This window comes from Aptenodytes patagonicus, chromosome 8 (assembly GCF_965638725.1).
Source record: "Aptenodytes patagonicus chromosome 8, bAptPat1.pri.cur, whole genome shotgun sequence".
Lineage (NCBI taxonomy): Eukaryota > Metazoa > Chordata > Aves > Sphenisciformes > Spheniscidae > Aptenodytes > Aptenodytes patagonicus.
Genome location: NC_134956.1, coordinates 14053205 through 14171815, shown reverse-complemented (window position 1 = coordinate 14171815; position 118611 = coordinate 14053205). Strand labels below are relative to the sequence as shown.

Here is a 118611-nt window from a genome sequence, read left to right as displayed (position 1 = left end):
CGGCCGGGATTCCTGGGCGGCAGCCGCCGCTGCGCCGCGCATGCGCGGGCCGGAGAGGGGGAAGCGGGCGCGGGGCCTGCCGCTCGGCACGTCCGCGCTGCGGGGGGAGGGGGCGGCCGCTGGGCCGGGGTCCCGTCAGGGGAACCCGGGAAGGCAGCCCGCCGCCCCGGTCCCCCGCGGGCGGGCTCCCTCGGCGGCCGCCGCCTCCCTCCCGGGCCTCGTGGAGCGCGGGTGCCGCGCCACGGAGCTGCTCTGCTCCGGCGGCCGCCTTTTCCCCCCGCCGCCCGGCGGGCCCTCCTGAGGCGAGGGGGGGGGCAGGACGCGCGGGGACTGCCGCCTTCCGCGCCCTCTCACAGGCCGGGGCCGGCGGGGAGAGGTGCCAGCGCACCGCTGGAGCCCAGAGCTGGCTGGTTCTCCGTCCCCGTGAGCCCCAAACAAAGGGTGTCGGGCGCTGACCGCGGGGCCGGCTGCCCGAGACGGAGGAGCGGCCTCTCCGCGGGAGGGGCGGCGGGAAGGAGGGGCGCGGGTGCGGGAGGCCGAGCCCCGCTCAGCTGGGCAGGAGGGACCCCGCGGCACTGGGTAGGAGCCTGTGCCCGGCCGAGGGGCTCTCCCTATGCTGGTGCCCGGCGCCTCTCCGTTGGGAGGATGCGGCGCGCACCCGCCGCTGCCCCGCGGGACGGGTCTGCGGAGCTATCGGCCGTCCTCCTGGCTAGGCGGGGGAAGGCAGGCCGCGCCGCAGGCCAGCCGCCCCTCCCGCTGCCGGGGAACGGGCGCCCCGCAAGGAAGGCCAGGCGCAGGCGGGCACGGAAAGGCCCTCCATGCCCTTGCCCCCCGCTTAAACAGCCTTACAGACTTCGAGACCGTAGGACGTTAATTACCGCTTCCAGTTAACGCTGCGTGCGGACTACACGAACTAAAGGGAAGGCGAACGGAGCCCGAGTGCGGGAGGAGTTGCGGAACAAAGCTGGAGGCTGCGCAGAGGGGGCGGCGGCCACCGCCCCGCTCCCGGGGTCGCTCGGAAGAGGCTGTGCCGCGTACCGGGGGCGGCGGGGCGGGCGGGCGAGCAGCCGAGCCGAGCCGCGGGAGGCTGAGGAGCAGCCGACGCCTGAGGGGCAGCTCGGCCCAGCCGCCATCTTGTGCGCAGCGCCCGCCGCCCCCCGCTATGGCGGCCAGCCCGGGCCCACCCTCGCCCGCCGCCACCCCCGCGGGAGGGAGGTCCCGGCCGCTGCGGCGGGACCGGAGCGCGTTCGCGGGGCGGCGCGGGGGGGGGGGGGAGAGGCGGCTCCGGCGCAGGTGTCGCGGCTGCCTGCCGGGAGCTGCCGGGCAGGGGCGGCGGTCCCCCCGCGGGGCTAGAGGCGAGGGGCCGGTCACGGGGCGCTCAGCCATGCGTGCTGCAGGCACTGGGCGGCTGTGGCGCGGCGCTCGGGTGCGTACTGCAGCGCCGGCAGGAGGAAGCTGGTGAAGGGAGTAACCTCGTGTTTTGTCCAGTTGTGTCTCTCCGCCAGGACGCTGTGGAGGCTGCGGGGGGAAAGCCTGGAGATCCGCAGGAGAGCGCCTAGCAAAGACAGCGTAAGCACAGTACCTCAATTACACTCGCGAGACTGAGAGGCTACCGCTCCTCGCCTCATACAGTTCATCCAAAGCAGCCGGAAGGATCCCTTCCTTCGCCTCTGAATCTTCCCGTCTGTAAGCTTCACCTGCACTGCCCCTTGCAGGTTTGGCTCTCGGGTGTTTCTCAGAAATCGTCTTTCCAAGCTAGTGTTTGGAGTCTCCCCATTGCTTAGATGAGAACATGCCAAGAGTGAATGAAGTGTTCCCAGAATAGCCGTGCCAAAGCCATTGCTGCTTGCTCCCTGTGCCTGTCCACACGCAACCCAGAATGCAATGGGCCATTTCAGTGCCAGAGCTCGCAAGACGCTAATTTGTTTTGTGCCTACTAGCTCCATGGGGCCCACAGGAGTGCCACTACTGACCCAGAAGCTATCCTTGTCCCTGGGAGTACCTGGTGTAAATGTGATTTGGGTCAGGCCAGTTTGGTTCACACGGAGAATGAATATAGAACAAGAACTAGTTTTGACTCATTTCTTTTGAGCACCATAGAAGGAATAAGTGTGAGCAAAGGATCTGAATGTGCAGGGAGGTGCTTGTTGAACTGCAGCATGGGACCAGCACTCAACATTGAATGAATTGTGGGTAGGCTGAAGCTGTGTGGCTGGTGAGCGTGAAAGCAGAGGAAGAGGAGGATAGGCTAAATTGCAGAAGGATGGAGTCATGTGATGCCTTGAAGTCAAAGACAAAGATTTCAAGCCTAGTGAGTCAAAGGGAAAGGAATTGGGGAGAATAAAACAGAAGAGATGTTACAGTTGGGTCAGAAGACTAAATATAGCAGCCACGTTGGAAGGATGGAAGGGTACGAGTGTCCCATTCCTGATCACCATTGTTCTCTGCCAGTGAACAGGTGAAATCCAGGCAGTTACACACTCTTCAGCCTTCCTGGCGTGTAGCTATTTCCTGTCCGTATTTCCATTCTCTCCAAATCCAAAGGAGAAAGAATGGAAATGTTTTCCCTGTTGGGTGTTTGCTATGACCGTTTTTCAGGATTTTGCATTCATCCCCGGAATGCTCCTGGATTGCAAAGGTGGGCAGGGAGTGTTACTGCTCTTTATGATACCTCCGCTTGTGTTTGGTCCCTGCTTGTAGCTTGCGTTGCGTAACATAACTTTTGGGATGAAAACTGTGAGCTGAGTAGGAGTGTGTCAGAGATCCACAGTGTTTTTTAGAGTAAACTTCCTTACTCCAATTCTTACCTGGCTTGCTGAAGAATTTTGTTGACTTGTTCCAGGAGAAGGCAATTTGAGGAGGAATTCTTCCCAGGAGTTCAATAATACGAGCAACATGATCTAGACAGAGGGACACATCTAGATTCAAAGACTGTGACACTTCCGTCAGTGAAATGAATAAAACTGATGGAGTCCTACCATCATCTCTGGAGAAATATTTCCCAGGTTGAGGATCAAACAGACGCTCCCCAGTTGCCATTTCAAATGCCTAGAAATGGAGTAGCATTGTTAATTCACTAACTGACCTGGAGTTTTTCTTCCCCGTTAACTCTGATAGTACCAATTTCCCTTCCTATCACACAAGACTGATCCTAAAATATGGAAATATTCACACTGCTTTGATCTGTACCATGGTGAAACAGCACCTTTAGCTCCATCAGGATGAAAACTAGTACGTGCCTGATTCAGTCAAGTCTGTGAGTTAAACATACATGGAGTGTGAATTGCCTTATAGCATAAACTAAGAAGGAGTGAATTTTATCAGCAGCATACTTTCAATCCAAAGTGAATGCGTGCAGACAACCCCTTACTGCTTCTCAGCAAGGAAGTCTTGCTCCCCATGCAGTGGGTATAGGTAGGTGCTGAGGACACGCTGCCCCAGCCTGTTAGTGTCAGTTATCTCCCGTGCGCACACAGCATTGTCCCCAGTCCTACCAGGCAGCCCATGCTCCAGATATCCACAGGAGTGCCGTAGTCTAATCCAAGAAGCACTTCCAGGGCACGGTATGGCTGGGTCTGTATCTCCTTGGAAAAAGGCTTGTACTGAAACAGAAACAAACTCCCTTTGGTTAGCGTCCTTAAATGAGTAACGGCAATGCTTGTGGTCACAAGCTTCCCGCACGGTGAGGACGACGCTGCGGGGCAGAACTGAATACATGTACTAAACTCTGCGCAGGGCACGGCAGGCACATTCTCAGCCCTACTGACACCAGGGTGAATTTATCTCCCAACATTTCACACTGAACACGGTTTTGAATTTCCAATTGTAGGGACTAACTGCAAGCTGAAGAAACGTCCAAAGTTGACAGTGTCTCCAGGAGTACAGGGCCCAGCTCTGAGCTGGGAGTGCTGAACATAACACCCCCTGAAACCGGTATCTCTTCAGCACACTGAAATAGCTGTTCAGCTGTAAAAGGACAGACACGCAGGGTGGGATGGAAAGAAGCACACAGTGTCCCGTATCGTCATGGGATTGAGACTCGGAGCAGACTCACTGTCCAGCACGCGCTGCCCAGATCTGCAATTTTCACTTCCATGCTCATTAAATCAGATTCTTCCAATCGATTGCCAAGATCACCTCCTAGATGGAAAAGGCAGAGAGAAACCAGGTCTTTCCAAAGCAACAGGTATGCATCACTTGCCACAAGAGAGGCATGTATGCCTTCCTTTAAATTTTTTCAGCCTAAAAGGTCCCAAAATGCTTTTTATCATCAATAAAATGCCACCTCTGTTTTTTTTGAGGAAACACAAAGGAAGAGCTGGTATCCAGTCACGATCTAAGAGGATGTCTGGGAGGACAGTAGCTTGGAGTGGAGCGGTGTGACCACGTGCTCCTGTCCTGCTGCAAGGTTCCTCTAGCACCGAGGTTAAATTATTGTGGGCCCAGAGGAGAGCACATCCTACCAGCACTGGTCAGACACAAAACATCTGTCATGCCTCCTTAGCCTTCAGCAATCCTGGCTGTCACAGACCTTGGAGACAGGCTGCTTGGCAAGCACCGTAAAGGTTACATTTTCATGTGATCCTGGAAAAGGGTAATTTTTGGTTTACTGCTTTACAGTGAGCTGTCAGTCTGTGCCTAATATTGCGCTTTTCTGCTCCAAGCAAAAGACTCAGTCACTAATTTAGCATTCCCCAATTGCCCCAGAGTTTGAGAGACAAAACGGCACCGTCATGGGAGAAATGCTCATGGGACAACATTGGGTGAGGATAATATAAAGGTCTCATTGCTGGGAGATGAGCTGATCTCTCGAGAAACTCTCCAGCCCTACGTCTTATTCGATATTCACACCATTCTCTGCAAATAAATTATGTCTCAAAAGGCCTTGAAGATTAGCAGTACATACAGGTCTCCCACAAAGCTCAGAAATACGGGAAATAAAGAGCAGAAGCGTCATACAGCTTTCTGATCAAACCATTTTGTATGTAAACCTTTCAGTGGCTGAAAACGCCAGACACAAGGGAACTATCCTGTACCTAAAGCCATAAGAATGAGCTCCGAGGTTGTGGTGGGGCTGTTAACAGATGCCCCTGATCTGTAGTTGTTCTCCACACAAAGCTACCTGCAAGACCACATTTCTGTAGGTGCCTTGAGTAGCTTGTAGCCACTCAGCCTGATGTTTGTATTAAGCAGAGATAGGAGAGGCCTCTCAGCAGCATAAGCTGGCTGGACTGTTTTGTACTGGCCCTTGCAGGAGATGGGACCCTTTTCTAAGATACCTGTACCTGCTGCCTCTCTGTTTCCCTCCTGGCAATAAACACATAAGTCCCTTTTCTTGTTAAAAAAACCCTGGAGTGCTCACCTGGTCCCTTGAACCTCAAATCTGTCCTCTGGTTGCAGTCGAGCGTATCGGGCAGAAGCCTTTGGAGGCTTTTGTCACGTCCGTACAGCAAGACGTTCTCCGGTTTGATGTCCGTGTGGATAATGCGGCAGCGCTTGTGCAGGAAGTGCAGCCCTGCCAGCACCTGGGCGAGCAGGCAGCAAGTCACGTCAGCAACGCGAGGGTCCCCACCGCCTCCCCTGCCCCAGCAGCTGTCGGTGCTGTCAGAGCAGTCAGGCACAGTAGATACGCAAGTTGTGGACGTTCTGGTATTGAAGAAAGGGGGCACTGGTGATAACTATCTGCAGTAAATTGTTTCTGTGTAGTGAGTGCCCTGTACTAAGCTGGAGGTGCAGCCGGCAGAGCGGTGACATTGATTGGGGTGGCCCTGTGGGAGCAGGCACAAGGGGTTTCATCGCGAGAGGCGGCAGGAGGAGTGGGTGCCGGAGCCCCACGTGTCCAGCACGCTGAGCGAGAGGGGGCCTGGGGAGCCCAGCGGGGAAGGGGCTGTTTGGGGGAGGTGGGGGTGACACGGAGCAGAAGGCAGCGTGAAGATACACAGGTGTCGGCATGGATGGGCAAGCCCAGAGAGATGGAAAGAGGATAGGGCTACAAGGAGGCATTACGATCTCAAAGCCGAACTTTCTCCCGAAAAAACACTCCTGTTCGTGTGGCCGTTACGTCCTCGGACCACCATGCCTTCCTGCCGATTATCATTCGAATGGAAGTTGGGGGCCGGTTATAGAGTGACATGGCACGGGAGGGCGTCCCATCGTACAAGGAAAGAAAAGGAGGTACAGCATAACCCAGACAGGAGGAGGGAGAGACGATGAGCGAGTGCATGTAGAGAGGACTTAAGGGTAGTGCAGGAGAGCCATGTAGGGAAAGAACGGCTTACGATGGAGCAGGGAGAGTCTGGCCTGTCACAGGGGAGAGATAAACAACACCTACCAGAGAGAAACAGTCGCTATCAGAAATCAGTAACAGCGAAAATGCTGCTGGGAGATTTTTTTTTTAAACACTCTGGTCAGTCATAAAGGGCTGGCAAATATTCTCTGTATTATCAAATTCTATTCTGGCATAAACACCAGCCCCGGGGAAATACCAACCTTAAATGGTAACTGTGAAACATGGGGAAAGATTTAAATAGCTAAACTAGAATGAATCAGAAGTAAATACTGCCCCAGAGCTGATCTGAACGGGAAAGAAGAGTCTGAGATTTTACAATTAAAGCGGATAAGGGAATGGATCAAGCAAAAGGCTTGGGTGTGAAATGGGGCACATAGATTAATGCCACTACTTTTTGTGTAACTTATTCAGGTGTTAGTGGAGCTTCTTTAGAGGAAGAAGAGGCTACTCCAGAAAACAGGATGAAGGAGGAGGTGGTTTTCTTTCTTAGTGTCCCTAGAAGGGCACAGGAGTCAGGGCAGCAAATCTTCATCTTGGCAAGTGTGCAGACTTCTGATAAATCTCAGCATGAGAGGCAAAATGTAATTTTAACTATTCTGAGGCCTCACTCAGGTTTCCCATTCCTTAGCTATTCCCAGCTGATGCATAAGAAACTCAGTTTTCACAATCTGTCTGATCAGCACACCACATCCTTACAGGAGATGAAGGAAGAGTTGGCTCTGAGTAGGAAAACCTCAACATGGGTGGAGGACCAGCCAACTGAACCAGCAATTTAGAAAGCCCTGGAAAGACATCAGTGCTGAGGGAGACCTCGAGCAGCCTTTGGTGGTACCATGCAGAAAGCTGCTGGATCTGCCAGTGCTACCCGCAGCTGGATGCTGAGGCAAATGCCAGTGGACTGGCATTGCTTCCAGAGGGGACTTCTCAGGGCAGCAGGAGGGCAGAGAGATACATGGTTTGCCCACAAGAAGCATAACTATGGCAGGCTGTTTGTGCCCCCGCTACTCCTGCGAGCAGCCGAACTGCTGGAGAATTCAATGATTACTGAGGTGATGGGAACACAAGTGCCACCCCTGAATCCCTGGTGCAGGTCTGCGGGCTGCTGACTCTTCATGGTGGTGGTCCTGACTCCTTCCCAAACCCGATGAGACTACAGGCTTGGGCAGTAATGCACAGTGCCCCTGTATGAATGGGAATGTGGTGACTTCCCACTCTGCATTTTATTTAATGTTTTCTCTCCTTATACCCAAAAGAAATAGTTACTGTTTTCCTTAAAAAAATGCATGCCTTGGGCACTCGCTCTGTGTTGTCCCTTTCTTTGCAGATGCAGTCATGGAGTTCATGGCAGATGACCCCAGGATGAAGAGTACGGCATGTCCCCCAGCCAACAGTCCCTTGGTGCCCTCACCCAGTTCTCACCTGCTGTAAAGATTTTTTCACAAAAGGCAAAGGCAGTCCCTGGGCTGCGTAGTTACCCATCAGACACCGCAGGGAAGGACCCAGCGCCTCAAATACCAAGCACACATGTGGGAAAGAGTCAGGGATTCACTAACAGAGAGAAGATGCTACCACCAGCCTTTTGCCCTTCACCAGAGCAGCCAAATATCTCCTTATCCAACCTCTCCCCTCCAGCCACTCCATGTGCCCCAGTCCAGCTACTGCCCTGCTCATCCTCCTCACGGGAGCACAGCGCTCGGTTTTACACCATCCTGCGACTCTCCGAGGCAAGCCCAGGCTTTGCTGACCCAGAGCTACAGCACTTTCAGCAGAAGGATATGGAAGCCGTTCTCTCCAATCATTCTGAAGTCGTCTAACAAACAGACGATGTTTTCTCCTGCCTGGTCCTTCTTCCTCATACTGCTCACCTGAGGGGGAGGATTCCAAGAAAGCTGCAATTAGAGACATATATATGCACAAGGACATCTTGCACCTGTTTTATCCCTTTCTACAGACTTTCTCTTCCAGGAGCTGGCACTTCATGACAAATCCCAGGAAAACAGCATCAGGAAAAACAGACACCAAGCACACAAGCAGAGTCTGTTACCAAGGAATGAGTTTCTGTATGTTGTCTAGCTCTTGACCAGGTGGGACCGTCACCCTCACAGTGTCCGAATAACTCAAACCGATCCTGCTAATAGTGTTTAGCACACTTCCCACTGCTTATTCTATCCCATGCAGGCCCAGAAAGCGCTCCTGCTTGTGCTGGAAGGGGATTCCCGCCAAGCTCTCTGCTCCAGAAGCAATGGCTGTCCATTTCCTTCACCCTTCTGCAGTCTCTGCTCCTTGTCCGCAGAGCAGGGATGGCCCTGTCCCTCCCCTGCTGAAAGTAGCAGGCTGGGACATGGCCTTTTAAAACCCACACCTTCCCTTCAGCAATTTCTCGCAAGGGGCTACAGAGAGGCAGAGACCTTGTGGTTGTCTTTGGCCGCTCAAAGGCTACCTGTCCTACCAGGGTAGAGAGCAGCTTCCATGTCTGGAGGAACGAAGCAAAGTAGGTCTCTTTGGGCTGAAAAAGGGTTGGCAAATACTGCAGAGATCTATCAGATACGGAGTGGTGGCAGAGGGGGTGAACACAGATCTTTTGTACAAGAACCAGGGGGCATCAAACCTAGCACTTGGGAGGTTCAAAAACAAAGCAGAGGAGATGGGTCTTCATGCAGCACATGGGTAATTGGTGGCAGTCCTTGTCACGGGGGGCTGTGGATGCAGAAGCCTGCAGGTCTCCTGAAGGTAAAGTCATTGAGAATTACTGCCCACACAGACCTCACCCTTGGCCCAAGAAATCTCCAGCTAGAAAGTGCTGTAGGCCAGGGGAGCATTCAGTGGGAGCAGCACCTGGTGCTTAGCTTGTTCATATACCCATCTGAATATCTGCTGCTGGCCCAGGGTGCTGGGCTGGGTGAATCCCTGGTCTGCCCAAGCACGGGTGCTACGGTACCCCCAGCTCTTGCACCAGCCCTGTACACCTGCGTGGCAAGGTGTGTCGGGAGTTTGCTCCCACAGAGCACTGATCCTGGTACAGCAATTCATAATTTTTTTTTCTCTTCACAGCCATAACTGTCGGGATTTTGGTTTGGTGTGTTGTGCAGCTGCCAGATCCGCCTGCACCAGCACCAGGAGGTTTGTGCTGGCACGACAGAGGTGAGCAGCTGTGGAAGCAGGGGAGACCAGGTCGCCTCTCCTGGCAGCTTTGCAGGCACCCACCACCTTGTGCTGGTGGAACAGACCTGGGAACCAGCTATATTCTGCTGAATGGAAGGTGTGTCTTTCAGAGAGAATTAGTAATAAATTAAGAGTAAGGCTCGGTCTATATGCAGGATTGTGCTGATGTGTAGAAAAGCAGCCCTCTGATTACATTAAATGAATGCCACTTGGTACTTCCTCTTGCATCACGAAGTCTGGCTCACGTCCCTTTGGATAGGGCCTACAGATGCACCTACAGGTGCAAACTAAACCTTTCTCAAACCTGTTGGAGAAAGGCCTCAGAGTAATTTGAAATGCAAAATTTAATGGCTTTTACTCCTCTAAAGCTGATGTAACTTTGTATTTAGGCAAACTTGATGAACTGTAACCACGAGCTTTCTAGAACTAGCAGGTCAAGCCACCTTCAAAGGCAACTAGCTGAGACCCAGATACAGGCACCGAATTACCACATCCATTAGCAAAGGCAGGAGGAAGCTTTCTGACTTCAGAGGTTTATTTTATTTTTGCTACATCCTGCTTTATTTTTTGCAGATATTTCCTTTTACTTCCGTATCAGTGTCGTGATAGAGCAATGCCCTCTGAGCACGGAACGACACAAATACAGTGGACACGGTCCCATCTCCTACTTAAGAACATTACCACTTTTTTCTGTTGGTTATTCTCCTTATCTTTCTGCAGGTTCCTCTAACTTACTGGATTTTGGTCTCAGCTGAAAGAAATGGGCTGACAGGGCAAGTGGGACACAGCCAGCATGTCCCAGTATGACAGTAGGAAGGAGAAGGTGCTCGTTTCAGAGGCCAGTGCTGAGCCAAGGCGATTTCCATGAATTATCTAACTTTTTTTTGTTTTCTGTTCCCCACCTAGCTCCTCAGACTGAGACCTGGAGGGAGAAGGGATGATGAGGCTGATACTCAGGCCTGAACTCAGTGGCCATCCCTGTGGAGCAAAGCACAGAGCCCCAGAATATACATACGCAGCGGAGGAGAGCGACCTCGTCCTGGGCAGCCTCAGCAAAGCCTTCCCTGCTTTTCAGGACCTTCACAGCTACGTGTTTCTTCCTCCTGGGAAATGAATCACAGCTTCCAGCCAACGCATGCCAGTGTGGCCCTAACCAGCAGCACCCTTCTCCCAGTCACCCAAGCCCTGGGCTCCGCGGGTGGGTGCTGCCCTCCTGCAACCAGCCTTGCCGTTGGTCTGCAGCACGCCAGGCCCGTGGGCATCCCTCCTGGTGAAGCTGCCGGCATCTGGCAGCACAGCTGCCCCCAGGGACCAGCAAGGGGCTGGAGAGAAAAAGGCAGAGCATGGACACTGCAGGGTCTAAACGAGAAGAGCGAATGCAGAGCAAGGGCTGATCCCACCTCATTTATGTTCTTTAGTTTCCGAGGACCAGCTCTGCTCATTGCACCCCACCAGTCTCGCCGCCAGGTTTGCCCTGTGCTTGGGGGATGCCGCTGTGTTCCCAGGCAGGCAGCTGCGCTCTGCCGCTTCTGCGAGAGGGGCAGGTCCTGCCCAGGAGATCAGCCACCCTTTCCCACCTCCCCGAAAGCTGGTCAGCCCCTCACCTCATGTCCTGGCACAGCCAGACGGTGGCAAAGGCGCCGTGGCCCAGCTTGCACAGAGCCTGGTATCGCGTGTTGAACACCTCTCCTTCCCGCACGGGGTGGTGGCCTCCTGTGGGCACCATCGCCAAGAGACATTACTGACATCTCTAAGTGCTTTCAGACTGACAGAGCAGCTGAGGACAGCCATCCTCCCGGAGGAACGGCTGGACAGGTCCCAGTGGCCTCCTCTAGCCTGGGAAGAGCCTGGCATGATCTTGGCTCTGGAGCCACGCGCCCGAGGACTGACCTGTGCGCTGGGCTGCCGGCACCTCCTCCTGCACCCGCTCCTCCATGGCCCAGCGGCGCAGCAGATCCTGGCACGAGGGACGGAGGCAGTGGGGAACCGGGTCGTGGGGCACAGGTGGTGCGATCTTCAGCGTATTACTCCTTTAAAGAGAGTTGGAGAGCTGCAGGGCAGCTGTACCTCTGCTGCATGCCATACACATTGACTCCTTCTTCTACCCCTGCTCTCCCCTTGCCCCCTTCCTTCCCATCTGCTTCATCAGCCCCTGGAGTTGGGCTGTTACAAACGCTTTTGGCACTTCACGGAGGCAGGGATTATTTTAAGAGTTCAGAAGAGTAAAGCTGGCAGGCTGGGGCTGGGCAGGGATCATGGTGGTGTGCGGCCAGGCCAGGGCCAGGGCCAGGGCCAGGGCCAGGTGGGAGTCTCAGGTTTCCCTGTGCCTCGTGTGGATTTTCAGGGGCTTAGTGGGGACTGTGGGATCCCCTCCCGTGGCCGCAGCCAGGGAAAGCACCCGCTCCCCATCCCCATCCCAGCTGAGGAGGCGACACGTCTGGGCAGGAGGAGCCTCACGCTCCAGATGGGTGTGAAGTAGAGCCTGTGTTTTAGGAACTGCAGCGCTGCACATCTGTCCACAGCCCAACCCCGGGCCAGAGCACGGGTTTACCACTGACCATCCCGTGACACCCCTGGAGGGGGAGGCTGTTCCCAGGGTTTGTTGCTATGACAGCCCAAGGTACAAACACCGAGACAGCGCAGACAGACTGATGCAACTGCTGTCCCCCCGCCCCACAGCACTGGTGTAGGATTGGCTTCAGCACCGGTCACCTGAAATAGCAGCCCAGAACCCGTGTTGCTAATGGAAATGTAGATGTAAGCTGCGGTAGCTGGGGTACTCCCAACCCAGCCTTTCATAATTTGGAAACGTCACTTGCTGTACGGCCAAAGCTTCAGGCGAACACGCATTGCCAGAGCTCGTGACAGGTCATAATAATCCCAGTAGACCATTAGCATGGGTAGAAATACTGACCTTTAAATCCTTCAAATCAGGTCGCTAAAGCTAAGAGCTTGTCTGCACCAGAGGGTTTTCAGAAATAGTTATAGCGGGCTGGTGGTGGTGGTGGCAGCGGGAGCCGTGTGACAGGGAGTTGTTCTGGGACAGTAACACCTGCCAGGTGCTGAGACAGAGGCGTGACTTCCTCAAAAGACAAAGGTTTCTTTCCACGTGCTGATGCTCCTCTCCCAGCACAGCAGCCAGAGATGCAGCCTGCCTTTGGGCAGCGAGCAAGCTCCCAGCACATTTCTAATTAAGGGTCAGACTGGGCTGGAGACTCTGATCCTGTCAGGGACAACCCAAATTGCCAGAGCTGACGTTGCTCCATTCACAGCAGTCTCAAAGGAGCTCAAAATCCCTCCCCCTCCTTATATTTTTACACCTCTAACCGTGGCATTTACGCTATTCAGAATCAGTCTCTTTTAGGCATAAACCTCCAGGATGCTGCAGGTCCATATGGCCACTCTTTTCAGCAAATGCTTACTAACGTCTTAGCTATGAAACAGAGGTAAAATCAAAATTTTCCTATTTGTGCACCAACTGAGCATATCGGTAACCTTGCAAGCTCCTGCACCACCAGAATCTACCCAAACCCTCTTCGCTCACTTCATTAGGACAGCAGGGGCTGATCCTAGAGCCAGCCAAGAGCCTTAAAGTTTTTATGATATCGCTCACCATTCACCTGCCAAAGGAAAATTCGAGCATGTGGGGATGGGAGTTCAACAGCATCTTCCCTAGGTGGATTGTTACGGCAGCAGGAGACCTCGGTGGGAAAGAGCTGTCACCGTGACCCAGTGGTTAGGACCCACAGACTGACTCAGAGTGTAAAACGCATCCTAGCGCTAGGGCTGATGGAGCTTTTGGGCAGCTCACCGGGCCCTGGTGTCCTTCTCGCCGCGGAGGCGCGGCAAGTCTGTCCTTCAGTGTGCGAGACTTTACCTCCATCCTCTCTCGTTACGTGGATACACTGGTAAAGGATGAGGAGCGTTGCTATGCAACTCGGTATAGGAGAGTGAAACCTACTTTTCTAAGCTTTGTGATAAAGGACGATCAATGCTTTAAAGTCCTTCATTGCTTGATGTCTTTATGTTAAAAACAACTGTTATTTTGCTTTTGTCATTCAAAGCTACGTTGTGCTGAACCTACTGGCTTGCTGCAGGCCTGGACCGGGTCAGAGAACTTCAGCCCAAAAACATACTGGTCCTGGCTGCTCTGCGAGAGCCACGTGCAGGGAGCGGTGCTTCGCCTCTGGCCTGGACAACTCTACCTGACCTGGACGGAACGGCCTAAGGAGCTGCCCACCACCAGTCATGCCTTACAATGCCTGGACCTCTGGAGTCGCAGCGCTCACCAGAGCAATACACGCCTTCCTCTTCTGACGAACACAGACCTGGCAAGCCCTTGCTGAGCACAGCATCCCTGCAAGTCGCAACATGCAGCATAAAAGCAGCCCCATCGGCATGCGGGGCTCCAAGCCCCAGGGGCCCTGCGCAGACTTACCGTGCAGCAGCTCGCAGGCAGGGCACGCCACTCCGTTTGTCATCTGGCTCATTCTGGAGCTCCCCAAAGTGAGATACCAGCTGGTCCTGCTCTCCTTTTAGTCTGCGCTGCCCGGGAGGGGTGTCCTTGAGCAGACCAAACTCTTCTGCATCGTTGGATGGATGTGGTGAGGAGCAGGGCAGGGTATCGGATCACAGCGCTGTTTCTGGGAACAACCTTGGCTTCGGGATAGCAGGAGACCTAGGACAGCTGCGGTGGATTCACTTTACTGCTGGCCTCTCCCTGCCTCCCCCCGGCTTCCCTGGCAGCAGGTCTGTCAGCCTACTACTGCTCCACAGTCTCCACAGCAACTATTTATAGAGGGAAATTCACAGCTCTACTGAGATGGAGACGGAGAAATCCTTCCCCTCTACTCCACCGTCCCCAGACCCAGAAACCGCGGGGCTGCCTGGCACTTCCCACTGCTCCCGGCAGCGTGTCGGCAGGACTTTTGGCCCAGCCTTGCTGCTGTGGCACCGTCTCCTGTCTCTGCCCGGCACAGTGGTCCCCGACCTGTGCCTGGCAGAGGGGACAGGCTCCCCAAGCCCACCTGTGTGCCACGCTGCCCGACCTGAGGCACCCCAGCCGGGTCCCCCAGCAGTACCCACATGCAGCCAAACACAATCGCAGCACAGTGCTGGTGACCACAGAGCCCACGCTTCCCCCGTTCCCTTTTTGTGGGGAGCAACCACGACAGCAGCATCCTCCCTGCAGCCCCGCTCGCCCTGCCCCACCGAGGTGGGACCCGAGCATCCCAGCACCCACACGACACCGAGGAGCAAATGGCCACACACAGTAAAAAAAAGTATCACACTTTTTTTCCCCACTGCCACATGCTGCAGCCTTGCACCAGAGCTGGGCATGGCGCGGCCTCCCCCTCGCTGGGGCCCTGGTGTTGTACAGCTCAGGTTTCCTCGCTGAGGCTGCACAGACCAAGCCCCAGCCCTGAAGCAAAGGGTTAACGCTGCCTAGCAGAAGCTCTGCTGCAGATCCAGGCTGCCAAAACGAGGTCGGGGCCTCCCTGAGCGCTTCTCCCCCTTGCCTGTGCCCCTCTCCTCTCACCTGCCTTCCCCACGCTAAAAATAACAAGGGAGGGGGCAGAGGCTGCACCAGGCTGGGCGCTGAGGGAGTGCCGGGGCAGCACCTAACCCCTAAAAGGCCAGCAAGATGGAAAGGAGGGCCTAAAGCCATGACATTACCTGGGTAAGAGGGGGGAGAAGCAGACTGCGTCCAAAACTCTGCTAGTAAAGGAAGGGGGGGGCAGGGGGAAAGGCAGGATACATGGGCCAGGAGCCAGCTGTACGTCTGGGAAGAACTGTGCAATTAGTTTAAGAGTGAAGTTGTTTTGCTAATTTAGGAACACTGGTTCCCGCCTCACGCTGGTGGACAACGGCAACTAACATAAACTGTACCTTGAGCAACCCCCTCCCCGCTTACCCGCCGTGGAAAACCACGGCCGGAGCTGTGAGGTGCCACACGCCCCCGCTCCCAGCCCTCGCAGCCCCGCTCCTGCGGCCGGGATGGTATTTGAGCTCTGGAAACTGCTGAAGTGCCACGACGTAGGAGCCGTCGGTGGAAGGCGGCACAAGGTTATCTCGAAGAAATGCAGCCGACAGCTCGCAGGCTATGGAGGGGGGCAGGGGGGAAAAGCCCCACGCTCCTGGCACGGCTCCCAGGTCCTGGGGCTCAGGAGTACACAGTTTCCACTTGGGAGGAAAAAAGAGGTGGACAGATTCTGGGCAACTGCATTATCGTGCAACACAAGCATGACACGCAGGTTGTATATTAAAATTTATTGAATTATTGTGTAAGAATTCTCTTTATTAAAATCATTTGGACTCTAAACTGATTATTTACAGACAAAACCTCTTATATCACCAATAGATTCCTACATCTCAGAACAATATCTACAAACAGTTATTACACTATGTAACAAAATTCAGATTTTTTTCAAGCTTTTTATATTAATTATTAATTCCAATTTGAGAAAGACAGTACCTCGGGTGCTCTGAGCAGAACTCAAGGTGTGGCAGGGCATAAATGCAGGTCAGGCCATATCGTAACAGACAGAGACACCAAGTCGCAAGGCTGGGAGAGGGCAGAGTCACCAGGACAGAGGACTGGGAGAAAGACCTTTAGAGCAAACACACTGGGTGTTCCGGAAACCAAAAGAATCATCCCGACAAGAAAGGCACCAAAAAAGCAGCATCTCGCTGCAATCGGGGCACACCCTGAAAAAGAAATGGCATTCCACCGAGGCAGCAGCATCCGAGAGCCCTCTTACTTTAATTAAAAAAAAAATTAGCCATCACTTCTACCAGAGGGGAAAAAACACAAACAAAAAGAGCTTCCAGGTACAGCCTAAATTTGCCACCAGACAGATGAAAGCAAGCGCTCTCACATCTACATCGCGTGGGTGCCAGCTACTCTTAGTTGTGCCAACAGGAGAGACATTCAAATACACTAACGGATATTTATCTTAATACTGATCAGTTCTCGGCGTTTCATCCAGACCACGGTGAAAGCAAGTTTCTTTCTCTGACCGCAGTACTAAACAAATCTTAATGCCTGCCATTCAAGAACATCATCTTTCTGAGAATACGATTAAAGCGGCGACATCCCCTTGCAGCACTTGCGTCTTGCAGAAGGGGAACGGTCGCTGTGGCAGGGCGCTCTCAGCCGGTGCCCACAGAACTTGCTACCTGTAAGAAAACGGGAACATCCAGAGAGGATTCTCCATCCTTGAGAAGGAACATCCGTCTCCGGAGCGTCTGACAAGCTGGTCATGTAATCAGGCAGAGACTGGAAGAAACTTGGAAGGATCAAGAGAAATAAATAAATAAGTCTTCCCTGCAATAGGGAATTTCATAATAAAACCTGTTTTGTGCAAATTTAAATGTAACAGAACGCTGTCGTAGTAACGGATTTTGCCATAGGAGAGGGGCATGGACGGAGAGAAGAGGGCCATGCCTAAACACCCAGGTTGATCCCAGCGAGGGGCCTTCAGTGCGTGTCCGCAGGGGAGGAGGATGCGGGTATCTAGAACACCAAGGACAGATGGATGGGAAGAGGCGGGCACTACCAGCTTTCCACCCTCACTGCACGTGCGCTGGGCAGTGCCTCCTGTCCAGCTATGCAAGGACAAGCTCAACATGTTAAATAAGTCTATCACCTATGTTTAGCTCTATTTTTAAGTCTTGATTATTGCTCTAATAAAAGCAGACTTTCACAGACACACTCAGAGAAAGCAGATCATTTCCAACATCCAGGAGCGCTAGTGAGAAGCAAAGAGGGTGTGGAGCCCACTTACCCCACGGCCTGAGTCAGCCACCTGGGCAGAGGCTGCGCTCTCAGCAGAGACACCTGGACTCCTGTCACTACGATTCCAGGAGAGCCACCAAGTCCTCCTCCCTTTGCCGATGTGAGGTGGATCCAGAATTAAGCCCCAAGCCACCCTGTTCCGGGAAAGCACAGAGATAATTCTGCAAAAATAGGGGCAGACATTAAGAGTCTGCAGAGCCATAAATCCAGCAGGAGCCTGTGGCTCCTGGCAGACACTCAGCAAGCTGGAGAGGCCACAGGCTACGCCTTGCTGCCTGGGGCAGAAAGTCCATCCGTCAACGCACAAGGGGACGACGCTACTCTGCCACTATGCCTGCACCTGCCTCAAACCAAGGAATCGCCTCCTGCAGTTCCGAAGGGAATGGGCTTTACTAATGTGCATTGTATCTGCTTTTTTCCCCATCTGCCAGTCCTTTCCTCCACCCAGCTTTTTTTGGGCTGGTTTAATCAGATTTGGTCGAGACAGAGGTGTCAGAGATGCTAAGTTCCCATAAGTTTTGTGGAAATGGGTCGTCAGGCAGGAGCAAGACCCAAACTGGTGCCCACCTGGGGGAAGAGAGGCAAACTCTGTGCCCCCTGCCCCCCCCCCCCCCCCCCTTTCTGCCTGGCAGGAGCCAGCCAGCTCGCCTGCTGCTCTGTACAGCAGGACAGAGTATGGCACAGGGATGTTGGCCATACTCTGGGCACACAGAGTACCTGGGAATACTGCTGAGAGAGGGTCACAGGAGAGAGCTGGCTTTGTCGGAAGGGAAGCCAGCATCAGCTTGTTGTTATATTGCTCAGAGAACAGTTTTGCAACTGCGCAGCACTCGCACAAAGCCACAGGGCTGATCTGACAGGCCTGGAATTGTGCAATGTAAAGAGAGGTAGGGACATGATCCTGCCCTGTTTTAGCTCTGGTCCCTCCTGGCCCGCACAATCACCACCTCAGGGATGTGACAAAGGAGTCAGACCTGTCTACCTGCCCCAGGCACGCAGGACATCAGCGTGGAATTAGCAGCGGGGGGTGAAAACGAGTAGGGCACCCTTATAAATAGGAATTCGCTCCCAGAAGGGCAGAGTGCTCTGTTCACAAGGCGCAGGAACTGAGAAGGGAGCAGCGAGGAGCTGCCCAGTGACAGCTGGCAGCTAACGGTGCCTGTGCCTGCTCCAGCCTCTCCTTCCTCGCACGAATCACTCCCGTTTGCAGGACACCTGACACTCCTTGGGAACGACGCAGTTGTGCTTCATGGCTTCCTCGAGTTCACAGCTCACGAAATAACCCTTCTATGTGCCACAACAGGAGAGTTTGGGAAGTGAAACTGTGAGTAAGGTGTAAGGCAAGCCTAACAGAAGAGCACACAGCTAAGCCTTGAACTGAGCTGTGGGGAAAAGCAAGCTGCTGTTACGACAATGGAGACATCTACGAGTTATCCCTGCAGACAAAGCAGTGGAGAAAACTTTGCTCCAGTGCTGACAGACGTTTGTCAGTAGAAGTGCACAGAGATACTTCTCCAGGAAAAGCTTTGTCTCAAAGCCACAAAATTAAACATTCTCCTTTAGCATTTAAATACATTAACTTTCTGAGGGTATTTACAAGTCCAGTTCAGAGCAGCAGAACAGCCAGACACTGGAGGAAGGGGAAGTGGCACAAGGCATTTGTTGTGCTTTTCCAAAGAGCAGGGCAACCTCTGACCACAAGGAACCAGGAAGACGGATCCCGAGCTGGGTCAGCGGAGACTGAGGCGAGCCAGGCAGCGACTCTCACATGCTGAATTTGTCCTGAGGGAAAGGGTGAGGGGGTGCTGTCCATTTACAGTAGGCCCCTGGGCAAGCGCGCATGCTGGTGAGCACGTTACATCCAAGCAGGTGTCGCGCACGAGCTGTCAGAGACCAGAACACTGGGGAGCAAGAGACCTTCGCCATCGGACGCTCTCCTTTCTATGTCCAACATCCGGAACCAGTGGGGACATTGCTGCAAGGAAGTTTCTCAGATGGGACACTGCAGGAGTGCTCGCTAGCCGGGGACAGAGGCTAGCACAGCTGTCAGCCTGGGGAAAGCTTCCTGCATCCCCGCTGAAGTGAGCAGCTGCAGTAGGGGAGTCTCCCAGCACTGGCAAGGGCATCCGTGCAAGGCCGAGGACTCCACAGACACGCTGCTCGGTGGTGTCACCTGGCTCTTCAACAACGTTGTTTGGAAACTTGGCACGTTCATGTGACATCTGTAGGAAGGAGCTGTGTGGTCCCCCTGACAGTCTGCCAGAGGAAAACCAAAGTTCGGGTTTTTTTGTTTTGTTTTGCTTTTAAAAAGAAAAAACTGTAAAAAAATATTCTCTGAGATGCAAGGACGCTTGTACTTTGTACTGCCTTGGCCATCCCCATTCATGTCACCCGCGGGTTCCTGGGAGAGTCTGGTTCCAATGGCAGCAGGACACCCTGTGTATAGCTAGGACGAGCACTGTCCCCGTTCAGCCAGGGGAGAGCAGTCTGTCTGCGCCTGTCACAAGTCTGTGACTTTATTCTCCACAGCTGCTGCGATCTGTTGTAGTCTATATCCGAGCTGCATCTTCTGTGCCGTTGGGTCTTCTTCCAAGGCAGTAATGATCTGCAACGAGACAGAGCTCACTGGCAGCCTTTCTCCAGCACGCAACACTGTCAACCAGCTCAACTCCATGCACAGCGGAGAGCCCCAAGCTGGAATCCAGCGTACTCAAGACTAGAGTGGGTACGTAGTAATTCTCAAATTAACCGCAAAATAAGTATTCTAGATTTGTCCTAATAACTTATAAACCTCATAGTGCAAAAAGAATGCTAAACTTCTCACCTGAAAATGTTATCTTTAGTAAGTGAATCTGAACTAACTGCATTTCATTTTTAAGTAGAATATTTGGATACTGGAGTCAAAAAAAAGAAGCGTACGTGAAATCCCAACAGCCTCCAAGTTAGAGATAAGTCCTTTTTTGTGATTTCCTCCCTCCCTCTTTGATAAGAATAAAGCAAACTTACAACGTGAAAGTTACACGTGCCAGTGAAACAATACACAGCGTTGTAATAGTCTGGCTGCTCTTAATTATTAATTTTTAGATTTTTTTTGATTGGACGGTAAAAGGAGAAGGGCACGTTCATACCTGCTGGAGACACACGCTCACCTGGTCATAGTACTTATTGATGTATTTGTACAATTCATGTAGAGCCACCAGGGAATTGAGGTCACCTGAGTAATTCTGAATAAGAGAGGAAGTTAGACAAAACCGTGAGACACCTAACAATTGTTCTTCTAAATTCTGCGTCCTCACAACTCATTAGGAAATGTGCCTGTTGCACAAAGCAACAGGAAAGGGAATTCACCAATGGTTCCTAGCAAAGGAAAAACCACACGTACTCCTTGTCCTGAATCCTTGACTACGCTTTTCTCTTCAGTGCTAGCTGGGCAGACCCTCGCCCTCCCAGTGGTGCCACAAAGCAGAGCAGCCACTGGGAACGGTCAGTATTTCTGAGCAGAACTGCACACTCAGCTGGAATATCCCATCTTTGCATTACTAACTTTCTATTAGACACACAGGTGAGGGGCCAGGGTGACTTCTGAAATAAATAATTTTATTTACCCGTGATAGCTCAGCCAGGGCAGAGTTCATCTCCTGGTCACTGGCAGAGATGGTCTGACGAATGTCTGCGTAATACCTATAGAGTGGTACACAGGCAATTAGAGTATAGTTCCTCCTAGCCTCCTTCCTACTGCTTAAACCACGACGCCTCACATTCATTGCTTACCTTTCTACCATCTGCTTGTAGCGAGGAATGTCCCGGGCATAGAGCAGCTTATTGATTGGAGAGTCCTTGAACATGCAAAACCAGAATTGATTACAAAAAGCTCCTTCATCATGCTGTGGACTAACCTTAGCAGGTAACACCATCACTGCTATTTTCTGTCCTTCGTTCAGGATCGGGAATTTCTGTCCTCTGCATGGAGAGGCACTTCAAACACCAGGCTCCCTTCTAGTAATGCAGTCTGAGGAACCATGAGATGTGTTGGTGAAGGGACTTCTGGGATCCCTAGTCCAGCCTTCCACTTGGAGCTGGGTGATCACCAGTATGAGATCACATTGGCTATGGCTTTGCACAGCTGATTCTGGAAATCCTCCAGAGATCCACCCCCATCCCATCTCTGGTGACCTGTGCAGGGCTGCTCCACCCTCAGCACAGGGCGGGTAGTGGTGGTAAAAAGTTTTTCAATGGCCAGCCTGAATCTTCCAAGATGCATCCTGTGACTTACACTGTCTGCCATAGCCAGCTAGAGTTTATTTCTGTCCCTCAAGTAGCTGTAAGCTGTAAATAAAAGCACCCCTCGACTTCTTTTGTACGCTAAACAAAACCAGCTCCTCCTCTTTTCCCAGGAGTCCCCGCTGAGTCGCTCTCCAGTGTTCCAGTGGCACACGGGGGCAAGGAGCGGGCACGGCATCCCAATGGCACTACACAGGCATTATTGCCTTCCTGGGGCAGCACTGCTCAACTGTGCCAACCATGCTCCCTTCTCCCTCTGTACTTACCCGCCCTAACTTATGGTCAGCTATTGTACAGGAGTCCATGAAGGTCTGTGCAATGACCAGGAGCACAGCATCTACGTTATCTGACGTCTGCACATCAAAAACAAACTGGGGATTCTTGATGATGTTGATCCAGAACCGCAGGGGCAGGCTGCAGAGAAGACGGAAGCACAACAGGGTATCAGCAAAGGTAGCAGCTATGGTGCTGAAAGATATTCTGCACATTACTGCATCTCCCAGCTTTGCCCTCCCAGCAAAACCAGCTTTTCACACCATGCACTGCTGCCTTGCACTCCCATTTTGCTCCTCCTCAGCAGGCAAAGGTGGCTGTCACTTTGCAAGTGATCAGCTCTAGACAGCTTAGCAGTGCCTCCTCCGGGGCCCACAGGAACACCATACCTGTTTGTCTTCCAGATATGGATGGTCTCAGGGTCTGCGATCCCATAGTGTATCGCCTGCTCATCCAACAGGTCAAAGAAGTACTTGACTGCCAGAGGGACAGGGCGGTTGGTACTGAGGATCACCTGGAACAAGTCATCCACAAACTTCTGCAGAGTGCCCTGTGGAGAACCGAGCAGGACAGAGTCAGCGCAGGCAGAGGAGACTGGAGAACCCAGGCCCCAGGCAGATGAGAGGTTACCCTCTGCTGCTCAGCAACCTCCCCTCACCGGTCCAAAGCTACCTCCCCTCCGCTTCAGGGAGCGGCAGCAAAGGAGAAAGGAGGCCCCGGTGGTTTCTGGAACAGAGGCCAGGAAGAAGCTCATGAACAAAGCAAAACGCGGAGGGGAATCAGATGTAGTCAGAGCCACTGCAGGTAAAGGGGAAAGCTTGCAACATGATGGAATGGCACTGAACCACAGAGACTGCCTGGTGGAGGGGACTGCTGGCTGCCAGCAGCTGTATTCAGTCGGACAGGAACAAGGAGAAGGGGTTTGCTCAGCAGCAGGAGGAAGGCTGTCCCTTGAGGAACGGTACTACTGCAAGCAGGGCATTGCTGGGGAACCTGGATGCCAAAAGCTGATCCTTTCTTGAGAACAGAGCAGAGGGACAAGTTCCTGAGTCAAATTTTTAACAATGACACTGGAATAAAGCAAAAAGGAGAATGTGAGCAGGCGCTATGCCTGATTTATGACTGCAGCTGAATCTGTACATGGCTGGTGTGTACTATTAGCATCATCTTGCTGCAGCAGGTAACAGGTCAGTCCTGTCTTCTTGGCCCTGGGTGGGGTGGAAGGTGAGCAGACATGGCAGCCCAGGGGACACTGCTGCCAAAGAAACTCTGCTGCGAAGCACAGGGTACCTGCTTTTTTCTGTGGGACACACAAAGACAAACATGGGGTGGACACAGGGATAAAACTGTTTCTCACTCTTCTAGAGGCTCTGCAGAACTCAACCCATTAGTAGGAGAAGTTCGGCACTGCAGGGCTGGGATCGAAGGGGAAACAACCAGCACGTGCATCAACCCAGGCAAAGGGGCTCTTCATCTTCATACACATCCCTGCAATCTGCCAGGGGATATGAAGGAAGACAGGATCCCACGCACAACACAATCTGTGCTTCTTCTCACCTTCATTGAGAGTAGACGTGTCAGATAGATCTCCGGGATTGCCTTGGCTCGCTCCCGATCTCTTAAGCTCCCACGCCGATGCTTGGGAAGCTCTGGCTCTTCTGTTGGTTTTACCAAGTGCCAAAGTTTGATCCCACCTTCATCTGCATCCTCCAGCATTGGTGTTTCTAAAACAAGCAATTGTTTACAGATGAGTGTCAGTTCTCTCACAGTAGAGCTTGGCCAGGTGAGCCCCAAGGAAGCAAGATTTCACAGTATGATAGAAACACAAATGGGAAGGAACCTCTGGAGGCCTCTATCCAGCCTTCTGCACAGAGTACAACTGTTGCTAGCACTACAGCAGGTTGCCTTTGTCCACCCAAAACCTTCAAGGTCTTGGAAACTTCCCCAGAGATCCCCCACCACCCCAGTGGTCTGTTCCAGGGCTGCACCACCCTTTCGCTGAAGAAATTTTTTTTCCACATCCAGTTTGAACCTGTTAAGCTGCAGCCTATGGCTATTGTCCCACGTGCCACAGGAGTATCCATGGAGCTGTTCACTCTGCCAGGCAGTAAGGTAACTGCCTGGCATCCCATCGCCACCCTCGGGCCACGCTCAGCACCTGAGGGTATTAAGACTCCTACAAGTTGCAGACTGTGCTCTGCCCTAGAGAGTCAGACCTAGAGAATTGTGCTCATCCTGCATTTTCATGCCCAGCCTGGCTTTCCTCTGCTCTTACACTCTTTTGCTTTTCTCTCATCTCACCTGCCCAAGCTTTCAACTTCCTGACAATCCTATGAGGGTCCAAATCATCTATCAGCCTTCTATAGCAGCATAAAGCTGGGGCTATGGCAAGAGACATGACCCACTAACTGGCAAGTGCTATGAAATCATTTTATGAGAACAGGACATCAAACTCACTCTCTCCTGGGATGTAATCCTGATTCTCCCTATGGATGTGCTTGGTCAGGCGTGGGACCAGTGCTACTGTTGCTCCGTCAGGCACCTGCACACAAGCAAAAATCAACATTCAAAACAGATGTCATGTTTCTCATCAGCACAACAGGCAAGTGCTTGTAGACCAAAACAGACTATACTATTACTAGAAATAGGGACAGAAACAGGGATTTGGGGGACCATCACTGTCTTTCCTGATGGTGGGAGAATCTTGTTTGTACCAATTAAAAAACTGATGTGCAAAGTACGATGAAGATGGTAATACTCAGGGATTGAGGTCATTCACATCTAGAACGTGTTGCAGCAAGGTATGACATATTGGTGCAAGATACGACACATTGGTGCAAGGTAGTAAAAAAACCAACCCTTTCCATTGCTAGAAGCTACTTCGCAGATCAGTGCACCATCACCTACTAACTGATTTGGACTGGATCATTAACAGGTCCAGCAGCATCGCCTTCATTGCAACAGCCACCAAGCATGAACTTGTGCGTCTCCTTCCAAGCTCTACACCTGCCCACGTCTCAGGTACAGGTTAAGGAGGGCACTTCGATGCTTGTTGAAGTCAGAGTGCAGGCCACAGTGCAGGCACTGACTTAATTTGATCATGCTGCTGCAAGAAAGCTCCAACCTTTTGACAGTGATCCACCAGGAGCCAGAGCCACAAATAGAGCATGACAGTGTGTAGAAGATGAGAGAGAAGGCAATGGTAGACTGAGTTCTGACCTTGTAATGCTGAAGAGTGTTCAGGCGTTTCCAAGTTCCTTGAACGACAGATGTCACATCCTCATCAGACAGTATCAGATGACCTGCCAGCCCTGATCTCCACTCTACAGCCATTAAAACACAGAAAAATGAAAAGATAAACTGTTAAGTTGAGGCATCTCTGAAGTCTGTTGTGCTTCAACCTGAACTAGTGGAACTCTATGCCAGAGAAAACTAATGCTCAAGCTACATCAGCATCACGGGAGGGCTGGGAGTTCATCAGCCCAACAGTCAGGGAGTAGGAGAAAGCTCCCATGGGCACACTGTTGTGATGCACGCATCCAAACTATCTGTGTACATAAACACACCCAGGATTAATTTTCTGCACGTAAATCCTTTGCATCTACTGGCACTGAGTTTTTTACCCAGTTATTGAATAACAAAATTTTCTTCTGCAGCTTTTGAGAGACCACTTCAGGTTTGACTGTCCTGAATAAAAGGGGCATGATTTGCCAATTCAGTCTATCCACCACCTTGAAGGAAGAGGATTAACAGAAAAGTCTGTAGAGCCTCAGAACTTAAGCCCAGAAAGTCTTTAATGTCAGATATTTTTCTCCATTTATAAAGGCATTGAGTTGCATATCGGCCTTCTCTCCAACAAGCTGAAGTTGTTAAGCTCTTGAACCCTTTCAGGTTTGCTTTCCATCCCCAGGATAATTCAAAGTTCTTTGCACTTCTCCCTGTTATTTCCACATTCTCCTGGAGAGTGAACAGCAAAATCCAGTTCCAGTAGTGGTCCTGCCTCAGAGCACAGCACCTGTGAGATCACTGCCTCGCTTTGACCTGCCATATCCCTCGTCACTCACCCACTGATCCTGGTCAACCTTTGCCCATGCTGTTTCACAGGCAGCATAATCTGAGCAAGTACCCCTAACAACACAGAGTCCTGCAGTCACAGGACAGTCTCCTAGAGCACAGGGACGGGCGGCCACCTGGCCGCCCAGGTCTCTCATCTGACACTTGCCGAGTTCCTAGGAATTCTGTCAGATTGTGACTCTTCAAGCAGGTGATTCAAACCACAAATATGCACCCATAGTCCTATTACCTGCTATTCCCCCAGTACCTCCTCATCTATAAATGTCACCACTGTTCAGCAACAGCCAAGGAATGAAGAAGATGGAAAACTGAGTGGCTTCCCTCACTATGTAAGTCCTACCTTTCATTAACGACTGTGGGCAAAATCCTCCCTGACATCCATTACTGAGATACTGCCATTGACTTCACTGGCAGGAAGAGCCAGTCTATGACTACAGCATCTCCGCACTGCACTCAAATTGTCCTCCCCTCCTACACATTATCCATGCTTTTTTTCCCTGTGTCCCCTTGCCCAAGCCATTGCCATGGGCCAAAGTCTGGCAAAGAACACCATGAAATGGAAGGGGCTGGACCCAACTGCTTCTTTCCCACCCCTACCTCTTGCTGTTAGCCTCTTTCCTGCATCATGCCCTGTTGGGTCCAGCCAGAGTGCAAGATCCTTGGTCAGTGACTCTGCACACTCAGCAGAGAACGACAAACGTCACGCATGCCAGGGTGCTGCGCACAGATAGCAAACGACCACTCTTCCACTTCCTCACTGAGTTTTGGCACCAAGGAGTTCTGCTCACCGAGGTCCAGGGTGTCTGGGTCTGGTCGGTGACAGTATGGCGTCCCTTTATAGATCTGATCTAGGATTTTCTCCTTCACCTGTGTTATGGTGTCACAGTCTAGCACTTTCGCAGAAATCCCTTGGGAGTCCTCCGCCCCTCCTGCAGCAACTCCTGCTTGTGTCAAAGCGTTTAAGGTCTGGGAAAGAAAAGAAAAGGTTGCAGCTACTCAGCTGATAAGATTACATCTGAAACATTTACACCTTCGATATAGTTTGCATTAAGGCGAGTTAACAGCTAGTCCTTTCACTGGAAGAGTTTCAGAAAAGAAAACATCACAGATGTGTTCTCAGTCTTGTGTCAAGAGCTGGAAGCAGGTTCAACAGCGTTGGGGAGGGGCTTTCATGTGCCATCAGCAATTTCACCCCCTTATTTCTAGACACAGAGCACAGCACATACACCAGATTACTGTGGCGACGGCCCCTATCAGCCTAGGGCAAAAGTGCCTGATTTAGCAGAGCTCTTGCTCATCTATGGAGTTGGGCTGCTGGGCTAAACCTGGCTCCCAGGAGACAGAGGCAGGATGCTGCACTTCTGCCTCAATAATAGGAGAGACATTCAGCCCTGTCCCATCAGAGAGCCCAGAGGGAAAAAAAGATTTGGTGCTTACCAGAGTCCGGTACTCCAGGTCCTCTCTCAAAAGGCGGTTGTCATTTAGGGTATATTTGGCTTTCCCTGTCACCCAGTCGACTGGCCCTTTGTCCACCTGGTGCTTGATTCCTCGAAACAGCATGTAAAGTGGCTCCCCAACAGAGTCCTGACACAGAAAGGAAGGAGTTTCACCTGAGAGAAATTCAGCTTCCTCTTCCCAGCAGAGCCCAATGGCTTGGCAATATGGACACCCAAGCAGAGGAGAAGCAGGACTGAGGATACAGCAGCTAAGCCACAGGAGGCACAGACAGAGCCTCTGCCGACAGCTCCTGCTCCATGAACAAGGAAGGTGCACGGGCCAACTACCAGGCGGCTGCACAAGACCAAGGCATTGCTCTGCCTCTGCGTCACTAACCTGAGAGACTCTCCTTGCCACCCCCTCCCCAGGAAAGGGATTCGATCAGAATCTGTCCTCCCCATGAACAAACCATCCTATGGCCAGCGTGTCTCAAGATAAAGGAGCTACACCGAGCCCTCCATGATCTGGCAAAACATCCTGGAAATGCTGAGTGGTATTAATGCTGATTTAAGCATTCCTCTCTCCAGTGAACAGCCCAGCTCTCTCATTCCCCACCCTGAAATACAGGATGACTCTGGCACTATTGCAGCTACGAGGGAGGCACAAAGCAAAGCTGTGGCTGTCTCCCCTCTTTTGGCACCTCTACACCACAAAGGGACAAAAAGCTTACCCTCACAAATGCGTACAGGCAGATGGACATCCAGTTGGTTAACAGCTTCTCTACCACTGTTTCTGTCCTGAAAGAGAGCATAAGGTTGGTCACAGGAATACGGTGCACAGCAGGGAGGGATTTGGAGATAAAGATCACTCCCCTTGAGAATGACGATACAGGATCAAGTGGCCGGGGGCGGGGGGGGGGAGAAGGACTTTAGAGACCAGTAAGGTTAATGCTTTTGATACCACTCATTTAAGGCACTTTTCAGCCTGAAGGAGGCACCAAATTACAGAAGTGGAGAGACAGACAAGCAGGGGACAGAGAAGAAAGCCTTGGGTAGGTCTCAAACAAGGGAAATTTGTGAACAAAACCCAAAAAGATCAGAAGGATGGACCACACAGGAGGCTAATGGGGATCCCAACACAGGAGACAGTTTAGCTTCCAAACATGGCATGACTGCGAGCCCGGGGACCTCTAAACAGCAAAGTGAGATTAGCAGACGTGGCAGAGCCCTAGTACCTGAACACAAGGAGAGAGTTAATGTACAGCAGCTTCAAAAGAGGAATTTGGGGTGGGCAACTCCAGCTTCCTACTTTTTTCACACCCTTCCTGCTATCTTCCCTGCCAGTTGCTGACTGGGGAGGGGGGTATCGTTGTTACTGCATGTAACATGTATGTATTCATTGTATTATCATTGCTTTCTCCCTTTTGATGCGTGTTGTCTGGACACACGCTGGTCTTACAGCTGCAGCCCATGCCATGATGTTATCCTACCCACATGAGTTTCAGAGCTTGCCAGCTGGGCAGAAAGGCTCTGTCCCCTCGGGTAGCTAGCAGTGGGACCATGGCTGGCTGGCTCACCTCCGCAGCATCAACTTGGGGTTCTTGGCCACATACTGCTCCACAAGGTCATTCAGGAGTGTTTTGAGGATGTCAGTGAAGTACTCCAGCTTCCCATGCAGCGACACAGTCAGCAATGATGCCACATAGGCCCGGTCTCTCGGAGAGAAAGTGCGCTGGATTTCCAGAGTGTGGATGAACTGGTGGGGAGAGAGATAAGCCAGTGTGTGAATCTGCTGAAAACAAGGCAGTCACAGCTACCGGCTCTTGGAAGAAGTGCTGCTGCAGGGAGCTATTCAGGAATGAACTTTCACAGACGCTGCCCGCTTCCTGCCACCAGCTGCCAGTGACGTGGGCCCTGACCCCACCGCAGGCTGCAGACAGAGAGAGGGACATTACCTTGGTGAGGAAGAGCTTGCTGTTGAGCAGGTTGGAGAGCTGGACCAAGCCCTGCTCCACAGTTTGCCGCCGGCACTCAGGGATGTCCAGGTCCCTTTGCAGTGGTGACTCACGGTGGCCGGGGAAGAAAATTCGCTCTGCATAGGACTTGTAGTCCAAGAAGGGGATTCCTGTGCCCACAAGGTCACTTGTGAGGTCCATCATCTCAGTCATGAGGTCTGAGGGAAAGGAAATGCCCATGAGGCTGACGGCACGATCACACAACCGATGGTGCAGAGCATGATGGGAGTGTGGGAACTAGGGCCAGCAGGATGGGACTGAGGAAGGATGTTTCCTGTCGGGAAGAGGCACATTGGGGTCCCATTGCTAGAACATTTAAAACCAGACTAGGCACTGGGAGAAACTGCTTTAGGAAGCTTCCAGCCTCGGGGAGGAACCAGAAGGTGAATTTGGTGATTATTCTCATTGACAGTTGAGGGCTGGCTTCCAGCCTTATAAAGAGGAAGCCACTGTTCAGCATGGACCTGTGGTTACAGGCATTACCTACATCAGAGACAGAGTATTAGAGATCTCCTGCTCCTCGCTGCTTCCCACATTAGTTGGAGATTACAATCTGAGTCACCTGCACAGTTTTAGAGCCCCAGGTCTCCCAACACAAGGGCTCACTGCTGTAAGCAGCTGAAGTACAAGGTTTGCGGGCCCAAAATATGGGGTGTAATTCAACTTGCCCTACACAGACTGGACTAGCTGTCCTTAAGGTCTTTCCAAGTGTGCTGTCTTGACCTTAGCTCTTCATCTGAGTCTGGAGGATGAACTGGAGAATGAGAGGGGTCAGTATAGATCACTGTGCTCTGAATTAAAGAGAAGAATTAAAGATGAAAGAATTTGGCTACCTGTTTCAATGCATTAGCACTGGTTAAAGTTATTGCCTGCTCTGAGCTACCCAAACAAGTATGCAGGAAGGGAAAGAGAGGTAGGGCTGAGAGTGGTTCTTCAAGCTTCCCTGAAGCTGCAAGAACCTAGGAGCTCTGTGACTGACCTGTGAATTCCTTTTTGCATCTGTCCCGAACACTTGTTTCCAGATTTTCCAGCTGGATTTGAACTTTCTTGTAATCCCGGAGAGCCTGTTTGCTCTTCCTCCTGCAGTAAGAAGCAGAATTGTTCCCAGTGGCCCTAGCCCAGGGATTGTCCTTGCCAACTGTTGTGTTGCTGCCAAAGACTCCAGGGCAGTTGGTGTTGAGGTGATTTCTGCTGAACATCTCCTTTACAGGATACCCAACAGTGTTCTGTAAACTAGATGTGTCTCTTGGAGCACCCATTAGGTGGGGGCTCTGAATGAACCACAGTGCAGGCCGTGACCAGCAGGTGCAACATGCCTCACACAACCAACACCACCAGGGGCTCAGAATGTGGCACAAAATAAAGAAAACTGGGACCTTGTTTAGGCCCAAGATGTACACGCTTGGCTACATCCACTGAATAACGTTGTAGAGGAACTTAAAGACCTCATACAACGCCAGAGTTTCTTACCTGTATATAAAGACAATGACCAGAACAATTAGTGCCACAAAGGATGCACCAACACCCAAACCAATCTGTGCCTCCAGCGGGAAGGTGAGCTGGCTTTCTGTGTCATACTGCACTCGGCCCAGGAGGAAGTTCAGGTTTCCCATCTGTACCTGTAAGAAAGCATGTGCCACGACGTAAGCTCAGTGCAGCAAGGGTGCCACAGGGCTTCTCCAGAATGGGTACAGGTGGCATACAGCTCTCTAGCAAAGCTGTCCCACAGCACAACTCCTGAATCCAGCTATACCATTTGCTTTCAGGCACGTAAGAGTAGAGTTGAGAACAAGAACAGCTCCTTGCCACCCCTGGTACCTCCGCTGTCCCCCACCAGGGCTTCTGCCTTTCCTCCACTTCCCATCCCACTCCCTGCCTCCACCACTACTTCTTGCTTGTGCTTCAACAAACAACAGGATTTCTTGCAGTACTGCCGATTCCCTACCGTGAACTCTGGGAGCAAGTCTGTGCCCTCCCGCTTCGTGCGGTGCCGCGGAGCTGGCTGCTCAGAGGGAGGCTCACAGTAGAGATGATTCCTTGTTAGTGTCTTCACCACACAGATTCCTTCCCCAATCATAGCCATAACTTCATCCTTGGAAATAGCCAGATCTAGATTTTCCCCCTGGAACAGATGTGGAACAGCACATCAAATCGGGGAAAAAACAACTCTGCATTTCCATGGCTCCAGAGAAGATGGAGACCAACACCATAGGATGAAAGCAGCCTTTTTTCTTCTCTGACTAGGCTTGCATCTGAATTGGCTGCAGAAGTTCATTTTGTAAGCTAAAAAATTCACTTGCATACGATTTAGATTACAGCTTTAGGACCCATACCATGCTGCATAAGTACAGTTATAAATAGCCTGTCGTCTTAAGGCCCTTCAGCCGCAGCACGACTAAGCTCAACTCTTCACCCTGTATGTATACGCACATACATACACACAATGTGTATATATTTAAAAAGGTAGTCTCATGTCAGTTAACCTACGCACTCAGGTGAGTCAATCAATGCCTTTCAAAGGTGTAACACATTTATGCTATTGTTCTTATCTGCTACACAAATCTGCTTTAATTTTTGGGGATTAAGATTTTTTTTTTTTTTTTAAAATAAAACCATGCTGACTGATGTTAATTACATTTTTGTTTTAATGCTTTCTAAGCTGAATCCTGCAGCAGCGTTTTCGTGCTTTTGCCCAGAGCTCTGTCAGGGTGTCCTGACAGGTCGGTAGATCAACCCCCTTGCTCTTTGAAAGCTTGCATCTTGTTAGTTCTCTTTCAGTCTTCTCAAATTGCCCTACTTCTCCAAGATGCATTCAATACCAATGCAGCAGTCTAGACATTTCTAGACTAGTACATCCTCACAGTTTTTACTCATATGCGAAAAAAGAGCAAGTGAAGAAAGTGCACCTCCAGCTGTGGCCATTAACTTTCTTAATGAGTACTGAACTAGGAAGTACCTTTCCATACAAAAGAAATACCTCAGAGATTTTTTTTCTTGCATGTACAGAAAAAACATTAGCCACTCTGCCTTCCATATCATCTTTAAAGAGTGATTTTCCTACCTCCACTTAGTAACAGGTCTTCCCTACTGCCACGGTTCTTTTACTCCTAAGTTACTTCTAGAGGAGTCTTAAGAAGTTATGAAAAAGCCAGCAGCTGAGAATAGGATGTGGGGTTTATTTAGTACTGATATCTCATATACAAATAGTTTATTAGGATTAAAAATAAAAAAAAGCACGGAAGTTTCCACAAGCCCTATGAAGCCCTTAACAATGATTTATGGGCTCAAGAGGCTTTTTTGACGCACTCTTTTCCCTCTTCTTATGTACCATTTCTCATAGGTCAAAGTAGACGTGCTGTAACAGGTTGTAAGCCTGTCAAATGCTTGGATGCTGCATGACACCAATTTAAAACACTCAGGTCAGAATGAACTTTGTCCAAGGAACATTATTTCCAGCTAGTTTTTGTGTTACCTCCACAGAGATGACACTTCCCGGCTTGTGACGATATGGTTTGGCAGGGTCTTCAGCATTCAATGGTTTTAGGATGGGGTTGACTTCGTAAGAGAAGGGCATGGGATGCAATGAGTTGAAATCAAAGCTCAGATTATCCAGAATAAATTCCAGTTTGATATGGACACTCCGCAACAGCAGGTTAATGGCTGGAGTTTTGCACAGGATCAGGTAGGAGGAGTTAACAAGACATGGTTCTTCAAACTAAATGAGAAGGGCAAAAAAAGGTGTCAGTAGTGAAACACTAATGCTTTTCCTGCAGCTTTGCAATGCTTCCCAACCCTGAGCAATCTGGGGCCAGTCTGCATTCCTCTCATCTGGAGCACTGCCAGAGGAACTCTGCTTAATTGTAGAGGGAAAAATCCAAGATCTGAGAAATTCCCCATGTTCCTCTAAAGAAAGTTTTCATAGCACTGGTTTTGTTGCAAGTATGTAGGTCGTCGAAATCAGCTCTGACATTTCTCCGGCAGCAAATTCTGGAGAGGCATCAGCTTTAGATCTCCCTGCTCTGACAAAATGGGACCAAAGACCTTCAATGGAAGGCTGATTTCCTAGCCTGAATGCTTCTGTGAAAGAAGTGTTCCTTCATCCGGTTGGATGTTTTACACATTTGGTGAAAGTATTAGAGTCATTTTTTTTTTTTCCTCCCCTACAGCCACAAATGCCTTCCTAAGAACATGGGTAAAACCAGCTATTATTGATGCATGTGCATCAGGAGCATATTCTCCCAGTTTATGTACAGGAAGCCCTCCATCATTTGCACTAATAATGCAAATCCTTCTTGTACTTTGGCTGCCAAACACCCTCTACCTCTGCAAATTCTGCTGCATGCTCTGTGACCTTGATGATCACATCAATACCTCTTGTAGTGACCCATCTCGGGACGCTGGCAGCAGGAGAGCAGAAAATGTTGGTGGAACTGGTAATTTCACTGAACTCTGCCTGTTTTTGTATCTCGGTGTGAAAGAGAGCCCAGGGGCTATAGAGATGGGCTGAACTATGCAAAAGGAAGAGTCTGGAGCATGGACATGCTGAGCCACACAAGCTCTCTGGCTCAGCTGTAGATTTCTTTATCTCCACGCTGCTGCCCTGCTGTTTGTGTCCCACATCACAAGTCCTGCACACCTCTAAGCAGAGGCAGACCCAACGCATGGAAATGTTTCTGAAAGTGCTTAACCTCTCAGTCTGGCAGAGAACACTTCCACTTGGCCAAGACTGTTGGTATGATCCCAGCAGGTAACAGCAAGTGGGGGGAAAAGCCCTAGGGACAAGAAGTCCACCTCTCCAGAGCAACACATCAACCCTTATGCACCCTCAGCTCTGCTGAGCACTTTGCCATGCTACCTGCTGGATGCTGCACAGAGCATCCTCAGGGCACTCGGTGTCTGGGATGATTCTGCGCCATCGTCCCAGTCCTCGGCGCCGGCGTTCAGATGGAGAAACTGTAACTCGGATCTTCGGTTTCTGTACAACATCCAAGTTGTATCCATGAACTCTGAGCACTCTCCCTCCACTGAAAGAGAAAAGCAGCAGATCTCACCCACCTATTATTCATTAGCTCTGTCTTGCCCGTGCTCCCACCCTTCTGCTTATGCTCATTCCCACAAGCCTGGCTTTACTCCAAAGTGCAACTCAACAAACAGGTGCCATTGGTGCTGTAGTACCTGCCTCAGCACACAGCCCTGGGGAAGGTGCACTCAGTCTTTCTACCTGAGGAAGCTTTTAGGTGGCTCTGCAAAAGTGATGTTGGGATCCAGAGTGTATCTGAAGAAGGATCCTTCCAGTCTCCGCTCTTGGTCCCCATATTTGATAGTGACTGGGAGTTCTGCGGACACATTGCTGGGACTCGTCTGGCATGCCAACTGATCCTCCGTCATCTCAGAGAGGCTTGGAGAGACAGAAGAGAGAACAAGGGATTAACACAGCCACTGCAGAGACAGATTTTACAGTACTATACCTTGCTCTTTGCAGACAGTCTGCAAACCCCTTCTGTTTTTTTCCTAAATTTAATGCTGAAAGGTCTTGTGCCTTATCTAAGCAAGCAATAACTGCTGGGCAGTTGTCAGTGAGCAGAACGTGGACAAAAAGCAGGTACAGCCACTGTCCAGACTGAAGAGACTGGAAGCATGCTACCAAGGCATGTGCACCTTCTCACCAGCAGTGCTGTCAGGTGTACGTGTCCCAGGATGCAAGAGAACAAGCAGCTCTTAGTGTTAGTCTGCAGGAGCCAACTGCAGTTCCCCATCAGCAAAACCAGAGCTGTCAGGATGGGGTATAGTCCTGTCAAGGGACATGTGGAACAGAGGCCATGTAGCACTGTTCACATCCAAGGGAACGTGGGCAGGAAAGTAAGATGGTCGAGGTTGCTGCCATGACCCTCAAGGGGAGGATCTCCTGGAACACAGATGAGAGTAGAGCTCCAACAGCCCATGCTAAGGGCTGAGCCAGGCAGCATCACGTCCTGCAGGGCTCTGGGAAGGACTCAGGGCAGTGCACAGCCAGCACATCGGCAGGCTCTGATCTTACATGTGGCAAGGGAGGTCTCCAAGCAGGACACTGATCTCACTGGGATGCCCAGTCAGCAGCTTTGAGCCCAGAAGGGTAAGGCAGGTTCCTCCCGCTTTGGGGCCCTGAGTTGGAATAATGGATTTCAGCTCTGGGTTCTAGAAGAGGGGGGGAAAAAAAAAGAAGAAGAAAAAAAAAAAAAAGGATGTGAGTGACAAGGACCTCAAAAGATAAGGCAAGGAAAGAAAACAGCAGAACATGTTCAGCGACCTCCAGGTGCTCTGAAAATAGAAGCTATAGATCCCAATCACAGGCAGGCCTCAGCTAGGCTCCAGCAGCTACCTTATGGAGCAGAGGCAACAGAGGAGGGATCAATCACACCAACAAGAACCACGAATCGGGGACCAGTCTTTCCACAGACTGCAAAAGGCAGATGGATGCTGTAAACAGCAGAGCTGTGACCCTCACACATAAACCCTAGGATTAACAGTTCAAAGGGATTGTTCAGATCAGTAACTGGATTAATAACTTGGGTTAGGAAAAACAAGGTAGCAAATAAATTGTCTAGTAGATGAGGAGATTACCAGCAGGGAGCCCTAAGAATTTGTGTTGAGATCTGTGCTGTTAAACATACTCATAGGTGACCTGGAAAGGGGAAATGAAATTTGATAAATTATTCAGAGTAACAAAAACTTACTACCACTGAGGAGCTGCAGCAAAATTTAGAGGAACCAGGCAGAGTGGCACAAGTAAGTCACTGCTGATAAATGAAGAGCGAGATACATGACGTGAGAAGGAGCAGGGAGACTACAGCAAAAAAGCAACCCAACCATATGTACACAGTTGTGAGTTTCAAAATAGCTCCTGCCCATTCAAGAGTGCTTTGGTACCCGTAACAACTCTACCAGCTGTAAGCACAGATCTCAGCAAAACCACACCAAGTGGTAGGAATTACTGGGAAGGGAATTGAGAAAAAAAGATTTTTATGCCACAGTAAAAATTCCTTTTGCACTCGCATCTTGAACATAGTATGCAGTTCTCATCACCCTGCCTTAAAATGGTGATAACAGAACGAAAACCAAGAGAAAAGAAACAAGCATAATCCAGTGTATAAAATAGTTCTATACAGCAAAAAATGGAATAGCCTAAGACTTTTCAGGCATTTTTTTCCCCTTCCCATGGGAGAGGGAGGCATGGAACTACGTACATAACTTGTAAGTTGCACAGCAAGGATGAAAAACAAGTAATTGTATCTAAAAACTACTTAAATATTATTTCATAGTTGCTGGGTTTAAGGTATCAGAAAGTTATCAGAAACGTGTTTAAAAATAATAGGAAACATTTCTCCATACAACGCACAGTAACTTTGAACTTACTGCCACTAGCTGCTGAAGGTCAGAAGCTAAAAGTGTGTTCAAGCAGCAATTTGCAAATTAATAAAAGGGAAGTCAGAAGTCTTAGTAAGATGTTAAGTCATTAATCTCCAAATCAGAAAAGTACCCTGTATTTTTCCTCTTTAAGCATTTAATAGTTACCATTTTCCAAAAAAAAAAAAAAAAAAAAAAAAATCACTAGACTACAGAATCTTTAGTATTACCCAGTGCAGCTGTTCTTATAATCTAAAGAGGGGGGGGGAAAACCAAACAAACACACACCAAAAAAAAAAACCCAAACCAACCCAAAACCACCAGACAACACAAACACCAGAAAAATCAGATAAAAATACCAGCAGCAAGTGCCTGGTAGAGTCCCACAAGTTTGTGCAATAGACAGCCATTTAGCAGAGATATTGGAAGAACAGGGAGAGGTATTAAAGCAGCAATAGTTACGTTACCTGATAGGTGAAAATATGCCCAGAAACTCCACGTCCTCCTCCAGGCACTTCCACCACAATGTGCCCAAATCTCTCTGTCCAGCTCCCGCCAGTGACGCATACGATACTGCAGGGCAATCCAAGAACAGTGTCACACCACGGAAGAGCAGATGAGCTGTATCCCTTGTATCATGTCCTAAAACTATCTAGCAACCGCAGCTCCCTTCTTTCAGCCTTATCACACGCTCAGAATATACAACCGAACATTGAGAAAAACCTTTAAAAACTGGATTAGGTGCAGCAGAAAAAAGCAGGGGGTGGTTCCAAACAGGCCCATCCTATTCCAGATTGTTCTTTCTGGGACAGACAGGGATGAAGCCCACTGTATCACAGATACACGAAGAGTGCAAGAACTCTGCTGTTGTCCAGAGCTGATCAAACCAGTCACATCTGGACTGACCCCAGGCTAGCAGTGGTCAATCCACATATTAGCACTGTGTCTGATGCAGAAGAAAACTCAAGACTGTAGGTTTAGCTGGCATTGGTCTTCAGCCAGTGGCCTCTGGGACCAGCCAGTTCCCCTGATCTGCACCACCCATTCTTCCCAGCCCTTTTCCCAGCCATAATTTGGTATGGGAGGTGCTGACACAGTGAAAAGTCAGGTTGTACTTAGAACAGGGCAGCAAGGAATCCATGTTACAGCGCTGATTTGCTAACAGAAAACCTACTCTGCAGGAGACTTCCCAGCCTTCCTACACAGTAGGAGATTAATTTTGTCTGGGCCTTGCTCAGGAGTGGGTTCCAGGTTCACAGCTATATCCCCTCAACCAAAAAAGGCTCAGGAATTTGAACTTAGGCAGTGCAGTCCCAAGCCAGGACCCTGTGATGCCAAGTGATTTACAGATACAGAACAAAGACAGTGCTAACCTGCTAACCCCAGAAAGATTATGCTCTAATTCTAGGATGAAAACAGAAAGCCGATGGATCCAGACAAACAAGGCGCACAGACAGGACAACACTGCTCAACACAGCAGGCCATTTCCCAGCAGGATCTTACCTGGGTCCCAGAGGGAAGGGTGCTACAACTACTGCTACCATGGAATGGAAAAATGGGTTTGTGACAGCTCTGATGAGAGGTTACTCACAATTGCTCTCCTCTTCTCCTGGTGGTTGCTTGGCTCCTCTCCCTCCCTTGTCCAAGGCTCCCACCTACCTGCCCTGCCACAGGCCAACTACACAAATACTCCTTTCTCCTTGCTTCCTAGCTACCCCCCAGTCACACCTCTCAACACCTGACTACACCTGCATTGTTATATGGTCCTGCCCTGGCCAGACACACCAGCTACCCGGTTCTCTATCACTGACATTAGCTGGATTCAGCAGGACAGGTCTTTCTGCTTTTCATCCTCCTCCTAGCCACTACTTTTACAAGCATTGTGTGGCCTGCCGGGCACGCCCAGCTACCAGACCAGTGGCATAGGGCCCACCAGGACTCCCTGGTCTGTCCCTGGTTGAGAGGGTCCTTTCATTGGGTTTGTTCCTGGGAGGTCCTGGCTGGCGAGTGAAGAATGACAGTCTAGGGGTTTGCCCACTCAAGCAGAGGCAAGAATCTGTGCCGTAACCTCCAACCACGCGTTCCCAGCCTCACCCTGTGTTAACATGGTCAGGATATTTTCCTAGCAGTGACACTGGCACAAGCCATGTCCTTCGCTTTATTGAAATCACCCTGTGGCTGGGAGAGACACCCACGAAACTGCATGGTTCCGAGCCTGTGACTCCCTGATCTGGGTGGCCTGCGGGCTCTGTACTGGCAGCCTGGTCAGTATATGGCAGCACTGTTTGGCCATCGCCTTGTACACAGCCTTATCTCTCTAAGGTCACTGCCTGTGCAACTAATCAGTGACCTTACTCAGGGGCACTCCCTGGGGAATGGGCAAGGCTCAATACCTGCTACAGCAAAGGCAATGACATCTCAGGCTGGTGTCAGCAGCCAGGGGGAAAAGCCAGCGCCTGCCTCCGGGAGGAGGTTTCACAGATACTCTACCTGCTAGAGATCTCATACTCTTGAGCATCTACGGCACAGGGAATTCCTGCAACAGTGACAGTTTCTGCAATGTCTTGATGTTTCTGCCCGAGGTTTGAGCCAGTGATGGTGATTCTAGTGCCACCTTCCACTGGTCCAGACAGGGGGTACACCTGCAAAGACATCCGCGCATGTGTAAATGTCACAGTATCTCAGACCTCTGCAGTCTGGCAACTGATGTACAGCACAGGGCCCTTCACTTGCCCCATTACAAACTCTGCTTGGCCAGGTCACTGCTATGGATTCCTTTTACTGGCTTGGACTAGTACCAGGTTGCACCCTCATCAGAAGAAAGGCCATAAAGAACACCATGGTCGGAGCCTTCTTTCCCATATCTCACTGTTGCCAGCGGTCCCCCCCAGAGGTGATAATCCACTATAGACTTCTAAGGCAAGGACTGCCCTGCTTTGTCTTCTCATCAACATGCTGACCACTCCATAGGGCATTTCTGCTGAAGAGTGGGAATGCACAAGCCAATACACGTTACTAGTATTGAAGCAGCAAGCACCATTCCCCCCTCAGCATCAGTACAACAATGAATTGCATGCTGCACAGACGTCAAAGCTCTGTCCCTGAGCAGCATCCAAGATAAACTAAGACAAGATGCAGCACATGGATGTTGTGTGCCACCAGAGGGAGGACAAGCTGACAGCAAAAGGGACACATGGCTACAGACACTTGTCATGTGGCAGTTAGCAAGAAACATTTAAAATAAACAGACAAAAATAATTAACTCCAGTAACCTGTCATGCCTTTCCCATCCTTGCTGTGCTGTTATCATTCGGTTTTGCCCTCCTTTGCCCCAGGCTCAGTTGGGCCAACCTGTTTCAGGGTCTGGCTCGGGACAGCTGGAGGATCCAATCTGTGGACCCTTTCCCCAGCTCCTGAATGACTGGCGTGCCAGTTTCAGCTCGCATGAGATACAATTGCATCTTTCCCCACTGTTCTCTATCAGCAAACTGAAAGCCCAGCACAAAAGTCTAGCACCCTCACACCACCAAGAGATCACAGTAGAATAGGACTAACTTGCTCTTCAGATGCCCAATGTATTATTGAGCTGCACTGTCGCACTCTGAGTTCACAGCCCTTTGATTTCAACTGGAGAATGGAGCCCTCCTTGCCCCGGGTGCAGTACGCTAGCAAGCAAGTTACTCACAGAGTGAATGAGAGGTGCTGGACACAGGTCTTCTATCTCTTCCTTGCAGGAGCCCCTGAAGATACAGCTGGGGTTGTCACCTCCACACCACACACAGTTGTACTTCGAGTCAGCTGTTTGACAGCGGCTACAATCAGTGTGTCCCACAGAGCAGTTGTAAAAAGTCACTGCAAAGGAGAAAAATTCAGAGGCATCTGCAAACATCCCCTAGGGCACAGAATAATCCAGCAACTTGGCATCTTGCACAGAACCCTCTCCTCCTCCCCGCCCTGTGACAAGCAACAGAAATGAGGCTGTATGTTTTCCTTAGTTTCCCTGTGATAGGACTACTACAAATGCAAAAAGCCTCATTCGAGGATTTCTCAATTCTCTTCCACCTCCTCTACTGTCTTTTTGCTGGGGAGGTGTTGCACTCCTACCGTGAAGGTCTGCAGCACTGTCCACTCGAAGGTGTCGCCGCCTCTGCACAAACACCACAGCGTTGAATTCGAGTTGAGGTGCTGTATAACTGTACTGCAAAGACAAAGACCATCAAGACAAAGGACTTAGAAGCACAAACAAGCCAGCTGAATAGGCAAAAAGCATCAGTATCCATCCTGCATAGTGCACCGGTACATACAGCCTGTACGGAGCTTCCTGTGAGTGCAGACAAGGCTGCGTTAGCTGGGGCAGTGGCAGCACAGGCCTGTCCTCACTGGTTCACACAGTCACAATTCTGCTCTAGAAAGAGTAGCAGGCATTGGTTCACTAGGATGAACATTGAGAACAAATGTGTGCTCACAACAATACTTGTCTAACTTCCTAACTGCATTCCTAAATGGCTAATTCCTATCTACGAGCCACCTGCTCAGAAAACTGCCCAAGCTGGCACTTCTGTAATTTCAGTAGAGCTGAAGACGTACGATTACAATTGGTCCGCAGGGCTCGTGTGCACAAGAGCCTACGTTGTTCCTCTCCCTTAACTATACGAGTTTGTGAACTGAAAATATTGCCTCTGCTTGCAAATCTTGCCTTAAGTAAAATCCACACATCATCCAGAAATGTACATGGCTGTTTTAATTTTGCCTGTTAACCTTGCAATCCACAGGCTAGCTTCCACCACTAAGAACAAAACTGGTATTAATAGCTTTTTTCTTTTCACAAAAGGACCACCATCACAGAAGAAGTCACGATCCAGAGAACCATGAACAACAGTGCCTCAAGCTAAAGCAGAAGTGGCACTGTCCTGGCAGGTTGCAATGAGTGGTGATTCAGGGACAGCATCATCCCGTACTACAGCAAATGCAGCAACAGGTTGCGTGGCTCAGACTGCACAGTCTTTCTGCAAGTTGAAGATACCAGTACCGCCAGGCAGCAGCATCACAGATGAGGGCCCCATAGTGCTAAATATTCTACAAATATTTTTGCAAAACATGCTCTTTTCCCCAAAGAGCTTGCCTTCCAGCCTGCTGTTTTGCTGAGCAAAAACAGCACCAGTGTGAACTCTGAAATGGCATCGTATTCCAAGCACTCACCTGGTTCATCTGGCAGGTGATGTAACAGAGGGACTGGTTTGTTTCTTCTCCTTCCACATAAGCATCCATCACCACTGTCCTCCCCTCCAAATTCAGGACACACTCATAGTCCCACTGCTGGTCCTGCAGAGAAGATACACATGGCACCATTTCTCAACTACACGGAGCTTCCTCCTACACGACAGTGTACTCCTGCCTCTCCAATTCAGTACTTTTTACCAAGCCACTTACTGTGCAAGCAGCGTGCTCCTCATTCCCTTCGTTATGCCAACTCTATTCTGTATTCAAGGGCTCTCTATGCTGTCACTGCCTCTATGTATGAAAGGTAAACCAACACAAAACAAACACCTGGAAGGGAGCACGTGTATGTCAGTGCGGGGAGAACTCAGCACAGGAGGAGGAATTAAAGGAAAAACAGCGGGACTGTGAAGCTATGCCTGTATGTCTCTGTGAAAAACTAGCTTGGAAATGAAGAGTGGAGTACACAGATTAGCGCAGTGCACCTCAAAAAACACTGTGTATTTTTCTTCTCTCTCTCTCTCTCTCCTGTAAATCTTCCACTGAATTGCTTAGACACTTTCTGTAAAAAAGATGGATATGCATCTGTAACCAGCTCTGCTCCTCTGAGCAGTGCAGTATATCAGGTTTAACATATAAAGTAACAATTAGTCTGTGGGCTGCAAGTTCTGAGGCGGTTGTTTGTCAAAGGTTACTAAACCAGTCTTCTGTCTTGAGAGGCAAAGAGACTTTTTATCAGAGGCACACCCAAGAAACATAGCTTTCAAGGGTGGTTTTCCCCATTGCAGAAGTTTCAGGTATGACAGGAATAGCCACATTAACATGAGCATGCCAGAAAGGAAAGGGAACAGATGACTTGACTTAAGCTTATGGAGACGCAAACAATCAGCAGAGATTCAGCAGGAAGTTATTCCAAGAACTACCATCTACAGAGCAGCACAGGTGCAACTTAATCCAAATGCATGCAGATCTCCAGCAGGTTGGTGCACACCTGTACTCTCCCTTTCTCTGGGTGACCTCCTACCCACCAATACATCCAGCTATGCAATTCTTTATTCACAGAAGTAGGTCATTCCTCTAGGTGTTTCTGCAAACAGGAGAAACCTAGGCAGAGCCATAACTGTCTCTTACACATATTTTTAGCAGTCCAGTGGACAGGCTGCATTTCTCAATGCTGATGGCGTTGAGCTGACTACCTGATAGAGGTGGAAATTCTTTCCCAGCAGGGTTATCTTCCTCGCCACGTTGACTGGAAACAGCGAAGATCCCTGGATTCCCTGCACACAGGGACACGCATCTGGACCCCAGCTAAGCTCTTCATTCTGAAAACAAACACGGGTCTTTAGAGAAAGAGACCTCCGTGGCTCTGATACAGGAAATCAAAGCCTAACATGCCAACAGAGAAACAAAGCCCTGCCTGAACGAAGACACGGCTGTGCTTCTTTACCATGAAGTTACAAGAAAGCAATGCAAGAGCCCAAAGAGATGAACAGCAGAAAGCTGTGAATATGCTGGACACCACAGCAGCTGCCATCTTCAAGCCAGCAGCATTTCTACAAGTCCTGGGAACCTCGCACACATTTTTCTTCCTCAGGCTGCCACTTCTCACTCCACACATTACAGTGGTCAGCTTCTACACTCTCAGAGGACACAACCTCTCCTGTGTGCTGAAATACTAGACCAGCAGTCTGTATGAACATTTCAAAGTGTTACAGCCTTAGGCTGTGAATTCAAAAGTCCAGCAACTTACCTCCTCCCAAAACTCAGGGGCATCATACTGATAGTCGAGGTCAGGGTGGATGATCCTGGGAAAGTCAGGGACATCCCTCTCTGAAGAATCGCCATCACCCGACAGAAGAGTAGAAGCAGAGAAGGGAGATGTCTCATTCTCAGCCTGCAGCAAATCCATCCAGTCCTCCGTGTCCTGGAGCTCTGTGCCTTCCTCCAGCAGCCAGTCTGGGGGAGCCGACGGTGGGAGCTCTGAAGCAGGTAGTTCAGTTCCCAGCAATCCGGGAGAGTCATCAGAGGCAGGAGGGCCCCCCGGCACCTGGCTGGGGGTTTGGGGAGATGGGATGGCAGGTGTCAGTGCCTCTGTGGCAGGAAAAGAACTCGGAGGCCACTTGAAACTGGTGACATGAGGGGAAGGTGTTACTGCTGCTGCAGACGTGTGCAGAGGGCTGCCCACTAGGGTGGTGGGCGGGTCGGTGTGCCGTGGCTCCTGGGCAGTGGCTGGCCCTTCAGTGGGCAAGGCTGCGTGATCCACGTTTTTGGATGGGCTGGTGAGGACAGATGCAGTGGGAGAAGTTGTCTCTGGCACAGTGGCAGCAGGTTTGTCTGCTGGTGGTGGTAGAGGGGATTCTGTGACGACCTGGAGAGAGGCTGCTTCAGCTGAGAGAGTCAAGTATGTATAGCTGAGGGTTTCTGTAGGCTTAGTCGTCGTATCCGAGGCTGCAGAGAGCGTGACATGGTTGGGCTCTGTGGGGGGCACAGTGCTTGGTACCACAAGCACGGGGGGAGTGACAGGTTTTGTGGCCACAGTTGGGGCTGTGGTAGAGGACTTGGTGAGGGGAGCTGCTGAAGAAGGAAACACACTTGAAGTTGGGATCTGAGCCTAGAGAAAAACAACATGGTGGGGTGAGAAGAGAGAAGGAAACGAAACAGAATAAAACCCAAGCAGAAAAACACTCCATATTACTTCCCGTAGCAGTGTTCACAAGAGGCTGCTTCACCCTTTGGATTTCGATGAGAGCTACGTCTCATGCCACCTTGTCCTGGGATGGGACTGGGGAATGCTCACAGTGCAGAAGATCCAGCAACATTCCCTCCTCCCACAGATGCCTGCCCTTGCCTCCACTCAGAGGGAGGTCTGCCTGCCTTCATCCCCCACAAAACTGCAAGGCCACCTGTGGCAGCCACAAACTGGGCATCTGTTCCACCTCCCCACTTGCAGCTGCCCTGCCAGCTTGCTCTTGTCCCTCGCTTTGAAAACACAAGCTGGATAACCCCAGGAGAAGGGTGACCTGCTTCATCTGATGGCACTTCCCCAGAAACCTAGCAAGGCCTTGTAACATCAGGGACGCAGAGCCTTGTGTCGCTCCAAGGGGAGGCTTTGCTCCAGCAGCTCACCCCCTTGCTTGATGTGACTGACAGCTGCTATTTTACCTGAGAAGAGATCTGACTCAATGCAACTCACTGAGGCTGTTACAGCACATAGGACTAGGACTGAGTAGGAGACGCACCCTTTCATTGTAGATAATGGTTCCTTCCTCACAGGCTGCTTTGTGGGTGCAGAGGTGCTGCTGGATGCACCAGTTACATCCCCAGAGACTGCTCACACACTTCTGGCACCTGGAACAATGATAGAAAAGCAGCTGCTAAGACGACCCAGGAAGGGACAGCCACCCTCCCTATAACTACAGACAAGAAAAAAGCAGATGCTCACGGTGCCGATTTCCACAGCAGGGCCACTGCAGCACAGTCATAGAAAGAGAAGTCCACAGAAGCAATGAAGATGTCATGGAAACGCACTACGAGCTTTATGGTGACATGATCTGAAAATGAAAATAAAAATTTCTTAGAAATGGAGCTACTATAAGTCTGCCATACTGTTAAGAGACACAGCATGCTTTAGGAAAGACACTGTCAAACAGAGACAGATTCCCTTCCATGCTTCTAGCATCTCAATCACTGGATTATCCTACGGACACTAAAAACAGGTTGGACAAGTTTGTCAGGAGTAGTTTATGACAGCTCTTGCCAACCCATGGGAAGGAAGACTAGTCTGAAGGTCCCTCCATCTTTATGTGCTATAATTCCACTGTCATCTCTGTATTAGAGGAAGATGTAACATTCCAGGCTCAAAGCTGATTGTCTTCCTTTGTCATCCAAAGGAAAACCAAACCCTTAGAACTGACAGGCCCTTCACATCCTGCCTTCACCTTGAGAGCTTTGTTCTATGTCCAGACTAAGTGAGTCAGTGAAGAGGTTTATAGGACTTGTAATCTCACTTGCAATGACTGAAGGCTTATCTGCTTTAAATCCAGGTTTCACATCAACTACAAGCCTCAGGATAGCCCAATTTTCTTTGGGAAGAGACTATCACTGTTTTCTGATAGACCAAATAGCTGCAGAGATGGTCAAAACTTACTGCAGCTGATAGCATGAGCCTGAAGGAGATATTTTGCATATGACAGTATTAAAACAGCTAATTAATCTTATTCCAGACAAATGCCCCCAACCCTAGAGTTAGGTATTAGTTCTCCAAATAATAGGAACATATTGCATGCTCTGCTCAACTCCAGGAGCTGCCATTTCTCCAAGACAGTTTGCTATAAAAATAAGTAACAAGAAGCTTGTCCATCGTTCCTCTCACAGAATTCAGACCTCCTCTTGCAAGCAAGCTATATTCACAACAAAACAATTAACATGCCTGGTGAAGGATCAGCCAGGCCTAAGCTGGGTTCCTGAGAGCATGACAAGTGAAGCAGTATGCTAATAAAACAGCTGATGATGAGGTGTGTATGAAAACCCACGATTAGGAGAAAATAAGGGTATCATATGCAGCTGGAGGCAGGAGTCACTGCAGTACTGTCAACACCCATCACTGTCATAGAGATGATTGCATTTGGCAGTGGTGGAAGGGCTAACACCTCCCAGGATTTCAGGGTTATGACACCATATTTATAAATATTCCTTTCTCCAAAAAGGCCATTATTTCCCATGACTGCCAATAATGCTGTTCAACAGTACAGAAGATGAGGTCGAGCACTTGCAAATCGAGAGCAAGAGTTTCTGCTATCAACTTGGAGCTCAACAGCTTAAAGTGACAGATGAGCTGGTATGCAACCTTTAAAACAAAGCTGAAAAAAAGGCAAATATTTTAGTGAGCTGGGAAAAGTATTCTAAGTAGGAATAGGAAAGTGCTGGTAGCTAAGGCCCTGATGAGACCTCATTTAGAAAACAGCGTATGATTCTGATTACCAGCCTCAGATTCATCTTAGCAGAGCACAGAAGCCGTGCAAAGAAGGGCTAGCAATACAGTGGAGGAGAGAGGAAGTCTGAGCAACAAAAGAACATGAAGAAAAAGTTGGCACAGTTAGCACGGTGAAACTGTGCTAAGAACGCCTGGCCATAGTTCATTGAGTGGGAGAAGAGCTGTGGAAGCAAAAGGACAACACAAATAGAGCAAACGGACACAAACCATCCATGAGCAAGTTTGGGCTAGAAAACAGAAGCAACTTGTTAAGCCTCAGAGATGCAGTATGAAAGTAACATAGGTAAAGCATCTATGGAGTTTGGAAATAAAAGCAAGACTGACTTACAAAGGAGTCAATAAAAATATCTGAAGCCTGGAATAACGAGAACTAGACTGCAGCTTTATCTACACTGATTTTTCACAACTGTGCTTGAATTCAGGCCCACATTTGCAGAACTGAACAGGGAAGCCAGTCCTGCCCACTCTGCCTGTAGTGGCAGTGTGTGAAGCCCTTTCCCTCTGTGCCTGACCACCCTGAATGGAGACCTGTTAGGTTTGTTCCAGACTAAAGCAGCGTGAAAGCCAACAGATATAATGACATTGTAAATAATATTGAAAATGAAGGAGTTTGAGATTGAATTAGTGTGTTAGCTAGGTTCTGCTGTCATGTTATGTCCGTGGAGATTGCTTCAAACCTATTAGCCAGCTGCATACTTGCATGGAAAATCTGTTTAGCCATTTAGGTGAATCGTGTGGAATGCTTCCCAACCGGCACCTGCCTTTTACTTCAGATGAACAAGCTCTTTGAAGAGATCAGTTCATCAGAGCTCACACTGACAGGCTGGGTAAAATCCAATGCAAAGATTATAAACTGAGAACTTTCCAGGTTCTTTAGAGTGGCCAATTAGCAATACTCAGCCAGTTATTGTTTGCAGTAATAGAAGGCTGACTATGTATTTTCTGAGGTTATGCCGCATTGCAGATTCATTTCTAACTTTAAGGACTGTGGGTCTCTTCTTGCCTTTCCTTACATGTACTTCCTTCTCCCACTTACTACATGAACTTTGAGAAGGTTTGCATTTTGTTTGATTTAAATAATGAAACAGTATTTAAGAGAGTTCTCTCTCCAGATTTATGGCAAAGCTGCCAAACCAGCCACCACTCTAGACTGCATTTCAGATCATATTCAGATTTGCATACAACCCTTCAAGCAGGATCTCCTTTCCAACTACCAGAATTTGGCATTGGAATTTGGCAACAGCCCAAAATAGCACAGGATGCGTGTGACACAGAAGTAGAAAGCAAACAGATATTATGACAGAATGAAATGAACACCTGCTGACAGACCACATACACGCATGGCTGTTAATCCTGGCAACCTGACGGACCTACAACGTACTTTCTCCCAACAATGTTATCAGACCTATCATGCTCCATTTAAAGCATTTCACTGACCTGCTCCTGTTGGCAAAGCTGGTGCTTGGCTGGGATCTGGAGAAGGACACATGATTCCTGACTCTGTCAGAACTGCTGGGCTTTCATAATCTTCAAAGTAGCATGAGTAAAATTCTTCCTCACGCAGAGAAGGTAAGTCCGAGATAGCCAGGAATATCTACCAATTCAATAATATCCAGTAAATAATTTGTCCTCTAACACATTCTTCTTTATTTCATCTAATTTTCTCGTTCTGTTTTTTCAAAGTAAGAGCCCCATAAAGTAGTTTTCTACATATACACCCATTTTCCTATAATGCGTTCTAGGACTGACTGTTCGTTCATCTTCTCTTGCCATTCCCAAACTGAACTTGGCATCCACCAAGCAGTTGGCAACTTCCCCCTTTGCCCAAGTCTCTAGCAAAAGACAGGTTCTTGCCACCTCCTGATACAATGACAGACTTCAAAACACTGCAGCACCTTCATAGCTTTTCTGCCAGCTCTCAGATGCCAGACTGAAGCCATAATTTTGGGTAGCTCTTTTCAGTTCTTCCTGACAGCAAGTGTCAGAAACACTGTGAAACCACAGACACAGGCACCTTATAGATACTAAGCCAAGGAGGGACCCCACCCAAGCAGCCATCAAATACTCTGGAATACCCAGTAACTCTTAGCAGGCAAGGACATTTAGTTCTATGGGAAAAAACAATGACATTATCTCCTGGTACAGCCAAGCTGTTAAGTCCCTTATGTGAGGCAAACAACATGTGCTTGAAGGCTCAGTGATTCAGTACCCCACTGAAAGCAACAGGAAGACTTGTGGCTCCTCAGAGTTTGCAGGGGACTTTCTACATGCTTGAGCATCATCAGAGGATCATCACCACTCACGTTTCTCTTTTCCTCTCTGCTGATATTGGCTGGAGTTAATGACTGGACAGACAGACACTGCTGTGTAGAGTTAAAGCTCCAGAGCCACTGCTCACTCAACCTGGACCGCAAGCACTCAGAGCGACGGCTGCACCTGCAGGGAAATAGCAAGAAGCCTTATGAGAGATCTGTGCAGTCCTAGCAGGACACGTTCGGTTTCCAAGCTGACGCTGGCTGTCTGAAGCCTTGCTAGAATCTTGGGGAAACAGCTACACAAGCCATGGAAGTCCCAGCCTCCCACCACCTTCAATAACAGGATGAATTGTTGCCAAAATATAGATGGGTAGGCACTTTTTGGGCTTCAAGGGTCATAAACTTGTTCCTATGGCATTTTACAGGGAGACAGAGCCAGCAAGCAGACAGACACACTGGAATAAACCATGTCTCATTAAGCAACATCAGTAGGGGAGAAAGAAGTGAAAAAGAGTGCTAAATAAGAGAGTGACATCAGAAGAAGAGATAAGACAGTTTCTCTACATTTGAAATGAGGCAGTTTGAGCTGCAGTCAGACTAAAGCCAGGCTGAAATCCACTGGGCAGGAGCATCATGAGTGGTGACCAAAGACCCAAAAAGTAATGGAAAGACACCCTTGTGTGCAACTGTGACTGCTGGCGATGTTTTAGGGAGGCAGACAGAGAAATGGTAAGTTAGAGAGAATATCCCGTAGAGGAACTAAAAATAAACTTAACTCCAGACACACAAACATAAGGAAGAGAGTAAGTGGACACAATCCTTAAACACTATCCCTCCAAAATCCTTGCAGGTGAACAGGGATCCTTCTTACCGCCCCTGAAGGACACACCAGCCACAGTAGGGGTCTTTCAGTGCCAGACAGGATTCACAGTCCAAGTACAGAGAACATTCCAGTATGGGAACCTTTACCACCTGTCAGAGAAAGAAATCAGTGAAAACACAGCGCACACGACACAGGCCCCAGGTCTATAGCTGCTTCTGCCTAACTAGCAAGTTCTATCATCTGCATGCTCGCTGAAACAACTTCTTAATCCCCAATACTGCATAAAAATAAAGAAAAAAAGGAACAAGTTTCAAGAGCCCATCTGAATGGCCATTTCACATATTGCTGAAGGACATCTCTAAACATCAGGCTGTACAGAGGCACTGAGGCAAGCAAAGTTGTTACTATTAACAGGTTACCTGTGACACTTTTTGCAAGAAGGAGACTTTATTTAGTGATAAAACTATATTTTAACAAAATGGATCAAAGAATAGCAGACTGAATACCATTCAGTCTTTTGCTTTTCTGGACTCTGTCATGGGAGATCATCTCTCTTGACATGTAGGTGACTGAAGCTGGAGACAGCAGCTCCAGCTGAGGCCTCTGAATGCATCTGCGCTATTGCCCAGCTCTACCTGGCAGAACTATCATTTTGACTGAAAGTAGGCCAAGAAGCTTTGATCAATGTGGAACAAAAACCTCGTGCCATCTGGGGGTAAGTTTTACTTGCAAAACACTTCTGCTTTAACTTACTATCCTTGCTGATTTCAGCCTCTTGCCCTTTCTTTAATCTGCTACTACACTTCAGCTACTACACTGTCAGTTACTTTAAAATACCAACTTCTAATCCCCGACCTACTACTTTTGCTAAGTACATGATGTAATTTGCATTTTTTAATTGACAGAACAATTACTGCTAAGGAGATATTTCAGATTTCCCTAATCTTCTTCCATTCACAGATTTCAACTCCTCCTTTGAAGTGTTACAAAATTTCTGAGTATCTCAAAGTGCACAGGGGGGCATGGGTGTGCAGGGAAGCAGCGGTTTTCCAGCATGCTCTCATTTTTTGTTTGTTCTTTCCTTCAGAGTAACTCAAGGGCTGCTTTTTCCTTTGCTAGGAGGATCCTTTTCTTTCCAGCTCAAGGAGCTCATATGAGTGGTGTTGTACAAATCCTCTCAAATGAAGTATCCATAGCTGGATTTCCTACTCAGCAGACACCAATATCCCAAGAGCCTGAGGCATCGCAATGCCTTTTTTCCTTCAACTGCCACTGGGCACACACAGAATTACAGAAAGCAGGAGAACAGGGAAAGGTGCCTCGCATGGTTCCTTATACAGCTTGATTTCATCTGCAAGACTGTTGTTATATACGTGGTCAGAGCACACCTCTGCTATCTGAAGACACTTCCCACACATTTCTGCTTTTTGTAGGTTACATGCCTACAGAAGAACAGCTTAATCTGTTAACTGATTAAAAACAGGAGAAGTGCCACAGTTTTAATTACACAAAACCTCCCTTTTCTCTTTTTAATCTTTTGCAAAACCAAGACAGGTCACATTACTTACGAACCCAGAAGGCTCACGTTCTTCTGCTCAGATGGAGATGCAAACTGTTGTCCAAACAGTTCCTGCTCAACACAGAGGAACCCAGGAATTTGCAGTCCCTTGTCTTCATGCCAATAGAGCAGCCTTTTATAGCCTGCCATTCACATTCCTCCATCACTGCTGATACAGCCTGACTGACTTAGGGAAATGCACGTGCAAACAAGCCACGGTTTAGGGTAACAAGACTTCCTCCACACTTCCTCCAGCTTTTGCAAAAGGCCAGTCCCCATCCCCGAAAGCCAGACTGGTAGGCAGCTGCTGCCCAGCACAGGCTTAGCTGTACACACAGCTTCTCTGCCTCCCCCACTCCAGTCAGTAGTTTGTCTGGACCTCAAATGCTTTCAACGCTTCTGTGGAAGGGATTTTATTGCTCTTACCATTGACTGGGTCATGACAAAGAGGTGCTCCTGCAACTGGTCAAACAGCAGGTCTCCGCTCACCATGCTATTTAACTGGATAGCTAAAGAAGCGTATATGTGTGCATCTCTCATTGCTCCTAAGTACACCTGCAAGAGAGTCACAGTTGTATGCAGGCAAAGTATCACAGCAGGAGTTGGGGACACCCATACTACATCAGGAACGAGTTGGAACCACTGCTGTGTGTGAGGATTCCAACCTCCCACCAAAATCTCAATGCAGTAACTTCAGCCACATGAAGCGTGTGCCTAGCAATACCTGCGGAAGCCACGTAGGAAGCACCAGCCCTGACATTGGCTCAGTGCAGATGTAACCAAAGGCAACATGACCACTGTTTGGGGCATTCACATTCTCAACAGTCAGTACAGTGTGAGAAGAGACCATCTGATAGCAATGATCTTTAGTAGGAACCTGACTTCCCAAGGGACAAGAGAAATTGCCTTTTTTCCCCTTCTAACTGAGCATCCCTGATTAGTTTTATCCTCTTTGCTTCCTGTCGCATCCAGATCATACCTTGTGCAGTCTCCCTCTGCTGTCTCCCAGAAAAGCAATGGTGTGGCCATCTTCCACATTCACTGCCACAGCTGTCAGACGGGCCTCTGTTTTCTCCAGAAGCGGAGCTGCTTCCAAGGGTACCCGGCTGGCCATAGGGCTGGGAGTGTGGTCAGAGCCGCAGGGGTATGCGTACAGGGTGTCCTTTTTTGGGGAGTGGAAAGAACAGGGAAATCAGTACGAAAAAATGGATACAAGGAACATTAGCACCTTTAACACTTCCCACCATCCCCTTCCTTAAACAGGTGCCCCAGCAGTGAATTCAGCTTTGAACCCCTCTAAACTTTTCTACTGAGAGTAAAAAAACAGCTTTTAATAATTAGTTTAGGTATGTTGGCTGTTTGTACCCTCACAGAATCCTGCAGACGTTTCAGCAAGTCCATTCAGCATCAGTAATGAAATGCGTTGAAACTCTACTAAACTCTTAAGTTCTCCAAAAAACATTACTAGCTATACACTGCCATGATACAGCATTCGGGAACATTCATTGTATTTTTCAGAACAAAACAAAAAGATGAGAATTCCTGCTTCCAGTGCAAAACCACCTACAACAATTAGCATGGTTTTGTTGTATCACCTACAAATTCTAAGCCTGAAGTAGAGTCCCAAAGCATCAGGAGATAATAAACACAGGGTGGAGCACAACTCCAAAGAGCTTACTAACTACACATAGAAATTGAGACACCCACAAAAAGTCAAAACAAGAGTCATCTCTGCACACTGCTTCAGTTCTTCTGAGTCTTGTGAGATTTCTGAAAATTAACTCCACAGCACTGTGCAAAAACAGTCATCCTTCTGTTCCAGTTAGATCCCTCCCAGTCCCACCAAACCTTCACTTACCGAATTCTAAAGGAGAGAGAATGAAAGCTGCCAACTTATTTACTCTTTGTATGTGTAGAGAGAAGATATTCCATTATGATTCATCTTTTTCCAAAGTAATAAATTCAGTCTTGTCTAGGATTGTTCCTCTGTTGCTTTATATCTTTCTTGACACCTTGTTCTGTGTCCACTTTAATTTTACAGTATCCTTTTGGAGACTGAATGCAGGATTGTTCACCCAACAATTACTATTAAAACCACCATTTTTTAATTCATCAGCAGCTTGTCTTCAAACAATGTGGCTTGTGTCAACTAATGATTTTCATCATGAAATCCCTTATGGATAACATTTTCATCCTCCTCTCCAGCCCCTTACTAATTATTCTTACAAAGCTTCGTGCGGAGCAGAGGCATTACTCCGAGTCCACACCAACTCCAGCTCCCTCTCCTGCCTCGGGCAATGTGGTTGAATTTAGACTCCTTGTGAGCAGGGTTACATACTCCTTCTGCCTGATGTCCGTGGCTTTGCATTTGGCAGCACTGAGCCGCACGGTACCATCCGGCACCAGGCAATGGAGCCACCCCCGCCGGAGGTCAGCGATAAAGGCACAACGTGGCATTCTTGAGGCATCTGCTTATCACCTCTCGCCAACCCCATGGAAAACCTGATCCTTTTCCCCCCTATCCTCCCATTTCTCTGGGTTTTTTTTGTTTGTTTTTTAACACTTGACTGCTTCCTGGAGAAACTAAAAGTGATCAGGAGCTTTTGACAAAATCTATGGAAATCCCATGGTAAAACATATTTAACCTGCTGACCTCTATTCACTTCTCAAATGTATTGCTATCTTAGCAAGGAAGCAAGGCTTGACACAGCGGTTCCATGTAAGAAACCATGCCAATTAGACTAGCGCTACTTTCATTCTGATGCTTTATTGTTTTCCTTTCAAATACCAATTCAACTGATTTTCTGCACGCTAGGCGTAAGGCTCTGGCTTAAAGCCTCAGAGGAGGTTACAACTTTTAATGATTGTTGGTTTTTACCACCCTCTAAGTTATCATTCATTTTTAGTGACAGATATATTATTCTTATCAGCTCTGTTGTTTGATTCTTAAGCTTCTTCCAACCACCTCTTTGTAACTTAAAGATTTCTATTTCTCCAGTTGTCCAGTTTCTATAAGATTTATTAAGAAGTGGGCCACAGCCAAATTTCCATACTCAAAAGCATCAAGTGTTTATTTTGAATGGGATTCTAGCTATCTTTTGCAACCTTTGTATCAATTCAGACAAATGCTGGAGCCTAATGACCTCACTACTGAGGCTGACTTTTCAAAGTTTGCTTAAAAAAAACCGCATACAAATCAGAAGTAGTTGTACCCCAGTTGTGCTCAGCACTGCTGTTGCCTATATGTGATGCCAAGGGCAAGTCACTTCACACGCAATGTTTATCTACCATAAACCAACGTGACCCGTGCAAGCTCTCCCAGCACTGGCACAGCCTGCCTGCGGCCTCGCAGGGACTGTCTGCAGCGCAGTTAATCACAGTCAAGAGTGAAACTTGTTCCGTTCTACAGGATTAAGACCATAATAACTGTATAAAGTGCTTATATTAATTTACATAGAAGCTGTTTGAATTGTTTTCAGTGAATAACATCTTGGCAACGTAGCAGAAAATACACTTCAGGGATCATCCAGCGTCCTTCTGTGATGCAGCAAGTTTGGATGAAGCTGCTGCCGTGAATTCTGGTGCGCGCTTCCTACATTGCACAGGCAGGAAGCAACAATAGGACAAATCTATATCTACGCATGAAGAGGACTGAAAGCTCAGTGCAAAAGGACAAGTTACATACCTTGAAAACAACACCCACAGAAGATATGCAGCTTTCCCAAGCCTTGCAGAAACATGTTTCACACGTCCAATTATCAAGTCACTAACAGCATCTACAGAGTCTCCTGCGTCTCAAGACTAATGGATCTCCAGCAAACTGAACAAATGAACTGGTTCTGAAATTCTTATAAAAACAAGCATTTTTTTTTTCCAGTTGAAGAGATTGTATTGAACTGTAAAACTCAATCCTAGCCTCTCCTGATGGGCTAAAAATCGGAGGCAGTGGAACTAGGGAAAAGGGCATACCTTGCGCACATGCTGGTTTGGAGGCAGAAAACCATGAAATTAATTAGCATTATTCTTACATACAGCACAAGCTGCCACCATTGAAACCGAGTTAAAACTGTTCCTGCATAAAATGTTCATTGACAGCCGCTTCCACTCAGCACTGAATGGAGCAGGCTGGAGCTGGCACAGACCCTTAAGTGTTGTTAGATACAATCTTAACAACAACCGCTACCATGTACTGAATGGTGAAGGATAAAGTTTGTTAGGACATTTACATATCATTGGACACACTTGTTAATAAGATGCCATACTTTAGTCAGCCCACTAGTGCCAAACCGTGCAGCTGGGACCCTGGGATCATGCGCCAGGAATCACATCGCAGAGACTGGCCTTTTTCTCCCACCCCGTGCACCCACTTCTCCACTGGATCAAATGGTAGGGGGACTCTACATCATTTTGAATGAAGGATTTTTCTGAAGTGCTCACACCAGTTTGACATTTAACTCCCTCAAGCTGCCTTAAAAATCACCTGTGACAATTCCTTCCACGCAGCCCCGCAAAGGACACCTGGGGCATGGCTAAGAAACACAGTGAAAGCAAGACATCAAGCTGGGCAGTCTCATGCTTCCCAAATCTTATGTACTCCTCCTGACCTTATATTTGTCCTCCTCCAAGTCTGTTCTTTATCCTTCCCTTGTCCCACAAGCATTCTACAGTCAGCTTTAGCTACTGAAAGGAAAACCATAATTTTAAAACCAGTTTTGGACTACACATCCAAACCCAGAGACTTCCAGAGTTCTGTGGTACCACTTTGCTCTTTAGCACAAGGCTGGGAAGAGGCAATTATCTGGACAGCCTGTTCTGTAGAAGGAAGACACAAGATAACATGCTGTTCTGCTAAGGACTAGCAACGCCCTCGGTGAAAACAGGCTACTCACAACCACAGAGCCTCATGCTGGGACACTGCATCCAGCACCACCCCAGGAGAACGCTGCTGCTCTGTGTTTGTGCCACCGTCCCCGATATCACAGCACCAGCCAGCGTGGCTGCCAGACTCAGCATGGCTGCAAGGATTCAGGGTCACAGCCACTTCTGTTCACATTTTTATCCTGCAACATCTCATCATGCCTTTGTCGTAGAATTTAAAGAAGGATTATCACCTCTTACAGCTCTGGAGACAAAGAAAAGCCAGGTCAGGAAAAGGTCTTCCTTGGGCACAAAATTCTCCAGGACTAGTGCAGTCTATAGGAAATCAGGATTTTGTTGACACTTGTTTTTTTGCTTATGTTCTTTTTTGTTCCTGGGTGCCCTTGCAGGAAAATGTTGTGAGATGCACCTCACCATAAGCAACAGGGACACAGCACACCCCTTAAATTCCCTTCCCAACACACAGGTGCACATGCACATACTCCTCTCCTTCCCTGCAGTGCAGACCAGGACATAAAATTACTGATGAAGAACAACCTGAACTGCAGCTTCAGTGCTCTCGCCTGGTATTGCCACGAGACAGGCCTCAGGGCCAGGTCACACCAGATACCCTCCCCATTGCCACACACAGTCCATCTCCCTCTGCAAGGAAACCTGCCCATGTGGGGCAGAGAGCTGCAGCAGCAATGAGACAGACTGTACTTAAACAGGACGCAACAGTTCTTGCATTGCATTGCTGCAGTAGCAAAGAAAGAGCCTGAGCCCAAAGACTTTTAACCCAAACAGATTTCGACATTCATCTGTGGGAAACGGGCTGACTTCAGGAACACAAAGCAACACAAGAACACGCTGCAGACTACTCTTTACCCTGGAAAAGGTGCAAAGCCACTTACCGCTGGCAGCTGGACACAGTTGGAACTGACATCGTATTCAATATATGCCACTTCTGTCCCTTCTTCTGACTTCCCATCTCTCATGTAGCAAACATCCCTAGTCCAGTTGGTCAGGCGATCTACCTCCTCCATTGCGTAGACACAGAGCGCAGACTCCTCACTCAGTTTGCCAGAAGAAGCCTGCCAGGCAGAGAAGGCTGCAAAGAGCACTTCTCCGTTGGTGGCCAGCTGCCCCTGGGCCAGGCCTTCTCCTGGCTGGGTGACATAGGCTGCTTGCAGGAGGCTGTATGTAGTGGCTTTGCTCTGGCAGAGCAGAGGTAACTCCACATACGAGTAATAATGAGAGTCATCCAGGCAGATTCGCGAGATGTAGGTCTTGTACTCACGTGATTGAGATTTGAGGTCCCGACGGTAGAACAGGAAATAGACACTTGAGCGGTAAGTGAAGGATTTAATGAAATGGTGGTTGTACTCGGAGAGCCGGCCCACAGCCAGTTTTGCTGTTTCTTCATAGGAGAAAATGGAGTGAGAGTCTGTTGCTTGAACGTCCCCTCCATGGGCCCTGAGATTTCGGGTAGTGATGGGAGGAATCCCTCCTCCAACTCCTCGGCTGGTGTACCCTCGTCCCACAAACAGCAAGGGGACCTCATCCTTTGAGTAGGCTATGAGTCCCACAGTGGTGATATTGGGATCATTGGCAGCAACGTATTGAGTGTCACCAGGGCTCTCTGGTCGGAAGAGGACGTGGTCGATGGACGTGAGGCTCCTCTTCTCACAGATTCCCTGGTGCACACTGCCACACACAATGAGCTCCTTCTGCACCGCGTTCACCAGCAGCAGCTTGTTGTGATTGTCGGTGTAGTGTGCCTGAGGGCACTCCAGCTTTGAGACCGGAGGGAGGCAATCTTTACTGTCCAGAACTGGCCCAGTCTGAACCACATTCTTCATCAGCAGGTCAGATGTCAGCTGAAAGAGAAAGTTGGTGGCCCCCAAGTAAATGGTCCCGGATTCCAAGTCCATAGACAGGTGGAGGAATTTCGTAGCATTGCGCGAGAACGTGACATACTGCAGTCCCCGTGGAATTGCTGCTCCCAAGAAACAAAGAACAGGAAGGAGGAACGTTCCCAGAGGCATGGTAAACACTCTGCAAGAGAGGAAAGGCTGTTATAACTCCTTGGAAACCAGGAGCGAAGATTAGCACTCAAAATCCTTCAATAGCACTCTTATTATGAGAGGTGGGCAAAGAGGACATGAATAACCATAGAAAGCAGAGAGCTAGACACAAAGAACCAACACGGGACGTTTGCGGAAACACTAACAGAAAGAGGCCTGCGGGAGTATCAGAGACTTTACTCAATCATCTCCACACCAAGATGACAGGCACAGCATCTTCAGGAGAAGCTGCAATGCTGCAAGTAATGTTCTTGGGGACTTTCCCAGAAGCGGTACTAGGGAAAGCTTCTCTTCACAAGCCCAGGACTTGTACTAAACTTGCTGAATAAACAGTCCAAAGCACAGATTCATCAATCCAGGGACATAACCTAAGGAGAAAGGTCCTATCTATGCTGTGACAGAAGGTGCTTCAAATATTAAAGCTGATCACTATTCTTGTAACATCAGAAAAAGCCATGTTTAACCCGACTCCTGCACAGCTCCTTCCTATGATGCTATATTGGAAGTTTTCCAGGACAGGACCACATTCCTATAGCAGCCAGCACACAGCATATATTAATGAGCAACACCACATTAAAACAAATCACTGTGCAAGATAAACACAACCTGCAGGACTATTGTTTAAATAAACTGTAGCTAGGATCCAATTCAGAGCAAACTAATAACCCCTTTGCTCTGTATTTGATCTAGATATCATAATTAATCCTTCTCTTTCTTATCACTTATGGCTATCAGCCTCTTTTGGGTCTAAGGCTCTCCCACCAGTGCTTCAGAAGAAACCTTCTCATGCCATCTCTGCCACTGAGCATCACCTACCCAAGCAGGACCTGGGTGCCAGGATGAGGCCTCCAGAGTCAGTCATAGCAGTTCACAGCCACCCCCCTGGGGCCACCAGTCTGTCCCCAGCCCTGCCAAGCCAGCCTCCGTGGGCCCCCATCTGCTTGGGCAGTTATGCGGCATGTCCAGGCAACGGGGAGACCACCTTATCCTCCTCACTTGTTACTGCACTCTCCAGGGGAGAAATCTCTTGATGGCACTCATCTCTCCACAGCACCTCTACCAGTACTGTAAACGGTTATTTAAACATGCCTGCTCTGTGGACAATGCTCCCTTCCTTCCCTGTCCCATGCCTCAAAGTGCAGGCAAGGCCAGATGGGGTGGGTGTTGACAGACCCAGGGAACCACCAGACCTGTTCTGCTCCTCTCCAGAGAATCTTTAGATCAACCTCTCTTGAAATCTACTGTGACCCACCACCCAAGCCATGCCACAGACGGGAACAACTGTCCTGAACAGCACAGGGAATCCCACAGCATGGTGGAAACGTGGTAATAAGTACATGCAACATTTAGATTAATGCTTTCTCCATGGAGGAAGGGCAGCAGCTGCAAGTACTCATAATTTACTATGAGTACCACCTTATTTGAATTGAGAAGTAGGTGGTGATGCAGCTGTGAATCTATGTCCTTCCCTCCCTCCCTCCCTCTTGCAGACAAGTTATCAAATCTACATACAGCTACACAGATGCCACACTGGGCCAGAGGCTCAGAGCTGATGGGTACAGTATCTCCTCCAGAACTGGCCTGTAATCTGCTGTGCTCATTTTGGCAACTCAGCTCCGCAGGGGTGATGTTAATTTTGTAGTTAAAGCTAAGAAAACTATCATCACTTCCCTCCTACAGCATCATCCCTCTTGGATCTTCTTGGTAAACTCAAAGTGCTATTAGCCCAGAAGTGCTTAGAGCACAGAGGTGGAAAAAGATCTGCAGCATTTCAAGAGAAGACTACCCCCACATTTACTGCAGGACTTAACCAATTTAGGTCACAAACTTCTCACCACACAAACTGTGTCTTACACTTGTTCTGTACAACATCCAGCACACAGTGTGCAGAAAACACAGTAGCAATTGTGAGAACAATAACTGTAAGACTCTAGATCCATCTTTTATTTCACTGCTATTGCAAAAAACAACCCACGAAAGTCTGCTTTCCAGCTCCTTTGTCAGTAAAACTGGCATCTTTGCTCTACCAAAAGACTAGTTGAGAGGATTAGTCTACTTGTGAAATCCAGCGGATGGAAGGTATTATAAATACAACACATTATTAAATATAGGCTTTGTGAAGCTCTGGAAAAGCTCCACTTCACACGGTTATTGTAGGTAAGTAGGTAGTACTGTCAGGATATACCCGGACGTAGGAATGCTGGCTCTAGGCTGGCAGCTTTCCCCCAAAGCACACAGCCCCTGATTCACACCGTACCAGTGCTGTGTTTAGGTTACGTGCACACTAGGGCTTTTGTTTGCCCTGATAATGGACACTTAGTGTTTTCTGCTCTCAGTGCTACAAACACACTCTGCTTCAGCCAGGTTCACAAACAGCGCTGAACTAGTCTTGGAGTCTCTTTCCAGGGTGGTGAGAGAGTGCATTGTAGCACCTGACAGAGGTCCTCATCATGCGGGAGATGTTATCTGTGAAGCCTGATGAGGGGTATTTATAAAGCCAGCGAGTAGATACATGTAGACTGAAGGATGGAGCTCTAACTTGACTCTACCACCTCGGGTTTACATCAGCAGAACGTATCTTGCCCCAACTCTAACGTGAGTTATTTTTATGCATTTTCACCATTTTTATTGGAGAAAACTTTATTCAAGGAACTCCTTAACCACACAACTGTCTCGGTACCTCTGCACTGCCATCATGAAGATGTCACGATGGAGTGTTGTGCAACTCTGTCTGGAGCCTCCTCAGTTTCAAAGCTTAAAATGCCTGCAAACAAAACAATAAGCTGATGACCATCCAACAGCAGGAGCTTGACTACATTGTGACAGAGCCACACTGACATGGAGAAGAGAGTCTTTGATCTGGAAGCAGCTGAGGATCACAAGACATCATTACATTACACCACTTAGAGGAATCTCTAATCTTCTTTCTAGCTAATGCAACCTTCCTATGCCAGCACTTACACAGTAAAATTGGCATATGTGTCTTCAGAATTTATGAATTCTGAAATACTGGCTTTCTGGCTAGAGGTCACGCCTACAAGCTGCAAGACTCTGCTCTGTCCACCACGTACCGTCACTGACAACTGCCGGGGCAGAACTAACACTTATACATGCCACCAGTACTTGAACTCAAAACCCAGCGCATGACACCACTCTAGCAACACAGATCTTTTTACAAGCTCTTTGATCTGTAGTTGAATCTATCCCTAATGTTTCACTGAAAGCATTTTACCTATTGGAGCACCTGTACTGGAAAGAGATGGAAAAGCAACTAGCCCTTCATTCCAGCAGACCATAATCGAAAGCAGGTCTTGCTGCGATCAAAGCTCTGACCTGAAACTATTCTTCTTTCACTCACCAATATCCCCGTAGAAGTCACTTTGTTAAGAGCTAGTTCTCAAAGGTGTTCCAGGTAAGAAACTACTATCTAGTCCTCATGGCTCTGGGAGAACAGAGGGCAGCTGAGAAGACAAAAAAAAAAAAAAAAAAAAGGGTAGTACAGCATGTTCTGCAAGCTAGTTCTAATCGCTCTGCGCAATGGGTAAACATTGAATATAGTGCTCTTTGTTGCTCTTTGCTGAAGAGCCATTAGCAAATGAATTTGTATTTATTGCTAGGTGAGCAAACATACATTAGAAATGAGCACGAGTGTGTGGCTATCAGTAGCTAGAAGCATTCGCATCCTATGTGAAAATTGAGAGAAAGCAAGCCAGCAGTGTCTTTTGATTTAATTTTCCAAGTTGTTTCTCAAGCAGGGGCATCACTGCCTTTTTTATTCTTGCTCTTCAGCTAAGCCCGTCACCACCTCTCTGGGAGGACGGGAAGGAGGAGGATAACCTACATTTAAATCTGATGGTTTCATGACAGGCTACACTACTGAGCTCTTTATGGATTTACTGAGCCGTTCTGCTTCCTGTGCTCACTGCTAGTGTATAACACAGCTGTTACAGACAGATTGCCCTAAAAGTGTGTAGCCTTTAATTAATTCTGAAGGCAGTTGCCAAGGCTTAAAGATTCTTTTAAAATGTTCCATTTTTTTGATGAATTCCTGTTAAATAGGAAAACGCTCCAGACAATACTCTGAACATTGCCTCTAACGCACTGTAAAATATTAATATCCAAATGATACTTCTGAGTTTCATTTATTTAATCTGGATCACAACAGAAGGGCTAGAGGATTAGTCAGTTCTGCCACAGAATATTTATATCACATCCACAAAACAACAACCAATAACGTGGAAGCAATGGCACTATTTTGTTCCTTGGAATTCGAAATAAGACCGTGTTTTCTGTAGCACTATTTTTACTCTGACCTCATGTATCCCTCTCAGAGACTTTACTCATTTATTAAAGAAACAAACCCAGAACTCATTTGGACACATTTTATCAGCGTATCACACGTAAAGATTATTTCAATCCTCACAGATTATTTCCCTAATACCACATCCTATCCCCCAAACATGGAGAGGTCCGATAATGTTCTAACTTCTAGGCTAGATTTCATACTCAACACCAATCCCAGCAGAATTATCCTTGGAAAAAAAGTAGGTCCCTGAAATTTGCACCTGTAATTTCCACTGTACCGTTTGCAGAGCCAACCCACAGCAAAAGCACTGAAAGATTTAAAAAGTAAAAGGATAATTCTTCCAGCTGCACGATGACCCTTGTGCTCCAGCACATTCAAATCGCCCAGCAGTAGGAAGACGACCACTGCTGTGTTTTCTGCACAAAAGCCCTGAATTACAGCCCCCCCTCTAAGTTTCATATGCTCAACAGAGACTTGCTGTTTTCTGCCGTGAAAGATGACATTCCCATTAAATAAACCTTTTTTGGAGTCTTATTTACTACTAGCAGGCCAGTTCCCTGCTCTGCTGTTTAAGAACACTTGCAGCATGCAGCTCCGGCAGAGATGAACAAAAACCTCTGTTTTCCAAATAAAAATGACCCCAAGGAGAATCCCAAGTCTAAGCCATCCTGTCGGAGCAGGACTGGCACAGACAAGGGAGCTCTGTTATACCAGATGTGACTAACACCAAAGCTGAGGTCAAAATAACTTAAAATAAAACCTCTGAAGACAAAATATCAAATCTGAAACAGACAGGGAGGTGGCGGAAAACCTGCACTTTCAGGCTACAGAATTAACAGCATTATTAGATAAACACTTGGGAAAATTATGTTTTCTAAACCCTTGATAGTTACTGCTGACCATTACAACATACTTTTCTGGATGGGGCTTGAAGAAGTTATACTAAAACAGTATTGCACAAAATATTTTGTCAACTTTGTGATACTACTGCCATTTTAACGATGCTTGTGCATTGGTAGGGTTCTTTGGAAAAACTGTAGAAAGTGCTTCTACACCCCTGGGTCTACCTAAATATTAATTTTAGCCATAATGGAATTAATCGATGGTAGTGGACAGGTATTTCCCCTAAACAGCTCTAGCACAACCAATCTTTTCTCTTGCACACATGAAAATGTGTTATAAACACTAGTTTAAGCTTCCAGTACAAATGGTTAATGAAGAGTTAATGATTAATACAATGTTAAATAGTGAACTTTTTATAAATCAAGACAAACTACACAAACATTTACAAGGAACATAAAGCAACCACAAGCTGTTTGCTGTTACAAGAGGCTTTCTTCATAGATATTCTGTCATTGTAAATTGAGGGCTGACTTTTCACTTTACCATCCTCTCAAACACTAACAAAATGTGAACTCAAGTTAATGTATATACCGTGTTGTATATACATTTTTAAAAGGGGAAATCAAGTCAGCTGTTAGTTTCTCAGTATCTTAACACAACCAAAAGATAACTTTCTGCCGGTGTTATACATTTGAAGATGAGAGTCCTTTAGGATCGGCTCCAACTTTCTGCGTAACCAAACCACAGAACACCACTAAGCAACCTCTTCTTCTAGCCCACAAGCTCCCGACTAAAGTCTCCCAGTGAAAACAGAATTTTTTCCTAGGGCTCCTAAATTACAGAAACTACCACCTTAACCCAGCAAACTGATCCCCAAGGGTTATTTATCCCAAGTAAAATGCCTTGTCATTTTGTCTAACTTTGCTTGTCACAGGATCTCCCAAGTCAAAGAAGCTTCTACTTGCTTTTTGCATGAACAGTTTGAAAACTAATCCTTCTTCTTAATCCTCCTTGGGCAAGGAGATAACGACAACTATTCTACCTCAGAGGTCCACCTACGCAGAAACCCTGGCTCCAGCAACAGACAATAATAGATGCCTAAGAAGTAGTATAAGGGCAGACAAACATAAGGCAATCCTTCCCTATACATCCTGCCAGCTTTGGGCCTTCCTGAATCACTGATTGCAGCCACAGGTAATCCTTCGGATGGATATATTAGGTGGTCTGAGCTTCTTCAGTCAGCAATAATTAATTTTTCTTGTAGCTTTCTGAGCCCTTTCCAGTTTGTCAGCATCCTTTTTTTGAGGTACCTGACCTGGATGAGCAACCCCTTTTCACAGCACCTGACCCGGACAGGCTACCCCTTTGGCTTTCTAATGCTGCACACAGAGCAAATGTTAATTCCACCAGTTTGACCCACCAGCCCTCCATTTACCTGCCCAAGAACATCTTGCTCTTATAGCTGCCACATCACAAGTCAAGTTTGTATCCAGCCAAATACCATCAGTGACTCAAATATTCTTCCAGGCAACTAGTTAGAAAAAAAAATCCTGTTCCCTAGCCTTTAACGTGTAGAGTACATCCAGAGAGCCTAGATAGGTTTAATCCAGCTGTAATAGAACCCTGCTGAGAAAGCAGAGCTCACTAAAGTTACCCATCCAATTCACCCTGTTGAGCAAATCCACCGTTTCTACACAAATCTACATAAATCTAAGCCCATCACCCCCCGTAGAAACAAATTTGCTTGCAGAAGTTCAAGGACCCAATTGTTGATCAAAATACAGACTAATATTGGAACAGAGAGAAATCCCTGCAGTACCCAGGAAATTCCAAGAGCAGATTTCCCATTTCCAGTTAACTGAGATCCAATAGCCAGTTTGTAATCTGTTTAACATGAACCAAACTGATTTTAAAAGAACTGTCAGCTAAGGCTCTTGAAAAAAAAGTTAAGCTATTGTGGAATTAAAGTTACAGTCCCTATCATGATTTAATAAGTAGTTAAAAGACAGGAAACCAAAAGGGTTTCCCTGTCAGAGGAAGGTTATCAGTGAGATCTGCCAAGAATTTGTTCTGCAACCTGCTCTGTTCAATATGTTCACGTAAGATCTATGAAAAGGAATATGTCTAGAAGTGGCAAATTTTATTATTAAAAAAATTATTCATCACAATCAAATTCAGAAAAGACTGCAAAAAGTAACAGAACTCATGCACTCCTAAGTAACTACACAATATCTTAGATGTCAATAAATACCAAAAACACCACAAAATATTCTAATTACATAAACACAACAGGATCCAAATTAGCTGTTACCACTCAGGAAAACTTTGGAAACTTGGTAGGTCAGTTCAGTACTTAGTATCAAGCAAAAAGGCAAATACAACCTTCGGAGTGATTAGGAAAGAAAACACGCATCACCATTATGTTGTTGAATGCTGCAGGCAGTTCTGATTCCCACATCTGAAAAAGGAGACAGAATGACAAAAAGAACAAAGATGATCAAAAGCATGGAGCAGCTTCCATATAAGGAGAGATTGAGCAGAGTAGGACTTTGGATGGACAAAGAAACAACCGGGAGAGATATGGAAAATTTAAGAGATCTGAAACATGACATAGTGTCAAGATGAAAAACATGGAATAATTGACTACCATGTTTTACAATGCAGAAACGAGAGGGCGCCCACTGGAGTTACAGACAACTTTTCTAAGCCAGCTCAAGGATACTGTCACTAGATTTAGATGTTTAAATAACATTTAAAGTGCATAATTAAATTGTAGAGCTCACTGCTGTAGGATGTCGTGGAGACTAGAAACATAAATAAGTTAGAAGAGGGATTATATAAATTAATGAAGAATAGATATAGTTGAAATCAGATTATTAGATACAACTCCTGGCCAAGGAGGGCCCTAAACTGATGATGGTCATAAGCTGGGAGTCAAGGGCCGGGGGACGGGGGGGGAGTGGAGAGGAGAAAAAACCCAAAACAAACCCACCACATTATACATGCTTTGTTTCTTACAGCCCTCATTAAGCGTCTGCTTCTGGATCTTGTCAAAGACAGGATTACTGAGCTACACAGAGCTTTGCAATTTGCCCCAGGATGACACTTCTATTTAAACTTCTTATTTTATGATACATTTATAGATCTTATTTATTTTTAAATATTAAGAATGTAACTTTAGCCCTGCCTAATCGCATATTTAGGAAGCCGGAAACCTAACCTCATTGAATATTTCTAAAGGCATTATCTATCATATTAACATTTAGATACCATCTAACTGGATCCTGACAGCTCAGCACAAAAGTTAATGCACAACACAGCAGCGAAGCAAGCAAGCATCACCCTCGGCAGACTGGGAAACCGAAGCAAAGGCCAGAGCCATGGTGCACAGAAGTGGCAGAATTGAGTTTAACGCACCAACAGTCCCTCTTCCAGGAACAGCTCTTCCCTGTCTGCTAAATGATGGAAACTTCTCACTCAGACACCGACTAACAAAACAGATAACGTGTTTGCCGTACGTACAGCTAAGCATTGGGCAGCGTTCAACAGAACTGCTACTACTAAAAGTAGGTCAGGACCGTCCGTTCTAACCAGGGAGAAAGGAAAGCTAAAGCACACCAGACTATTTGGCCAGGTATTACAGAAAACCTTCATCTGGGATTTCATCACTACTTCAAACAGACGTGATTCATATTTTACCGGCCTCCACCTCAAACAAGGCACACCTTCCCAACCGCACTGCCCTCCCTATCATTAGGGGCACCTCTCCCCAGCCTCAGCCAGGATCCTCCTGTTCTCAGCTTTGGCACCACAGGCTACAAAGGCCAGAGTCCTGCTCTGCACTAGCTGCCTTAGCTATTCTGTGTTGATTTCTATAAAGCAGAAACATCCAACCGTTTTGTCCAGAAACAGCCAGGACAGCACATGATCTTCTCAATGTAATCGCTTCTGCCTTAGAGTCTATTTTCCTTGGCAGGGTGCCCTTCAGAAGGAAGGAAGGAGACCTCCTGCAACCAGCACATCCTTCCCAGAGGACGGCACAGTGACCTCTAACCAAGCTCTCACGTCCCAGAGGCAAAGGCCACACTCCCAAGGCAAGTCCTTTTGCATCTAGCCTGGCCTTGGAGTAACCTAGCAAGAGAGGAAAGGAGCTTCAAACGTCCTGCGAAACTCCTGTGAAAGGAAGCCAGTCCTACCCTTCCACCGCAAGAGGAAACCATGGTCTCCATGCCAGCATCAGCCCTGCAGGATCGCACAGTGGAAGGGAGAACAGAGAGACCTACCACAAAAAGGGTTCATGCTAGCAGTGTAACAGACCACAAGAAGAGACACAAGGACCACATCCCGAGCTCCACCATCCAGTTGTCAAGATGCAAATCAGAACTGTTAAACACTGGAGCCTGCCTTGAATCCTTTCGCTCTGCAGACACTGAGCAGTGCAGGGTGCTCTGGCCTGCTAAAGAACAGCATTTCCTCGACATCCCAGAAGTCTTCAATTTTAGTACCATAACAGCTCTATAGAGAATTAATATGCCCTGGGTGGACAGGAAGGAATTCTTCTCTGTGGAGTTTTCCTTTATTTCAAACAAAATTCACTTTTCTGCCCTCCCCAGTAATCTTCTGGAGAACCATACAGCCTGACAGCAGTTTGACAGTCTTCCCCTATCACTCCAACAGTGTCAGCAATTCTGGCTACAGCCATGAATACAGGCAGTAACATGCAAATAAATTTAATGCCATGCAACCACATGAGTAGCATCTATCCCCTCCCACCCAGAAGAGACAGCAAAATCAACAGAATTCCACATCACTACCACAATCTGCTTGTGGTTTGCCTTCAAACCAAGTTGGGGTATATTCTATCCTGTATTACTCAACTCATTTTAAAGCATTATCAGAAATGAAGCTTTGATCAATCAATCTTCCATAAATTAGTGCCTAAGCCTGGAAGGCTATTAGTAGTCAGCTACAAATTATTAGACTCAATATTCCAGTAATTACGTTACACAGGTCTGCTAGATAATGATCCAAGTTGAAGTGGCCAGACATTTTCTTCCACCTCTACAAGCTAATACCAAGGCTTTCATAAGGCCAAGAACAGATAGCAACACACCATGTTGTTCAAAAAGCCTGGGGACCTTCCCAAATTGCTCATGACATGTATAAAACACAATTATCTCCCACTGCACTACTGCAGAAGACTGAACAGGCTGGGTACAGACTTGAGAGCCAGGATCAACTTCGCACCAGTCTCAACAGCCCCGAGCAATGACCCTCCCACACAGGCTGGGATCTTTGATATCCAGTGCTTCCAAATGTAGTCCAACATGGAATGGTGGCACAGGAACCATCCATGAAGGGCTCTCAAGGCGCATGTGGTCGAGGAGCCACAGGCTGGCAGCAGCGACGCAGCATACTCTTCCACCCTACAATCACAGCCCTCCATCCCAGATATCATCCACACTTCGAAGTTCTTGTTTCAAGGATAAAATTCAGAACACCAGACTGCATACGGATAGAGGTGGGAGGACTACTACTGTGCATGGGCCATCAGACAATGCTCTTCATTCATACCACTGTGGGTCCACAATCTGGAGGAATGAGAATGAGCAATGTGAAAATTAAGCGGCAAAGGAAGCAGAAGCTAGGACACTGCAAGATTTGGTACTTGGAGAAATAAACCATCTGGAGCAAGAGTTCTCCAGTCACTTTGTTAACAGGCAGACATCTAGTCACACCTTATCCAGAACAAGGAATTTTATTACAAGGCAAAATTCACCATAAGAAATTTTAACACCATCAAGTGGCTTTGCAACATGAGCTTCTGTTCTTATCTGTACACTCAGATTGAGGAGATTCTAACTTTTTCTGGCAAAATATTTGAGCTCGTGGTCCTGTTCAGGGCTGAGAGAGCTTCTTTGGTGCTGTCCTAAAGGCACCAAGGTTCAGAACCAGCTACCTGTTCATGGCAGCCATGAATTTTAAAGGCTGGACTGTTCTCCATCTGGTTTGCTACCCTCCCACCTTCACAGTCTGACAGCCACTGGCTGGGCAGGATCGACTGGCTCTTCCCTTTGCTTTTCAGGGAAACCCAGACCTTCACCCTATGGCCACAGAAATGCACTAACAGATCTGCTGCATAAACTGCAGTGCTAGTCTGAAATGCAAACTGCTATAAGCAGGAATTTCAGCCAGTATAACTGGCTGACCGTGGGCATTTCAAGAGAGTGCTACCTTGCCAGGGTCACCCCTGGGCAAAAGTGCCCAGGAGACAGGAAAACCAGATTTACGGTAGTTTGTTAGGAATAGCACTGACAAATTTACATCTGAGTGGCTGCTCTTCTGCTGGAAGGAACAGCTTAGAGCAGAGAGGCTGGTAAGGGGAACAAGGAAAAAGTATGCACATCCGTGCTGAAAGCATAAACCATAGCCTATAGTCAGCACAGTTCTGTTTGCAGACTGTCCCAGTTCCAGGCACCCTTCCACTGTCATTTTAAGCTATATACTCCACATAGCAGGGACTGTGCCTTCCTCTGGGAAACTGTTCAACTCTGCCACAACATAGGTAACTAATCAAACCCCAGAAAAATGTGGCTCAGACAGCACTCTTCAGATATATACGCGAACCAAACTGAACAATCAGCCACCTAGTATCAACCCAGGAGGCCACAGTGCGGCTGACAAGTTTAGCATAATAAAAGTGTTTTAAATTAAACCTTCTCAGGGCTTAGTGGGAAATACACTAGTTGAAATCATGGACCAGCTAGGAACAGAAAAGATCATACAGGCTAGAGATGGGTTCAAACTAAATCTAATCTGGACAGACTATCTGGAGAATGGCAGACAGGTCCAGCGCTCACAGGAACAGGCTGAGAGAGAATCATTGCTGGAACAAAACTACTGATGAAAACAGTAATTGAGAAATTGAGAGTGAAACAGGAAGGATGCCCTCTAAATGGTGTAACAACTGAGCCCATTGCTACTCTACAATGATGAGACTTCTGGTTTGGGATAAGAGACTTCTTCCTGCATCAAACAGCTGACTAAACAGGCGCAACACATCAAGATGATAGGGGAACAATCAACAGGAAGGGAACTTAAGCCCACTCCACCTAGTACCAGTCTTCCCCAACTTGACCCTTGCCCTAATCCTGTATGTATTCCACCTGGCTTCTCGTCTCAGCCCCAGGCCTGCCTGTACTCCTCATAGCTGTAATCTGAGCACACGACTTCTCAGCCAGTCCATGGAGTGACTTTCACTACAGAATATGAGATGCAGACAAGTCAGTTTCTGTATCCTTGCAAAGGGGCTACAGTTTCTCAAAATACATCAGTTCAGTTGTTTTCAGTCATAAGAGCATGCCTCCAAGAATATATGCCGTCTTAGTTCTGCTACTGGTCAGCTTTCCGTAGCTGTTCCCCAAGGACCACAGCAGCAAAGTTAGTCAACAAAAGGTTAAAAAAGGACACACACTGCCTAACAGCAGAGACCATGTCCCTAGGACAAAAAGACAGATAGCCCAACATTGTTCTCTTCCTTCAGAAAGAGAAACAAAAAGTTCAAAGGAAGAACTAGGGCTGTTCTGTACCGTGCCCTCTGCAGATTTGGGTAAGCATCTAAAACCAAGTGCAAGACCAGACTTTCAAGGGTGAAGCATCTAGAAGTGAGCCCTATTTTCGAGTTATTTTTAAATGTTTAGACATGACCTAAAATAAGAGCAGTGTTTTGAGTACTTCTGAAGAGTATGAACCTCACGTAAGCCACAACATTTTTAGTTTGAAAACGCTTTGGAACAGGGATCGTACTGTTTATACATCTGCTTATCACCCATTTTAGCTCAAATTAAGTTACAGTCCATTACCAGGCAAGAAACGCTCTTTTAAAGGGGGGAAATTCACACAAATAATATTTAGGCTATCAGCAGTAAGACAGTCTCTGTAACTCAGTAAAACACATACCATCTCAGAGCAGCAGGAACAGTATATGCCACAGAGAAAGGGAAAGAGTCAGCCTCTCTGCTTAGAATATTTGTCTTCACGCCACCCTTCCTAGTCGTGTAGTTTCCAGAAATATACTCCCCACCTCTCTTCAAACTCAAGTCAACAGTCTGCGGACTCCAACAGCCCACAGGCAATGCCTTTAGCAAGTAAGAGGCGCATGCAGTACATCCCAAGCAGCACAGAACCAACCTAGAACACAAGCTATGCCAGTCTGTTTTTACAAGTTTTATTTGTATCCCCCCTCCCGCTCCATGCTGACAAACCAGGTTGCAGTTGTCTGGCTCGGGCAATGGCCTGAAACATAAGTATGAAGTAAGCACATAGTAGCACTTTACTTCCCTGAATACTCTCCCAGGCTTCAACAATGTGCAGCTCAGGGATTTCTTGGGATAGAGGTGGTTTCTATGCATTTAGTAACCTTCAATAGCTCCTTCTTCTGTGGAGCTGCCCTGTGTCCTCAAATACACACAGATGTTTGGAATTCACAACATCCTGTGGCAAGAAGCTTCCCAGGTTAACTGCACACATCAAGGACTAAGTTGTTATTTGTTTTTAAGCTTACTACATGCTGGCTCTATTCAATACCTATTCATACTTGTAATGGAAGAGGCAAAAAAAGGTTGCTCCCCCTCTAACCTTTCCATGCCATTCAGGATTTGAAGACGACTATCACTCATCGCTTTTCAGGTGGAAGAGTCCCAGTTTATTCAGTTGCTCTTTGTATGGAAGGTAATCCTCACCTCTGGTCACTGTTGCTGCTGTTCTATTTCTAATAACTGAAGATATGTTTCTTAAGATGCAATGGTTTTCCTAAAGCTGTAAAAAACTCAACTTCCGTAAGAGCTGGAGCAACTAGAGTGATGGTTATTAAATACAGCAGGGATTCCCAACTATAGTGAATTGCTAGTCAGGTAGTTCTCTGTTAAAATATTCAGCCTAACTTCTTAAACTGAGTTTGCTCAAAAGCAAGTTTACCTTCAAGCCACAGCATCCAGCTACACCTTCTTCCTCCAGAATAGGGTGTATTCTTCAAAAGCTTTCTCTCCCCATTAGTACTTTGAAAATATAAATTACCTTATACTTGATTTAGCCTGCCCTGATGAAGGATATATCCCTCACAACAAAGGTTGTGTGCCAGAGCTTTATTCTGCCATATGTTCTTTATGAACATTTCAATCCATCATTTTTTTCCTCAAGTATGGGCACAGTATTTAGTGATTTCCTGACACTACATAAAACAACAACATCCTTACCAGACCTTGTTCTCCTAGAGAGTCATATAAGAATATTTGGGTTTGGACACTGTTTTTATCATGACTCCCTCAAAATCCCGAGTTATTTCTTCCACAAATGCAGTGATCCTAATTGCTTCCTACATTCTTGATTATTAGATATAGGACTTCGTTATTTATACACGCTTAGCTCCCTAAGCAACTTAAACTTTCCTGTCAGGCTGAAATATCTGGCTTTTCTCTGTCCTTTGCCAGTTTCACTATTAAGAGTCAAACAAGCATTTTTTAAAGATGTAGAGATGTAGAAGTATAACTGGAATTAAAGAAAAAGAAGTGAGGCCATTAAACCCAACAGAGTTCAAGAGAGGGCAAATACATTACCCAGAGTTACAATACTCAGTGCTAACAGCATTTTAAAAAATATAAACCTACCTCACAATTTAGGGCTTTGAACCATTCTCTAAGGGTTAGAAGGAAACCTCACCCCACAAACGGCCCATAACTGGTCCTGATCAAAGGGGAGAACCCTCCTCTCAAGGTTCTAAAAGCACCTGCTTTTAGAGGCAAAACATAGAAACAGATTTGGAATTTTATTCTTTACCTCGTTGATACGTGTAGGTCTGCATTATTGTTCCACTGAGAGAAGCTCAGATACTACCAAAACAAGAATCTAGTTGTTATAAGGTTAAATAATTAAACAAATGGAGCATCCTTACCTAGTGAAGAGCAGCTCAGCATGCAGTGGGAGACATCTCAAACAGAATTGCAAGACAACAAGATGCAAGACCAGAGAGCCATTTGGACTAGTCTTTCATTGAAACACCACATTTGGAACTGGAGCTGGAGTTTGAGGTAGCTATGCAGAGGCTTTACATCACATATGAAGGAAGTACATGTCCCCACGTCTAGGAATACCCAAACCCCCGACCGTTCTGACCACTCTGCAGAGAGCACACTATACATAACTGCTTGCCAGGCATAGAAAGCAATGAGAAAGAAATGTCTACAGCCAAAACACATCATCACAGTTTGGAAAAACGTGCCCTCCACTCCCCGAAGGCGAGGGTTTCTCCTGAAGAATTCTTGCCTTGCACACAGCACAGCAGTTGTATGTTTATCTTTACTCTAAAAAAAGAAAAAAGTGGTGGTCCACAGAAAATAGGGCAGAAAAATCACCCCCTACACTGCTTAAAAAGGAGGGGAGAGAAGAGAAGGGAACATGTAACACTCTCCTAGGTAACACCGAATTGCTACTCCGGCTGCACAAGAATGAAGTAGAGCGTGACTCAGATAATAACCGTAACTCACATTTCAGAAGTTAGTTTGTTCAGCCATGATCTTTTGCACTTAACGGTACTAAAAAGCATGTCCTCTAGTGCACTTCTGCTGGAGCACTTTTTCAATAGGATCTGCACAGAATCAGCTTGATATCTCAAAGAATACAGCATACAGACCTCTGTCCTCCTTATGGTCTTTTATTTTTTATATATCCTGAAAGCGTGGATCCAGAAGAGACTGGCCTGAATTCAAGTCATCTCAAGTACTTACTCATTCCCTGTTTCAAACAGCTTTGATTTAGTGGTTTTACTTGAACCACCCAGAGCAATGCAAAGCCGAGGAAACCAGACTCGCCAATCTTTGTACATGCATTATATGTACTCAGGATCTATTCTTGGAGGCTCCAGATTGAAACAGGTTTTCCAAAAACTTGCTCTTTACCATCCAAGAGTTCAATCCAGGTCTACTACCAAACTGAAACCACACAGGCTGCACACACAGAGAAGTCTGGGCTAGGGGTTGCTGTCTGGCTTTGTTCACTGTTTTTATTTCTGCTCAGCCCTCCTGCTGCTATAGCTGCAAGTCCAACAAGCAAGCGTCCTTCTGATGAAGGGCTCCTGTACTCCCAGTGCTCTAACACGATACTCATCTCTCTAGTACAAGAGTCAGTGACTCATCTAAATCGGCACCTAGTAGCCAGGTGCCAGGGTTTCACTCCCCAACGAGAAGTTCATGCAGATCTGCAGATCTCCAGCAGCTCATTCAGCCTGGGATCTCTGCTGTACCACCCCACATTTGATAGTCAAATTCCATATTCAAATTCCACACATTCACTTACAGAGTGCTTCACCAGGCAAACTGAAATAGGAGTTGCAGCTATCCTGCTTAACGGGAAGCAGCCTGGAGGGAGAACTCGGTTTCAGGGAGACATTTCTTCAAGGGCCTATAGCTGTCAACACCACAGAGCTCAGGCAGCACAAAGCAGCTCATCACACTCCACAGCGATTGACAGCCAGCTGTGAATATCACCCCTGCTCCAACAGACTGTCTTCAAATTTTGCAACGCTCACTGGCCCATTTCTGGCAATAGACCACCATCAGAAAGTAGGTTTTTTGTTTTGTTTGTTTCCATCTGTAGGTTAAGCTCGTTCCCTTGTACAGAAAATTCAAAGTTTAAAAGTTATTTTTTACATTGCAACAGAGATGGAAGTGCAGCACCAGAGATGCCGAGAAGACTCTTGCAAAAGGTGTACAGTGGCCTGACTTAGGCACCACTGCAACCCACAGATCCCAAACAGTCCCTCAAGAAAGGGGGGTGCAGATGGGGAGGAAGACCAAGACAAAGACAAAAATGACAAGCAAATAAACAGGCAGCCTTTGGAGTAAATAGATCTGCTTACAGCAAAACGCTACAGATCAAATCTTCTGTTGAAGACATGACCTCTGTCCTTCATAGGATTTCCCTACGTAAAGGGAACGTTCCCTTTGCAAAGGGAACAAGTACATATTCTCACATACAGCCACTCACTCTTTCCAGAAGACCATGTGCCTGGTGAACCCACTCGTCCAACTAATCACAGGTGGTACAGTTTGTCAGGTGGGTTCATTATGCAGCAGCATCAAGAGGCTGCCCAGCATTACACTGGCCATGCAAACTGAAATCATCAGGAATGTGGAGGAGCCCAGTGGGCTTGCAGCAGTCCATGGGCATCCCAGTGCTGACTCCCGGCGCATTTTGCTTACCATCTGGACTCTTGGGACCGTTGAGACACCTTCATTTCTCTTATTGAAGAGTGTGCCTCAAGCTGGAAAAAACAACATAACATGAAATGCAAAGACTATTTTTCCAATAAATTAAATCTCTGTTGCACTTGACTCCCGCTGTGGTTCCCTTCCCCCTGAGAAGGCGAGGTCTGGCCAGCTGCACAAAGTCCAGGCAGCCCTGGGAAAACAATGGGATCTTTTTCTTGCCAGAATGAGCCTTCCCGTTCACCCTTCTAACCATGGTACGGAGGACACCCCCAGTGTGTCTGCAGGGGAGAGGAGTCTGTTGGCATAGCAACAGTACACCCTAACTCTCTGCTAATGAACAGGGATAAAATGTTTTGTTCTCATTAGGAAAAATACAGACACATTCCTGATTGGTGAGTAATGTCTCTGCCTCTGGGAGATTAGCTCAGAGCTGTGCAGCCTGAAACAGCCTCAATTCAGCCCACTGCAGTGCTTCCCTTGAACAGCCACCCTCCAAGGACCACACGTCTCTCAAGGGCAAGCCTACAGAGCCTTCTGTAGCACTTTGCCTTCAGGCCTGAGACAGCTCAAGGCAAGAATAATGAGAAGAGACTTGACAGGAGCAAACCAGAACAGGCACAATGGGAACACACCCCCTGTCCCTGCAGGAGCACCGCAGAAAAGCCAGCTCTTCCTGGTGCATTTGCTGCACCTGGGTCCCAAGCTACTGCCACAGCAGGCAGGAGTTTCTCTTTGTGCATCCATCACAGGTCCGTCTCGCACAAGGCTCAGATCAGACCAGGGCTCTGGCTCCCACTCCAGCCACATTTCCCATTGCTGGGCAAGTAAATGGACAGAGGAAAGAGCTGCAGTATACTCAAAAGCAGAGCTCAGCGACCACTAAGTGTGGACAGCTAAACAAGGGCTGCTGCCTACCAGACTTTATTAGGATTTTGGCATCTAACAATCAGCAAGATCCACCAGGAGGAATCTTTATATACTTTGGTGTTTGCAGAGTATTTGCACAGACACTGTTGTTTCATCACTCATATCTGTATCTAGGTGCTGACCCAGGCTACTCCCTTGGCCTTGCAAGAAGTAAAGCCTCTGTCCCACACAGACAATACTGCTTCCCAAACCCTCTCCCCCTCCAGATCCTCCTGCCACAGGGGCCAGGACAGCAAGTGGGAAGATCACAATATTTCAGCCTTCGCAAAGAGGATCTGGGATGGGCGCAAAGCCAAATATCCCATGCACAAACAAAAATCCAGTCTCCAACCATACATTTGCCATGTTTTTGGCATAACTTGGTCTGCACAGCACAAGCGCAGCCCAGCAAAATTAAACCGTGGAATTGCACTCTGAGCCCATGGTACATCTTTCCTTTATGCTCCTACTGGGTCCCATTCACTCACATCAGTTCGCCTTGCCTTGAATTCAGAAGCTGTTGAGAACAGGGACTGCACACCTCAGTTCTCAGACAGGACTTCAGAGTATTTCTAGGGGCTGAACAGGTACTCTAACTCCCTTCTCCCTCTGCTGGGAAATTGGTGCTGGCCAGGATTAGTACCCCATGCAGAGGTACACTCAGCTCCAAAGCAAACTGGGATGTGGCAGAGCCCCCTCACCCTCCCAGCCCCCTGCACTGCTGATGGGGAAATGGTGGGATTCAGGCTCCGAGGCAGCCGCAGGCTGTGCTCCGAGCACCCGCTAACTCCCTTTCCCGGCCCCTCAGACTTTCACCGGCTCTTCCCCCTCTTCCCGCTCCTCAGGGCTTCAAACAGCTCAACTCAGCAGCTCAAAATGGTGCAGGAGGAGAAGGTGGAGTCAGCATCAGGAAAGAAGGGCCCTGCTATCTTACACCTTTGAGAAACTTGCACGTCCTGTAGGGAACGATGCTCCTTCAAATGCTGCTGCTCTCGCTCAGCCACAAAACCCAGATGTTAACCTGTGCTGTGATCTGCTCACAGAACTGCTGGGACTTGATTTCTACTTTACATCCTTCCAGCTGAGACATAATTTATTTCAGTCCCCTAGGCAGGAACTCGATTGCCTGCAAAGCCATCTCAGTCCGCCTAAAGGAGGGAAATAAACCCATGATCTTACCTAGCGGCAACAGACCCCAGCCTTGGCCAGCAGCCCCTGTCCAGCCTGCGGTGAAGCTCAAATCCCTCCTAGCCCAACACAAGGCCAGAGGGACTGGGTGCTGTTTTCCAGCCTCCAGGCATTTTACTTGTTCCAGGCAAGATCCCTCCCCCAGCCCTGGTCAGAAAGGAAAAGCCGTGGGAATGGAGCTCAACACCCCGAGGTAGGCTCACCCCCAGCCCACGAGCAGCACTTAACTCCCTCTGCGCCGGTGGGCAGCCCTCTGCAGAGACCACCGCCACAGGGACGCCTTGCTGGCAGGCCCTCCAGCAAAGGGTTACAGCTCCAGGACTGGCCCCATCCTGCTCCCCAGGCCGCTGCTTCCCCACACTGACAGGCATCGACAGGCACTGCCCAGGGATCGGGCTGGCCTGCACCAGAGCCCCCAGCGCTGTGCCGCGAGCGGGAGGACAGACAAGGGCAGACCTGCCACTCACCCGCCACAGTCCCTCACACTTTCCCAGGACGCCCGTCGCTCCTGCTGCCCTACCTTTCAGTGTTTCCATCCTCCGCCAGCACACAGAGAGCAAGCCAAGAGAGGTGAGCACTCTTTCCATCTTTCCACACTCCCAGCAAGTCCCAGAGGCTGCCCACTTAACAGAAAGATACCTTCATCATTGCATCAAAGCACGTTTTCTTCCTTTTGCTCCGCATGCTGCTGTACGAAAGCCGTGCTGCCATACAAAGCAGCCCTCGCTCCGCGCAGAGCGTGCGGTCAGCAATCAGCCGGCATGTCAGGAGTTAAGTTAGCATTTCCATTCTCCTGACCTGCACCAACACTGGCTGAATATCGAGCTATTCTTTGCAGCTTGATAAAGCATGAGAAAGCTGAAGGCCTCACACACTCCTCTTTTCACAGCTTGGCCTGCTGCCCACAAGCTGTCACTCCCTGGCACCCAGGGCAAAGAGAGAAAAGGAGGCCAAACTGCAGCCAGCTGCAATGAATCACTCACTCCCCCCAGTCCCCTCCTCCCCAGGGAGCCTGGATCCCTCCTTCCGGCACGGGGATAATGTCTGCCTGGCTAGCTGGCTTCTTTCACAGAAAAAGCCATCCTTTTTGAGGCGGGGGGGAGGGGGGCTCCTATTGCAAAAGCTGCTGCCACAGAAAAGCGCAAAGCAGCTCCCAGCAAGACTGAAGAACGAGGATTTCTGCTCAGCGGCTGGATGGGAACGCAGTCCTGCAAGTGTTCAGCACAAACATCACTTAAAAATCTGATGTTGGCCATTTGTCTAAATTGCAGGAAATTCTGGAGGAAGGCTCAGGCACAGAATCTGATTTGAAGGATACCACTTATCCCTTTGTGCCCCACTCGTGCGATATTTATTTCAGGGACTGATTCCCATTGCAGTCCCTTCCTAGCCCCGCTTCTCCCCCTCACTACAACATCAAGCCCAATTACCATGTCTATCCAAGCCCTTCCAACCACCACCACCTCATGTTTATTTTGATGGGTTCCACCATACAAACTGCTTCCCCACGTTAAGAGTTCATTCTTCATTTTTAACATGAAGCAGCAGAGGGAAACGCATCCAAATCTCAGGGTCAGTGGAGTCCAAGACGAAAAAAGCAGCTGGGAAGGCACAGGAACAGCAAGGTCATCGTATGCCTTCCTTGCGCTATAGGCCTGAGTTTGGAGAGCAAAGCTTTTGCAAGGTAAAGATGTCAGCTGTTTGCTTTCTGAGGAAGGGGATATTCACTGATAAAACACATACAAACTCAGCCCCTCACCATCATCTAACCAGTGGCATATGGGTCCACATGGCACATGGGATATTTCCATCCATTCATTTCTGTCTCCTGCACAGAAAGGTGTTCACTGCACAGTAGACGGTCCTTGCCTGAACAGTCTCATCTCTCTCCTACTACAGAAAAAGGAGCTGCAAACTGCAGTTTTACTGGGAGAAGGGTTTAACCCCAAGCCCAGCAAAGGCAAAGTCTCACTGCCTCCAAGGAGAGACGAGAGGTTGCCTTCCCAACAGCACACGCTGCCACCTCCAGCATCTCTCTTCTCCCACTAGCAAATCTGCAACCTTCCCTATCCCAGTGCCTCACACCCCTAACAGCCATGCAATACTGTCTACCCCCCTTTCCTCTGTAAGGCAGCCGTTTCGGCTCCAAGTTCAGCGTACCTGTCTGCTGGTAGTGTGCTTCAAATTCAGTCGGTGCCAAGGCATGATTACACACATTTCTCTTATCTCTTCCTGCACTTGTGGGGCGATGAAGGAAGAGTTGCACAGTTCCCACCTGGCAGCCAATGCGTATTCAAACAGTGAGAAACTCATCAACTTTGGGTGACCCAAGCAATCTACAGAGGGTTTCTTTTATTATCGTTGTTGTTTGGGTTTTCAGGGGGTTTGTTTTTAAAAAATCTGGAACAGCACAAAACAAAACGTAAATCATGAAAAGAAAACCCTTTTTTTTTTTTTTTTTTGGAAACAGAAGTGGGAAGAACCTTTACTATTCCTAAAGCTGGTTTCATCACAAACTAAACCAAGTCTTAAAAACACTCTTTCAGGGACACAGGCTGTCAAGAATCACAAGTAACCACATTCAACGCCATTTTATCACATATTCTGTCAAATTACACATTACATATGGATTTATCCCTTATGATACACTTACAGCACTTTGTAAGGTTTCTGTTGCGCTTCTATATATCTACATCAACAAGTGTCTCCTCCACAACACCTGCAGCTACTTAACTAGTATATTGAAAAGATTATTACACTGAACATCCGTAAGTTAGCAAGCTCTGGAACTCAGGTTACCCCTTGTGCAAATCAAATACAAAACACTCCCTAACTGTACAGACACACACACACTGTTCTGCTGTGGGAATGCTAGCTCGTTCAGTATCACCTTGCTCTGCCAGAAGGATCTCTAAATTCAAAGCTTAATAGAAACAGTTAATATCCCAAGCATGGCTCTGAGCCATCTGAGCTCTATATGTAATATAATCGGGTTCATAATGCTCAGAATAGCACTCTGGAGTCCTAGTACAGACTAAGACCTCACTGTATTAAGTGTTGTGTAGATAGTTGTAGTGGTGCCGTTTGCTCTTCTGTAAAATTAGTGAGCACCATATACAGGAACCAACCGTAACCCATATTTTACAGAAGTTAGGACACAGGAGAGCAATGTATACTTTTCAAATGTCTTTTTTTGGCAGCTAAATCAAGTTAGTATTTCCACAGACACACTGGGGGGAGGGAGGGGAACACTGAGGTTACTCTCTCTCTCAGGAGCAGACAGGCAAAAGCCCAGTTCAGCCAAAGCTCACTGAGGCTCTTTATGTTCCCGTTCGAGTGACAGAGGTCACTTGTCGAAGACTGAACCAGATCTGGTACTGGGCTGCCTGCTAAGCACGCTGGCAAAAGGATCTGAGCTATACCCTTCTCTGCAGTTGTTTGCGTTTCTTCAGGAACACCAAAGGCCTGGAGTCCATCCCAATGCTGCTTGCACCGCCTTTGCTAAAAACATGTCTTGTAGCTCCAAAGTAAAATTTGCCTTAAATTCCTCATGCTCTGAAGAAAGGAAGCCTGTACACAGGATTTACGAAGAAGGTAATTGTTTGTGTTTGCCAAAACATTTCATTTACGCAAATTCTCATTCTTTTGGCTCAGATTTCAGGATATTTTCCTACCATAAACACAGGCTAGATCCATGTTTGAGCTGATCATCCTGTGATCCTCTTCAGGTTCACGTTGCGCTGTGGGTGCTGCAGCCTGCTCATGCTTCCCAGCATCCAGAAGTCACAGCTCTTCAATTCATTGATTTTTAAGAGGCACCAGGTCATGCTGTCTGGCCTTCAGTCGATCACAGTTCACGAGCTTTCTGCACGTTTCTGGCTTAGGAACTGTATGTGTTTGAAGTGAATAGAGACTAGAGGTCTTTTGGCAAGACACCCGAGGCAAAGGTCTCAGGAGAGAAATCCACCATTTCCCAGGCTGATACAAATGGACAGGCATCCCCTCACTTCAGCTTTTATTCCCTATTTGTGGAAAGACCAATGGAGCTATTACAAGGGGACACGGAAGAGCTGTAGGGTCCAATGCAGTTGCAGGCACTGTACTTGAAGAAACATCTTACAAGAGGAAACAGAAGTAGGCAGCTGAGTACTTAAAAAGGGGAGCGCTCTGCAGAAACAAGGCAAATACCACTGCAGAATAATCGCTTAATATAGCTTGCTCCTTCAGATCTGCCCTAACCTGAATGCCCTGATGCAGCGAGAGAAAATGCTACATGATGGTGAGCAGGAAGGGGCTATGTATGGGCATGAGCCGGAGGAGGCTATGTATGAAGAAGGACATTCTCCTCTCAGCTAAAAAAAGCCGTGGTTTTCAGCACTGTTTTGCCTTTCCTCTGCTGCATTGTTTCCTAGCTAAGAGAAATCTCATCAGCCCATTGCAGAGTGTCTGATCAGAGCCCGTCCTGCCTGCTGCCCCTGGCACGGGGCTCCCGAGGGACTGCTCAAAGGGTAAGGGACAGAAGCAAAAGGAGGCACTAAGAATGTGCCTGCCAAGGCTTGGGTACCAGCACGTTCTCCTGAGCTCAACAGAAGAAGTGGGGAGGCAGGAAGAGAAACTTCACAAAGCTGTTTCTTAAACCAGATTTACAGGGATACAGTGAAACGGGGTAGGGTCATGGGTGAGGGGAGACTGAACAAGTTAATAGCTAACCAGCAAGACTGCCACAAGAGACCACAACCTACAACAGATTTTCACAGGGAAACACCGAATCCAAAACTGTCACCTGCAGACCAGGTGGGAGCTGCCGCTGCCTCCACTCTTTCTGTACCACTGCAATGCAATCCAATCACAACTACAGTACTATCCTTCCACCCTGAAGTCTCTGCTCCTCTAAGAGGAGCTCATACTCAAAACTACCTTTTCTCTTTTTTGTGTGCCATGAGTGATGAGGATCTGAAAGTCTGGGTTTCGGCAACTAAAGTAACTGCTGTGAAAACACTACTGGAGACTTTTGCCAGAACAGGCAAGAAGAGCCTTCCAACTTCTTGAAAAGGTAGCATGTACAAAGGCAATTCGGTGCAGAGCTGCAGGGACAGCAAAAATGGAAGTCCCGCTGCTATGGTGGACATTCCTGAAGCTGTCAGTGTGGGAAAGAGGATGAAGCGGGCTGCTGCTTTACCTGTAGTCACTCAGGAGACAAGCTGTCGAGACCTACAAAAATTCCGGTGGTCTCATGAAGAGCAGTTTCTAGGAGGAAGATTTTTCATGACGATATTCCTGTCTATTGGTTGAATAACTTCTTTGTTCCAGACTACAGCTAAAAAAAAAAAGCCTTCCTGCTAGCTTTGCCATTCAAGACATTGTCATTGTCACCTTTCAGATGTGTAAGCATAAGAGACAGCAGCAGCTGAGCTGAGGTAATTAGGAGGGAGAGATGTGCAGGCCTTGTCTCGCATCTTTCTGTTAAGATGCAGTTTACACTTTGGCAGGTTTATCAGTCCCCAGTGAAAATAAGCCATCTGCATCTACTCCAGCAGACCATCGTCATTTCTGAACCCTTCAAACAGTTCTGGAAAAATCACTGTTGCCTCCCTGCTTTCTATCAGGCCCAAAACCAGTCACAAACCCATTAATTCTCTTACAGTAATACAGGAACACTGTCTCTAGACTTGTTCGCAAGACATCTACTTCAAAAAGAAGTTTCCCATTTTATTCAAGCATCTACCGAGTTCAAAGTTTCACTGCTCTCTGTACTTGCAGCAGGGAAGCTAAGAAGGACGGGACCAGACTCATTCAATTCTATTCACAAGCACCCTTCCTGAGGAAAGCCAATAACTTTCGGAGAGTCTCTGCAGACTTTGCTCCACTGCTTTGCACGCTGAAGAATGGCTGGTTGGTAATCCTCTTTTCACTCAGTGAGCACAGACCCAAAGGTTTTCATCCCTGTGAGCTCAGAAATTTCCATTTCCATTTGAGAGAGACGTTTTCCTGGCAGTTCTCAAAAGATGCATTTGTAAAATAGGAAACAACCTCAAGGAATGCTAAAGCAAAGGAAGAAAGCTGTACGTGGACAGTCTTTCTACCTCAGCCAGGAAAGGAAATTCCTTCTCAGCACTGATGCCCCATAAACACAACCTACTCTGCAACTACCAAATACTTGATCAACATGAAGTGACCGGCTGTCTGCCCTACCCTGTATAAACACCCAACATTTTCCTAGGTTTTGGTTTCAGATCAGCTGGGGCAACAGCCACCAAAATCTCAAAAGAAAGAAAAAGTGCAGAAACACATACTTGTGCGTGCATGCCAGACAAGCAAGGAAAATAAGGAGTGCATGTCAGATGGCTGGGACAAATTATGGAGAGGTGAAGGTATTCTAGTGAACTCACTACAGGGAAGACACACTTTTGTCAGTGATTTTTAAACTTGTAGTCCATAGACTTTTGTTGTCTGCAAAGGTAATGAAAAAAGCAAATCCATTGCCGTATCTCTATTGGAAAACGTTTAGAAGTCTGCAAATCCAAAGAGGTTGAAACTTGCTTCTTTCAAGTGCAAAACATTCAGATGGCCCAAAGCCAAGTCCCAGAAAAAAGCCCTAGTCAGTAGCTCAGGAATGCCAGCTCTTAACACAAACCAAAAGCATACAAACCCTCTGGTCAGGCAATTCACATTATCGTCTCTCACCAAAAACTCACCTAAAATTGCACTCTTAAAATTGCAGCTATCGTCCACCTCCTTGATTCTACGCCAGGGAAACCTAACTGAAGTTTCACTTTGACACTCTCTAAAGTAGTCAGCTGAGTGAGCTATTTTTCTTACCTTGCTTTGGGGAATTCCTGCTTAGCATCTCTGTAAAGAGAAACAAGAAGGCTTCATGCTGCATCAGGCAGGATCCTTTCCATCACTCCCAGCTCCTTAGCAAAGGCATTCCTGAGGCACACTGTGCCCTAATAAATCAACACAACCGCTCCAGGTTTCCCCGGCAGCTGGAAGCTGGAATTCTGCAGTGAAGGCAAACACCTCCCCAGCTAAAGCAAACACAGCAGGAGAGCCCCTGCTGAGCGCCCACAGCTACTGTCAAAAGAGGGAGGGAGAGAGAAGGTGGGGATCATAAGGCATCTGGCTGACAAAAGGCAATCCAACTTAAAGACAGAAGACGGCCATGAGTCCGGCCCTGACCTAGGCATTCCTCTGTGCAGACATGCGCTTGCCAAAATGTTTTATCAGTGCAAAACCACAAAACTTCATTTTTAGAGCAATGACCATCTTGCCCCTGACGTGGACGGTAATTTTGCCTTTAAAAGCATTTTTTTTTAGCATTTAGGAGACTCATGTAAAAGATCCTGCAAAAGTACAGAACAAAAATAGCCCAGTCTTAAACAGCTTATAGCTTAACTCTAAAATAAACGAAGACAAAGGAAACAGTACTGATCAGTATGAGCAGCAGTCAGCTCAGCAGAACAAGACGACTGCTGTTTCCAGGGGTAAAGGGAGGTGTTTGGGTTTTTTTTTTTAATTCTTTATAAACTACATAACAGAAAAGACTTGATGAAGGACTTTTCAAAAGAATTATTAGGTGGGTTGGCATACATTTATGGGCTAACCACCTCTCTCACAGAAACCAAACCAGTATTTTTCAAAAGCAGCACAAGGAAACAACAGAGGCTAATGTTACCAGACAAACAGCAGCAAGAGTCCAACTTCCAGCACTAACATTTGCTAGATGGCATACAAAAAACTAGACGGGCTGCTTCAATACCTCATTTTCAGTTGCACTTGGTGAGTAAGGGAAGGGAGTAGCCAAGGCAGGGCTGAAACAGTGACAGTAAAAGAAAAGCAAAAGAGTTGACTGCCTCAAATGCTCTTACAACAGGCACAAACACATCAATACCTTAAAAATAAATCTCATTTACTAAAACAAAGGCATCTTGCTCAGATGCACCCTGAGAGCTGGAGTATTTACTGGGTAAAATCTGTAAAAATCTGTAAATCTGGGTATTTACCCAGATTTTAGCATCTCCTACTCCATACGGTTATGCTTTCCCACAGGGAGTTTCCAGGGAGCGCCTTCAGTGCACGGATGGGAGGTAGTGCAGGATAAGCATGAACAAATCCCACTTAGCTCAGACCTGATCTGTACCGCAAACCCAAGTCTTCAGCTTCCACGGCATCATTTGGAGCCCTCACTTTGAGACCACTGTAAGGCATATTTTCCTTCCCACTCCCTTGAAGAACCACCAGATCCCAGTCTATAAGCAAATACTGTCTTTAAGGGAAATCCTGGTCTACCTTCACGTGGTTGAGAGACGCACATGCCAGGCAGCTAACAGTGCACAGCAATGGTGGAAAGCCAGCAGACCCATCAGCAGGTGAGTGCCAGGAGCTCCCCGGCCACAAATCATCCTCTCCAGCCCCCAATAAACAAACTGTCAGATTGCTTCGTGAGATTCAGCCTGCAGAGCTGTGTGCTGTTTGGGAAGACCCTGACTGGCAGCAGGGCACTTAGAAGCCCTGGGTCTCACGAAAGGATTCACAGATGAATGTGTCGGGTGAAGGACGTGTATGTATGTATATGCAGAGAGGCACAGACACAAAGGAGGGTGAGGGTGGGAGGGGAGAGAGAGACAGCGAGACTTGTCTCCAGGCCTTGTGCTTATTTTGACCTTTCAGTTAAAGATTCTCCAAAAAGGCACTGTTCAGCTCCAAGCCTGATTAGACATCTTGGGAAAAACAGAGCACAAAGCATCACACATGAATGAGCACAGAGCCATAATACGATCTTGATATTCCCACCCATCCATATGGCCAAAAAAAGTGAAGTTCTTCGGTGCAAACATTGGCAGCAGCAATATGAAACTAATATGTTAATTAGCAGACTTCGCAATCCAGCACAGGACAGATTGCTGATGTTGGCTCGTATATAGTCAATCAGAAGCCAAACAGAACAAGTACCACGTTAGTTAACCCATTGAGAACAAAGTTAATAATTTGCTAATTGCAGGTTTCTGGAGCGAGCAGACCAAGGTCTGTTTTCCAAACCTCTTTTGTCAGAGATATCTTAAAATGTATTTGGTATGGCAAGCTTTCCATCACTCACAACTCTCTATTAACGTTCAGTCTCAATTTAGATGTTTAGCTTAAATTCAGGGAAGCCCACTGAGTTGCATTACACAACATCAGACTACACAAACTCAATGATTTGTCTGGCCTTACAAAACTATAAATTTGTTTTCAGCCTGTAAACAGTCACAAGTTATTCTGAAACAATCATAGGCTAACATTCATCAGATTTATTTCTTGTACAGGATTTCCACATTGAATACAAAAGAATATTAATGAAAGTAACTGAAATAAATTCCAATTACATTTAAGTAAACACCGTTCCTCCGTATACATGGGTTTACACACCAACTGCTTAATAAAACTCTACTTTCCTAGAAAGTTTAATCAGTAAAATAAGTACCACAAGACAGGTCAGATAGAAAGATCAGAGTAACGGTGAAAGAAATATCGTGAGAAATATAAAGAAGATTTCATTCTCAGGAGACATCTGAAGTACAAATCTCAAGTTAATACTCCTGTCACGAACAAGATTCTTCATATCCAGGATGCACCATTTACGTTGCATAAAACATTTAGACATGAACAAAGTTTGGGAGGAAAAAAACCAGGGATGAGGCACACAACTGTACTAGCCTCGGGGTTATTTCTAAAGCACAGAACAACAGAAATCAATTGCAGCAGGACTAGTCAGAGTCACATAATTTAAGGTAAGACCACTCCAACTTCCTGCCTAACACACAGGCGCCGTTCCATTTTTTATCCACTCACACCTCCACAAAACCCATTAAGTGGTTCTGTGAAATGTAGTGGTTTATGGCATCTAGACTAGAGGCCTTTGGAGGTCAAAACATAAGTTCACTACTCTCTTAGCAGTTTGCTCCAATGGCTCTATCATTCTTCCTGGCTGCAAGGCCAGTCTAATTTCTTATTTGTTTGCCTTCTGCCTTGAGCCATTAATTCCGTCTCTGCTGGATTAAAGAGTAGCTCCTCGGAGTCAATTATGCTTTAACCAAGTCACCTCTCAATAGCTTTTTTGGCAATCAACAGATCAGTCCTGTTAGTCTCTCATTACAAGGCACCTTCTTTGGTGCTTGAACAACTTAGAACTTTTTTTTTTTTTAAATATCGATTTGATTGTCACCCACCCCACCTCCTCCCCCTTCTTCAGGGTCACTGCTTTGGTGAAGCACGCAATCGATGAATGATCAGCATCTCTGGCACACATAAGTCTATACTTGCCTGTATCAAATGGATGTTATTTCACTAGACCCGTTTTACAGCATAACGGAGGAGCTACAGAAATCGTAGACTGCAAAGATTGTATCAGTTAGCTAACAGTCAATTATCTGAGTCTACTGAGGGTAAGGAGCTGGTATCTTTCTTAGTCACCATTTAATAATTTCTCCAAAAGCTCTAAGGAAAACTTCGCTACCTGATCCCCATTCTGCCAAAGATTAATGTACTATTCAGGATCTTCAAGCAAGAAAATCCCAACAGACCTGTCATTCCCAGCCATGGTTTTGAATTTGCCCTCAGCATTGCCTGCTTCTCTGCTGAATCAACATTAGCAGTGGCTTTAGATTTATTCCCAGAATACCGATGAACTACCAAACAGCACAGAGTATAATACTGACGCTCGCTGAAGACACCTACTAGGAATACCACTTTCCGACATGTCCCCAGTAACCCATGATTTCAGATGCATCAGCCTTTTTTTTTTTTTTATTAAATAATTATGAGGTATGCTGTTGATGTTGGCACAGATCAATTATTCATACCATTGTACGGCTCCAAGTCAAACATCCTAAGAAACACATTACATGAACATAGTCACCTGCTGCCGTGTACTCACCTGGTTCTTTCCAGCTGCTCTTTCTTACTATTAACACAACCGAACCCTTCAGAGGTATATATCCTCTGAAGTATACATCAAAACCAATAACTACGCATCCCAAATCTCCCTAAAGACCCGAGTTATTCAAGATCACTGCACGAAAAGCATTAATCCCTTGTAGATGTTAACCAGGCACTCCATATCACAAGGACTAGTACCTCCTACTGCTTCTGTTCTAGGAGGGCCATTGAACTTCCACCTCCAACCAGCATTTCCATTTAGTGACAGTTCTCATTTTGTGCTGTGTGTCAAATGCACATCTAAGTTCGCAAAGAGCACAAGGCAGAGAGCTTACGCTCTGTGCGTAGGCTGGAGCACAGGCCACGGTTTGGGTGCAGGTCAGTGTGATAGCAGGAAGGGCTCTGCCCATTACACCACTCAGAAGAAAATAATTCCAAGGCAACAGTGTAGAATGAGACATGTGGCTTTTATCAATCCTTAACTTGGTACTTTCAAAGCAAAAAATTTACTTGCCATTGTGAACCCCCCAGCCCAGCTACTTGGGAACACTAATACCTGGCTGTCTCTCAGGGACGCTATCCCCTTGGATGAGATCCTCAGCGTTGCTCCAAGCAGCAGAAACATGCAGCCTATGGAAAGCTGGTGGCAGGGAAGGCTACCCGTTGGTTTTAACGGCAGAAAGTCTGCTCATATTTATGCATGACCGCTCAAGTGAACTGCGTGACTGCTTTTGTTGATCTGCTCTCAGCGATCTATTCTTTCAGTAGAAACACCAGGAGGAAGCCACGCTGAGACTGGGCAAGGGGAAAAAACCACCCTGTGGACATAGTGAATGGGACAGAAAATTCCCCTACAAATTCTGTAAGTTTATTTGCAGTGATGCTTTGCGTTGACTTTTCTAGCAGCTTTTTGGGACACCTTCACGCATCAAAGCCCAAGCCACACCACGGTAGTCATTTTGACTAAATCTACTTAGAAATTGATTAGATCATTGATTTTTTTTCATAGTTTAGATAGAGACAAAGTGACCTTTCCATCCCACAAAAAACAAAGGGAATTAACATATGTAAACAGAGCCTTCATTTTAAAGGAAGTGTTTTCCTCCCTTAGAACAAAATTCTGTAATGCTCCTTTTTATTTTTTCTCGCAGTTCCCAAGAGATCAATTCTCCTTTCCCCACTTGAGCTTTTCGCCTTTCTGTCCAAAACAGGCCAAAGGGACGCGACTTCTCAAAGCATATACAGAAGAGCAGCCTGAAGACAAACACAAGACACAGATCTTCCTATAGGTCACTGAGTGGTAAAGAAACCAGTACCAATTTGTAGACTAACAGTCCTATTTCAGTCTTACCACAAGTGAAGCAGCATCACAGAGGAGAGTTCCCAGTACAGTTTCATAAGCACAAAAAGTTTAAGGCTTTCTCTACCCAGAAAAGAGTTTTTCGAGATGTATTTTTCATTACACAGTGGAATAACAAGGACGCTCCATATGTTTATATTGGTTGAAACTATTTCCCTCGTAAATCACTGCATGTGTATGATTTCTACCTGCTTAAAATAAACACATTGCATTTTGGGCAAAGTTCCACCATTAGGACCTTGTGCTTTCTGGTGCTTCCTACACAGTGCGCTTGGGGATGCAGATTACAATCCTAGAGCTGAACGGCCAGGTGTCATTTGTGTTTTGATGATCCAACAGGCTCTGGCAGCCTGCAGAGAACACGAAGCCTGTAATTGTCACTACAGCACCCGTTAGGATTACATTGTGCTGGCAGCACTGGGAGAAAGGAAGATGCATAGCCCAAAGGCTTTCAAACATTCAGGAGGCAATACAGGCAAAGGAAAATGATGAAACCTCAGAACTACAAGTGCAGGTCATTCTCCCACAACAGCTTTGCTCAGTGCAGCACCATCCTGGGACTTGCATGCTGCTGCTAACCACGTGCGCCAGACACAGATGCAAGCCTTCAATCAGCAACAGAACATCAATCTACAAAACTACTAAACATGAACATTCCTGGTTAATTGGGGCTGTGTGAGCAGAACGCCAGCATACAAGTTCCTCCCAGCAGGACGCCCATCACTGTCATCATCTGGAAGGTAAACACTATTTAATGTTATTTGTCTGTAGCTAATGAGTTTGGCATTCACAGATCCACTGCAAGAGCTGTTGCTATAGCAGGTCTGTGATGGTGGGATGCTGTAGATGTATTTGAATGGTTGGCTCCACAATAACATGAGTCTGCAATACGGCCATCAGCTTGCCTACTCTTTCTACTCTTTACAACCTTTATTCACAGATTTCAACAGAGACAGCTCTCCACAGTGTTATGAAGCCTAGTTACGCATTATGGAACAGTGGCCAGTATCAGTATGGGTCATTAAGGAAAGCTTCATGATGCCACCACCCTGTACGTACAGGCCTCAGTACCACAATGAAACAGAACATTTATTTGCAAGACTGTTGATGGCAAGCAGGCCTTCGGTGTTTTGTGGACATAAAATGCATTTACAAGGTTCAAGTATCCAGAACACAGTACTGTTACTACAACACGCAGGAATAGTTTTAAAATACAATAAGCAAGAAAGTGTGATTGTCAGAACTACCCCAGAAGCCCTTAGATTTGTGGCACTCTGCTGAGCTTGTTACTGAGGCTACAGACACAGGCTTTCACTTCCCCTGCAGATCAGTTCAGTGTTGAGAAGGAAGGGGCCATGGTGACTTGGGCACTATGAGGACAGAGACTTGACTGTCCCAAGCCCAGAAAAAGCAAAACAGGCTAAATGGCTCTTTCATCTGTTCCTGTGCAGCTGCTCATATGGCCACACTGCCAGCACACACAGCCCCTACTCCCCAGCTCTGCTGCTGTGGAGAGTAACCTTGCAGGTAGCTGCGCTCTCGGTAGTGCAGAGAACAAGAACAGCATTTGTAGGGCAGCTGCTCTACCTCGCCGCTCCTTTTTCTTCAGCTCTACATCATCTCAGCAGTGCTGGGCACAGAGCACAACCAGACACTCCAGCACTGGGACTCCAACTGCCTGTTACTGTGGCCAAGGAGCTCGGCATACTGAATCACTCGAGGATGGCAGTGCCGCAGGGCCTGCTCTGCCTTCTTGCCAGTTCAAATTTTGCCTATGCTGCCAAGACGGCAAGCCGGTAGCAGGCACCCAGGGCCATTTTGTCATTGCACATGCACCTCTGCAGGCTGACACACATCTGGACAACATTTTCTGGTTACAAATTCCAAAGAGACAGGAAAAATACAGATAAAGGAAACAAACAAACAGTAAGAGAGTCAGTGCTACCCATTACAGCAATAGCAGTCCCCCAGAAGGCATAGGCATGAAAGGCAACCACACCTCTTCATTGTAGCTATGGGAAAGCTGCACTGACATGCAGGCCAAGCAGCAAAAAGCCCTTGCGATCTTTCCCTTAAATCTCTCTCAACAGTTGCAGGTTGACATGAAATGCAATCCAAAATATGTTTCAGCTAAGCTAAGGATCAGAATATAAATTCACAAATGCCTTAGTCTCCCTAGGTCCTTCAACATTTCTGCAGTCTCATTTCAGCAATTTCTCTCAAGACGCTAAACTAGCTAAAAAGAATTGGCAAATAAACAGAGCCCCCGGTTACTACTTCTCTGTTTCCCACAGTGGCACACATCGCTCCCATGCAATTAATTCAGCTGTACACCCATTTTACTATTCTCTTGGGCAGAATCATTCAGTAATGGACTGCAATCTGTATGCAAGAAGTCGAGCAGTATGCAAATAGAGATCAAAACTCTTGATCAAAACAATTGATGGCAGTGGAATTCAGGAGTCCAGGAACTGCTTTTGCACTACAGCTCTCCAGCACATACATTTTTTTGGCTACACTAAAGGTAGTAGACAGCGTAGGATAGGTAAGAAGAGCTTATGACTCTAGCGTATAGAAGACAGCAGACAGATGATCCCAGAAGAGTTAGCGAAGTGCTCTCACGTATGGTAACTTACTATTAGGTAATTCACTAACAGAATTGCTCTCTCCAGCATTTTAAGTTTAGTCTGATGCAAAAAATCTTGGGATTAAAGCTGAAAGTGCTAAACAGAGTTGCTTCAGGGCCATTAACTCCAAGCTGTCCAAAACCCTACACCAACTTGAGTGATAACATTATTTCTGACAAAGTCTGGTCTGGCAGGTACAGGAGCATCTCCGAAGCCCTGGTTCCTGTGCTTTAAATTCTTGTTGTCTGAAGAACTTCCAGCTGAGCACAGAGCACTTGCAGGGCACTGTCAGGAGCATATTCTCAAGCATTTGCTTGGCCAGCTGTTCACAGAGGTTGGCAGGTCTTTACGGAGATTAGAGCCCAGAAACTCCTCCCTGTATCACACAGGAGGATGGGGCATGGCCACTTGTAAACAACAGAGGGATTTCAAGAGCACACATTCTCCAGGAGTCAGGACCAGAGAGGGGAAACAGGCTGTGCTCCAGTTTTTAGGGTAACTCCACAGAAAGAATAAGGAGGTCACCTAACCAAAGTGTGAAATGGTGCGGTATAGGAGAGCTAAAGGAACAGATTGAAACAAAAATAATTTTGAAATAGGCATACATGGGCAGAAACCTTAAGCTGAAAACACTACTTCTATGTAGTAATTTTCAGAATTATTATAATAGGGTAAGATGTCAAATATACCCATTCTATTTATAGAATGACATGCAATTTAGTCAGAAAACTAGTTTCATCAGCATAGACAAATGCTTGAATACAATCAACTTTCCCCACCTGCACAGTCCCAAGCACAACTACTCTCCTGCCACGGCAGAGCTGCAGGGAAGGGTAGGACGCAAGAAAGACCGCATTCTCCTTGTGATAACTTCAGCAGTGGTATGAATCCCATCATTGCAACTCAGTTGACAGACAATACTACATTATGCTGAGATAAGCTGACAGGCATGTTTTTTCACCACAACCCAGAAGCTCCAAAGGCAACACTGCCTTTAAATTCAGAATTAAGGAAAAGTGCAAAAGAGAATGAAAATGGCAATGACTTGAAATTCTCTGCACCTGCAGGTATAATGCTTGCTAGCAACAGCAATCCATTTAGTTAATACCTTACAGCTGTGTAACCCGATGGCTCACCACAGATTCTAGGTGGGTATTTGGAGCAAGTGGTCACACAATTCCTAAAGTCCAGCCCCCGGTACAGAAGCAGCCTAGCTAAACTAACACCAGTAACAAAGATCCACCTACAGCCCCGGTGACACAGGGACAAAAGACTTTCCACATGAGATAGAACGAGGACAGATACAAGTAGCAAGATAAAATTACAATGTTCAGATACTTCAAGAAGGGAAACGAATTATCATTTCCTAAAAGGGAGTAGCTATGAAGTTGCAGGAATTTTGAGAGCAGCAGCACTGGTGCAGAGCAGAGGCTGAGGAAACTCAACCCACCAGTTCCACGCTGTTCCGTAGTTAAACTTCAAAGCCAAAAGCAATGCGAAATCTCACACGTTTGCCAGGCACAGGAGAAGTGTTCCTCACAGTACCTGCAGTGTTTATACTGCAAGCAAATAACTAAAGTTCACACGGGACTGAAGTCTGGCATCTGGGAGTTTCCTTAGGATCTGTATCATTTGAAGATTCACCTCACATTTTGATCAACATCTAAAATCTTCCCATCAGATCATGCTAACACAAAGTTCTTTTCTACTTCATTTCCCCCCCCCCTTTTCTTTCTTGGGGGTGGCAGGCAGGATTTAAAAGTGAAATTCTAACATTAAATTCAGGATATTAGAAATCATTTAAAAATTGAATAAATCAAAAAAATCAAATCCACCTAAACTGACACCATTTGTTTCTTCTTCCTTTTTCCCCCACAAGCATTGGGAGGCAGTACTTATTTCTAGTTAACGAAAAGGAGACCTAAATTGCTTCCTGCAACCTCGAAATAGCTCAGATGTCTTAGTTACTACTTGGCTAAAAAAAAAAAAAATTATTAGCAGTGAAAACAAGTCCTCCACATTTATTACTTAAGCAGTTGGGGAGAAAAAGCAGAGCCTTAAAGAGATCACACCAAAGCACTGTGGTTCTTCCATTAGTCAAGGCTGCATGTCGGTACAGGTCGAAACATCCTGCTTCATGTTTTTGCACCTTCGCAGCTTAGCAAGTCAGGGCTCCAGCGACTACAACCCAGGCCAGTTTATTAAGCAGGGGCGCATCTCAGTTGTCACTATAGCAAACCATAACATGAAGGCAGGTCCTGTATGGTTCTAGAGAGCTACACAGTTTGCAAAAATCCCTCCAAGCTGTTTTTAGAGAGTCCCTAGACTCAGGGTGCTGAGGGGTAAGGTCTTTCTGAAGACTGTACAACACGAGATTACTGTTTCCCAACTGAATTAAGCATCTACTCTGCCTCCTGGAACAACGGTATCATGTCACGAGACCATGCACATGCTCCTAACACCTCAAATACTTGTCCCTGAAAAACACATGCAAGAATTTTCTAAGAATTGTCTTTCAGCACCAAGACCAAACCAGACAATGCTCAAGTAATGATCAATATGAATCTTCTCTAAATCAATCATCAAAACCATCAGGTCATCAAAGATGCCTCCAATAACAGCACAAGGAAAATGATACCGGCACAATGAAAGACCGGTTGGCACATTCCCATAAAGGCAAAAGCAGCCCTCCTGTGGTTTTGATGAACAGCAGAAGATGAATCCTTTCAGATACAGTAATCCTGCAATGAGATACGCACGAGAACCGCAAATAAACACAAATCAAATCCAGGGCTTTAACAGATTACGGGGAATGCAAAGGAGAGTCAGGAGAACACCCCAGCTTTCCAGCACTCAGAGCACAAAGACATTTCACTGGAGATCCAGGGGAGTGAAAAGGGCACCAGTCCAACCTCTGCTTCCTGAAACTAGCTTGTATCTAGAGGGCTAATTCTTACAAGAAAGCAGGCAGGCTCATGCCTCCTCTGACTGCTACCACCCTGCACAGCCTGCAAGTTGGGATGAATCAAAGTCCTATCATCTTCCTCCAGGATGCCCTTATGCAAGATTGGGAGGGTTCAGCTCGGAACTTGGCTACAACAGCCAATTTGAAGTTTCAGGGGAGAAAACCCAACAGCTACAAACAAACAAAAAAAGAACAGATGGAGAAGCTGCCAGGGAGGAGGAGAAACTGAAGTCCTTGTGAGTTTGCTTTGAGAGGCAGCAGGAAGGACTGAGAGAGGAAGACGACAGAACAATAACGTGAATCTGACCGACTCAGGGGTAGAGCTTTTACCGCAAAAAATACCAAGCATTTGTGGGAAGCGGCTGCTTCACCTTCTTCCGAACTTCCCCTCATCCGTTGTTCTCCCTCCTCAGGTGACACTAAAGCATAAAGCATTTCTTCTACTGAAAAAGATACCACGCTTCCCTGTACCCAACACTGCTGGTTAAATAAACCACTCCAGAAAGCAAATTGCAATAGCGGAAGACAGCAAGCACAGTTGCTTTTGTTTTCCCGTTGGACAGTGCTGGCTGGCACACACCCCACACACGGGCAACCTGGGTGGGTGCTTGCTTCTTCCTTCAGAGCACACCCAACATACAACTGGCATCGCTTATTTGGCAGGCAGTCTCTCTCCAGGCACACGGGGCCACCTTCAGCAGCAACAGATACTTTCCAGACTCGTTCAGTCCTTGCAGTCTCTGCTGACGCTGCCAGGAAAGCCCAAGCATGCCAGCAGCAGCAACACTTGCAGAAACAACCCTGCTTTACACAAAGACTGGCACCGAAGCGAGGGGAATGGCTCTGCGTGCTCCTTACAACCCTCTGTCAGCTATTCCCTCTGCCCTTATATGGGAACATCCCGTGGCCCCGCTGGGAATATGATGCTGTTGGACATGAAAGGTAAGGCAATACCTGAGCTGTCAGCACACGAGGACAGAATTTTTCTTTTCTGAAAAGCAAGCAGAGTCTAGGAGCTCGAACTCCTTACAGCACTTACGTGGGAGAAAGCAAGAGATTAGAGTGTCAACTGCTGACAGTCTATGCCCACCTTTCTCAAGAGAGTTATGCTGGTAATTTTAATCTTATTAAATATTGTTAATCGTATTACTAACCTAACTCTTATCACATGTTGGAAGAAATTTAAAGAGAAAATTCCATATATGACCACGCTATGTTAAATGAGTCCTAGCCAAATCTCAATTCAGGGCAAGTCCCTGGCTTGCAGATTCCAGTTCTGCTACACACAGGTGTGGATGAGCATGGAAATAGTCTGCTCAGCACCAGATTACCAACAAGTCACCTTCCCTGCCAGATTCCTCTCTGTCCATAACCTGCTTGCTTTCTTCTCCTGGGATTCTGCTAGACATTCATAGCTTCTCCAAGTGACCCTATCAAAACCTATGCAATTCCATGCCCAGTTTGTAACAATCAAGGGGAAACACCAATTTCCCCATTAGAATGCAAAACCACGTAGCACAACAGCTTAGTGCATCAGCTTCCTCCTGAGTCACGGCAAATGCCTCCATCACTGGCTTAGCTCCTAACGTCACACACACAGACACGTCATTAACGTAACGCTCATCGATTTCTGCATTTTATGTGCAAGGCATAACACAGGACTGCTGTGACCTCCGTTCAAAAAGTGAGACCAGAAACGAGCACACCTCAGTCAGCACTCCACCTTACACAGAATAAGGCCCTTGTTTAGTAAAATACTGACCCCGCTCTTTTACAACACTCAGGATTGTAGCCCCTTCCTTTGTAACTACAGCAGCAGTCCAGATATTCTCTCAGGACTACTCCTGTTCCAGCCTGCTGCCCTGAGATAAAGCAGCAGTCAGAGAAAGTTTAGATTTGAGAAAAGAAAGATCTCAAATTGCACTGATGTAACAGAAAACACACCTGCTTAGGGGGCCCAAACACTTGCTGCAAACTTTTCAAAAGGAATGCGTTCAAGGTGGAAAATGAGATCTCCAGAACAACAGGGCTTAACCACTCGGTTCCAGTACAGACAGTAAAATCAATGCTGAGGGGAAAAAGGTGAACACATGGCCTTCCAGAAGTTAAAGATATTGTATTTATCAGGAAGCCACCTTCTAACATTGTTTTTTTTTTTTTATTGTTGCTGGAAAAAGTGTTGACCAGATTGAAGAAGGCAGACAAGTTAGTCTCCCTCAGGTTAATAATTTAAATGCATTTGTAAGTTAGCAAACCAGATTTAATTATTAAGCAACTTTGCTTTCTATAGAAGGCAGTTATTGCTACCTCTGAGGCTGAAGTTTCAGGACTACGATGATACTGACCTGTAATGCTATTTTTTTTAAACACTGCCTGGCTTCAGCTATTATTTACTGCCGCACCATTCACCACCAGCCCTCTAAGCCCTGGTACAGGGCTACTCCCTGAAGACACTCAAGTCACTTGTCAATCCTTTTGCTGATTAAAAAGCTCCCCACACAACGTAGCCCCTGAGTAACTTCTGGCTCTTCCCTGCATTAGAAAGTCCTCAGCATCCCTTGAAAACAGCATCCACATCCAACCTGAACACCGTACTCCAGCGCTGGCCCCACAACCACACGACACAGGTGAAAACTCTTTCACAACCCCCTGCTTGAGCATCACCGAGAACCCACGTGGAATTTTTTCCACGTTTCGCGCTAGCTGCTCATCCCAACGTGCCGGCTCGCTGCGACTTCCAAAAGCTTTCCCAGCGCTGCTGTTTTCCACAAAGCAGTTCCCCCGTTATTGCCTTTTCCCGGAGGCGCAGCTACACCAGCGCAATCCCAGGAGCGGGGCGAGGACCGGGCAGCCCTTCCAGCACGGCCTACGGCCGTGCTGGAAGGGCTGCCCGGCCCTCCCCCGCCACCGGCCCGGTGCCACCACCCCCCCCCCCGCCGCTCCGCTCCAAGCGCTGCCAAGGTCGCGGTGGACGCACCCGGTCCCACTAACCCGCTCTTCCCTGCCCAGCTGCAACCCCGCTTCGCCCACCGCTTAGCCCTCCCTGCCGAGGCCGGTGGTGCCGCCAGCCTACCCAGCGGCGGAGGGGCTCGCCAGCCCCGCCGCCCTCCCCTCCGCAACGCCCGGCCGCCCCAGCGGGGGCGGCTCGGTGTGTGTGTGTGTGTGTCGGGGGGGGGGGGGGTTTACCCTGCCCACCGGAGCCCCACCGGCTCGCCCCACCCGGGAAGCCTCGCCGGGCCGCGGCCCGGCCCCGCCGCTCCTGAGGGGCCGCGCCCATCCCCCCACGCGGAGACAAAGCGCGGCCCCCGGGCGGCACCTGCCGCCGGCCGCTGACCCCCGGCAACGCGCCGCCAGCGCCCCCCCGGGCCGGGCGTGGCGGCCACGGCAGCCTGTGTGTCCCACCCACCGCCGCCACTGTCCCCGCCGCCGCCCTCTCACCTGCCGCGGCGGCCGCCCCGCTCCCCTCCGCTCCCCGCCGTCGCCGAGGAGCGCTGCCCGCACCGAGCCGCGGCGCGCCGGCCCCGCCCCCGCCGCGCGCCTGCCCCGCCCCGCGGGGGCACGCGCCCCCTCGCCGCCCCGCCCCCTGCCCCCGCTCCTCCAATAGCAGCCGGCCCCCCCTAGAGGCCGCGCCTTCGCGGCCCCCCCCCCCCCGCCCCGCGGGGTCCTAGCGGAGGCCGGCTGCCCCCCACGCTCGCGGCCAGCGGCGAGACCCCATTGGCTGCCGCCGGCGGGGCGTGGCCCGGAGCCCCCTCGGCGCCGCGGCCGCCTCCCCTCAGCAGCGCCCCGACACCGCGCTCGGGCCGGCCGCCGCCGCGGCACCCGGTGCCGGGCCCTGCCTTTGCTCTCCCGGCTCAAAGGGGCGCCAGCTCGAGCGCCTGACGGACAAGGGGCTTCTGTCGCCTCGAGACAACGAGCCTCTGCCTTTGACGAGCCGCCCCGGAGCCGTTGCCGTGCAAGGCCTGGTGAAGGAACTGGCTGTGACAGACGTTCTGGATGCTACCGCCAAAAAGAGCCGTTGCTGTCAGCCGGCCCACGGGGCAAACCGCTCTTCCAGAGGCGTTTGCCACCCCTACGTGGAGAGCTGGATTTAAAACTGTATATATTCTGGAAGGAATCACAGCATTTCTCTTCTCTCAGTATTTTGTAGCAATGTAACTGGTGTTTGGTTCGACAAGCCTTTGTGCTCGGCTGTCTTCAGCCAAGAAGTGTGGGTGAGTGGGAATCTACAGCGATGCAGCGTGCACAGGGAGCAGAATCTGATAGCCAAACCAGTTTCTACTTATTTAGGAATCATCCTGTACAAACACGGCATCGGGCGGCTGAGATAGAGCACAGTTCCCATTTGCAGAGTATGTGGGAACCAGGACATCAGCAAGGCTCAAGAATGTGACAAAAGCATAGTTACAAAACAGTGAAGAACATACCATTCTGGCTTCGGTGGAGACAAAAGCATTGTAAAGCAGAAGTGCCTGAAGTGATATGTGTAATATAAACTGACCGCTGGTTTTGTGATTTTTACTCCTGTGAAGCTGGAAGCTCCAGTGATGGGAAGAGCAGAGGCTGGTGCTCTGTGTAAAAGACAGAGGCATTTCTTGCCCCCGAGAACTGACTGCATAAAAACCTCTCTCTGAATTAGGGGTAAGTTCTGTCAGTAACAGCTCTACAGAGGGACAGAATTAATGCTCCCATTTTTCTCGCTCACACTGTAACTTCTGTGTTCCCCAGATGTGCTGGACTCTGTTGTGTTGTTGATCAGAAAATGTACAGTTAGTCTAACAACTGACTTGCTAAATACATGCAGTGACCGACTATATGTACTGAATACAATTACACAGCCCCATGGCCATTTGCCTGCTGAGCTGACTGCCAGGTGTTTGGAAATCCCAGACATAAGATGAAGTTAAGCCTTTACCACCCAGCCACAAATTCTGTGTGGAAAAAGAGGATGTATCTGAGGACATGAAGAAGTGATACGGGAGCTGTAGGTTAACACAAACTCCGAGGAAGAGGAAACAGGCACTGGCCTGTATGCCGGGGGTGCCCATCACTTTTCCTTTTTGGCTAGATGAAGCTACAGAGCTCCGCTCAAGACACAGAGCTGCTCTGAAAGTCTGAATCAGGCTTCCCTCCCACGTGCATTTCTGACATTTCAGAGGAACATAGTTGGTACAAGTCCCATGTCCAGAAGTGTCATTGAACATCTACTCCCTTTGTTACAATCCATCAGCCTCTCACACTCCCACCCCCGCCCCAAAAAGCAACTATTTTATGAAGGAAAAAATATGTCTGAAAGTTTAGAGATGCCGAACAGTCCCCAAGATCTGGCAGCACGATCACAGTCCCCCAAAGGAAGGATTATTTTGAAGGCAGATGCTGGCTGCCTCTCTGGACCTTTGCTCCTTGGTGCTTCGTTATTCCGGGGAGTCCTTAGGGCCCACTGTACGCAGAGCCCATGAGGAGATGATCCCTTACTCGCTCCTCTCCCCACACGGACAAAACCATCCTATTACTACACCCTACCCACTGAATCGCTGTTCAGGTTAGAGCTCCCTGAACAGAATATTATCATCTCACTAATCAGAGACATTTTAACTGCACTCAAATTGCTTCCACCAAAATCCATTTTTGGTGACTAAGAGCGTTAAAAAAACCCCAATTTTTCTTTGCTCCAACCCATTCCTGACTCAAAACACTAATCCCCTTTCTGCCTTTCCTCCAGAGCCAGTCCCAACCTGCAGCCCCTTCCGTCTGGTAAAAAACATCTGCAAGCTTCACTTAAAAAGCAGCAAAAAGCCCCATAAGAGCACATTAGAAAAGAGCACCTTTTCCTTCTGTCCCATGGCAGAGCTGGCGCAGAAAGCTGGCTGCAGGGTCTGCCTCAGGAGCAGGGCAGGAAGAGCTTCTGTGCACTTGAAGGATGTTATAGTGCCCCCCTCCTCCCCCTCTTACTGTACTTACAGCCCTCCGGAGTGACAAGGATATTGTAAAACCACCATGGGATTACACATTCCCTCTTCAGGGAGGAGTTTTGATTGGTCTGCACAAAAATCTTTTCCAGTTCTTAAAAATAAACTAGAGAAAAAGCTAGTTCTCAAACATTACACAGCTGAAAACAGCGTCACACAAAGAACAAACATACTGAGGAACAAATTTAAACAGTTTTTGATTTCCATCTGTTCAGAAGCTTTTTTAATATATGTAAATCCATAAAGGATCCTCCTCTATAAAAGCCCTTGTTCATGTCTGGTTCTAAGCAGGTTAGCTAAGTTTCTTACGTAACTATTATGATAATCACAAGGCTAGCAGCTGCTTATGCTCCTTTTGATTTTCTTCTTACTCTTCCTCCCCTCCAAGCAGGGGATGAGACGGGTTAAGAAAGTCACGAGGGATACCTGAATACTGTCTATAGCTTCTGGGAATAAACTACATTTAAAGCAGTAATTCAGGGACTGACAGAAGGTTGACTACATCTACCCTACTTTAAATCTGACTCCGTTCCTTTCAAGTTTTCAGTTTGTCAGAACATTTAGGAACAGCATTACCCTCATTTAGGCACCTACAGTTTTGCTAGCAGCAGTCTGTTGATGTTTAAAGATCTGCTTTTGAACATGCCTCGCAGACCGTGCGGCCTGAAGAGTGCCCAGCATCCCAGAACTTGCAGCAGCAGAGTAAGAGACTCTCTTAGCAGGCACCGATTTGCACAGGTTTACTTTTCTCTCTGCAGAATGCAGCAAAACAAGCTTGGGATGCTTGTGACGATCCCTTTGTCGTGGAGCTCTGTGACCTAAGCATTTGTGCATGACATGTCCAATGTCACTATGAACAAGTTTTCCAACATCACAGGTGAGGGCTCCAGCCACACAGATTGTCACAATCACCTCCACGAAGAGCAAGAATTAGATGTATTTGATGAAGCAGATCACATGCACCGAACTAATACAGAGGGTTGGGTGATCAGCCCACTGAATCAACACAGACTATGTGTTTTGGTTTTTCTTTTTTTTTTTTTTTTTTTTAAACAAGTCTTGAAGCACAGGGAAATTCCTGAGAGCTTATGATATGCCAGTATTTACACAGAATAATCTTTAATGGGCCAGCTTGCTTCAGGCAAACTCACAGAAAGGCTAGTGTAGGCTGCAGCCATTTAAAGGCTTACAACAGAAGTGTGCAAAGTTCCATTAAAAACAGCCTTCAAAAAACCTCCTTGCATAGTATTTAAAAATTGATTGAGAAATCACCTTATAAATTTGATTCTGCAAATTGTTACTCGGGCAATACTTTTAGGGTCATACTTTATTGCAGCTGTGCATACATGCACTCCCCCTCTCTCCTGGTGCCTAACACAACATGGCCCATAGTAAACTGAGCTATTATTTTCTCAGCACAACATTTTCTCATTCTGCTGTAACTTGCACTATAGGATAACCTGCACTAGGATGACTAGGACATCAAACTGTCCATAGACTCTCCCACTTTATTTAAAAAAAAAAAAAAAAGCAAAAAAAAAAAAAAGCAGCAGTTCTTAGAACAGAAGTTTGAAAACTCTTGACTGAATCCATCCTGTGCCAGGACAGGATCTGTCTCTATCTGTATCAAACATAGTGATATTTGTCTAAACTGTTCTTAAAAAACTTCCCACGATGAAAACTCCAAAACCTTGCCACAACCATAATTACCTGAAGGCTTAATTCTCCTTAAAAGTAAAAACTGTGGCCCAGCTGTTTTTTTCTGTATTTAAGCCCACACCTTCTTAGATTATCCACCAATTGCCAAACACCAGAAATCGCACCTCTCTCTGTTTTATGAGGACGGTTACAAATATAACTTGCTAGCAAAAATCTGGCAATAAAATACAGTTCTAAATATATTATGGACAAACCCAGCATTGACTCCCTTTTCCTAGCTCACGAACCTCCCTCCTACTGCAAATCTCAATCCTGTTTCTGAAGTAAACAGGACATCTCTACTACTCCTCAGCTCCATGAGATGGAAGTACTTGTTTTTAGAAGGTATTCAGTGAAAGAAACTGTCTTTTCCAAACAGATAGTTACAATGAAATCAACAGGAGCACCTGCAAATTCCGATCAGGTTCTTAAAAACTCAAGTGTTAATAAATAAATATATATATCCTGACCATAACACACGTAATTGCTTTTGTCCTGTATTCATAAGCAACATTTGCTATTCCTTTCACGAGTGGAAGGAATGGCAACTTTTCTCTTCAGAATGCACCTACTGTTAGAAGTCTGCAGTGACCTCATTAAAAGTTATTTCCATAGCCACTAGGCTGTTTGCTTTTGAGTTACTAGTGGTTTCTCATGGAGCAGTAAGAACTCAAAATAGCTTAGCATGGGCCAAGCTTAGGCCACTGCCACCCATTTTTCTATAGCTATTATCTATCAAAGGGCTTCCTGTTGCTCTTACTTGGTTCCCTCTTTAACTTATCTTCTGTGCCTTGATTGACAGTGGAATTAACTTGAATCAGCACTGGCTTTCTCTGACCGATACACAATGCCTAAGTCAGTCCCCAGCCTCACGAGACCTGTACAAACTACTGCAGCCACTATCCCTCCTGGCTGATGAGCGTTTGGGACACAGGGCCAGCTGAGCCATCCTGTCCAGAGAGGACTTTACTCACAGAAAGAGCAGGAATTTAAGTCTCGAAAGGCCTTAGCAAGCACAATTTTCTTGTTGAGAAAAGCTTCAGCTGAGAGACCTCATTCCAAAAGCGAAACTCAACTGTCTATTATAAACTTTGTTAATAATCCATAGGTATGCAACAGAACACTTTTCTTTTTTTCTTTTTTAACTAAAATAGCCCAGAAGTGCACAGGCAACGAACTATTCATTTAGCCATGGCTGAATCATCAGGAAATATGCAGTGAGATGTCATTGTGCGTTGTGTAAATCACTGTCGGTACTGCAAATGTATTGAACTAATGTGAGCGCTCAAACAAACACCTCTGTACAGCTGTGCTGGTTTTGTTCAAACTTGTGTATTTGCTGCCTGCATTACCATGACAAAGATTTAGCAAAAAGTACTGAACAGATTATGCGTATAGTCTATGTTCCAGCGTCTTCCTGGATATTGCCTTCAGCTAGCTGAAGGTACAGCTGTTGCTCTTGCAGCCACACCTTCTGGCTTTGGGGTACACATACGGCGCAGCACCAAATTACACATTCAGAACATTGCCATAATGGAGTGATGATTAATCCAGGATTGAGGGAATATACAAATCTGCCCTCCTAATTATTATATAGACGCAGTTATTTACAAGTTTTTTTCCCTAATTGAAATTATTCTGCTGTCACTTCAATTATGAGGATTTAGCAAGGAAGAGCAGAAATAAGACAACCACAGTAATCACTTGTAACAGTGAGTTCTGCCAGCTGTACAACGCTGCACACAGAATCTATTCCTGAATCTTCAAAACTCCCTACAAAGGGTAAGATCCAGTTATTTTCGTCTTGATACGTATCACACCATCCAGCTCTTCTCAAATTTCAGGCTGCGTATTTCAAACTCTCATTTATCACAGATTTATTTGCTGACTGACTTTTTCTTCCCGTAACTCTAGGTAATCTTAAAGCTACCTACTATCATACCTTCTTTAAATGGGTAGAAAACAGATCTCTTTAGAACAATAAACAACCCCTGTTTTTGTATTCTCTTATTTATTGTACACAAGTTTAGCCTTGGACCTCTACTCATTTTTGATGCCACCAAGTACAATTCAGTGAGTGTTGCCTTGACTTTTAAGTTTAGCTGCCTAACATGCAGCATTTTAAAACCATGCTCATGTATTTATCAGTGATGCTGAGTATCTAAAATTTAGCCATTTACATAATAAGGGGGCCTACCTTTATGTAGTTAAACTGAAGGAAAAAGAAAACCAAACAAAACCATAACAAAATTCTCAGTGACTAGTGTCGGCAAGTTACAAATAGAACCATGGTACTACGCCTTTCCCTTTAATTACACACTTGTCTCTGATTTTCAAGCTCCTGCACGAAGTATAAACTGTAAAAATATTTGTGAAATGAGAAAATGAAATATTACAGATTTGAAAAATTGTATTGATCTGTATGTATACTTCTTGACGCAGCCATCAGATCAAACAGCTTCCCTGACAAATGCTTGTTATTCACTTTACACTCCAAACAATCAATATATAAACCAGCAGTGGTCCTTCCCAAAACCACCTTTTGCATACTTATCTCCCTTACAAGTAGCGAATCATCACAGATCTTTCCTAATATTGTTTGTTTATTCAGTCATATTATAATAACACCTAACGATACCAAATGAAGTTGGTGCTTCGTAGAGCAAATGTTCCTGTCCCAAAGATCTTAAAGTCTTAGGAGCTTATAATCAAAACATCAAACTCTTAATATGGTTACTGGGCAAAAGAAACTATAAAGAGCTGATAGAAAAAAAAAACCCTGTAGCAGACTGCATACTAAACACAACTTAGTCAGTCTGAAATGCTTACACAAAGGCATTACACCATGAAGTGAGCTTGTCGCTCCTTTGTCTGCAAAGGTTCCACAGAAGTGCTCATAGAGCAGGAGTTCCACATCTGATTTGCTTATCTGCTACCATCACAGGGAGAAAACTATTTCTTATCACAGCGATACCAACAACTTTGTGTTAGGCCACACACAGATACTGATGTTTGGCTGTTTAGACAAGCATTTTTCCTCAATCAGCTGTTCTTCATCCTTCCAGGAAAAACAGGCAGCTGGACCTTTCACTTTTTTCCAAATATTATTTTGGAGTAGTTTGCATAACACTATTACCATTAACGTACTAGCTTAAAAGCACCTGCTGTAGAGTAGCATTTCAATTTCCAGACACGATGAAATTGAAAAAAGAATACAAAACAGAGAGAGTTCCAATGAGATACCAGTAAGGATAAGAAAGTGATTGCTCCATAGATGATTACTAAAACCACAAAATACCTAGGGAATGATTTAAGGAGTCTGTAGAGAAAGAATAATTGGCTTGCATCTGCAGAATAAACATCACCATACTTAATACATCTCTGTATCTGAACCCTTCTTCCCTGCCTGTAAGCCTTTAAGGACATGGAGTTACCAGTAACAAATAGCTAAAGCTCCAGAAATGCTTTTGGATACTTCACAATAACCTGTCCTAAGAAAAAGTTACCACACCTAACTTAAATGTATTTTAAATGCATCATCTGGCTGTACAGCCACATTGTATCATGGTAACCCCAATCCTCTTTATTTACATGGCCCCTGCTGTTTGTCATATCGCAAGTCACTGCATCTAGAATTAAAAAAAACAAAAAGCAAACAAAAAACCCCCAAAAAACCCCAAAACAAAACAAAGACTTCAGGACAAATATTTCTACCTGTTTGCTAAAATGACTCCTCATGTTTTGTGTATGGACAAATTGCAAAACTATGAAGAAATCAGGAGAAAAATTATAAAGGATTACACATGAAGCACTTAACGATAGATTAAAAGAATAATTTGAACAGAAAATCACAAATACAGCTCCAGAGTGAAAGTCACTGACTGGCATGATATACAAGACTAGGCAGTAAAAGAGTGAAGCAGTGAATGAAATCAACAGATGAAACTGTGGAATTTCCTTTGCTTGAGGAGTTAAAAACCACAATGCATGACAAAGACTGTTAACACGGAGCCTGCAGCAGCAGATGGACTAAGTCTTTACAAGTTTCCCAAATATACAGGAGAAAGCATAACGCAAAATGCTGATGCAACTTTATTTGGACTTGTACTCGAAGTACAAGTTTACTTTTATTAATCTAGTAAATTGTGGCAGTTAATTAGAGATCAGTTCCCTTTAAGTATGATATAGAGTACTGGCAGAGTAATAGCAAACACAGCACATGTCACCGCAGTGCTGTAAATGGAATTTCTCTTGATTTGCGTTTCCAGTCTCCGCTCGGTATCACACAATTCTAAAATCACATCTCTCACGGCAGAAGCCTGGCCCTTACCCTCCACCGAAGACCTTGGCATTGCTCTTTCTGTAGGTCTAGAATGGACCGCAAGTTTAACACTCTGCACCTCAGAAATCATTTGCGCTATACTTTCCTGCAAACTGTTAAACTGCTGTTGTAAACTCCCTAGACATGAACTGACTTGTTTAGTGTAGTTTAGCTGTTCGTTTAAAGGAATTAAAAGAGAATCTATTTTTATGGAGTCATTCCTGTCTTCTCTAGTTAACAAAGCGCCTTCTTTTATTTCCTGTGATGTCCTTGTTTGCAGCACATTTTTCAGGTCTGCTATGACGTCACTGAGATCCTTCTGCTGCAAGTAATGGCTGGAGGCCTGTTCTTTGATGGCTTCTTGCAGATTTATTGGGCCCTTCTGTGCTTCAAGCACTAAGACTTTCAATTCTTGCAGCCTTACTCGATTAACATAGGTGGAACCAAGAACACCTATAATGGCTCCCAGTACAGAACCAATAATAGACCAGTTCTTCGTTTTTTCAGCTCTTGTTCGCTCTTTCTCATGGCTTTCCCTTACAGCTGCAGAGAAGAGAGAGAATTTTTCTCTCTCGGATTCTTCTGCATTTAAATACGCAGCTCGGTACCTCTTCTCCTCCTGCAAGAAATATAGTGATTTGAAGGAGAAGGTATAATATGAAGCTATAAAGTCTATACTAGGAAAAAAACCCAAAACCCCAGTGCAGATGAAGGAATGGAAATTAAGAACATCCATTAGTTCTGTTCCAGAAATTTTCCTTTTAGTGTGGGATTTTCTTTATTAATCCTACTTACGTCAATGAGACATCATTTTAAGTCAAAACTGAGAAATGGAAAAGGTCATCAGGAATTAGAGCTGAAGAAGAATTACAGACCAAGAATCTGTCACATGCTGATGACAGAAAAGGGGTATGAGCGGGCAAGGTCTTTCCCTCCCCATAACGTACACCTTTTCAGCCCTGCTTACATCTCCAAACACTACCCTTACCACACTTCTCCCTTTCAGTTCTAAATCCTTTAAGCGGGAACTGAAAATAGGACTGGAAAGGATGTCTTGGATAGGTTCATCTCATGAACATACACGCTTCTTATTCCTCTGCATTCTCTTTCTTACCCTGCTCACAGAGAAATGTCTTCCCTTCCTCCCTGCATCTCCCAGAATTATTCTCATTCTTCCAAGCTTGTATTTCTTTTGTAAGATGGCACCACCACCCTACGGACAGCAGTGACTTGAGTTCTACCTTTCTTCATAGTCATGCAGAGCTCTGTTCTTCTTTAAGTCTCATCCACACAGACCTAATCCCTATTTTGACAACTACAGCTCTCTAGTTCTTTCCTGATGTTCTACCCACTGATCCAGGAGCCCTGTTTAAGCTCAGGCGTTGGTACCCACTCCTTGCTTGAGCTTTGCCATAGGTGTACCTGCTTCCAGGCCTGTTCCCTGCTGTTCCTGCAGTTTCATCTGGATTTCCTGGATTGACTTTGGCTGCTACCTTGTCTTTATCTCTGATTGACGGACTGTTAATAAACACATTCCTGTCCTCAGCCCTGCTTGGCTCATCCAGCTGAGGTGCTGTAGGACTACGTTCTGTCAGTGAGGATACGGCCCCAGCCTGTGCTACGGTCAACCTCATCTTCTTGCTTGCCTTCCCTCACGGAGCAGCCTCGCTCTTGCTGCTCTCTGACAAAAGCTTTACTGAATTGCCTGGCTGTTGGAGCCACATAGAAGGCAGCTGAGAGAGTTTTCATGGATTAACAACCAGAAAGGAGCTTCTCTCATCACATGGAAGGTTAATTCATTGAACTCCAGCTTTTTGTTGACTACTCATGTACAGGTCACCACTACAACTAATTTTCTAGGCTGACTGTCTTCAGCTTTCTTCTCCAAATTTACTACCCTATTTTAGCATTAACATATACAATTTGCGTAGCAGATCAAACCATCAATAATAATTAACTAAAACAAGTATCATAAGAAATTAACTCAGATCACCGTATGTCAGAACTGAACTGCATCTACAAAAACAGTCACTAGTGACAGAAGCAAAGCACACAAATTTTCATCATATTTGCCAGTGCTCAAGTACCAACAAATTACCTGCAGCAACCTGTGTTCCAGAGTAGCCAGTTCTAAATACTGGATGTCATCCCGAGAGACCCTGTCTAAGCGGTCCCGAATTTCCTTCAGTTTAATCTGTTGGGCTTCTACGTTTTCACGAGCCTGTCGTACTATCCCTCGAGCTATCATAAAGACATTTTCAGCCTGAGAAGAAAAAGTATTTCTTTTAGAGACTTATTACCAGACAGATCTAAATCATTAATTATATGAAATTTTTTTTTTGGGGAAAAAAAAAAAAACAACAAACCAACAAAACAAACCACACTCCATGTCAATCTAAGGGATAAGCTATATTTACTAACATGCATAGACAAGAACACATTCATAGTAACTGCACAGACAGACAAAGCGGAAAAAAACCTCATGATTCTCTTTGGAGGATCTTTTTTGCCTCACAGCCAGTGTTTATACTTCATATAGCTTAACCCATAATTTTTAAGTTTCCACATTGTCTCCACGTTTACCTCTGTCACTTTTCCCTGAGCCTCTCGAACTTCATTAATTCCAACAAACTCTTCGTATCTGTCCCACCAACTCTTGCACGTTGCAGACATTTTTTGAAGAGAGTTTTTTCCCATAACAGTCCCAGCTTCTGTCAGCCGATTAAGAAGACCCATGGCCATTTCTATCGCAGACTTGGCTTCAGGCCTCTTAGGTGCTGATGAGCAGTAAGTCCGCACTATGTGTAAACTCATTTTTGGACTCCACTTTATCAAAGAATGGTGATATTGCAGACCACAGGACACCGAGGACACGCTTGACTTATATTTCATTGGCCCCATGTCTTGAATTTAATCACTGAATAAAAGTGCTACAAGGATGAAAAAGAAAAATAAAAGTTATTGAAGTGCGGCTGATTAATACCTCTTAAAACTACACGTGTACCAAACCCAATAAAATTCAAGAATGGCTAAACCATCACTAGTTTTACACCATTACTTACCTAGAGAACTTTCCACAATTTTCAACAAAGGGCAGTTCTGCCACAGATTCCTGCTTTTCTGCTGCTAGTAAGTACTCCCACCATGCTTCTCGATTACTAATTCACTCACTGCATGAATACTGATCATGTGCAGATCCAGTACCAGCGGTAGTAGCTTCAGAGCAATTTAATGCTTCAGCACAGAAGTGATTGCCATATGAAATTTTGCCTTGTGCTTTCACATTTGAGTTCGGCGTACCATGTCACAGGTACTAACAATTCTGCAAAAGAACAGAAAAGGAAAAAAGACAGAGAGGGGAAAAAAATCTTAATAAGAAAAGAAGTGGGGCTTGATCATTCCCTTTATCTTACACTCCACAAATACACAAAGCGTTGAAGAACGCAAAGAAAAAAACATAAAGGCCATAGAGAAAACACAGAAGTGCTGAACTGAACACAAGTATTCTCATGAGACTGCCTACAGAAGTAAAACATAAGGAAGAGCCACAAGATCAGAAAAATATCAGGTAGTGAACACACTGCTAGGGCTGCATTTTAAAATGAGCTTAAAATTCTTGATTACACTGCAAAAGCAAACTGCTAGTTACGCTTTATCGTCTATTGATTTGTAAATAAGATCTTAATCTTCTACTGAGTGCATTCCTCTAAAAACTGTAAACAGGAAAACTTTCAAATAAGGTTTTATATGAAGTTGGAGTATGACTGTGTTAGGTTTTGACTAATATAATATAAAAACATGGATTATTGAGAAAGCTTGATAGTTGCTGCACAGTTTTTTTAAATTATTTTAAAACAGTTTTCCATGTTGATTTTAGGTGGCTAATGACATCACATACGTGCAAATACAGGCATCTCCACAGGAACGGATTCTTCCTAGTGGAAGACATTTTTGATCAGCTTTTAGCTGGCTACTGATTCTGAACGCCACAGGTTCATTCCCTGTTAAGTATTTCTAACAAACACTAATAACACCAAGCAGCATTGTGAAAATCTTACCAGTTGTTTTATATGCATAATAATATGGTAGATCAAAACCACAACAACATGGAAACAAAGTAAGTTCTCTCTCTCCTTCCAGCATCACTCATACATCTTACCGTTACAACACCTATTCTGTGTTGCAGGCCGTGTACTAAAACTTCAGTTCAACTTTGTCCGTTCTAGACTGCAAGACTTCCCTCTTTTAATTGCACTACTACTTGAAGAGTTTTACCAAATATTCAGGCTATTGAGACAGTATAGCAAGAAGAGAGAGAAAGTTGAGATATTTAGAAGAATTTCTATGTAGACAGTTGCAAAGAGACCACAAAGAAAGCAATCTCAGTCTGAGTTAATAGGACCTAAGGCAGTTATGAAAGCTTCATCTGAGATAACACGCCTTGCCCCTCTCTTGCTTCCCCTTGTAAGAAAATGAGTTTCCTCTGCCTGCAGTCATTGACATAAATACTCTTTCAAGAGGTTTACACCCCAGTTGCTACACACAGCAGACATTGGTGGCGAGTAAGACTAGCTTTTATGGCTCCTATCTTACTGCGCAGCAGCCTCTTTTGTCACTGCCAAAATGTAAAAACAGAATTTCCGACGCGCCACCACGCATTCGCAGCTCTGCTCCTCAGGCTCCAGGGGGGAGAAGGTCTGTTTTTTCCACACGACCGGCCCCTTCCCTGCCGGAGGGGGCCCTTTCACCGCACGCAGAGCTACGAGACTACGCTGCCGGCACCCTACGGACCAGCACGGCGAGACCGCTACCGCCTCTAGTAGCCACGCACAGATCCGGGCAGCAGCACTGCTCTCGCCTCAGCTACAGAAGGCGACCCGCGGGAGGGCGCGGCCCGCGGCGGGGAGACTCCCGCCGCCAGCCCTCGCCTAGGCCGCGCCAGCGCCAGGGGCGGCCCGGAACTCCGTGCGCGGCGGAGGCCGGGCCGAGCCGCTGTTTCCCCACCGGGCAGCCCTCCCCGAGGAGGCTGCCGGCCCCCGCCGCACCACCCAGCCCGGGCAGCACCTCCTACCTGCCCGGAGACCGGCCCGGCGCCTGAGGAGGAAGCGGCGGCGGAAGCGCGACGGCGGCCGCGCGGGGACAGGCGGAAGCGGCCGCCCGGCGGCGCGAGCCCGCGTGCGCGCGCGCGCTCGGGCGAGGGGCGGCGCGGCGGAGCGGAGCGGAGCGGAGCGGGCACCATGTCGGGCCGAGAGGGTAAGGCCGGGCCCGGGGCCCCCGGCGCCGCCCGCCCCTCCCTCCCTCCTCACTGTCTCCTCTGTCTTTGCAGGCGGCAAGAAGAAGCCGCTGAAGCAGCCGAAGAAGCAGTCGAAGGACCTGGACGAGGTAGGGCGGCGGGCGAGCCCCGGGGGCGGCTGCGGGGGGGCCCGCGGCACCGGGCCTGCCCACCGCGGCTCTGGCCTGAGCCACGGCTCGTGCTTGTGGCGGGGCTGCTTTCCGCGTTCAAATCGCCCCCCAGCTCGGCTTTCCATAGCAATACACGTTTGATGAAACGTCACATTTTACGAAGCGCCTTTCTGACGGTAAAACTCACGGCCCTAAGGGGCGAAGAGGTGATGCGCTGCCTGCCGCGGCCCCGGTTTCCCGGGTTTTTTTCTGCTGACATCCCGCCCGTGTTCACGGTAAATGCGGCAGTGCTGGCTAACGGGGGCGTCCGGTGCCACGGAGAGGGCTGGGATGTCCTCGCCAAAAGCAGCAGGCTGTGACGGGAAGTCCGACAAATTAACGTGGTCACAAGAGCCTAGGAGGGGATACAAAAAACCCTGGATTATCAAGTCGTTTAAATAAATTAGGTACTGGTGAGTCTCACGTTAAAGATGCTTAAACGTAAGGGCTCAGAGTGTGGGTGCGAGCTGTTACTTCTGAGGATCGTGGAGCATGAATGAGGCACCAGTGGCTGTAAAAAGACAAGTATGGTGTCTCTTTGAAGAAGGAAAAAAAGCCGGTCATGGCTTTCTAAACAAGCTTCATTGCTAGAGAAATGGTAGAACCAATTAAGTGCTTACAAGGATCCAAGTTACAATAATGTAAAAATTAATAGCCAGTATGGATTTTAGTACAACTGTGGGCAACAAAGGAAATTCTGTTCCGTAGCGGGGCAGTGCTCTGTGTATGAGGAGAAAACCAGTAGATACGAGGTCCTTGACGCTGGCTCATGTAACGTTCTCAAATGCAAGGCAGGAATGGCACCTCGAAAGGTGATGGAAGGTGAGCGTGCAGCTTGCTGGAATGCCGCACTCTAAAAGCAGTTACTAACAATTCAGTGTCTGAGGGCAAGGACATACTGAGTGGGGTTTTGCAAGATTTTTGTCTTCGGTCAGAGTCTAAGTAGTATTTTGATTAGTGCCTTGATTAGGCTGATTGACTAACTTACTGACAATACCGCTTATTCTCTTTGTAGAAAACAGAAAATTTGGGGGGCCCACAGACTGTCAGAGGACAAGACTAGTGGTCAAAGTAATCTTAACAAATTGGAGGAAGTTTGAAAAAATGGGTTAATTTAATTAAGCATGTATGCTAAGTCCCTTTTAATCAATTCTTAAAACACAAGGAGAATGACTGGCTAAACTCCAGGTCCACCTGAAAGGATTCGAGACTTAGATCATACACTGAACATGAACCTGCAAAATCAGGTGTTGCAACAGAAGAAAATCATACAAGATGTATAAACAAAATCTTGTGTGTCAAACGTGATGTAATAATATTTCTCTTCCTCTCAGCACTGCAGTACTGCAAGCACATAGGGGCAACACACTGCAAGAAAAAAACCCACAAAAGTGGATAAATGGGAGGGGTTGATTTACTAAGACAGACACATTAGTCTACAGGAAAAAAAAACAGTGGAAAACCTGGAGAAACAGAATATTCTGTCTGTGTGGGGTAGGTGGGGGAAGTAATAGGCTTATGTTGCAGCAAGGGAAGCTCTAACTTAAAGGAGAGGAAAGCTTTCCAGTTATAAAGGTAGTTGAGCCATGGGCTGGATTGGTGAAGGATCTATAGAATCTTAGTTGTCAAGGTCTTCAGTTTAGTTACCCCAAAATCCCGAGTGCCAAGGACAACGACTATGGTCCCCTTCAGCCCTGATGTCTGTGAAGAATATGTATCTAAGGGATAGAGTATGTCTGAGCTCTCTTGAATTCTGGAGGCTGTTCTAGCAGGGATGCTCAACAGCTGGCTTGCCTGTACAATTTGCCAGCGGTCTCATTAGATTTCTTGGAACTAATAAAAATGTATTAAACCCAGCAAAAATAGTGACATATGCGTGGAAGGATTTTTTTTTTTAATTAATGCTTTTTTTAATTAAAAGCAAGCTTTTTTTCTTAGATTGCATATAATCCAAGTTTTATTGTTAGACAGCACTTGTGTGCTACGCTCCCAGTATCACTGGTGGCGTATTAATGAATGGTTTTAGTGCAAACATTGATTATTCAGAGGGCAGAATGAGATTATGCCATGGGAAACGATACTTGTTTAATTTCAGAAAGATCAAATGTAGAAAGTTGAAGTTTAGTCATTGCGTTCTGGTACAGCAAAAAAGCCTTTGTCATAGTTCTGCAAGGCTTTGCATATTTAGTAGTATTCAGCCGCCTTGCGTCAGTTCAGTCAGGTTTTTATTGCTGTTGGAACATTACATTTGTTTCTCATTGCTTGTCAGTTTTTGAAATTTTTTTGGGAGGAGATGTTAACAAACCCTGTTGTTCTTTTCTTTAGACGGATCTGGCATTTAAACAAAAGCAGAAGGAAGAGCAAAAGAAACTTGAGGAGATGAAAGCAAAGGCTGCTGGAAAAGGGCCCCTCAGTAAGTGAGGTGCCATACTGATAGGAAAAATTGAGGGCTTGCTGGCTTCAAAAATGTCATGGTTTTGCTTGACAAACATAAAAAGGCATGTACCTCTAGGTTATTTAACATACACCAGTAAGTCGATGGAAAGTGGAGATGATAAATAACAAATAAAGGCTAATGTTTTTTTTTTCTTTCACCATGCAATTTCACCCCCAAGTTACTGATGCGGGTTCTGGTTTAGCAGGTATAACAGTGTGTCTGGCATGCTAACCTATTCCAGTGGGATGGTGCAGAGACATTTCTACTCTTATTTTAGCATACCATCCTTTTCTTTCCAGATGTATTACATGTAAGCTTTGCCACAGTCCTGAAAGTTTAACAAATCCAGTACTTGTTCTCTTAGAGGATGAATTTCTTCCAGAGCAGTAAATTCCTGGCAGAAAAAAAAAACAACAAAAGAACAACCTGTGACTGGAAGTTAGTCTGGATTCAAGGCTTTTGCCTAAGCGACTGTAAAGTACGCTGTGTCACAGAAGAAAGTTTGCAGGGTGCATCTTGATGGTGCGTCCAGCCTAGTCTTTGTCTCAGACGGTGGTGGTAGGAGGCTGTTAATGTGAGTCTGTGCACTCCTCCAGCGTTTGCAGTGATCAGATTAGGGATGTTAAAGGGTACACCCTGCCTATTCCCTCTAGGTGTTTTTGACCTGTGGTCTGTTAATGTGACTAATCCCTTCTCCCTTCTTTGAAGACCGTTAAACTTTACACTTCGCTTCGTATTCTTTAGCGTGCTTTAAATCTTGAAAGGTCCTAGAAGGACCTTTCCAGAAATCCCATAAAAGCTTAGTTTCATTAACAACCTTTGCTATGCAATCTTGTCAGATGCTGTTTGAAAATATGAAATCCCCTGGATTCACTTTATCCATAGACTTAATTATAACCTCATAGAGTACCAGCAGGTCAGTGAGGAAGGATTTACCATTTACAGAAACCCTGTTAACTTTCACAAGACTGTGTTTATCCATTTGCTTTGTTACAGACTGTTATCTTCTCAGAGATCAAGGTCAGACTCCCTGGTCTGCAGTTCCCCAGTTCTTTATAGAACCCTTTCTGTATCTGGGAGCTATGCTGGCAGTCTATGAGTCCTATGACATAGTGGCTGTAATGATGTTTCAAATCTTAGCCAGCAGTTCTGCAATTTCACATTAGAGCTTGTCAGTACTCTCGGAGGGAGTGCCATCCAGTCCTACTGACTTGGGATATTTCTTGTTTATTTATCTCAAACTGATCTAGCTCCTCTGATTTATTGACGTACAAAAAATGTGCTGGATGTGGGACTCAGAATGTCTTTGGTGTAACAGACCAATGCAAAACAATTCGCTGAGCCTCTCTTCTGTGTCCTTACCACCCTAAACTTGTTCTGTGTAGGGCGCTTCAGCTTACAGATTTCTTCGTTGTTCTTTCCTGCCGTTATTACTCTGCCTTTTTCTAGACTGAATTTCAGTCATCTGGTCCTTGTCCAATGCTTGCCAAAGCAGATAGTGATTATTATGTTATTGTGGGAGGGCTAGGCTATTCCCGAGAGCCTCAGCAAGGCAATGCTGTTACAATCCTCTTGCAGTGCAAAGTCTGCTGTTGACCATCAGTCCTTGCAGCCTATCTTGCTGTAGGCTTGCTATTTTTTTTTCCTTTTCACTGGTCATACATGACACATGCTGTAAAAACCAGCATTTACAAAAAATGCTGCACTTGTTGCCGTGTTAATGTGTTTTTTTTTCTTTCACCTTGCTTTAGTCTCCTCAATAATAGGGACTGCAGAGAACAGATAATTCCAGAGAACTGGAATTCTCATAATTCCAGTGCCTGCTTCTGTAAGGCTTTGATCCCAACTGGGGGCTCTGGTTGCTGTAGGGATACCGATGCTTTTATTCCCTTAGCCTTGAATTTGATTGGAGCAGACTATACTCCTGCTGTATAAGAAATAAACAATGGAGGGTATCCATGGAGGAACAAAGGAATTGTTGAAATATTTCGTTCTGTTGTAGATTTATGGGGCATATTTGGTTCCAGGAGAAACTTGGTTTCTAATGTTGTTATTTATTCAGAGTAAAGTTTGTGAGATCACAAACACAGAAGAGTAACACATGCAAAAACAATTCACCAGTGGGGATCCGAGTTGTACAAGCAGTCTAGTGGGGATTTGATTTTATGAGGAACTAAATTTGTAACTAAGCTCTGTAACAGTTGTCTAACCAGTTGTGTTGTTTCTTTTGGCAGCTAGTGGTGGAATAAAGAAGTCTGGCAAAAAGTAGTTTGATCAAACTGCAGGGTAAGAAGTGATCAAGTTACTTGATGGATCTGCAGACTTCAGAGAGCCACGAAAACTCGCTGTAATTTGGGAAACATTGTACATTTTGTTTAGTCAGAATAAATCTTTTTGTTAAGATGTAATATTTTCTCTCTTTACCTGTAGGTTTTCTTTTCAAAATGGCATTACTGTTTTGTACTAAAAATGAAACTTTTGCTGAAGGCCACTTGTGACCTTATGCAGCCTGAGTGCATCTGCTGGTTTGGTAGTCACTTGTGAGAATAAATTTTAACTTCTGCTCTCTTTTGACAATGGGAGTCAGGGCCCGAGTGTTAAAATCTGCAGAGTTTTAATCTGGAGGCTCAGGCTTTTAGCTGCAGCTGTCCAAGATGTGGCTATATCAGCATGTGTTCTCCTAAGAGCTAGGAATTTTCTCTAAACAAAAGGTTGGGTTATACTCCCATCACCAGCAAAGTGGTTACCTTAGGGTCAACCACTATCCAAAACAATACTCCTTTTCGTAGTTACTACATAGGTACGCTGTGGTGCTCTGCCCTATGGTCCCAGTGGCTGCTGAACATACATTTGCTTTTGTCCTACAAATAG

The 118611-nt window shown here is 47.0% G+C and overlaps 3 protein-coding genes and 1 long non-coding RNA gene across 9 annotated transcripts; 1 reads left to right on the top strand and 3 right to left on the bottom strand.

The window, feature by feature from the left end:
- Positions 1 to 1367: 1367 nt before the first annotated feature.
- On the bottom strand, positions 1368 to 13941 carry LOC143164330 (SRSF protein kinase 3-like). The gene is made up of 13 exons (XM_076346793.1): positions 13890 to 13941; positions 13065 to 13071; positions 11342 to 11481; positions 11056 to 11164; positions 10467 to 10554; positions 8067 to 8154; positions 7709 to 7815; positions 5363 to 5525; positions 4055 to 4140; positions 3495 to 3602; positions 2979 to 3048; positions 2808 to 2900; positions 1368 to 1555 (listed from the first exon to the last, which is right to left on the bottom strand). The coding sequence occupies exons 1-13, from the start codon at positions 13939 to 13941 to the stop codon at positions 1368 to 1370; spliced, it is 1299 nt and encodes a 432-aa protein (XP_076202908.1).
- Positions 13942 to 15706: 1765 nt separating this feature from the next.
- PLXNB1 (plexin B1) lies at positions 15707 to 99354 on the bottom strand. 6 transcript variants are annotated; one of them, XR_012996033.1, is made up of 39 exons: positions 99315 to 99354; positions 75905 to 75966; positions 57329 to 58472; positions 52537 to 52719; positions 51984 to 52112; positions 50048 to 50148; positions 49225 to 49357; positions 48359 to 48515; positions 45371 to 45479; positions 45168 to 45276; positions 43679 to 44539; positions 43125 to 43250; positions 41911 to 42033; positions 40816 to 40909; positions 40397 to 40563; positions 39202 to 39353; positions 37179 to 37284; positions 35366 to 35502; positions 34550 to 34726; positions 34184 to 34352; positions 32801 to 33043; positions 31274 to 31450; positions 30799 to 30947; positions 30308 to 30408; positions 29269 to 29486; positions 28891 to 29069; positions 28045 to 28111; positions 27315 to 27461; positions 26666 to 26843; positions 25023 to 25126; positions 24261 to 24345; positions 23361 to 23527; positions 22193 to 22353; positions 21797 to 21944; positions 21021 to 21085; positions 20855 to 20930; positions 20399 to 20473; positions 17239 to 19854; positions 15707 to 16740 (listed from the first exon to the last, which is right to left on the bottom strand). XR_012996033.1 is itself a non-coding variant. In XM_076346439.1 (38 exons), the coding sequence occupies exons 3-38, from the start codon at positions 58460 to 58462 to the stop codon at positions 19750 to 19752; spliced, it is 6612 nt and encodes a 2203-aa protein (XP_076202554.1). In that variant the 5' UTR covers positions 58463 to 58472; positions 75905 to 75966; positions 99315 to 99354; the 3' UTR covers positions 15707 to 19749. The 6 variants fall into 6 exon arrangements, 4 of the variants coding, with proteins under 4 accessions (XP_076202554.1, XP_076202555.1, XP_076202556.1 ...); XR_012996034.1 differs by having other exon boundaries at positions 15707 to 16630; XM_076346439.1 differs by having other exon boundaries at positions 15707 to 19854.
- Positions 99355 to 107631: 8277 nt separating this feature from the next.
- CCDC51 (coiled-coil domain containing 51) lies at positions 107632 to 112999 on the bottom strand. Its single transcript, XM_076346438.1, has 5 exons — positions 112933 to 112999; positions 110924 to 111183; positions 110445 to 110791; positions 109960 to 110124; positions 107632 to 108480 (listed from the first exon to the last, which is right to left on the bottom strand). The coding sequence occupies exons 3-5, from the start codon at positions 110760 to 110762 to the stop codon at positions 107704 to 107706; spliced, it is 1260 nt and encodes a 419-aa protein (XP_076202553.1). The 5' UTR covers positions 110763 to 110791; positions 110924 to 111183; positions 112933 to 112999; the 3' UTR covers positions 107632 to 107703.
- A 47-nt stretch (positions 113000 to 113046) lies between these two features.
- On the top strand, positions 113047 to 118148 carry LOC143164182 (uncharacterized). The gene is made up of 4 exons (XR_012996032.1): positions 113047 to 113114; positions 113188 to 113243; positions 115629 to 115716; positions 117975 to 118148. It is a non-coding gene; the product is annotated as an uncharacterized LOC143164182 (long non-coding RNA).
- Positions 118149 to 118611: the final 463 nt, after the last annotated feature.

What these genes read in the sequence shown, in the direction of transcription:
- LOC143164330 (XM_076346793.1), bottom strand. Translation starts at nt 13,941, where the DNA reads ATGAGCCAGATGACAAACGGAGTGGCGTGCCCTGCCTGCGAGCTGCTG. An exon ending in TGGGCAGCGCGTGCTGGACA is followed by an intron (nt 3,603 to 4,054) that starts GTGAGTCTGCTC and finishes TTTCTGTTTCAG; the next exon opens with TACAAGCCTTTTTCCAAGGA. An exon ending in TCTGGAGCATGGGCTGCCTG is followed by an intron (nt 3,049 to 3,494) that starts GTAGGACTGGGG and finishes CTCCATTTCTAG; the next exon opens with GCATTTGAAATGGCAACTGG.
- PLXNB1 (XM_076346439.1), bottom strand. Translation starts at nt 58,462, where the DNA reads ATGCCTCTGGGAACGTTCCTCCTTCCTGTTCTTTGTTTCTTGGGAGCA. An exon ending in GCAAGCTCTTCCTCACCAAG is followed by an intron (nt 29,070 to 29,268) that starts GTAATGTCCCTC and finishes TCTCCCCACCAG; the next exon opens with TTCATCCACACTCTGGAAAT. An exon ending in GGATTACATCCCAGGAGAGA is followed by an intron (nt 23,528 to 24,260) that starts GTGAGTTTGATG and finishes TGCTTGTTTTAG; the next exon opens with AAACACCAATGCTGGAGGAT.
- CCDC51 (XM_076346438.1), bottom strand. Translation starts at nt 110,762, where the DNA reads ATGGGGCCAATGAAATATAAGTCAAGCGTGTCCTCGGTGTCCTGTGGT. An exon ending in CTCAGGGAAAAGTGACAGAG is followed by an intron (nt 110,125 to 110,444) that starts GTAAACGTGGAG and finishes TTTTCTTCTCAG; the next exon opens with GCTGAAAATGTCTTTATGAT. An exon ending in TGGAACACAGGTTGCTGCAG is followed by an intron (nt 108,481 to 109,959) that starts GTAATTTGTTGG and finishes TATTTCTTGCAG; the next exon opens with GAGGAGAAGAGGTACCGAGC.